Source organism: Mobula birostris, chromosome 7 (genome assembly GCF_030028105.1).
Source record: "Mobula birostris isolate sMobBir1 chromosome 7, sMobBir1.hap1, whole genome shotgun sequence".
NCBI classification, from domain to species: domain Eukaryota; kingdom Metazoa; phylum Chordata; class Chondrichthyes; order Myliobatiformes; family Myliobatidae; genus Mobula; species Mobula birostris.
In genome coordinates, this window is record NC_092376.1 from 150,946,170 (window position 1) to 151,090,348 (window position 144,179).

A 144,179-nucleotide genomic window follows, 5' to 3' on the forward strand; every position below is an offset into this window, starting at 1 on the left:
CCACAATTTCTCCAGCATACAGGGAGGTTACTATCATAATGGGATTTCTGAGAGGGTGTATTAAAATACCTTATCAAGTTTTTCCATCTGAACTCCCTCCATTTCTGTGAACTGGTACACTTCCATTGATACCTCCATATTATTGTTCATTCTTCCTCGGATATAATTATCCCTCCTTCCTTCTCCCATTTTGCTTTAATGTATGAAGTCGAATGTGTTCTAAGATTTGATAAACCCTTATATACGCTTGAAATGATTCTACTACCGTTATCTGAATTATATGGTTTTCTAAATAGCTCTATCAAACATATACTTGCCTTGGTTACATTCTTAACCATCCTATTAATATACTGTTGCATCTGTAAATACCAATAAAAATCTTGTTTTTCTAATAAGTGTTTCTCTTTAAGCATTTCAAAACTGAACAGTGTTCCTTCTTTCATTATATTGCAAAGAACTGTTATTCCTTTAGCTGTCCAGTCCTTAAATCTAGCATTCAGTCTATTCAGCATAAAATCCGAGTCATATGCACACCAATTTGATTCATACCGGGAAAAATGGTTTAACTTCATAACACCTCATTGATTTTATTCTCACAAATCAATGAATATGTTGTAAAAAAAAATACTCCCTACTTGTACATAGTTTTCTCCTTTTGCTTGTTCTTTCTTTCCTCTCTTTTCTATAAGTGTATACCTCAGATAAATATTATGCGGAGATTTATGGCATATATGACTATATGATATATATGTACAATATCTGAAATATATCTTATGGAAATGTCTGTTTGATGATGAACTTCAATAAAAAATAAATTATAAGATAATAAATAAGTAAGCAATAATTATGGAGAACATGAGATGAAGAGTCCTTGAAGATGAGTCCTGTTCAGTGGGAACTGTTCAGAGTTTGAAGTAAATATATTAGCAAAGTACATATATGTATACCATATACAACCCTAAGATTCATTTTCTTGCAGGCGCACTCAATAAATTCAATAACCATAATAGAATTAATGAAAGACCATGCCAATGTGGATAAACAGTGTGTAAGAGAACAAACTGTGCAAATACCAAAGAAAAGAAGAAAGAAATAATAAGGCGGGTTGGACAGAAGGTAAAACTATCTTTTACCTAAAGGGGAAATCACAGAAGATCTATTAAGATAGCACCCTATTTACAAACTATATATAAAATTGTAACATCACGTATCTCACAACTAATCACCGCTCAGTTAGATAACCACAATATACTTACAGAAGATCAGAAAGGGTGCCATATGGGTATGAAAGGATATAAAGAACAACTGATAATAGATTCCGTAATTTTAAATCAAGCCCAACAGAAAAGCAGAAATCTTTCATGTTGTTATATTGACTACCAAAAGGTATATGACTTTGTCCCTCACTCATAGTTAACAGAAGTTCTTAACATATATATAAACTACACGCAATACTTGTGAACTTCCTGCAACATCTGATGAAGCATTGGTGTACTGTAACACCCTATCTATTAGCACCCAAAAAAGAACAACCACTATTACCAAAATAAACCAAAGCTTTTTCCAGGGCAACTCTCTAAGTCCACTATGGTTCTGTCTAGCTTTAAACCTGCTCTCTAATTTACTGAATCAGATTGAAATTGGGTATCAAATCAGAGACAACAAAATGAATTATACCTTAGCACACTATCTATACATGCATGATTTGAAATCATATGCTCCTTCATCAGCTAAGCAAAAGAATTAATTCAAATAGTAGAACTATTTTTGAAAGATACAAACATGAACTTTGGACTGGATAAATGCAGAACATTAAACGTAAAGGAAGGTGCAACAGAGCTAATAAAATACAAAACAGAGCAGCAGGATACAGTACAACCAATGGATGAATATGAAACAGAGCAATTAACTGGGAAATCAACAAAGAAAATAGATCAAAGTGTGATTAAAGAAAAGCATCTGACAGAATTTACTTGAGAAAATCTCCCAAACAGAGCTCAGCAGTAAAAATATAACAAAGGCAATAAACACTTTCACTATACCTACATTAAAGTATTCTTTTGGCATAATATCTTGGTCTGAAACCAATCTGGAAAATTTACAAAGTAAAATAAGAACTGAAATGACAAATTTCAGAAAACATTACGTGCATTCAAATACACTTAGACTAACACTACCTAGGACAGAAGAGGGAAGAGGAATAACGGACATTAAAAATCTACACAACATTCAGGTAAAACTCCTAAGGATATATTTTCATCAATGAAAACAGGAATCAGCACTCCATGCAAGCAATTCCAATGAGAAGTATAGACCACTAAACATAAATGAGAGCACAACCCAGAAAAATGAAGACATTATCATTATTGAAGTAAGGTTAACCAATTGAAGGGCATGACCCTCCATGGCAGACATCCTCATGATCTGAGCAGACTAGATGTCAACAAGGAAGCATAAAACACCTGGCTCAGAGTTGGAGATCTCTTCCCAGATACAGAAGGGTTCCTTGTGGCAATACAGGCCCAGATAGTTAACACAAAAAAAAAATCACAAATACATAATAAAAGACCAACATATTCCAGAAACAATCCAACACATAACAGGATCTGGAGCCGTTTAACAAAACCTTGCTTTAAAATACAAACTCATAAATGAAATCACACCTTACTATAAATAGAAGCTTGATCCCGCTTTATAGTCAGCCTACCAAAAAATTACAATATGACCGATCAATTACAAATAGGACAATCCATAATAACTGTCTGGTTATAATACAGGATAAACAAGCAAGAACAACTAATTTAATAGATATAGCCATTCCAAACACACATAACCTACAGAAATCAATGTGAAAAACACCAGAAATATGTTAAATTAAAAAGATGAAGTTAAAAGACTATGGAACATGAACAGGGTATACACTGTCCCAGTATCTAGAGCTGGTATCATCCGAAAAGCACCACACAATAGCAAACAATTAGGGCTGCACAGGAATTTCTACATAAATCTTCAGAAAGCCGCATTATAAACACCACTAGAATGGTCCGAAAATTCCAGCAATTGAGAAATAAGTGTGCTTGGCTATGCCTGTACCTCAGGTTTTACTAGCTTGAGCTGAGGAAAAATGAATTTCAACAATAATAATATTAATAATAAATAAGCAATAAATATCAAGAACATGAGATGAAGGGTTCAGTGATGAGCAGATAAGTTGAATGAAGTTATCCCCTCTGGTTCAAGACCCTGGTGGTTGAGGGGTAATAACTGTTCCTGAACCTTCTTCCTAATGTCAGCAACAAGACATCATGCCCCGGGAGGTGGGGTCACTGATGATGGATGCTGCTTTCCTGCGACAGCGCTCCATGTAGATGTGCTCAATGGTGGGGAGGGCTTTACCCATGATAGGCTGGGCCGTATCCACTACTTTCTGTAGGCTTTTCCATTCAAGGGCACTAGTGTTCCCATTCTAGGCCATGATGCAGCTAGTCAATATATTCTCCACCACAGAACTATAGAAATTTGTCAAAGTTTTCTGAACATACACAAACTGTCACATGAGGGGTGCTGGGAACAGACCCAGATGCAAGACACAGACACTGAAGTACAAGGAACAGGACTTGACTAGAGTAGGGACATGACAGGATACAGGAAAGGAGCAGGGACAAGAACGCAGAGTAGGGCTAGGGATAGCGGGACCAGGACTAGGAACCATGGACTAGGAGACAAGGCTTGGACTCCGAGCCCGAGACTGGACAAGGACCCAGAACCTGGGTCTTGCCTCGGGCTCGGACCCCGGAACCAGGCAAGGACATGACATGGCTTCAAGACAGGACGTGGCTGGGGTCTAGAGGCCTGAGCTTGGAGACAAGACAAGGCTCGGACTCAGAGCCCGAGACTGGACAAGGACCCAGAACCTGGGTCTTGCCTAGGGCTCAGACCCCAGAACTGGGCAAGGACCTGACCATGGCTTGAGGCTGGGGTCTTGGGTCTTGAGCTTGGCTTGGGATCCTCGAGGCTTGGGGTCTTGGGTTGTGAGCTTGGCTGCGGGATTGTCGAGGCCCGGGCTCTTGGAGCTTGGCTTGGGGTCTTGGGTCTTGAGCTTGGCTTGGGGTCTTGGGTCTTGAGCTCGGCTGCGGGATCGGGGATCGTCGAGGCCCGGGCTCTTGGAGCTCAGGGACAGACTGGGAACCGAACATTAACATAGAGCCGGGACTTATCCTTTGACAAGCCCGGACTCATCTTTAACACGACACTAACATGAGACAGGACAGAACATAGACGTACAGCCGGGACTTATCTTAAGACAAGCCGGGACTCAACTCCTCCATACCAAGGTGGGACAGGTCCATCTGTTGGGTAACGGCAGGGCCGCCAGACATACCCAACAGAGGCAAAGACAAGACATGTCCCCCCGCAGGGCAACGGCAAGACAGCCTGACTTACCCCACGGAGGCGAGGACAAGAAGAAACAAACACCAAAGAACAACAGACAGTTCCACCTCTGCTCCAGGGTAGCTCCAAGTCTCAGTTCAGCCAGCAACCTCAGCTGGCTACAGAAACAGCCGGATCCCTACCTAGCTCAGAGTGGCTGGCAGCTACTCAGTTGGCCCGGGAAACAGCTGAATCCAGACCGCAAAGACTACTCCAATGAGTGGCAACAAGGCTCCATGAAGCAGTGGTCCTCCAACCAGGCCCAGAGATCACAAATGGTTTCACTAGCCTTCCATCAGCAGGTTGCTCCAAAGGGAGACTGACAAGACAAACCAGCAGCCCACAGTACTCACACGGCAAGCAGCCCACACGCAATCCCAAGACTACTTATATTGCAAGCCCAAAGATGGGAGTCAGGTGCCTTTGATTTAGTCAAACAAGGGTCAGCTGGAAGACCCGGAGTCCTGAGTCCACGGACCGGACCATGAACCACAATGGGGACTTCACGGACCGGACCATGACACAAACTTTGAAGAAAGTAGAAGCGCCGGTGTGCTTCTTCGTAATGCTATGTGCTGGACCAAGGACAGATCCTCTGTAAAGATATACCATGGAAGTTAATGTTGCTGACCCTCTCCACCTCTGATCCCCCTATGAGGAGTTTCTCATGGACCTATGGTTTCCTAATCCTGTATTCAATAATCTTGGTCTTGCTGACATTGAGTGAGAGGTTGTTGCTGTGGCATCACTCAGCCAGATTTTCAATCTCTCTCATATGTATATGCTGATTCATCACCACCCTTGATCCAGTGGTGTCACTGTCAAACTTAAGTCCAGGTTTGATTTCAACATTTAAGAGAGATTTGGATAGGTACATGTATAGGAGGGGTATGGCGAGCTGTGATCTGGATGCAGGTTGATGGGGCTAAGCAGATTAATAGTTCACATGCACTAGATGAGCTGATGGGCCTGTTTCTGTCCTGTAGTGTTCAATAATTCCATAACAGTAAAAGTTTCTATGGAGACATAAATAGGAAAATGGTGGCTTAGATAAATGTATGGCCTCTAGAGAATGAGACTGGTGAACTAATGACAGCAAAGAAATGGCAGTAATGTTGAATATGTTTTTTGCATCAGATGGACAAATTTCAAATAATATCATATAACTTACAAACATCCCAAATGGACAAATGCATGGAGCTAAGGCAGCAAGAGACCTGGGCCTGATGAATTGCATGCTAGGGTTCTAAAGGAAGTGGTTGCAGAGTTAGTGGATTCAATGGTTGAAAATTTTCAAAGTTTGCTAAACACCCAATTCTACCAGAAGTTTAGAAAATAGCCAATGTGAGTTCCTTGTTTAAAAAAAAGGCAGAAAGCAGGGAACTACAGAGCAGTTTGCACTTGCACTTGTCTGAGTTTCATTCCTTCACTCACTTTCCCATTTGACTGATATCCTGCTGTAATCTTACACACTATTCCATGAGTTATGATGTTATCTTCTAAGTTACTAATCATGTATCTATCCAAACATCTTTTAAATGTTGGATCATTTCACACATTTTGACAGACATTTTCAGGGGAGATGGACTGTTTTCATAAACAAGGGAAAATCTGTAGATGCTGGAAATCTGAGCAATACACACAAAAAATGGAGGAACTCAGCAGGCCAGACAACATCTATGGAAAAAAAAAAGTACAGTCGATGTTTCAGGCCAAAACCCTTCGGCAGGACTGGAGAAAAAAGCTGAGTACTAGATTTAAAAGGTAGGGGGTGGGAGAGAGAACTGGCAAGTGATAGGTGAAACTCAGAGGGGGAGGGATGTAGTAAAGAGCTGGGAAATTGATTGGTGAGATGATGTGAGAGAAGGTAAAAGGGGTGGGAAATGGAGAGGGGGTTGGGTGCATTACTGGAAGTTTGAGAAATCGATGTTCGTGTCATCAGGGTGGAGGCTACCCAAATGGAATATAATGTGTTGTTCCTCCATCCTAGTGTGGCCTCATTCCGACAGTGGAGGAGGCCAGACATCGATGGATATATCAAAATGGGAATGGGAAGTGGAATTAAAATGGGTGGCCACTGGGAGATCCCGCTTGTTCTGGCATACGGAGCATAGATGCTTGGCGAAGCAGTCTCCCAATCTACATCACATCTCATCGATGTACAAGGGGTCACACTGGGAACACCCAATACAGTAAATGACCCAAACAGACCCATAGGTGAAGTGTCACCTCACCTGGAAGGACTGCTTAGGGCCCTGGATGGTAGTGAGGGAGTAGGTGTAGGGGCAGGTGTAGCACTTGTTCCACTTGCAAGGATAAGTGCCACAAAGGAGAACATTGGGGAGGGACGAATGGAAAAGGGAGTCATTTGGGAGTGATCCCTGCAGAAATCAGAGTGGGCGGGGGGGGGGGGGGAAAGATGTGCTTGGTGGTGGGATTCTGTTGGAGGTGGCATAAGTTTTGGAGAATTATCTACTGGATGCAGAGGCTGGTGGGGTGGTAAATGAGGACCAGAGGAACCCTATCCCTGGTAAGGTGGCAGGAGGATGGGTTAAGGGCAGACATGCGTGAAATAGAAGAGATGTGGTTGAGGGTAGCATTGATGGTGGCGGAAGGGAAGCCCCTTACTTTGAAAAAGGACATCTCCTTCGTTCTAGAATGAAGAGCCTCATCCTGAGAACAAATGCAGCAAAGATGGAGAAATTGAGAAAAGGGGATGGCGTTTTTACAAGTAGTAGGGTGGGACGAGGCGTAGTCTAGGTAGTTGTGAGAGTCCGTGGGTTTGTAATAGACATTGGCGGATAAGCTGTCTCCAGAAATAGAGACAGTGAGATCGAAAAAGGGAAGGGAGGTATCGGAAATGGATCAGGTGAACTTGAGGGCAGAGTGGAAGCTGGAGACAAAATGAATAAAATCGACGAGTTCAACACAAGTGCAGGAAGCAGCACCAATGCATTTGTTGATGTAGCATATGAAAAGTGTGAGATGATTACCAGTGTAGGCTTGGAACATAGACTGTTCCACATAGCCAATAAACAGGCAGGCATAGCTGGGACCCATGCGAGTGCCCATGGCTACCCCTTTTGTTTGAAGGAAGTGGGAGGAGCCAAGGAAGAAATTATTGAAAGTGAGAACAAGTTCTGCTAGGCAGAGGAGAATGGAGGGGAACTGGTTAGGTCTGGTGTCCAGAAAAATGCAGCGAGATTTGTGGCCTTCCTGGTGGGGGTTGGAGGTGTATAGGGACTGGACATCCACAATAAAAATGAGATGATTGAGGCCAGGAAACATAAAATCCTTGAAAAGATCAAGAGTGCATGAGGTGTCACGGTTTCCATATCACATTTAGTGTGGTTGAAATGGTTATAATGTGTAAATAATCAGAGCTGTTAATTATGACTTCTGAGTGCAACCTTTATTTCCCAATTGTTCGGTGGTTGCATACATCAGTGTTGAGGCCAACCCACTGTTCTTAATTTTGACCTTTTGAAAAAGGAAATGCATTGGGCTGAGGTTGAATAGCAAACTATTATTTTAAAATATTACACTGGATGCCTTGACACAGGTAGAATGGAGGAGTGATTGACATTTTAAGAATGGGGTTGGGGTACATGGAAACAGCAGACCCTCCGAATAAAGAATGGTGAACATACAATTTTCACATTGTGAAAAGATAGTCAAAGCATGATTTTAGTCCTGAAGATCAGGACAGAGTATCTGAAGAACTTTAATATTTTCTGTGTAGTGTAAATGAGTATGAGTTGGCATCCTCAGCTATTGCTCAATTTACTGTATCTCTAACACCAACCTACTAACAACTTTCACCAGAGCTCACCCTAAACCCAGTCAACGCTGACACAAGCCTAAATCTCACACTTCAAAGCGTGCACACATTGACAACTGCTCCACAGTGGCAGCAAAGCTTAGAAAGACTGATACTCCTTCTTGCAGAAAGTGCAGTGAACCTGAGGAATTGGAGCTAACAAGAGAGAATATCATAACTGTAGGTTCTCAAACCAAGCAAAAACAGGCACTCAACAAAATGGCCATTGCTGAGACAATTGTCATCCCATTTATGATGCACATGTGAAGAAGGTCTTGCTGGTATAGGAGATTTTTTTTACATCACCCCAACCTTATTCATGTCTCTTTTTCCTTTCAGATATCCAAGAACAATGATCGATCTAAGGGAGAGAGCAAGGTACATGCATTCTAGTTTACTCACCATTATGACAGGCAACATATATGATTAACCAGAAATATTTACATATACAGTACCCTGCAAAAGTCTCAGGCACATGCAGTATATATAGATAGGGTGCCTTAGAACTTTGCACAGCACTGTAGTAATTTTATGTATTGCACTGTACTGCTGCAAAAAAAAACAAATATCATGTCATGTGTGAATGATGGTAAACCTGATTCTAATATGGGTCTCTATTGTGGACTGACAGTGGGAGGGGAGCAGGGAGAGGGGAATCATGGTTGGGAAAAGGGGAAGGGAGAAGCAGGGAGTGTAAGCACCACAGAGATATTCTGTAATGATCAATAAAGCAATTGTTTGGAATCAAGTGACCTTGCCTGGTATCTCAGGGCTGGATGTGTCTGCATGCATCAACCACACCACCACCCCAGTACTCCTCTGCCACCTGTCCCACACCCCTCCCACGGCACTCCGTCCTCGCCATTCCTAATATCCTTTGCTCCTACCATATTTACAAACCCGCTCACTGCACCACGTTGACAAATACAGTGCTATGTAGAAGTCTTAGGGATACTAGCTATATACTGTATATGTGCCTAAAACTTCTGCACAGTACTATATTCCAGATACCAATTCAGAAACTTTACTGGGAACATGGAATCCAAAATCATAGCTATGTCCATAATGTAGAAATCACATTGTTTTCAAAATCTTACAGACCTACTAAATTAGGAGAGAAAGTGCAATTGTCCCAATTATAAAGACCTGTAGCATTTGTTTCTTCATTATTTTTTCTTTCTTTCATTAAAATACCTAACAGCAAATACTGAAGGAAATATACATCTCACTTCAACCATGTGATTTTCATGAATTACCAGAGGATGATAAAACAAAAAGTGGTTCATGTGTCTTTTTCTTTGCATTGTTCACTGTAAGTTGTAGGCAGTCTTCAAGAGTAAAATATTTAAAATGAAATGCTTAAGAATGCATTGTCCATTCTATGTAAAGATGTCAGATTCAAGATATTAGGAAAAATAGGAAGTTTTCTGGTATGTTTAACTATTTCTGCAGAAGAAGAAAAATATATGTTCATAGAATGAGGCTGAATATTTAAAGCTGATTCTGTTTCATAAATTGCCAATGGTGACATATCTACGGTGCATATTGCTGCACCATTAAAGGAGAAAAATTAGAGATTGCCTTTTCATTCAAGTTAATATGGATGTAATATATACAAAGAACTGAAGAGATATCAGCTTGGTACTGTAGCAGTTAGAGCAATTGCTTTACAGCGCCAGTAATCACCAATCAGGGTTTGATTCCTGCCAGTCTCTATAAGGAATTTGTATGTTCTCCTTGTGACAATGTGGGTTTCTTCTGGGTTCTCCGGCTTCCTCCCACATTCCAAAGATGTATGGTTTGGGTTAGTGAGTTGTGGGCATGCTACGTTGGTGCCAGAAGGATGGCAAAGCTTGCGGGCTGTACTAAGCACAATCCTTGCTGATGCGATTTGATTCAAATGACGCATCTCAATGTATGCTTTGATGTTTCAATGTACTTGTGACAAATGAAGCTAATCTTTATTTTTGCCTTTTCTTCATTGCAGCAAATGATAAACCTTGGAAGACTGTAGCCTGTTCCAATATGTAACTTATCTCTTAACTGGAATGATTTTAAAAGGATGTGGAGAAAGAGTGAGACCAAATCGACCAGTCATGTTTGGTGCATCATTGGCTTCAGGAAGTTTGAAGAAAAATGACTGCAGGAGGCTGCTGAAGATAAGGAAGAGTTCCATCTTTGCCATTTGCTCTCCCATACAGATTCTTTTTCCTAGTCAAAAAAAAAGGATTGATCAATGTAAAACAAATCATTATTGCATCATTGCAGCATCATTCCAGTGACACATGGTGTAATATGGCTCCATTCTCATCACTACAGAGAGGCATCAGATTTCCAACATTGCAAAGCCCTATTCATAGAAACATAGAAAAACAACAGCACAATACGGGCCCTTCGGCCCACAACATGTACTTAGTTTAGAAATTACCTAGGGTTACCCATAGTCCTCTATTTTTCTAAGCTCCATGTACCTATTCAGGAGTCTCTTAAATGACCCTATCGTATCCGCCTCCATCGTCATCGTTGGTAGCCCATTTCATGCACTCAGCACTCTGCGTAAATACTTAACCCTGACATCACCTCTGTACCTGCTTACAAATACCTTAAAACTGTGCCCTCTCATGTTAGCCATTTCAGCCCCAGGAAAAAGCCTCTGACGATCCACACAATCAATGCCTCTAATCATCTTATACACCTCTCTCTATCAGGTCACCTCTCATCCTCCGTTGCTCCAAGGAGAAAAAGACAAGTTTGCTCAACCTATTCTCGTAAGGCATACTCCCCAATCCAGGCAACATCCCTGTAAGTCTCCTCTGCACCCTTTCTATAGTTTCTACGTCCTTCCTGTAGTGAGATGACCAGAACTGAGCACAGTACTCCAAGTGGGGTCTGACCAGGGTCCTATATAGCTGGAACATTACCTCTAGGCTCTTAAACTCAATCCCGTGGTTGATGAAGGCCAATGCACCGCATGCCTTCTTAACCACAGAGTCAACCTGCGCAGCAACTTTTGAGTGTCCTATGGACTCGGACCCTAAGATCCCCCTGATCCTCCATACTGCCAAGAGTCTGACCATTAATACTATATTCTGCCATCATATTTGAACTCCATCTGTCACTTCTCAACCCAGTTTTGCATACTATCGATGTCCCGCTGTAACCTCTGACAGCCCTCCACACTATCAACAACATCCCCAACCTTTGTGTCATCAGCAAATTTACTAACCCATCCTTCCACTTCCTCATCCAGGTCATTTATAAAAATCACGAAGAGTAAGGGTCCCAGAACAGATCCCTGAGGCACACCACTAGTCACCGATCTCCATGCAGAATATGACCCGTCAACAAGCACTCTTTGCCTTTAGCAATGGCAATGTCCCCATGGATCCCATGCCTCCTTACTTTCTCAATAAGTCTTGCATGGGGTACCTTATCAAAAGCCTTGCTGAAATCCATACACACTACATCTGCTACTCTACCTTCACCAACATGTTTGGTCACATCCTCAAAAAATTCAATCAGGCTCATATGGCATGACCTGCCTTTGACAAAGCCATGTCGACTATTCCTAATGAAGGCGAGGCGAAGTTAAGATGGCACTAAATGGCGACTCCTTTGCTTGCACCTTCAGAAACAGCTTCATTTCTATCTTTGATATCTCTTTTAGTCCCTTTTCAGGGTGTGGGAGTGTTCTTTTGAACACCCTGAACTGGATTTACACTCTGACTTTGGTTCTTTGCAGGAACAGGACCCGCTCTCAGGGCATCACAACCGGCCATTTTTTGATATCCGAAGGACACGGCCTGCAAGATGAGTGCGCCTTCAGGGTTCCGGAATTTCGTGGCTCCGGGGACTTGCTGATTCTAGGCCGATGCCCCTGACTGAAGCATTGCGGAAGAACACAGAACATTGGGAGCAGCTGGTTAGTTGCTGTGGGCTGTGTGCCCAGACAGCTGCGTCATTTTGATGTCGACTCTCTGGGCGTAGAGCTCGTAAAAAGCGACGCAACAGCCTTTTAACATCATAAATCAGTGTGTTGTTTCATATGTCTCCCCTCTCACTGTGAAATGGGGACATCTCTTTTTCCCCTATTAGGGAGAGAGAGAGAATCTGTGGTATGTCAAATTATTGGGTGAACGAGTAGTTTTTGGAGTACTGCATCTTTATTGATGCTTTGCTGCACGTTTGAGTGCTCGGTGGAGGGTGCTAATGCTTTTTTGCTGGTGAGGGGAGGGTCATTGCCTTGCTGCTGTTTGTGCCTGGGAGGGGGAGTTGGGGGGTCTTTGGGATTGTAACGTTTTAACTGTTATACATTCTTTGGGGCACTCCTCTGTTTTCGTGGATGTTTGCAAAGAAAAAGAATTTCAGGATGTACGTATGTTGTATACCTTTCTCTGATATTAGATGCATCTATTGAAACATTCCCATAAACCCCCCATCTCAGATTCTACCCCTCACCTATGACCTATGGACAACTTGCTGTGGCTGATTAATTGCCAACCTGCATATTTTTGCTACATGGGAGGGAACTGGTACACCCAGAAGGTCCAAACTCCACACAGACAGCATTCAAGGTCAGGATTGAACCCAGATCGCTGGTGCTGTGATGTAGCAGCTCAACTAGTTGTGCCAGTGTGCTATCCAAATATCATTTCTACATTTACCCTGGCAAGCTCCTAAGAATTTTATGTTTCAATAAGTTCATCTTGAGAGACAAAATAGGTTCTATCTGCTTAGTCCAGAAATCAAATTGGTAAGTCTTTCTTCAACTCTCTCCATTGTACGTTTCTTTGTTCTTAGGTAGACCAATAATGTCATCAGTATCCCTATATCATTTCAGCAAAACATCTCTACACTTGTACTCGTCCTCTTGCAATGAAGACCAGAACATTATTTGCCTTCCAGCTTTGCTTGCTGTAATGTTCAGTGATTTTTGCACAAGGACAAACATGTTTCTCCGACTCTCCAACTTATTTCCTTAGTTGACAAATAATACTGTTCACACGGAAGGACGTAGAGGAAATTGTTTTAATACAATTCTGCCTGTAACTGCAAGAAACTGCAGTGGGCTGTGGACACAGCTCAGCACATCATGGAAACCAGCTTCCCCTCCATGGATTCTGTTTACTCTTCTTACTGCCTCAGTACAGCAGCTAATGCAATCAAAGACCCACCCACCCTGAACATTCTCTCCTCTTCCCTCTCCCATTTGGCCAGAGGATATAAAAGCCTGAAGCCACATATTACCAGGCTCAAGGACAGGTTCTAGCCCACTGTTATAAAATTAATGAACCATCCCCTAGTGCAGTAAGATGGGCTCTTAACTTCACGGTCTACCTAGTTATAGCCCTGCACCTTATTGTCTGCCTGCACTGCACTTTTCCTTTAACTGTAACACTAAATACTGCATTCTGTTATTGTCTTCTCTTGGTATTACCTCAATGCATTATCGTAATAAAATGATCTGTATGGTTGACATGGTAACAAAGATTTCCCCTGTACCTCAGTTCAAGCAAGAACAATAAACAAATTTACCATTAAGAATACTACACTTGAAAGTAAACTCTTACCTATTCCAAAAGGCATAAAAGCTTCATTTTTTACTATGCTTCCATCTGTATCCAAGAAACGAGAAGGATTAAATTCATCAGGTTGCTCCCATCTGCTTGGATCTCTGTGGACTGACCACAGATTTGCAATCACAATGCTCCCCTTAGGAATGGTATAACCTTTGAACTCTGGGGGAAAAATCATTATTTGAGAGAGGGATAAATTATTCCAAAATTTCTTTGCTCAATCTGCTGAAATATTCATAAACATAGAAATCAAAATATTGTACTTCTGATTCCTGTAAATATTTTGTTTTTCTTACCTATTTAAGGGCCTTTAGACTATTCCCTCTGGTCCATTGACTATTAGATAGCCCTATGCAATTGGATTTGTTCCAAACAATTTACTTATTGCTGATGTTTTTGAGGGATAATGGTGTGAGGCAAATTGATTTTCCAGACATTTAAATTATAACTCATTATAAGGTTCATAATAAAATGAAAATAAACAATAAAGTCATAGCTGACTCAGATCTTATGTTAATTACAAACTAATAAAAAACAGCACAAAAATGTTTTAACTATTGTTATAATAGTAGGGAAACCACCCAGACTAGAATCTTTTTGCCAGCACTCTCTTACATCTGAGAAAGACACAGATTTTGATGGAAGCTAGGATGCTAACATACGTTTTAGTATTTCTAACTGATCTCAATAGCCTTTGTGCTTCAGAAGTTGGAGTACAATGAATTATTTGGTGAAAGAGGAGTTAATTTAGGGAAATGAACATGACCCAAAATGTCAACCGTGTATGGATTTGGCATGGTGATGATGAATTGAGATTTTGTAAGAAGAGGGTGGGAAAAAGATAGCAAGACCCAATCAGAAGAGAAAACTGATCAATAGCACGAGAGATTCAGCAGATGCTGGAAAACTTAAGGAGCATATACTAAGCAGTGGAGGAACTCATCAGTTCAAGCAACATCTATGGAGAGGAATAAGTAGTCAATGTTTCTGGCGAAGGCTCCTCATCAGGAAGGCTGGTCAATAGCATTGTGACTGTTAGTGCAAAGTCTGAGATGATGACGCTGGCTGATAAATATTTTCTAGGGCAGAGAACTGAAGTAAGTGTTTGCAAAAAGGGGAAAAAGAACTTACATTTATACAGCACGTTCAATATCTCTTGAAGGACACACTTTCCAGATAATGAAATAGCACACAAAGTGTAAGTATTGTTTACTGTAGGAATCATGACTGTTAATTTTGATGCATACAGTTAAGTTGCACAATGTAGTGATCCAGGTAATCCTTTATAATGTTGTTTGACAGATAAATTGTAAGCAAGACCCTGAAAATAACTTCTTTATTCTTTGATAATATGGCCTGTTGTATCTGAATGCATGCAGTATACGGCATAAGGTAGATGAATTTTCAGTACTTTTGCAGGTTAGCAGGTATGATGTTGTAGGTATTCCTCAACCACGGCTGGAAGATTACAGCTGGGAAATTAAGGTCCAAGGTCCAAGGAAACACACTGCATCAAAAGGATAGGCGGGAAGGCAGAGGGGGCAGGATTTCTCTGTTGGTAAAAAATGAAATCAAATTCCTAGAAAGAGGTGACATAGGGTCAGAAGGAGTTGAACCATTGTGGATAGAACTAAGGAACTGCAAGGATAAAAAAGACCCTGATGGGAATTGTATCCAGACCCCCAAACAGTGTGAGGATGTGGCCTACAAATTACAATGGGAGATAGAAGATGCATGCCAAAAGGGCAATGTTATGGGGGCCTTCAATATGCAGGGAGATAGGTAAAATCAGGTTGGTGCTGAATTACAGCAGGAGGTATTTCTAGAGTGCCTATAAGATGGCTTTTTAGAGCAGCTCATGGTTGAACCCTGAGAGGATCAGCTGTTCTGGATTGGGTGTTGTGCAATGAACCAGAATCGATTAGACAGCTGGAGGTAAAAGAACCCTTGGGGGAAAGTGATCGTAACATGATCGAATTCAGCCTGAAATTTAAGGAGAAGCTAAAGTTAGAGGTATTAGTATTACAGTGGAGGTAAAGAAATAACAGAAGCATGACAGAGGAATTGGCCAGAATTGATTGGAAAAGAACACTTGCAGGGATGAGGGCTGAGCAGTAATGGCTGGAATTTCTGGAAGCAATTCAGAAAGTACAGGATATATACATCGTAAAGAGGAAGAAGTATTCTAAAGGAAAGATGACACAATCGTGGCTAACAAGAGAAGTCAAAGTCAACATAAAAGCCAAAGAGAGAGCATATAATAGAGCAAAAAATAGTGGGAAGTTAGAGGATTGGGAAGCATTTAAAAACCATCAGAAGGCAACTAAAAAAGTTGTTAAAATGGTAAAGATGGAATACAAAAATAAGCTAGTCAATAGGATATCAAAAGTTTCTTCAGATACATAAAGTGTAAAGGAGAGGCGAGAGTGGACATTAGACCACTGGAAAATGATGTTGGGGAGGTCGTAATGGGGGACAATGAAATGGCAGACAAACTGAGTAAGAATTTTGCATCAGTCTTCGCTGTGGAAGTCACGAGAAGTATGGTGGAAGTTCCAGGTACCAGGGGGCATGAAGTGTGCAAAGTTACCATAACTAGAGAGAAGTTTCTTGGGAAACTGAAACGTCTGAAGGTAGATAAGACACATGGACCATCTGAATGAGGTGGCTGAAGAGATTGTGGAGGCATTAGTGATGATCTTTCAAGAACCACTAGATTTTAGAATGGATCCAGAAGACTGGAAAATTGCAAATTGCCACTTTTCAAGAAGGGAGAGAAGCAGAAGGAAGGAAACTATAGGCCTGTTAATCTGACCTCAGTGGCTGGGAAGATGCTGAAGTTGATTAAGGATGAGGTCTACATGATAAAATAGCCCATAGTCAGCATGGTTTCCTCAAGGGAAAATCTTGCCAGATAAATTTGTTGAACTTCATCGAAGAAATAACAAGTAGAACTGGCAAAGGAGAATCGGTTGATGTTATGTACTTGGACTTTCAGGCGGTCTTTGCAAGGTGCCACACATGAGGCTGCTTGACAAGCTATGAGCCCATGGTATTATAGGAAAGATTCTTTATAGATAAAGCAGTGGCTTAATGGCAGGAGGCAAAGAGTGGGAATAAAGGGAGCCTTTTCAGGCTGGCTGCCAGTGTCTAGTGGTGTTCCAAAGGGGTCTGTATTGGGACAGGTTCTTATTACGCTGTAGGTCCATGATTTGGATGATGGAATTAATGACTTTGTTGCAAAGTTTGCAGATGATATGAAAATGTGTGGATGGGCAGGTAGTTCTGAGGAAGTAGAGAGGCTACAGAAGGACTCAGATAGATGAGGGGAATGGGCAAAGACATGGCTGATGGAATATAGAATTGGGAAGCGTATGGTCAAGCACTTCGGTGGAAGAAATGAAAGGGTTGACTATTTTCTAAATGGAGAGAAAATACAAAAACCCAAGACACAAAGGGACTTGGGAATCCTTGTGCAGGATTCCTTAAAGGTTAATTTTCAGGTTGAGTCTATGGCAAGGAAGGCAAAAGCAATGTTAGCATTCATTTCAAGAGGACTACAATATAAACATAAGGATGTAATGTTGAGACTTCATAAAGCACTGCTGAAGCCTCACTTAGAATAATGTGAGGAGGTTTGGGACCCTTATCTTAGAAAGTATGTGCTGAAAATGGAGAGGGTTCAAAGGAGGTGCACGAAAATGATGGCAGGATTGAATAGCTTGTCATATGAAGAGAGTTTAGTGGTTCTGGGCCTGTATTCACTCTAGAAGTCAGAAGAATGAGGGGTGAGCTCATTGAAATGCATTGTATAGTGAAAGGTCTTAATAGAGTGGATGTGGAGATGATGTTTCCTATGGTGGGAGACCAGAAGAGGAATACCTTTAGCAAGAGAGTGGTGAATCCATGTAATTCTTTACCACAGGCTGCTGTGGAGGCAAAGTCTTTATGTATATTTAAGGCAGAGGCTGATAGATTCTTGATTGGTCAGGACATGAAAGGATACAGAGAGAAGGAAGGAGATTGGGGCAGAGAGGAAAATTGGATCAGCCATGATGAAATGGCATAGCAGGAGTGACGGGCCAAATTGCCTAATTCTGCTCCTGTATCTTATGGTGTTATGGACACATCCATAGAAGTTTGTCAAGGTTTTAGCTGTCATGCTGAATCTTTTGCAAACTTCTAAAGATGCAGAAGCATGCTGTGCTTTCTTCATAACTACACTTACATGCTAGGTTCAGGACAGATCCCCTAAAATGATAACACTGAGGAATTTAAAGTCGCTGAGCCTCTCCACCTCTGAGCCCCTTATGAAGACTGGTTCATGGATCTTCGGTGAAGTCAATAATCAGCTCCTTAGTCTTGCTGAAAGGTTGTTGTTGTTCAATCTCCCTCCTATCTCCTGATTCCTCAACCACCTTTGATTCAGCCAACAACAGTGGTGTCATCAGCAAACTTAAATGTGGCATTGCAGCTGTGCTTACCCTCACAGTCATAAGTACTAAGGCATCCGTTAGTCTTGCGAGACCATGGATCTGCGCCTGGAAAGTCTTCACTCTCCAAGGCGCAGGCCTGGGCAAAGTTGTATGGAAAACTGGCAGTTGCCCATGCTGCAAGTCTCCCCTCTCCACAACACCGATATTGTCCAAGGGAAGGGCAAAGACCAGTGTCATCGCAGAGCACTGTGTGGTTAAGTGCCTTGCTCAAGGACATAACAGGTTGCTTCGGCTGGGGCTCGAACTCACGACCTTCAGATTGCTACTCGAATGCCTTAACCACTTGGCCACGTACCCACCTAAGTATAAACTGAATAGAACAGGGGCCTAAACACTCAGAATTGTGGTGCACCGGTGCTGATGGAGATTGTGGAGGAGCTGTTGTTGCCAATCCAAATAGACTGCAGTTGCCAATTGAGAAAATTGAGGATCCAAATGCTTAAGGTGGTATTGAGGCCAAAATCTTGAAGCTTATTCAGTAGCTTAGGATATTGAATATCTGTCGTCAATAAAGAGCACCCTGATGTATGCATCTTTGCTGTCCAGATGTTCCAGGGTTGAGTGAAGTCAAAGAAATGGCATCTGCTGTGGACCTATTATGCCAGTAGCGGAACTAAGTAAATGTAGGATGGATCTAAGTCACTTCTCACACAGGAGTTGATACATTTCATCACTAACCTCTCAAAGTACTTCATCACTGTGGATGTACACTAAGTACTACTGGACAAAAGTCAATGAGGCAGGTTACTGTGTTCTTCTTAGGCATCGGTATAAATCAAGAGGGCTCGAAGCAGGTGGGTACCTCAGAATATCGAATTGAGAAGTTATAGATATCCGTGAACATTCCAGCCAGTTGATCAGCACAGGTCTTTAGTATTTGGCCTGGTTCATCCCGCTGGCCAGATGCTTTCCATGGGTTCACCCTCCTGAACAATGCTTTCATGTCGGGGACTGTGGAAATCCTTCATGTTTTGACAGTCAAAGCGAGCATAGAAGGAATTGAGCTCATCTGGGAGCAAAGCCTTGTTGTCACCTGTCGTCTGGTTTCACTTTGTAAGAAGCAATAGCATTCAAGCCCTGCCACAGCTGTCGAGCATCCTTCACTGATTCAAGTTTGGTCCGGAATTGCCACTTCATCTGTGATATGGCTTTCTGGAGATCGTACCTAGATTTCTTGTAACTTTCTTGGTTGCCAGACCTGAATGCCACCAATATGATCCTCAACAGATTACCGATGTCATGGTTCATCCAGGGCTTTTGGTTGGGGAAGACTGTGAATGCACTTATTAACATCATATAAATTCTGCCCATTCTGGTTAATTGAGACACATTGGACCAATACATTTTGGGCCAATTAAGCAGCTGCTCCAATTAGATGAAGTTTCATGGAAATAGTTAAAAAAAGTATAAAAAAGACAAATTGGTATAAAAAAAGTAACAACTTGTGTACTTAAATGAAATACAGAACAAATTAGAACACTACAGTACTATAAAACTGTGTATTAGTTCCTAATAGTTATCGACTGAGGAATTAATCCAGTGTACACAATGAACAAAATCAGCACAAACACCTAGTGTAGATAATGAACTGCCTTTATCCAATGCTTTCAATCACGGCATCCTCCAAATCTTTATTTTCATTGTAACATCCAAGATGGTTGTCAATACCTTCAAATTCTCTTAGTTCCTAACTTGAAGTAGTGAAATCATTTCATTTTCACTCCCAGCCATTTCTGGCATCACCAAGCCTTAATGCTTGAAACTATAGGGAGCAAAATAGTTTAGAATTGTCTTACTGATTATTTGTCACCAACTATCAGTGACAAAAGTCACTGATTTTGAACACAAACAACTGATGCTATTTAAAAACTGTTCACTCTGTGCATGTTTTACAGTCTGCTGGCCACACAAATGTATGTGACTGAAGCTAGTCAGAATCTGTTGGGCAACAGTCTCCTGCCCCAATTTAGCAGCGTGGTGTCCCAAATAAATGAAGACAATCCCAGCTATTTTATCAATTAGTTTTTGTTGTCCTAATTAAGTGGCTGCCCCAAATAACCAATGGCCCAAATAATTGGAATCTACTGTAACTTAATCAATAATTTGTCCCCATGGCAACCCTAACCTCAACCTATTTGAGATACTCCCTTTGAACTATCCATGCCTCCATCACAATCTCTGTACCTTTTTCTTGGTTTCCCAATTCTAATAAAAAAAACCTCAACCTGAAACATTGACTCTGTTTCATTTTCCATAGATGTTGCTTGATCTACTGAGTGTTTTTAGCCTTATATATCTTTATTTGCATATTATACTACTTTATTTGTGTCAATTAATAATATAAATACATAATGCCCAATTTATTAACTAATTATGTATATTCCAGCAGAAAACCTGATGAATCTTTAGAAGCTATTTCTTGAGTAATAACTGCTAATTTGGTAGCACACTTACCAACAGTTTCTGATGCCATATGTGGGATAGCTAATGGAACAACTGTTGTCATCCTCTGAATTTCCATTATTGTTGCTTCTGTGAATGGCATGTGATGTCTGTCTTTGTAAGAAGGAAGTCTAGACTCACCGATAATGGCTATGATTTCTCTATGAACCTGTTCTGCAAAAAGAAGAATTTTATTTACAGACCAATCCACCATGCCTTATATCATCATAGTCATAGGTCTGTCTCAGTTAATTATGAGTGGAATAAAAGTGAGTAAAACCTGGTAATTCATGAATATTATGTTAAATTAAATGTCAAGTTTCTGCTCAAAATTGTTTTATACAAAATACATGACCTAACAATGAGAAAAGCTCCGAGTAATGTCAGCAAGACCAAGGAGCTGATTATTAACTTCAGGGGGAAACCAGAGGTCTATGAACCAGTCCTCATCAGAGGATTAAAGATAGAAAGGGTCAGCAGCTTTAAATTCCTCGATATTATCATTTCAGAGGATCAGGTCTGGGCTCAGCACGTACTGTAAGTACAATTACAATGAGAGAATAACAGTGACTCTACTTCCTCGGGAGTTTGCAAAGATTCGCATGACATCTATAAATTTGACAAACTTGTATAGAGCTTATTGACTGGCTGCATCACAGCCTAGTAGGGAAACGCCAATGCCCTTGAACAGAAAATCTTACAAAAAAAGTAGTGGAGACGACCCAGTCCATCATGGGTAAAAGTCTCCCCACCATTGAGCACATCTGCATGGAGCTTTGCTGTAGGAGAGTAGTATCCATCAATCCATCATCAGGGACCCCCACCACCAGGTCATGTTTTCTTCTCACTGTTGCCATCAGGAAGAAGGTACAGGAGTGTCAGGACCCTCATAACCAGGTTTAGGAACAGTTACTACCCCTCAACCATGAGCCTCCTGAACCAGAGGGGATAAGTTCGCTCAACACTGAACTGTTCTCATAACCCATGGACTTACTTTCAAGGACTCTTCATCTCAGGTTCTGAACATTTATTGCTCATTTATTCATTATAATTGTTATTATTATTTCCTTTCTTTTTGTGTTTGCACAGTTTATTGTCTTGTGCACATTGGTTGCCTGCCCTTTTGGTGCAGTCTTTCATTAATTCTGTTATGGTTATTGGATTTAGTACGTAAGTATAACCACAAGAAAATAAATCTCAGTGTTGTATATGGTGACATACATGTACTTTGAACTTTGAATGTCAATGCACTCTCACCTTTGTAATATATAACATATATCTTAAATATTGTAAATCAATGCAAAGTGCCTTATAGAGGTATTAGCAAACAAAATTTGACCCTTATTTATACTAGGTCCATTGTTTAGAGATAAGGCACATTTTATAAGAAGAGAAAATAGATAGAAAGCTGAGGCTAAGCATTTCAAAGAGGGAATTTCACCGCTGAAGATTTTGGCAATTTAATTCAGTTAGCAATGAATGGGCTAATGAAATTGGAGATGTTGCAGTGATCAGGTGAAAAGAAATACAGATATTGCTGAGATGTAGAGCTGGAAAATAGAAGAATAATGATGGAATATTTTTAGCTGAAATTTTCAAAACCAGGATGAGAATTGTAAAAATGGTTTAACTGTTTAATATCAAATACAAGGTCTAGGATAAAGGTAGCAGACTACGGAGAACATCAAGTGTAGAAGATAGAAGAGGGGAGGCTGGAAGTGAAATCAACAAATACAAGTTTGAGGGTTTCAGCTGCATGAAATGGTGGGGAAGGGAGGAGTGAATCAACATTTTGATTGCAGAAATGGGATGCTTTGGTAGACCTTTTGCTGTCAGATATAACACCAACCAAAGTCTGATAATTACCACAGCAAGGGATGGCGCCAATGGCTAAGAAGCAGCATTGATTTAACTTGCTCAGGGAAGCTCGCTGCCCATATTTGCACTAAAGATCTTCAAACTTTACATCTGTGGATCCATCAGTATAAGTTTACTACTAAGCAGGTCCAGGTCCAAAAATGTGAGGCTCTTGTCTTGTACGATGAAGTGCAGTCATGTGACCACTCCAGAACAACAGACACTCGTGAAACATTCCATAAAACTTTGGCAGCAGAGTAAAATACACAGCTTTGCATGAGATGAAGGCTATCATTTTTAGAATGTTTCTAAATATTTCTGATATTCAAAAGCAATTAAAGATTAATAAAACAATTTAAAAAGTAATAATAATTGCATCTCTTCAACCATTTTTAAAAATCAAAAAAACTGAAAATGTAATTACATCAAAGTTGCTGGTGAATGCAGCAGGCCAGGCAGCATCTCTAGGAAGAGGTACAGTCGACGTTTCAGGCAGAGACCTTTCGTCAGGACTAACTGAAGGAAGAGTTAGTAAGAGATTTGAAAGTGGGAGGGGGAGGGGAGATCCAAAATGATAGGAGAAGACAGGAGGGGGAGGGATGGAGTCAAGAGCTGGACAGGTGATAGGCAGAAGGGATACGAGAGGATCATGGGACAGGAGGCCCGGGGAGAAAGACAAGCGGGGGGGGGGGGAACCCAGAGGATGGGCAAGGGGTATAGTCAGAGGGACAGAGGGAGAAAAAGGAGAGTGAGAGAAAGAATGTGTGTATAAAAATAAATAACGGATGGGGTACGAGGGGGAGGTGGGGCATTAGCAGAAGTTAGAGAAGTCAATGTTCATGCCATCAGGTTGGAGGCTACCCAGACGGAATATAAGGTGTTGTTCCTCCAACCTGAGTGTGGCTTCGTCTTTACACTAGAGGAGGCCGTGGATAGACATGTCAGAATGGGAATGGGAAGTGGAATTAAAATGTGTGGCCACTGGGAGATTGAAAATGTAATTAGTTGGAGAAAAAGTAACTAATGTTATTCTTTATTAGTGTATTATTTCAACCTTTGGCAAAAGTATGTAGATGAGCTTTTATGTATTGAAATGTAGATGAATCACTTGGCTCTGGATAATGCCACCACCACCCTTCTTAATGAAACCTCCATGCTTAATAGGTTTCCATTATTCTTATTATGATTGGGATACTGTTTATGACATGTGCACATATCATCCTTCTACTAAATATATAGAAGCATTACATAAAATATGGTTAATCATTACCTTGGACTTCTGGATATGAAGCCATTATAAGAATAGCCCACAACAAAGTATTGGATGTTGTATCTGTCCCTGCCACAAAGAGATCACCAATGGTGTAAAATAAATAATCTTCACTGAAGCTTGTATTTTGGTTCCGTTGTATTTCACAGTCTACTTCTTTTAGATAAAAATCAATAAAATCACGTGGGTTTTCAGGATCCATAGTTTTTCGGTGCTCAGCGATGATTTTTTTCAGAAATGAAGTTACATTCTTTACGGTTTGGGCAACCTCTCTGAAAGGCCCAAAAGGTAAATACCTAAGGACAGGAAATACATTGATAAGTATTGCAGGGCTGTCTGATGCTAATTTCATTCCTCGAGCAATCAGATGCAAAATGGATTTAAATTCTTCATCATCATAGTCAAACCGTTTTCCAAGGCACATTGAACAAATAATGTTGGATACAGCATTATTAATAACATGACAAGGAGAAAAGGCTGTTCCCACTGCTTTCGAAAGCTGTGACTTCACAATTTTCAGTTCCTCTAAGATCTTAGGCTCTAAATCAAGTTTCCCAAAACCGAAATGCCTCAAAATTGAGAGGGAGAATCTTCTTTGCTCCTTCCAGACCAAACCATATGGTGCAAAGACTATTCCTGAAAATAAACACAGATGTACATTTATTTATTACTTTAATACGTACCTGAATATTCCTAAATATTTCACCAACCTAAATTATTTTATAATTATGTACTTTCTAAAGCTAGAGAAAGTATGACCAAGCACAAAAAGGAAACAATCGGCTGGGGGAACTCAGTGCATCAGCCAGAATTTCTGGGGGAAAAGGAAATGTCAATGCACACAGTTGAGACCCTTCATTGGAGAGTGAGGAGGAAAGATAGCTAGTACAAAGAGGAAAGTGTGAGGGGTCAGACAGGTCAGTAGGTATGGCGACACTGGCAGGCTGCCCCCAGTACATCCTTAGGTGTGTTAGTTGTTAACGTAAATCACACATTTCACTGATGTGTTGATATACATGTGATAAATAAATCTGAATTTGAGTAGGTGATTGTTGGATCAAGGAAGGGTGATGGATGATGGACAAGTGGAGTTAAGTGATGAAGGGATGGGGTAGATGGGAGGGAGTGTAAAGGTGGAGCCTACTGCCGTTAGTCTAGGAATGTTAAAATCAGATGAGTGAGGAAGCTGATGATGAATACATCAGGGGAGAAATGAAGGGAAGAAAGAACCAGATGGGGGAGTGGTGCCAGTGGGTGAAATGTGTGGGATCTGGGTGTATAGAACTAGGAGGCAGACAAAAATAAATATTGGGGGTTGGAGGGGTTTGGGAGGAAAAGGGGAACTTCTAATCCTGATGCAGGGTCTCAATGCAAAATGTTGACAATTCCTTTCCTCCAGCAGATGCTGCCTGACTCACTGACCTCCTCCAGTAGTTAGTTCTTTGCTCTAGTACCCAGTCTCTTGTGTCTCTGAAGTAAGACCCATTTATACATTTCATCCTATTTTAAGACTATTATGTTAATAGGATTTGTGAAATAAAATTATTTTCAATTACATTACATTCAGTTCAGTTCAGTGGAATAGTTCTCAGCAAACAACAAGTAAATTCCAAGTGTGGGACATCATGTTACTGCATTGAGCCCATATCACTCTACTCCTTCCCCATCTACTTTTCCTTTAAACCTTTCTCACAATATCTGTCTCTACTGCCTTCGCTAGCAACTCATTCCAAATATTCACCACCCTTTGAATGAAAAATTCATCCCTCAGATCTCCTTTTAGTTTTCTCCCCTCATATTCTAGACTCCCTACCCTGGGAAAGAAGATTCTGCCCTCATAATTTTGTAAATCTCTGTAAGGTGAACAGTCACCGTCCAACATTCCAATAAGAATAAACCAGCCAATCCAATCTCTCCTTGTAACTATAGTCCTCCAGTCCTGGCAACACCCTGGTGAATCTCTCCCACACTGTCTCTGTTGCTACCACATCCTTCCTGTAGGGTGGCAATGAAAGCTGTACACAATATTCTGTGCAGTCAAACTTCTATTCAGTTTCTAGAGTAGGTTACATGGTCAGCACAACATTGTGGGCTGAAGGACCTATAATATGCTGTAAATTTCAATGTTCTGTTTGGACTAAGAGAAATTCTTGCTTGAAATGGTGCAACAAGACCAATTTCGTTATTACTATTTCTTTGAATTATTCTCAAAATGCAAGTTACTAATAATATTTACTCTCATATAAGAGGAAATTATTATAAAAGTTGAGATGTCTTTTTGCATTTGTACCAAACAAATACAAAAAGACATCTCAACTTTTATAATAATTTCCTCTTAAATGAGAGTAAATATTATTAGTAACTTGCATTTTGAGAATAATTCAAAGAAATAGTAATAACGAAATTGGTCTTGTTGCACCATTTCAAGCAAGAATTTCTCTTAGTCCAAACCAGCACCTTAAACTATATAGGCTTCCAAACCCTCCTAGTGTCTGCATGAATCAAGTAGTTGGTCCCACTTGAATATGTAGGTTTATCATAATATTTTAGGTAACTGTTCGAAATAAATTATTATCTGGGGTCTCTAGCAGTCTATAAAGTCATTGCTGCAGTACTCTTAAAGAGATGGAATTTTTCTGTATTCTTGTTTCTGTGAAACAAAAAGCAACTTTCTGCATTCCATAACTGCAAGCTTATAAGATGTATCTCATGATAGGCAACAGATCTGAAATGTGAATCCTCTCGATGCTACCTGACTTGTTCAACTGCACCACATTTTTTTTCTGTTTTTCCACAGCAATTTACATTGAGAAATATAGTCTTCAAATCGATGAAAGATCAGCGTAACATTTCGGATGAAAAATTTCACCTCTGACAATGCTGCATTCCCTTAGAATTGCACTGATGTATTAGCCGAAAGCATAAGTCACGCACCTGCCACACTCTCCACACACAGCAGCATGGACTTTGATTTATAGGAAATATCATACTTACAAAATGAATATTTTCATTTAAATACAAAGTAGGAGAAACTTCAGGAGTTATAGAACTTTGATGACAGCGTTAGTGTACTAAATGCTGCCCCAATAACATAAATCACAATTCTATAGCAACATCCATATTTCCAAAATCTTTGAAAGAATACTGTACTATCAATCTTCCTTTTTGATCTAAATTACATGCGTAATTTTCACAATATTTTTCTAACCATGAAGGAGAGCTGGGCCCTATTGGAAAGCACACTATCTAAACAGTGATATTGCTCATGACTTGTATGTCTTTTGCATGGAGCAGTAGCTCTAGCTATGACTAGAATCTGCCCCCGCAGTACCGTGAAATGTCTTTAAACCATTAGTACACCAAGTCATTACAGAAACGGTTTCATGAGAAATTGATTCTAATCTGCTCTGTAAATTACCCTGAATTTTTATACAACTCTAGCCTTTATCAATTCTGATTTTCTTTTATGGAATCAGTCTCTGAAGCAAGAAATATTTGAGGGTAACATTTTTCCCCTTTAGGTATTTGTGGGAGGCCACTGGAGTTTTATTTTTCTTTTTTACATTTTGGATTTTTTTGATTGGAGAATGGGTTTTTTCTTTTTTAATTATTTTGAGATCCTTCCATGATTTGTCCCACTACTTCTTTGCTTTTTAAGTTAACAGTGCTTACTGCCGTCATAGTTAAGGGAATCAATTCACTTTACATAACTTATTAAAGCATTTTATATCTTCTGCTACAATTGATAATCTTAACTGAATTGTCATGTTGACTGTGTTGCTGATATTTTTCCATTGATTTCAGAGCTCCTACGTAGGAGCAGAGGTGTTAAAATGTTCTTATTTGTGTGTCCCTTTCAAGTTCCAGTCTCTTAATCGCATAACTTTGGCCTTTCCCCTGGTTTCTCCCTACTGTGATGTCTAATTGTGATTGGAACCAAAGATTCCAATGAAATCGTATAGCATTTATAACTTCTCAGATTCTTTTGCCTCTTCTGTTTCAATTATTTCCTTTTTAGCTCAAAAATATTCCTTGAAGACCAATAACCTGGGAAAAAAAGACAAGTGCACATCAACTGGGGAATAGTTTAAAAATCATTTAATTTCCAGCTGCCTAACCTATAATGCTTTCTCAGTTTTAACTATTTGCACATCATCCATTAGCACCCTCTTTAGCCAGTTATTAGCTCTACCACAAATAGTTGTCTGCTTGCATGGTATTTAAGATAATTGCCACCTGCTGACACACTTGATAACTGAGTGATAATGTGTCACTTATTTTTAGTGACAGTACTCAATTACCCACTGATAGCCTTCTTTAATAAAAGGCTATTTTATTCACATACATTCTTTTAATCAGAAAGGATACCGTCTTCAACTGGTGCAATTTTTAAGCAGTAGGGCTATTGTCATCTACGGGTGATTTTTTTTATTGATGCACTCTAACTGGATGATGATCAAACAATAGCATCTAATTTAATCATGTGGTGCTTGGGCAGATATTGGCTTGTTTTAGAGCACGTTGACTTTTATGGACCCGAATCAGTTGGTAAACTATTAATCGGTTAGTAATCTGACAGTTACTAGAATCCTCTCCACCCCCTCTCTAACCTTTGCGCTGGGTTATGATTGTTATCAGGGGAATGGTTGGTCTGTCGGAGAACACGTCGGCCTTGCGTTGCAGTGCATCTCGAACCGCCTCGAAACCATTCAGCACCACCAGGAGCCAGTTACCCAGGTAGAAGCTGGAGACGCTGCCGTATGTTTCTGCCATGGCACTAAACAGCAGATGCGGAGGGAGCCGAGCTTCCGATCCGAGGACCGGTAGTGAGCCGATCAGGGGCCAGCGCCGCGGGCCGGCGGGAAGCCTGGCGCGGTCCCGAGCCCAGCGCTTCATCACGTAGTGAGTCAACAGGAAAACAGCGGCCATCAAGAGGGCAGCGAACCAGTTAAAGCCATCCGCCGCCATGTCCCTCTGGGCGACACGCTCGCACGGCAACGTCACGCAGGCCGGGGTCAAAGTGCGTGCGGGGCCTAACCTTCGGAAGCAAAAGGCTTTAAATGCCGGAGAGGCTCAGCAACTCGGGTAGCGACCGCTGTTGGAAGGGGAATAGAGTCAACTTTCAGCTCGAAAACCTTCCTTAAGACTGGAGGGAAAGAAAACAAATTAACAGAGTTTCAGAGCTGCTGGGGAAGGAATGGAGAGGATGAAGGGAATATCTGATGAATTTGCCGAGGTCTTCTGCAAACCCGAAAGTATGAAATGAGGGTATTTTGGGAGTAAGAATAGAACATAGAAATCTACAGCACATTACAGGCCCTTCGGCCCACAACGTTGTGCCGACCATTTAACCTACGGTAGAAGCTGCCTAGACTTGCCCTACTGTATAGCCCCTATAATTTTCTAAGCTTATGTACCTATCTAAGAGTCTCTTAAAACACACTATTGCATCTCCCTCTGCCACTGTTACCGGCAGTGTATTCCATGCACCCACCACTCTGTGGGGAAAACTCATCCCTGATATCCCCTCTGTACCTACTTACAAGCATCTTAAAACTATACTCCCTCATGTTAGCAATTTCAGCCCTGGGGGGGAAAAAAGCCTCTGGCTATTTGTACAATCAATGCTTCTTGTCATCTTACACACCCCTTATCAAGTCACCTCTCATCCTCCATCATTCCAAGGAGACAAGGCCAAGTTCACTCTACCCATTCTCATAAGGCATGCTATCCAATCCAGGCAACATCCTTGAAAATTTCCTCGGCATTCTTTTTACTGTATCTACATCCTTCCTGTAGTGAGGTGACCAAAACTGACCAATACAAACAAAGGAATATAAAACTTGAGAATTTAAGGCTATGGGGCATAACAATAGCCAGGATATGTTAACAATGAGAGAAAAACTGAGCCAATTTCACAGATGGATGAGTTAGGCCATAGACAATGAAACACCAGAGCAGAATTAGGCCATTTGCCCCATTGAGTTTGCTCTACCATTCAATCGTGGCTGATCCTTTCTTCCCTCCTCAGCCTCACTTTCCAGACTTCTTCCCATAACATTTGATGCCTGTCCAATCAAGAGCCAATCAAGCTCTGCCTTAAATACATACAACGACCTAGCCTCCACAGCTGCCCGTGTAACAAATTCACCAACTTCTGGCTGAAGAGTTTTCTCCACATCTGTTTTAAATGGACACCCTCTTTCCTGAGGCTGTACTCTCCTGTGATGACTGATTTATTTCTCCTGCCTTCTCCCTGTAACCTTTGCTATCCTTACTAATCAAGGAATTATCACGCTCCACTTTAAACATACTCAGTGACTTGGCCTCCATAGCCACCTGTGACAATGAATTTCTCAGATTCATATTGCTTCTGATTTCTATTCTAAAAGAAGGTCCTTCTATTCTGAGGCTGTGCTCTCTGGTCTAACACTCTCCACTAAAGGGAACATCCTTTCCACATCTACACTGTCTAGGCCTTATAACATTCAAAAAGTTTCAATGAGATCCCCCGTCATCCTTCTAGATTCCAATGAGTACAAAGCCAGAGCCGTCAAACATTCCTCGTATTATAATCCTTTCATTTCAGAAATCATCCTTGTGAACCTCTTCTGAACTCTCTCCAATGCCAGCATATCTTTTCTTAGACGACGTGCCCAAAACTATTCACAGTACTCAAGGTGAGGCCTCACCAGTGCCTTATAAAGCCTCAGCATCACATCCCTACTCTTATATTCTAGACCTCTTGAAATGCTAACATTGCATTTGCCTTCCTCACTATCAACTCCACCTGCAAGTTAACCTTTAGGATGTTCTGTACAAGGTCTTCCAAGTCCCTTTGCATCTCAGATTTTTGGATTTTCTCCCTGTTTAGAAAATAGTCTGCACATTTATTTCTATTACCAAAGTGCGCGACTGTGCATTTTCCAACATCTTATTTCATTTGCCGCTTTCTTGCCCATTCTCTTAATCTGTCTAAGTCCTTCTCCAGCCCACCTGTTTCCTCAACACTATCTGCCCCTCCACCAATCTTTGTATCATCTGCTAACTTGGCAACGAAGCCATCTATTCCATCATCTAAATGATTGATATACAGAATAAAAAGAAGCGGTCCCAACACCGACCTCTGCGGAACACCACTAGTCACTGGCAGCCAACCAAAAAAGGATTCTTTTATTCCCACTCGCTACCTCCTACCAACCAGCTAATGGTCTAACCGTGCCAGTAGCTTTCCTGTGATACCATGGCTCTCAACTTGGTAAGACCTTCTGAAAGTCCAAATATACAATATCCACTACATTCCCTTTAACCTGCTTGTCATCTCAAAAAATTCCAACAGGTTTGTCAGACAGGATTTTCCCTTAAGGAAACCATGCTGACTTTGTCCTATCTTGTCCTGTGTCACCAAGTACTCCATCACCACATTGACTCCAACATCTTCCCAACCACTGAGGTCAGGCTAACTGGTCTATAATTTTCCTTTCTGCTGCCTTCCTCATTTCTTAAAGAGTGAAGTGACATTTGCAATTTTCCAGTCCTCTGGCATCATGCCAGAGTCCACTGATTTTTGAAAGATCATTACTAATGCCTCCATAATCTCTAATGCTACCCCTTTCAGAAGTGTAGTGTGGAGTTCATCTGGTCCGGGTGACTTATGTACCGTTAGGTCCTTCTGCTTTTTGAGCACCTTCTCCCTTCTAATAGTAACTGCACTCACATCTCTTCCCTCACACTGTTCAACATCTGGCACACTGCTATTGTCTTCCACAGTGAAGACTGGTGTAGAATACTCATTTAGTTCATCGGCTATCTCCCTGTCCCCCGTTATTATTTCTCCTGTCTTATTTTCTAGCGGTCCTATATCCACTCTCATCTCTCTTTCATTTTTTACATACTTGAAAAAGCTTTTACCATCCTTTTTGATATTGTTTGCTAGCTTACTTTCATATTTCATCTCTTCCCTCCTAATGATTCTTTTAGTTGCTCTCTGTAAGTTTTTAAAAGTTTTCCATCTGGCTTCTCACAAATTAGTGCTTGTATGCCCTCTCTTTTGCTTTGACATTAGCTTTGACTTCCCTTGTCAGCCGTGGTTGTACTATTTTTCCATTTGAGTATTTCTTTGTTTTTTGAATACTTCTATTCTGCACTTTCCTCATTTTTCCCAGAAACTCACACCGCTGCTGCTGTGCTGTCGTCCCTGCCAGTATCTCTTTCCAATTTACTTTGGCCAACTCCCTCATACCACTGTAATTTCTTTCACTACACTGAAATGCTGCTACATCAAACTTTACTTTCTCCCTATCAAATTTTAAGTTGAACTCAATCATATTGTGATCACTGCCTCCTAAGAGTTCTTTTACCTTAAACTCCCTAATTGCCTCTGGTTCATTACATAACACCTAATCCAGTATAGCTGATCTCCAAGTAGGCTCAATGAAAAACTGATCGAAAAAGCCACCTCATAGGCATTCAACAAAATCACTCTCTTGAGATCCATTACCAATCTGATTTTCTCAATCTGCCTGCACATTGTAATCTCCCATGACTATCATAACATTGCCCTTTTGACAAAACTTTTCTATTTCCGGTTGTAATCTGTGGTCCACATCACAGCTACTGTTGGGAGGCCTGTATATAACTGCCATTAGGGTCCTTTTACTCTTGCAGTTTCTGAGCTCAGCCCACTAGGATTCAACATCTTCTGATCCTATGGCACATCTTTCAGCTGATTTGATGCCATTCTTTGCCAGCAGAGCCACACCACCCCCTCTGCCTATTTTCCTATCCCTCTGATACAATGTGTAAAGTTGGACATTCAGCTCCCAACTATAGCTATTCTTCAACCATGATTCACTGATGGCGACAACATCATACCTGATAATCTATAATAATGCAACAAGATCTTCCACCTTATTTCTTATACTCTGCTCATGAAGATATAACACTTCGAGTATTGTATTTGCTACCCTTTTTGATTCTGCATCCTTTATGCACTGATACCTACCCTGCTGGCTGCAGTGTTACAGTGGAAGTGGACAGATCTGATACACTCAGAGGAAAAGGATTATCTAAGATTATGGAACTTGACACTGAATTTGGAAGATCTTCACATTTCTATAGATCTGATGTAGGTGTCTGCAAATTAGATACTGAATCTACCTTTTGTTTTTTCCAGTGTATGGGAGACCATGATGTTAACACAAAATACAAATCTAGCATAAACATAAGAGATTCTGCAAAGGCTGGAAATCACATACAAAATGCTGGAGGAACTCAGCAAGTTTGACCCTTCATCTCCCACTGTGATAGTGTCATACATGGAAACTCGTGTAGTCCAACTGGTCCATGCCAATAAAGACTGCTGTTCAGCCCATTTCCTCTGTTAATCTCTTTTATCCATGCACCGGTCCTGATGACGGTTCTCGGCCTGAAACAATCCCCCTGTCAATGCTACCTGACTTGCTGAGTTCCTCCAGCATTTGTGTGTGACCTGCATATTGTATATTGGAGTAAGTCGAAGTAGAAACTACTTTATTTGGAAGGCCAATTTGTATTTTAGAATGGTGGAAAGAGAAAATGTGAAGGACAGTTGTTGCATTGCCCATGATCATTAGAGTCATAAAAAATGGAAATTAGTTATTTGGCCCAACTGACCCATGCAAATTAAGATTCCCATCTAAGCTGGATCCATTTGGTCTCTAAACCTTTCCTATCCATGTACCTGTCCAATTACATTTTAAGTGTTGTTAAAACTTTAATACTTGGGCCTCTGTGCCTCCCTCTGCAACGAGATCCTTGACCTCCTCATCAGAAGACCACAGTCAGTGTGGATTAGTAACATTTCCTTATTGCTAATACTCCACTGTACTGTGCCCCCACCCACTCCTGTTTCCATCTTGATATACTCAGTGACTGAGCGTCCACAGCTCTCTTTTGCTAGAGAAATTCTTTAAAAAAATGACTACCTGCTAAGTGAAGAAGCTTATGCCAACTTCTGTCCTGAATTGTCAAACCCTTATGTTAATTCTTGGTTCTAGACAGTTCATCCAGGAGAAACATCATTCCTTCATCTACTTCGTCATGCCTGTGAGAATTTTGTGTTTCATTCTTCCAAACTCCAGAGAGCAAAGCACCCCTCATAGTAAAATCTCCACATCACTAGAATCAACATGTGAGCCTTTGCTGCATTCCCTCTGTTACATACTGTATATCCTCATAAGGTGGGGCGACTAGATATGCACACAGTATTCTAGATATAGTTTCACCAGGTCTAATATAATTGCAATACCTTACTCATGTATTCAAATCCTCTTGCAAAAATAGTCAATGCACCATCATTGATCTTCCTAATAACTTGCTATATCTGCCTGTTCTCCCATTACCTTAGTTTTGAACTTCTTTCAGTTACTGATACAACATATCTCTCCCTCTTCTCCCCCTCAGTTAAGTTACTCTCCTCTTGGGGCTTTCCAATTCACTTGGGTAAAGTACAAAAGTTGGTGACCTGATTAAACAGATTTAATACTTTACTTACAAAACCCACCCACTCTCAGGAGTTAAAATTACTCCATTGTAGAAATGGATCATTCAGCCCTGCTTGCTAAATCAAGTTTTTAAGCTTGACAATGCTATCATTTCACCTTCAATTATCCTTCATTTTTCATATTGTGCTTTACCAGCTTTTCTTCACGAACATTTCTGATCTTTGCCACACCTTCTCCTTGAAATGGCAAGTGCTATATTCTTATGATTTCTTAGAAATAACTCACCTGAGGCAGTACATGCAAAAGAAAAGAAAGAGCTTCAAGGAAGTCCAGCACTTAGGATTTACAGAAGATAGATTGGATGACAAGATTATTTTTATTTGTCACATGTACATCGAAACATACTGTAAAATGTGTCATTTGCATCAACAGGCAGTTGTTGCCAGACGAAAACCAATTTCCCCTGGGATCAATGAAGTATGACTACTATATTCCAAAGATTATGCTGGAGACCCATTTCTGGCACCAGCATAGCATGTCCTTAACTCATTCATCCTAAGCCCTAACTTGTTTGACTTTGGAATGAAGGAAGAAAGTGGAACACCCGATGGAAACTCACATGGTCACGAGGAGAACATATAAACTCCTTCCTGGCAGTAGTGGAGTTGATCCCAGATTGCTAGCGCTGTAAAGCGTTACACTACCTTACTGCCCTAATAACTAAGTTGTCACCGCAACTTCTATAAAACTGCTCAATCCTGAAAAATCTACCACCTAAAAGGAAAAGGAGAGAAGGGATATGGGAATGCAACACCACAAGTTCCTTTACACATCACATCTGATTCTAACCTGAAAATAGATGATCACTCCTTTAAGTTTTTGTGGTAAAAATTTGAAATCTATCTAAAAACACAACAGGAGTATCACCAAGTAGATTTCAAGGATTTTAGAGGGCAAATGGCCTTTTCAATGCCATCTCTATCATGCGTAAGAATAAAGAAAAATTACTTTTAAAAAACAAGTGAAAGTCATGATGACACTGTGTGGTAAGATGATAAGTAAAATTTAGAACTCTATGCATCTTTAGTTACTGGCTTCAACTTTGCTGTGGGGGGAGGCAGCAGATGGAATACCGAATATATATTTCCCCACAGACAAAAGGCAAGAGGGCTCTAAGAAAGTGACCTATTCTTGTCGATTGGTTTATTGTCATATACACCAATGAAGTTGCTCCTTCACACAGAAGTCACAGAATAAACAGTATACATGCTAATAATAAATACAACAATAAATACAGTGATGAGTGCAAAAACAATGGAATGGTGCAGTGATGCAAACAAAGGTAGTGCATAAAGAAATACTAAAGTGAGAATAAAGAGGTAGAAGTGAGATTTTGAGAATGTGCAACACCACTGGAAAGGGAATTTCATTTCCCGGAATTTACAAACATTTAAAGACATATCAAATTTAATAACTAATAATAAAAATGTACATTAAATGTGTGCACTTAAAATTAATTAAATACATTCTAATGAAATATCTGCAGCCTTTTCTTTCCATTGAAATTAATGGAGTCACTGAATTTGTGGTAGGTCTAATCTTGGGCAGAAATGAGAAAATCTGCAGATGCTGGAAATCCGAGGAACTCACACAGTACAAAAAAGTACAGTCAACGTTTTGGGCCTGCCAAAGGGTTTTGGGCCTGAAACGTCAATGGTACTTTTTTCCATAGATGCTGCCTGGCCTGCTGAGTTCCTCCAGCATTTCGTGTGCGTCGCTAACCTTGGGCAGGATCACCAACATAAACTGTTAAGATAGTGCACTCCATGAAGAATCCAATGTCAAAGTGCAGCTGGGAAATCTTCATCAAGTACATAAAAAAAGTTCATAATTTTGCTTTCCAATTTCCAGGGTGTGCAGCATTTACTGACAGCTACAGAGGGAAATACCAGCATTTCCATGAAAATCTAAGCTGATTCCTTTATTGATATTAAAACATCTTAAGAAACATCAACAATCTCATAATACTAGTTGAGCATTGACTCCACCAATCGGCAGCTTTGCATATGAATAGTCATTAAGGCTTATAGTCAACTGCATACACACACATGCACATGCATAAAAACATCAATGTTCAATATAATGCTAACACAACAATTAAAAAATCCAAGGTTGGTTTGGTTTTGAAAGGCTCTGTTGTATCAGAGCGCCATCAAGTGGATTTGATGAGATAATACAGAATCTAATTTTAACCTTGTACACTTCCCAGGCTTGCGCTACAAACAAAGAGCAACAAACTAGATGAAAAATGTCATAGTAGGCTGTCTGAAAATTCACTGTTTTCTCATAATCCAAAGGTCACCAAGGCCTTTCATGGTCCATATTGTTAGTTTGCCCAAAATCAGATTACTGAGAACAGATCAGTGTTATAACCTAGAGTCAGCTTCTAGCCTCATTGATAAACTTACTGACCAATTCCAGTGGTCAACTATTGCTCTGTTCATAACACATTAATGCAATAATGTAACCCTGCAGTTTGAGAAGGAGAAACTGAAATCAGATGGCTTTGTGGCCAAGTTTGCAGACAACAGGTGGAGTAGCTGGTATTTTTATGGAAGGAGGAAGGACTTAAACAGATTAGGAGAATGGGCAAAGAATTGGCAGACTGAATATAGTGTAGGGAAGTGTATAGTCATGCATTTTGGTAGAAGGAATAAAGGGGTAAACTATTTTCTAAACAGAGAAAATTCAAAATCAGAAGTGCAAAGGGACATGGGAGTCCTGGTGCAGGATTCCCTAAAGGTTAACTTGCAGGTCAAGTCTGTGGTAAGGAAGGCAAATGTTTTGAAAGAATATACTGTAAAAGCAAGGATGTAATGCTGAGCCCTTATAAAATATTGGTCAGACAGGTCAGACCGCACGTGGAGTATTGTGAGCAGTTTTGGGCCCCTAATCTAAGAAAGAATGTGCTGACATTGGAGAAGGTACGGCAGAGGTTTACAAGAATGATTTCAGGAATGAAGGTGTTAACTTATGAGGAACATGTGATGGCTCTGGGCCTGAACCAGCTGGAATTTAGAAGAATGGGGTGGGGGGGGGGATCTCATTGAAACCTATCGAATATTGAAAGGCCGAGATAGAGTAAATGTGGAGAGGGTGTTTCCTTTGGTGGGGGGAGGGGGGGCTGTTGGACCAGAGGTCACAGACTCAGAATAGAAGGATGTTCTTTTAGAACAGAAATCAGAAGCAATATCTTTAGCCAGAGGGTAGTGAATCTGAGAAATTCATTGTCACAGATGCTGTGGAGGCCAAGTCATTGGGTATGTTTAAAGTGGAGCTTGATAGATCCTTGATCAGTAAGGATATCAAAGGCTACAGGGAGAAAGCAGGAGAAAGGTGTTGAGAGGTATAATAAATCAGTCATGATGGAATGGCAGTGTGGACTTGATGGGCTGAATGGCCTAGTTCTGCTCCTATGTCTTACAGTCTTGTAACCTGCGCCCCCACACCCCAAGGTTCGGTGGGCTGCGTTAGTCTAGGGAGACACTCTCTGGCCCACCAAACTTGTGAAATCTCATTTGTGTGGATGCTGCGTGATGTTTTCCCCTGTTACAAATCAGTACCACAAAATAACAAACAGTACAACATATGCAATTAAATGATTTAGCTTTATAATTCTTAATTTGACTAGAGGGTTAGTAAAGAAAACAAAAAGAAAAGGGCCCATTTTAATGAAACATTCTAATGCGCATGTTGAAGCTCATGACTTTCCCATCCATTCATTCTCCATCAATTTGCCCTGGGCGTCGTCGACTCCTGACCCCATTCCTCGTCCACTCAGTCCTGCAGTCTATGACCTCTCCGTTCTGGCATCTTCTCTCTCCATCTCCTGCCGAATAAATGCCTGCGAATCTCTTCTCTCAAACATGCAAGAAAGAAACAACATGCCTCTCATTGGACAGCGCACATTCCAAAGTCCCTGTTATCTCTAGTCATAACCCAAACACTGCTGCTACAGAGAAACCATTGCATTAGGAATGAAACCTTACAGAGAAACCATTACATTAGCAGTGAAGCCTTACAGAGTATTACAGTCTTATGGTATTATGATCTGTATAACTGATTCTAGCTGCCATTGGAGGTTCAATGCTGAGAATGCAATGAAAAACAATGGATGATTGAGATGAAGGTAATCACTCGAAGAGATTAGCAGGAGGGCAGCAGAACCAATTTAAGGATGTTTTAAAGCCTCCTTGCAAATTGCAACCTGGATATTTAGATGTGGGAATCCTTGTTCAAGAAGTGTCAAAATGGATGAAGAGCGACTGGGGTCCCACAGAAAACCTTAAATCTCTTTGCAGAAGCCTCGTGAAAACAATATTGAACATTCAATCTACATCGAATTCAGTGATTTCAGATAAAGTAATTTCAGCCATTTATCACATACTTTCAATATTCACCTTTTCTCTTCTTCATCCATTTGGTAAATTATGATTTAATTCATCTCTTCTGACTTGCATCTTCCTAGTTGTTATTTGCCAGCTTTTACCAGCCTGTTTCAGCTGACATCACCATTATTTGTGCCTTTCAGTCTTTAAAACATCCAGGGCATTGCCTATGGTAGGTTAAATTTTTCTACAACAATAACCTACTATTTTAAGCTTAATGTTCCATTTTAATACTAATGTGAAGTTGCAATTGTGTTGGTGCGTGGCCAAGTGGTTAAGGCGTCAGTCTGGTGATCTGAAGGTCACTAGTTCGAGCCTCAGCTGAGGCAGCGTGTTGTGTCCTTGAGCAAGGCACTTAACCACACATTGCCCTGCGACGACACTGGTGTCAAGCTGTATCGGCCCTAGTGCCCTTCCCTTGGATAACATTGGTGGCGTGGAGAGGGGAGTCTTGCAGCATGGGCAACTGCCGGTCTTCCATACAACCTTGCTCAGGCCTGCACCCTGGAAACCTTCCAAGGCGCAAATCCATGGTATCACGAGACTAACGGATGCCTATATAAGAAGAAAAGTTGCAATTAAGATCTACTTTTATTTTCTTCTTCTCTTCTGATTTATAGTTCTGTGGCAACCAGAGTAGCCTAATAGCTCAGGAGAGTGACACTTTATTCTGGAATATGAATAGTAAATCTGACCAGACAATTAATTTAAAATAGGCATTTGGACACCAGACCAAACAGCATAGGAACCGGCCCTTTAGCCCAGCATGACTGCATCGACCATGATGCAAATCTAAACTCTCACATCTGCCAGCAGGTGGCCTATATCCCTCCTGTTTATGTGCATTTAATGCCCTTTAAATGCATCTGTTTCCACCACCTCCCCTGGCAGTAAGTTCCAGGCACTACCATTCTATGTGTCAAAAACTTTCCATAGAAGTTTTCTTTGAACCCTTCTGCTCTCACCTTAAATCCATGCCACTCGAAATTTCCATAAATACTTGACATTTCCATTGAGTTGGGAAAACAACTCTAAACTTTGACCTTCATCTCTTAAGTAACAGAATGATATTTTCAAATATAGTTGAATAACTTGATCTATAGAGATTTAAATAATTAGTAGCTGCATTTTCCTAAGCTAATTTTCATTTCTTGTTGCATTGGTACCTTATGATCTCCAGTAAAAATGAAAACAGTGCTCCTAGTTAGCAAATTGGCCGGTTCTATTTTGGCAATTGCATTTCTTGTGCATCTCACTTTAATGGATCTAAATTTATAATGCCTCCTCCTTAACAAGTAATCTGATCCACTAGATAGTGCATTAAGTAGAAAGCAGAATGCATTTTGGGGCCAGTCCCAACTCAACAGTATTCTACAAGTAAGATAATCAATGTTGCCTGAATGGATTATTCTAGCTATTGATATTTGTCTTAAAACCTATCAAGTAAATAACAAAACTTACAGAGTAAATGCTGAGAACATTCAATTTGTCATTCGAAATGAAATTATATTTTTATAAGCAATTCTATTTATTTATAGGTCTTCATGTGAGCCCCTAATCCAATTATCATGGACCTTGTATTGTAATAACATAGTACTGTAATGATAATTTCACCTTATGAAATTAGTTCATAGAGAGACATGAAGTCACTGAAAATGAACATTGAGAGGTGGGAGGACATCGCAAGTGATCGCTCTCACTGGAGGCTGGAACTACGCAGAGGTCTAAAAAGAAGAGAAGAGAAGCTGAGGCTTGCTGCTGAAGAAAAGCACCAAGACAACACTGGAGGACAGTGCCTTCAAGTGCAGTCGCTGCAGCCGAGACTGTCACTCCCGTGTGGGCCTCTACAGCCACAACAGATGCTGCTCTAACACAGACTGAAGCAAGACTTTCCAGGCGCAGATCCATGGTCTCGTGAGACTAACGAATGCCACCACCATGAATTAGTAAAGGTTGTTAGTAAATGAGATTTTCAGTGACATCTGTTTTTTCAGGGGCCAAGTTGCTACCTCGATGCTCAACCCAGCATACGTGGAAAGCGTGCAAGGAGCCAGCTGGATTCGAACCCAGGACCACTCGTCTTGAAGTTTGGAGCAGATGCTGCTATGCCACAGGCCGGTTATACAGAGTACAAAAGGCAACAGCAATTGGTTGCTCTCTGCAATCCCAGTGCTGACTCAGGATCCCAGTTTGGCTTTTCTTGGTGATGCTCACAACTGGGAGGAGTGGTCAAGAGAGGTCAAGTGTGATCAGACTGTGACTTGCACTGAGATTTTCTTTATTTAGGTAGAGAATTTCAATGTTCACTGACCTCTAACATCCTTAACTGACCCTTTACAAATATCCTACAGGGGTTTGGCCATTTTAACAAATATGAAAATAAAGTTCTGCTGGTGTCTAACCACTCTCAAAAAAGACAGCAGATGCCATATTGTCAAAACATATGGCCATTAAGATTCAGGTCTGTCCTTGCAATCTGAAGTCACAGGACTGTATCCTTAATAGGGTTTATTAACTAAACATTATTCAAAAGTTCAAAGTAATTTTATTATCAAAGTACATACTTGTCACCATATACAACCCTGAGATTCATTTTCTGTGCGCATACTCAAAAAAATCCAAGAAACATAATAGAATCAGTAAAAGACTGCATCCAACTGGATGGTCAAACAACCTATGTGCAAAGGACAACAAACTGCAAATACAAAAAAAAATAAATAATAATAATAAGCAATAAATATCGAGAACGTGAGATGAGAGTCCTTGAAAGTTAATCCATAAATTGGGAACAGTTCAGTGATGGGGCAAGTGAAGTTATCCCCATCTGCTTCAAGAGCCCGATGGTTGAAGGGTAATAACTGTTCCTGAACCTGGTGGTGTGAGTCCTGAGGCTCTTGTATCTTCTTCCTAATGCCAACAGCAAGAAGGGATCCCGGCCTGGGTGGTGAGAATCCATGACGATCAATGCTGCTTTCCTGCAACAGCACTCTGAGTACATGTGCTCAACGGTGAGGAGGGCTTTACTCATGATAGTTTGGGTCATATCCACTACTTTCTGTAGGATTTTCCATTTAAGTGCACTGGTGGTTCTATGCAAAGCTGTGATGAAACCGTCAATATATTCTCCACCACACATCTATAGAAGTTTGTCAACGTGTTAGGTGTCATGAAGAACCTTTGCCATCTTCTAAGGAAGTCGAGGCTCTGCCGTGCTTTCTTGATAATTGCACTTACATGCCGGACCCAGAGGAGATCCTTTGAAATGATAACATTGAGGAATTTAAAATTTCTGACTCTCCCCACCTCTGATGCCCCAATGAAGACTGGCTCATAGACCTTTGGTTTCCTCCTCTAGAAGTTAATATTCATCTTCTTGGTCTTGCTGACAATGTTGTGCTGACCATGTAACATCCTCTACAGACTGCCTAGAATTTCCCGAGTGAATAGCCCTCTGTTTTTCTAAGTTCCATGTACCTATCTAGGAGGCCGGTAAAAGACCCTATTGTATCCGCTTCCACCACCACCGCCAGGAAAGCATTCCACGCACCCACCACTCTCTGTGTGAAAAACTTACCCCTGACATCCCCTCAGTACCTGCTTCCAAGCACCATAAAACTATACCCCCTCATGTTAGCCATTTCAGCCCTGGGAAAAAGCCTCTGGCTATCCACATGATCAATGCCCTTCATTAACTTATACACCTCTGTCAGGTCACCCCTCATCCTCTGTCGTTCCAAGGAGAAAAGGCCGAGTACACTCAACCTTTTCTCATAGGGTATGCCCTCGAATCCAGGCAAAATCCTTGTAAATTTCCTTTGCACTCTCAATAGTACCTGCATCCTTCCTGTAGTGAGGTGACCCGAACTGAACACAGTACTCCAAGTGGAGTCCGACCAAGGTTTATATAGCTGTATCATTACCTCTCAGCTCCTGAACTCAATCCCACGGTTGATGAGGGCCAACACATCATATACCTTCTTAACAACGCTGTCAACCTGCGTAGCAGCATTGAGTCTCCTATCGACATGGACCCCAAGATCTCTCAGATCCTCCACTCTACCAAGAGTCTTCCCATTTATATTATATTCTGTCTTCAAATTGGACCTACCAAAATGAACCACTTCAGACTTATCTGGCCTGAAGTCCATCTGCCCCTTCTCAGCCCAGTTCTGCATCCTACTGATGTCCTGCTGCAATCTCTGACAACTCTCCAGACTATTCACAACACCCCCAAACTTCTACTTCTTCATCCAGGTCATTTATATAAATCACAAAGAGGCAGGGTCCCAGAAGAGATTCCTGTGGAACACCACTGGTCATTGACCTCTATGCAGAATACAAACCATCCGCAACCAGCCTTTGCCTTCTTTGGGCAAGCCAATTCTGGATCCACAAAGCAAGGCCTCCTTGAATCCCAGAATCAGAATCAGGTTTACTATCACTGGCATGTGACGTAAAATTTGTTAACTTAGCAGCAGCAGTTCAATGCAATACCTAATATAGAAAAGAAAAAAAATAATAAATAAGTAAAGTAATTACAGTATATGTATATTGAATAGATTAAAATTTTGCAAAAAACAGAGATACTGTATATTAAGAAAATTGAGGTAGTGTCCAAGAGTTCAATGTCCATTTAGGAATCAGATGGCAGAGGGGAAGAAGCTGTTCCTGAATCGCTGAGTGTGTGCCTTCAGGCTTCTGTACCTCCTACCTTTATACTTTATACTTCATTGTCGCCAAACAATTGATACTAGAACGTACAATCATCACAGTGATATTTGATTCTGTGCTTCCCGCTCCCTGGAGTACAAATCGATAGTAAATATTAAAAATTTGAATTATAAATCATAAATAGAAAATAGAAAATAGAAAGTAAGGTAGTGCAAAAAAACTGAGAAGCAGGTCCAGATATTTGGAGGGTATGGCCTAGATCCTGTTGGTAACAGTGAGAAAAGTGCATGCCTTGGGTGATGGAGGTCCTTAATAATGGACGCTGCCTTTCTAAGTCATCGCTCCCTGAAGATTTTCTGGGTACTTTGTAGGTTAGCGCCCAAGATGCAGCTGACTAGATTTACAACTACCTGTAACGTCTTTTGGTCCTGTGCATTAGTCCCCCCATATCAGACAGTGATGCAGCCTGTCAGAATGCTCTCCACAGTACATCTATAGAAGTTTTTGAGTGTATTTGTTGACTTGTCAAATCTCTTCAAACTCCAAACTCCTATAGCCGCTGTCTTGGCTTCCTTATAACTGCATCGATAAGTTGGAACCAGGTTAGATCCTCAGAGATCTTGACACTCAAGAACTTGAAACTGCTCACTCTCTCCACTTCTTATCCCTCTATGAAGATTGGTATGTGTTCCTTCGTCTTAGCCTTCCTGAAGTCCACAATCAGCACTTTTGTCTTACTGACATTGAGTGCCAGATTGTTGCTGCAGCACCACTCCACTAGTTGGCATATCTCACTCCTGTACGCCCTCTTGTTACCATCTGAGATCCTACCAACAATAGTTGTATCGTCAGCAAATTTATAGATGACATTTGAGCTATGCCCAGCCACACAGTCACGCGTATATAGAGAGTAGAGCAGTGGGCTCATGGCCCTTTCCGACTCTCCTAATTCCATTCTTAAGTTCCTTCCTAGCAGCCTTGTAATTTTCTAGAGCTCTAACAGTACCTAGTTTCTTGAACCTTTCATAACCTTTTCTTTTCTTCTTAACTAGATTTCTACATACCTTGTACACTGTGGTTCTTTAACTTGACCATCCTTTCCCTGCCACAATCAACATACCTATGCAGAACTCCATGCAAATGTTCCCTGAACATTTGCCACATTTCTGCCGTGCATTTGCCTGAGAACATCTGCTCCCAAGTTCCTGCCTAATAGCATCATATTTCCCCCTACCTCAACTAAATGTTTTCACAATTTGTCTGCTCCTATCCCTCTCCAGTGCTATGGTGAAGGAGATAGAGTTGTGGTCACTACCTCAAAAATGCTCTCCTACTGAGAGATCTGACACTTGACCAGGTTCATTTCCCAATACTAGATCAAGTACAGCATCTCCTCTTCTAGTTGGTTTATCTACATATTGCACCAGGACACCTAACAAACTCCACCCCATCCAAACTCCTTGCACTAAGGAGATGCTAATCAATATTAGGAAAGCTAAAATCTCCCATCGTAACAACCCTTTTATTATTGCACTGTTCCAGAATCTGCCTCCCTATCTGCTCCTCGATATCCCTGTTACTATGGGGGGGGGGGGGTCTATAAAAACACCCAGTAGAGTTGTTATTGCCCCTTTCCTGTTTCTGACTTCCACCCACACCGACTCAGTAGACCATCCCTCAATGACTTCCTCCCTTTCTACAGCCATGACACTATCTCTAATGAGCCATGCCATGCCCCCACCTCTTTTGCCTCCCTCTCTGTTCTTTTTGAAACATCTAAAGCCTGGCACACTCAGCAGCCATTCCTGCTCCTGAGACATCCAAGTCTCTGTAACAGCCTCAACACCACAGTTCCACGTATTGATCCACGCTCTAAGTTCATCTGCCTTGTTTATAATACTCCTTGCATTAAAACAGACACATCTCAAACCATCAGGCTGAGTGCATCTTTGCTCTAACATCTGCCTATCCTTCCTCACAAACTCCCTACAAGCTGTCTCTACTTGTGCTCCAACCTCCCCATCCTCTGCCTCTTCACTTCAGTTCCCACCCCCCTGCAAATCTAGTTTAAACCCTCCCCAATAGCATTAGCAAACCTCCCCGCCAGGATATTGGTCCTCCTTGGATTCAAGTGCAACCCATTCTTTTTGTATAGGTCACATCTGCCCCAGAAGAGGTCCCAATGATCCAAAAATCTGAATCCCTGACCTCTGCTCCAATCCTTCATCTGCGCATTTATCCTCCACCTCATTCTATTCCTATAGTCATTGTCGCGTGGCACGGGCAGCAATCCGGAGATTACTACCTTCCAGCTCCTGGTTCTCAGCTTCTTTCCTAACTCCCTGTATTCTGCTTTCAGGACCTCCACCCTTTTTCTATCTATGTCATTGGTACCAATATGTACCACGACCTCTGGCTGCTCACTCTCCCATTTCAGCGTATTGTGGACGCACTCAGAAACATCACAAACCCTGGCACCTGGGAGGCAAACTACCATCTGTGTTTCTTTTTCGCGTCCACTGAATTGCCTGTCTGTACCCCTAACTAGAGAGTTCCCTATTACCGCTGCCCTCCTCTTCCCGTCCCTACCCTTCCGAGCCACAGGGCCAGACTCAGTGCCAGAGACGCAGCCACTCCCCCAGGTAAGTTGCCCCCCCCAACAGCACTCAAAATGGAATACTTGTAGTTAAGGAGGACAGCCACAGGGGTGCTCTCCACTACTTGACGCCCTTCCTTCCCTCTCCTAATGGTCACCTACTTATCTGTTTCCTGTGGCCCCGGGGAAACTACCTGCCTGTAGCTCCTGTCTATCACCTCCTCACTCTCCCTAAAAACCGAAGGTCATTGAACTGCAGCTCCAGTTCCCTAACTCGGACTCTAAGGAGCTGCAGCTTGATGCACCTGGTGCAGATGTGGTCATCAGGGTGCCTAGAAGTCTCCCGGACATCCTACATCTGACACCCAGAACAGAAAACTGGCCTCAGAGTCATACTCACCATTCTAGAACTAGGGGACAGTGCCTCAGGATTCAGGGGAGAAGATTTAGGATGGAGATGAGGAGAAACTATTTTTCCCATTGAGTGCTGAATCTGTGAAATTCTCTGCCCAGGGAAGCAGTTGAGGCTTCCTCACTAAATATATTTAAGAAACAGTTAGATAGGTTTTTACAGAGTAAGGGAATTAAGGGTTATGGGGAAAAGGCAGGTAGATGGAGCTGAGTTTATGGACAGATCAGCCATGATCTTACTGAATGGCGGGGCAGGCTCGATGGGCCGGATGGCCTACTCCTGCTCCATTTTCTTATGTTCTAATGCATCGAGCCCTACGAAGCGCTCCTTTTCTAAACTCTTCTCCCTGACCTGTGCGAAGCTCTCTCTCTCTTCAAATCGATTGGTCTGCGGCTAATGCACCGAGCCCTGCGAAACGCTCCTTTTTTTAAACTTTTCTCCCCAACCTGTGTTAAGCTCTCTCTCTCTCCGAATTGAATAGTCTGCTGCTAATGCGTCTATTGGAATAATTCTGCTGTTAGGGCAGAATTATTCCAATAGAAATACCCCAAACTAGCCTGCAAAGAGTGTTAATTGTATGTACCAAGATGCTGACAGCCCCTTTGCTTTCACAGATGCTGCCTGTACTATTGAGATTCTCCAGTTTGTTTCCTTTTGCTCTAGGTTACAGTAAACAGCGGAGATTACAGTCATCTGTAGTCTCATATGTTTCTATTATTTGATTGACACTTTTGTCCTATATCTGAGAAAACCTGATCAATGGTCAAATGGCGTATTTTCCCACAACAAAAGCAGGGCCCACCCTTGCAAGGTTGAGCGGATATCTTTCCTTCCATGGCATGAACGCATGCTCCATTGATGGGCAGAATCTCAGGTTTTCTGGAAGCTTGCATTAATGGAAGAATGCCAGAAACCAGCTGAAGGTAGCCTTATAAGTTATTCAATAACTGCTTCTTCAATTTCCCTTTATCCACACTACCTGCTTTACTTGCTTCAGGCACCTTCCTACTGGTGCAACTGTGCCTCTGCAGTCAATGCTTGAACAAAGTGAGTATTTCCATTACTCCATTTCTATCCTTAGCAACTAATGCTCATGTGCTTTCTTTCTTGAGCCAACTGAATTAAGTATTTACATTGGGCCGCTGTGATTCCAAAAGTTGTGGGTAAATTAGGCCTAAGTGAGGGCTTAAACATGGAGCTTATGCACTTGTTTCAGGTTAGGATGGGATTGCTCAGACTCCACGCACACTATCAAGTTCAAAAGGGCAATCTTTAAATAGGGCCAAACGAATGACTGCTGGACTGAAAGTTAACTTGATCTGCTGCTTGAGCGACTAGATATATATAGGGGGATTTTCACTCTAGGCATTATGCCTAGTAATGGTGGCTTTTACTGCAATGAGTTGGGAAAGGGACCAAAGATTTTGAAACATCCTTCCTCCGTCATCACAGGGTTAGGAGCTGTTTCCACACTACATCACTGTATGACTTAGTGAAATTCTAGTCTGTGTGCAAAACTCAACTGATCTACATTCCTTGTGCCCTCCTCTAAACTTGTATTCCCATATGAAAAGAAAACAAAATGCAGATGCTGGAAATCTGAAATAGATATATAAAATGCTGGATTTTCTCAGTAGCTCAGGTGCTATATGTGTTAAGAGAGACTGGGTTAATGTTTCAAGACGCTTTCTCAGGCAATAAGATTTTCAGCTACTTCCAGGCAATGCCGGAAGCCTAGTTATGTACATGACAACAATTTGCAGTAGTGAAACAAGTTAGTAACTGCAATAATATTTCACCTCTGTCAGTCCATTGGTTTATCTCCTCCGCTCTGTCCTAAGTCTAATCCTACAACCTTTGGAGATATGTTCCCTCGTTCTTTTCTCATCTACCACTGGAAGCAATTTGTTTGCTTCTATCTCATCTATCCTTTTCATAATTTTATATGTTTTTATAAGGTTCCTTCACATTTCTCTGAATTTCAGCTTTTGTCTCTACTACTTTTGAAACTTTTGTTATCTTGTGCTTGAGCCATTTTCTATGTGCAATCGTAACGTGCAATTTCCTTACAGACAATGGTGGAATTGAACCAGGGTCGCTAACCACAACTCTGCTCTGCTGTCCCATGGCTCCCCATTGGGGAATTGAACCCCGGTCTCTCATGTGACAGGCGGGGGTACTAACCACTAAACTAGCAAGGAATGGTCTTTCAAATGGGATTTCATCTAAAATATTGGGCAAAAATTTGAATACTATGTTTAATTCTGATCACTGAACTTTATGAAAGGTAAAGATCCCAGAGAGAGTGCAAGAAAGGTTTATGAGAATGATTTCAGCATTTCAGATACAAGATTGTAAAAGAGTAATTGTCGTTAGAGTGAAGAAGGTGAGAGGAGATTTGATATTGTTATACAACAGCATAATTAGTATAGATAGGGTGGATCAAGGAAAGTTGTTCCCTAATTTGGGACTTTAACTTCCCTAATATTGATTGGCACCTGATTAGTTCCAAGGGTTTAGATGGGGCAGAGTTTGTTAAGTGTGTCCAGGACGGATTCCTGTCACAGTATGTGGACAGGCCAACTAGGGAGAATGCCACACTAGATTAGTACTAGTTAATGAACCGGGTCAGGTCACAGATCTCTCGGTGGGTGAGCATCTGGGGGACAGTGACCACCGCTCCCTGGCCTTGAGCATTATCATGGAAAAGGATAGAATCAGAGAGGACAGGAAAATTTTTAATTCGGAAAGAGCAAATTATGAGGCTATAAGGCTAGAACTTGCGGATGTGAATTGGGATGATGTTTTTGCAGGGAAATGTACTACGGACATCTGGTCGATGTTTAGAGATCTCTTGCAGGATGTTAGGGATAAATTTGTCCCGGTGAGGAAGATAAAGAATAGTAGGGTGAAGGAACCATGGGTGACAAGTGAGGTGGAAAATCTAGTCAGGTGGAAGAAGGCAGCATACACGAGTTTTAGGAAGCAAGGATCAGATGGGTCTATTGAGGAATATAGGGAAGCAAGAAAGCTTAAGAGAGGGCTGAGAAGATGGGAAGATGTGCCTGGAGGCTGTGGAAGTGAGCGAGGTCCTCAATGAATACTTCTCTTGGGTATTCACCAATGAGAGGGAACTTGATGATGGTGAGGACAATATGAGTGTGGTTGATGTTCTGGAGCATGTTGATATTAAGGGAGAGGAGGTGTTGGAGTTGTTAAAATACATTAGGACGGGTAAGTCCCCGGGGCCTGATGGAATATTCCCCAGGCTGCTCCACGAGGCGAGGCAAGAGATTGCTGAGCCTCTGGCTAGGATCTTTATGTCCTCGTTGTCCACGGGAATGGTACCGGAGGATTGGACGGAGGCGAATGTTGTCCCTTTGTTCAAAAAAGGTAGTAGGGATAGTCTGGGTAATTATAGATCGGTGAGCCTTACGTCTGTGGTGGGAAAGCTGTTGGAAAAGATTCTTAGAGATAGGATCTCTGGGCATTTAGAGAATCATAGTCTGATCAGGGACAGTCAACATGGCTTTGTGAAGGGCAGATCGTGTCTACCAAGCCTGATAGAATTCTTTGAGGAGGTGACCAGTCATATAGATGAGGGTAGTGCAGTGGATGTGATCTATATGGATTTTAGTAAGGCATTTGACAAGGTTCCACACGGTAGGCTTATTCAGAAAGTCAGAAGGCATGGGATCCAGGGAAGTTTGGTCAGATGGATTCAGAATTGGCTTGCCTGCAGAAGGCAGAGGGTCATGGTGGAGGGAGTACATTCAGACTGGAGGATTGTGACTAGTGGTGTCCCACAAGGATCTGTTCTGGGACCTCTACTTTTCGTGATTTTTATTAATGACCTGGATGTGGGGGTAGAAGGGTGGGCTGGCAAGTTTGCAGACGAGACAAAGGTTGGTGGTGTTGTAGATAGTGTAGAGGATTGTCAAAGATTGCAGAGAGACATTGATAGGATGCAGAAGTGGGCTGAGAAGTGGCAGATGGAGTTCAACCCGGAGAAGAGTGAGGTGGTACACTTTGGAAGGACAAACTCCAAGGCAGAGTACAAAGTAAATGGCAGGGTACTTGGTAGTGTGGAGGAGCAGAAGGATCTGGGGGTACATGTCCACAGATCCCTGAAAGTTGCCTCACAGGTGGATAGGGTAGTTAAGAAAGCTTATGGGGTGTTAGCTTTCATAAGTTGAGGGATGGAGTTTAAGAGTCGCGATGTAATGATGCAGCTCTATAAAACTCTGGTTAGGCCACACTTGGAGTACTGTGTCCAGTTCTGGTCGCCTCACTATAGGAAGGATGTGGAAGCATTGGAAAGGGTACAGAGGAGATTTACCAGGATGCTGCCTGGTTTAGAGAGTATGCATTATGATCAGAGATTAAGGGAGCTAGGGCTTTACTCTTTGGAGAGAAGGAGGATGAGAGGAGACATGATAGAGGTGTACAAGATAATAAGAGGAATAGATAGAGTGGATAGCCAGCGCCTCTTCCCCAGGGCACCACTGCTCAATACAAGAGGACGTGGCTTTAAGGTAAGGAGTGGGAAGTTCAAGGGGGATATTAGAGGAAGGTTTTTTACTCAGAGAGTAGTTGGTGCGTGGAATGCACTGCCTGAGTCAGTGGTGGAGGCAGATACACTAGTGAAGTTTAAGAGATTACTAGACAGATATATGGAGGAATTTAAGGTGGGGGGAGTCATATGGGAGGCAGGGTCTGAGGGTCAGCATAACATTGTGGGCCGAAGGGCCTGTACTGTGCTATACTATTCTATGTTCTCTGTCCTATGTTCTATAATTTAAACACCAGGGCACAGGTTTAAATATCTGAGCAAAGAACGATGGAGGTGAATGGAGCAAAATAGTTGGGAGTCTCTTTAATTTGTTGCCTAAAAGGGTTGTGGACAGAATCAATAAATGTTTTGAAAGAGGAATTGGATAGGTATTCAGAGGGAAATGACCTGCAGGGTTTAAATGTGAAAGGAATGAACAGTATGCATTTCATAGAGTTAACACAGATGTCCTCCAAACAGGGAGACTTCAATACTCTGCAGGCAAGAAGAAAACAGAGTTGGCGTGCCAGCAAATCAGTAAATCTGCACAGGCCGTGACAATAAACAAAGAAAAGATAGTCAGTACTAGTTTGTATCACATTAGGAAAAGCAGATTATAAGAGAACTGCAGAAACACAAGGCCACAAGAAGGATTTTGAAGTACACTTGTGATCCATAACATGAAGTTGATGTTGTTATCAGTCATGTTATGGATGATAGCCAAGAAGAGCCAGTAACATTTCACCTTGCACCTTCAACAAATGTGATTGGACTTTTTCTCTTTTTGAAAAAGACTGAAGATCCTTGCAACATAATTGTAGTTTACAAAAACTATTAGCCGCATGGATACACAATCAGCAGTTCTTATCAGATCAGTTCTGTTGTTGGTCCAATACTTCACTAAATATTAGACTCACTGATGCTTTATCCAGACTGTACACTTGAGGAGCTGATGTTAAACAATGGGCCACAGTTCATATTTTGTTTATTGAAAGTTTATGAGATGTAATGGTTCTGAGCTTTCATTAATCCCACAAAATATCTATTTCTAATGCTATAGCTGAAAGACCTATAAATATCTGAAAGAAGCCATGAAGAGACAGGTTTTTTGAAGTTGTTTCAGTTCCTTTGTTAACTTTTTCCTCAAATATATTACAAAGCTTTGTTCTACCACAGATTTCCATAGCGGAGCTATTGATAGACTTCAAAACTGCTTGTGTTTAGTGTAACCAAGCTTTGGAAAAAGAGTGGGGAGTTGGAAACTGAATCATAATTTGTATTCTATCAATTCACTGGGAAAAGCCAAGCCATTCCTATTTTCTCTTGTTGTTCCAATTCAAACAACAAGAGAAAATAGGAATGTTCAGATTGAACAGTAAGTACGATGCATTAAAGAGTGATATTAACACACAAGTCTGCAGTATTTAATGTTATGAGATACAAGAGACTGCATATACTGTAACTGGAAGCGAAAAAGCAAACAGCTGGACTCTGTGGAAGGAGATGAATAGTTGACATTTCAGTTTGGGGGCCTGTATTGGTATTTAAGATTATCTTGCGTGAACTGTAAGGAAATCAGAACTGTCAACCCAAGAGATGTAGCAGAATATGTTGAGAGAATATTTCTTGACATAGATGATTAATTAGAGAAATGAATATAAAATCAACTAATGAAGAGAAGACTGAGTCGAATAAACACAACCCTCATTCTTCAGATCAAAAAGTAATAAAGACCAAATAAGAAGCTATAAGCTTCTAGTTGTCATATGTGTGTGGAACATATTTTCAAAGAGAAATATCAATGTGGTACTTTCATATGTAAATGTCATGTGAGTAAGTAGAGACAAGTCCGCTTAATATGTGACATAACCACAAATACTGGTTGTTTATCTGCCATAAAATAGTCACCCTTGTTCTAACATTCTTGGTATCTACCAGACATTATTAGGCAGTGGCAATGCTATTATAGAGCCAGTGACCTGTGTTCATTTACCGCCGCTGCCTGTAAGGAGTTTGTATGTTCTCACTGTGACCGCATGGGTTTCCTCCGGGTGCTAATGATTCCTCCCACATTCCAAAGATGTATGGGTTAGTAGGTTAATTGGTCACATGGGTGTAATTGGGCAGCACGGACACATTGGGCCAGAATGGCCTGTTACTGTGATTTATCTCTAAATAAAAGATAATCAAAACTTAACAGCACTACTGGTATGATTCAGGAATAACTTCCACACTTCATTATCATATTGAATATTACTTTCAGAACCACACTAATCTTATACCTAATTGATGAGCTACTGCAAGTTAAAAAATGCGCAATTGACTGCACTGATTTGTAGCTTGCAAGTTTTACTTGAGTTACACTCTTTCTTGCCCTTATGTGAGACCAAAAGCAGAAAGTATAACTGTGGTCAGCTGAAAGTCCTTTGACCATTTTTATAGTGATATCTATCACCATGGCTATCAGCTAAGTTGTCATTAATATACCTTTTGCCTTTGCTATATGTTGATGCTTCTCCTGACACTATTGTGTTGTGCTTGAAGCAAATATTTCACTTGTACAATGTTGTTAAGAACTCATAGAAGTGATGAAAATTATTACCTTGCAAAGTTCTGAAAATACAACCAAGGGCCAAAAAGATTCATGCCATTTGTTATAGGATGAAAGATATTTGCATTTAATTTGGATTCCATATCATAAAATGTTATATCATTTACAAAGAAGTAACTAACAATGACATAGGTTGTCTGGAGAGATTCCAAATTATTCCAACATTCCAAATGATCCTTTTAGACTTTACTAAAATCTAAAGAAAACTACTTTCAGATTCGACATAATTTAAAAGATGACCCTGTCAACTTAACATTACATCAGAACAGAATTGGGTGCAGTCTCCATGTACTTCCTAATGGCAATAGGAACAGACTGAATGGTACACTTTTTAATGAAATGAAATATTTTGGTGAATTTCCATCATTTATAATAAATCATTGCATTGAATCAAATTTCAGCATCTATCCTAGAATGAAAAAACTGAAAGTATGCTGTTAAAAACGTTGGTTCATTGTATAAATGAATTTAAAATGATTTGTCATACTTTTAAAAGCTCCTAAGGAAAAAAAGGAATGGTTGACATAAGCCTTTTGTCCTTGTGCAGTGTCTATGAAATTTGCATGTGAAGAATGCTGACTGCACATTGCCAACTGTCAAAGGCCATTCACTCAGCTCAAAACGCCAATGTTCATACAACCGAAAAACACATAGAATTAACTGGATCTGTCATGAGATTCATACGCATCATTACAACTTAAACAGGAAGGCAGGGAATCTATGAACATTCACTTTCCTGAGTCCACTCATTTTATTTCTTCCTCCCTCAGCACTGATTTCAATGGAATGTAGACATGTACAGCTGACAACAAATAAGTGAATTATTTTTGGATGTTTGGATTGACAAACAACCTGATTAAGTTTTATAGTCCAGGATCAGACTTGAAGAACGACAATTTCTGCAACATACAGTATCATACAGCTCAATTGGACATAAAACCCTTTCTTACATTTGTTACCACATTCAGGACACGAGAGCAGAAAGAGAGTGTTAGCGTTTCAGGTCCACAACCCTTCATCAGCTTCACATGGAAGTTCACTGACCTGAAACATAAGCTGTGCTTCTCATTCCACAGAAGCTGCTTGACCTGCTGAGCATTTTGAGCATTTTCTGCTTTTATTTCAGGTAACCAGAATCTGCAGTTCTTTTTTTTGTTTCTGGGGAAGTAGTCTACTTGATAAAGGATTCACTAATATAAATAATATCATCTGGAATCTTTTGATAGAGAGAAAAAAAAGTCAGTCACAATTTAATTTCCCTTTCCCTCTTATTAGATTTCCTGTTAAGTTGGAAGGCAACCATCTGGACATACAACTGCAGTGTGGATCTGCAGTAGGGAGTCTTCTTAACCGTTTCAGGTCAATTGTCAAATATCTATTCATTAAAAACAAGTATTATTTGTCTGATTTCTTGTCTGCTGCCAAAATGTTCAACAAGAAGAGAAGAACCAGCAAAACAGGTTTCAGAGATAATTGTATAAGTGTTTTTAAAGACACTCGGAGTTACTTAGAATAGATTAAAGGAAGGAAGTGTGTTGAAATGGATTCATGTAGAATTATAGAATATTTCAGCAGTGAATGAAATCATTTTGGTCATAAAGTCTGTGCCAACTCTATATAAGAGCAATTCAACTAGTCCCATTTTCATGTCTTATTTCTCATAGTTCTGTAAATATTTCCTTTCAGATACTTAGCCAATTTCTTTCTGCAATTAAATCTGCCTCCATTATTATCTTATGTAGCACATTCCAGGACTAATCACTGATTTGGTAAAAAGGTTTTTCTCACATCAATTCTGATTATTTTGCCAATTTTGTGTTCCTTCCGTCAGAGGGGCCAGGGGGTTGTGTCACTTCCCTTGGATGGATTATCAAAGTATGTATGCAGAATACAACTCTGAAATTTGTCTTCTCCAGACAGCCAGAAAATATTTTATCCATGTTAATAACAACCTTCATTTCTGGAATCATTTTGCTGAGTCTCTTCTGTATCCTCTCTGAACCCTTTACGTATTTGCCCAGACTGGACAAAATCTTCCAACTGAGGCTAAGCCAGTATTTCTAATAATTGACAATCACTTCTTTGCTCCTGTTTTCTCTGCCAGTTTTAACAAAGCCCAGAATACTTCTTTTTTCATTTATTGAGATACAGCGTGGAACAGGCATTTCTGGCCCTTCGAGCCGTGCTGCCCAGCAGCCCCCAATTTAACCCTAGCCTAATCATGGGACAATTGACAAAGACCAATTGGCCTATCAATTGCTACATCTTTGGACTGTGGGAGGAAACCAGAGCACCTGGAGGAAACCCACGTAGTAACAGAGAGAATGTACAAACTCCTTACAGGCAGCAGCAGGAATTGAACCTGGGTCACTGGTACTGTAAAGGGTTGTACTAACCACTACACTACCGTGAATATTGCATGCTTTTTAACTATTTCCTTAATCAGACTGACAATTTCAACAAATTATACATATGTGTATATATAAAACATGTATCTATTCTTGTATCTCTTTGAGAATTGTACCCTCTAGTTTATAGTTTCTTCTCATTCCATCTTCCAAAATGGAATAGTTCACATTTTTAACATTAAATTTTGTTTGCCGTCTATCTGTATCTCCTTGACATCAATCACACATCTATCACTCTATCATGCACATTCATCATGTTTCCAAATTTTTTGCGATTTTGAAAATTTAGTCCGGTATATCCAAGTCGAGGTTATACATATTATTTATTTATTTAATGATACATGATATGCATGCAGCAGCTCTGCAGATTATGTATAACTTGATATACAGAAATCTGGTTTTACTTAAATTGTTCTCATCCCTTTTTAAAGAATTCTCTAATTTAGTAATAATAAAATATTTTATGCTATTTCTTAATGACTGGATACAGAAGTACATTCCATTAGTATAATTATAGGCTTTGTTAGGATGATTTAAATTAAATGAAAAAATATAGCAACTGTCTGTAGATCAATACAATATGGGTTATTAAAGAAAATGGATGTTTATGACCTACAGAGAAATTGGCTTACAGATAGTTCTCAAGAATGGAACATTGACGTAACCCGGAAATTGCTTGTATGGTAAATGAAGCAGTGCTTGTACTGAACTATACGTAATCCTTTTGTATTCTTTTCTCCAATCTGAAAAACAAAATTTTATGTTACTTTGTTTCTTGTTACTTGGTTAGTGTTCTGTCCATGCTGTTTCAGACCATTTATTCAATAGCCTTCAATCTTAATGATAAGCTGATTATGTGTTACATATCAAAAGCCTTTTGAAGGTCCTTTTACAGTATTCCATAATAAACACACTTCTCTCCTTGATCCTTTCTATCATCTACCAAAAAGCTATCAAGTCAGTTTGTCATGATTCAGCATAACCATCCTAGCTTTCGCTAATCAATCTATACTTACCCAAATGACTGCAAATTCTGTATAACAGCACGCACAAAATGCTGGAGGAACGCAGCAGGCCAGGCAGCATCTATGGAAAAGAGACATAAACAAGTGAAAATCTGCAGATGCTCTTGTTTGTCTCTCTTTTCCATAGATGCTGTCTGGCCTGTTGAGTCCCTCTCGCATTTTGTGCATGTTGCTTGGATTTCCAGCATCTGCAGATTTTCTCTTGTTTGTGGGCAAATTCTGTATATCATTGTTGTACATTCTTTTTCCACCACACTGTAAACAGACTGGTATGTAGTTGCTGCACTTATTCACACACACTGAACAAAAGTGTCATATTTAATGTATGTTATTCTTAGCATACCACTGAATATATGTACTGTACCAGCAGTTATGGTTGAATGACAATAAAAAGTGACTTGACTTGTCTTGATCTACAGTAGTCCAGGTGACCAACCCAGCTTAAATGTAAGCAACACACATCAAAGTTGCTGGTGAACGCAGCAGGCCAGGCAGCATCTCTAGGAAGAGGTACAGTCGACGTTTCAGGCTGAGACCCTTCGTCAGGACCCTGACAGACCCTGAATCCTGACGAAGGGTCTCGGCCTGAAACGTCGACTGTACCTCTTCCTAGAGATGCTGCCTGGCCTGCTGCGTTCACCAGCAACTTTGATGTGTGTTGCTTTAATTTCCAGCATCTGCAGAATTCCTGTTGTTTGCAGCTTAAATGTAACTTGCTCTTGTGGTACCTACTTTTTTTAGCCCACCCACAATTTCAGTTATGTCTTTCCTTGGTGAAAACTCACGTAAAGTACTTCACTTATGTCCTTTGCCTATAGGAATACATTTATTTGTTGGCCTTTATTGGCAATTCTCTCACTGCTGCCACGGAATTTTATTCTGCTTGCATGTCCACAGAATATTTTGGAGACCCTTTAATGCTTTGTGCCATTCTTTCCTCGTGTTCTCTATTTGTCCCTATTATTTTCTTCTTCATTTCTCTTTAGTATTTCCTGTAACCAACCTTATTCTCATGTGTCAATCATCAGACATCTGTTTGCGCTATGTCAAAGACTACGTGCTCTGCCTGGGTACTCTCAGCGGCCACGTCATTCTCGCCGCTGACTCAGAGCGCAGCGGCAACTCCTCACCTTTCTGCGCCTGCGCAGAACGCGGCGCTCCCCCCCTCCGCGCATGCGCCTTTGCTGTCCCTGCCGGTGTGCGCTGCTGAGTGTTTCGGAGGGAGGGAGATCGCCGTCTGCCCGACCCTGCAGTCGGTGTGTTCAGTAGAGTGGTAGGTACGTCCTTTTGTGCAGCGCTGCCTTACCTGTAGAGTGGCCAACGGTTGAAACAAGCAGAATTAATTTTCTGCTTTCGTGGTGCGCGGGGAAGGCGGCTCAACTCTGAAGCTTGTGATTTTGATTTTTTTTTGAAAGGCCAGGACCATGATAAGACGGAGACAACGTGTCTGAACACTTTACGTGGTTACTAATTCCCACGTTCTCTTGATCGGTATGCAATCCATTGAAGAGAAGGGGAGCTAAAAGCACTGACTATAATTTTTAGAGTAGAGGCCGGCCCAGTGAGGTTAATAGTATGGCGGCTAGTGAATGACCTTTCTGAAGAGAGGTTGGGACCTTGGCAGCTATAGCAGTTTTCATAATCAAGGGGTTTGTAACATTGTGTTTAGTTATAAATCTTACCGAATTTGTGGGAAGGAATCCTTACTTTCAAGCTTGACAATTTTAAATGTTTTACTTTATTCTTTGTTCTTTTTCAACCCGTGTGAGCTTTGAAGATCACGTGTGACAGTTAAGCTATTCTAACATGGAATGAGCCATGTAGCTCCCAGATTTGTAGGATTAGTATGTCACTTACAGTGCCAGAGGTCGAAGTTTGTTCTTTTTTTTAACAGAACGTTTACTATTTAAATTTAACACTTCATTTTTTTGCACTTCAGTGAAAAATACTATGACATTTTATTACAATTGGAAAACTTGCGTCATAGAGAGAACAGGCCGTTTGGTTCACCAGATCCACCCATTTACATTAATTTTGCATTGATTCCATTTTTATGCTCATATTCTTATCAATCACAGGCTTTTGCACTTACATACACACCGACAATTTACAGTACTGCAATCAATCTACTAATATACATGTCTTTAGTCTGTGGAAGGAAACTGGGGTGCCTGGGGAGTCCCAAGCAGTCAGAGAGAATGTGCAAACTCCAGGTAACTCAATGTCAGGATTGGACCTGGGTCTCCAGTGCTGTGAGGCAATAGCTGTATTAGCTGTGTCACTGGGCTGCCCCATGGTATGTGATTAATGATAGTGTCTCCCATTTCTCACTGCTAATATTACAACTAGAAATTATTCTTGGTATAATAAGATGGCTTTCTGGGTAGTATTACTGAATAGGACCTTCACTGTGTGTGGTGGAGAACCAGGTTACTTCAGCATGAAATTCTGAAGTTGTGAATCTGAGCAGAAGTAAAATGGGTTCCATATGTTCTCCCGATGTTTATGGGTTATTTAACAATAGAGAACATTAGAAAGTAAAGCCTCCATTCTGTTTTATTTGCTATGTTAGAATATTCTTTATTCTAAAATCCTACATTGATTAAATTTGAAAGATAATGGTTTGCTGGCTTGTTGCCAGTATCAAATCATTATTTATGGATATATTAATGTTTTTTGTGTATTTGTATCTTTCTGTTTGCCGTAAAACTGGATTAGTAAGCCATTGCAGGGCTATTTGAATTTTTTATAGTTTTATTTATATGTGGTGTACTTGTGCCATATCACAACTAGTTTTTATATCCCATTAGAATATTATCACCCTGAATTACCACTATGGTGTTATATCTTAGTGCGATCACTTGAATCGAGTAAGATGTTTGTCCCAGGGGTTGTCTTTTGGGCTTGCAAGTCCCTGTAGAGTCCGATCTGTGATCCATATATTCTTGTGCAGTGTGGTCAAGAGTAAGTGGTGGCTGTGGTTAGTGGTTGGGTCTTGGTTGTTCATTCTCTCCTTTTGCAGCTGCCGCTTGATCTCTGTGGCATTGCAGAGATTGCGCGCATACGGCACAAGTTTCCTCCAGGTGCATCTTTTGCATGTAAGAACATTCCAGTTTTTCGATGTAATGTTGAATTTCTTCAGGCTGATTTTGCTGTTATCTTTGATGCATTTCCTTTGCCCACCAGGGGCTCACTGACCTTCCTTCAACTGGGAGCAAAAGATCTATTTAGGGAGAACTGATTTAGGCACCCGAATAACATGACTTATCCATTGGTGTTGCTTTATCATGGTGGAGCTGTTGTTCATGTTGGCCTCCTCCGGTATGCTGGTGTTAGTGAGTCTGTTCTTCCAGCTGATCCTCAAAATCTGTCATAAGGTTCTTTGGTATTCCAGGTCTTTCAGGTGACTACTGTAAGTGGTCCATGATTCAGCTCTATACAGGGAAGTAGGAAGTATGACTGTTCTATAAACCAAAAGTTTTGTTTGGACCTGTGGGTCGCGGTCTTTGATTTTATTCCTTAATCTTGCATATATAGGTGGTGGTTGATTTCTGAGTGGATGTCTGCTCAGGGAACGTAGGGAAAGTGGTATACATTTTCAAGGGCAATATTGTCAACTTCTGTGGAGGGCTGGATAAGGACTGGGTAATGGCTGATATAGGACTAGTGTCTTTTTTATATTCAAAGCAAGATCCAGGGCTCTATATGCTTTGGCAAAGGCATTCATGATGCACTGGAGGTCTTCAGAGTGTGCTGCAATGGTGTAGTCATCCACGTACTGAAGCTCCATGTTAGTGGTGGTACTGACCTTGTTCTTGATCATTTAAGCCTGTTGTCCATTCTATGCACAATTGGGATTCGCTGTGGCATATCTTGGTCAATAAAGTGAAGGATGGCAGTAATAAAAGTGGCAAATCGGGTGGGTGGATTGAATCAGCCCTGTTTGATTCCTGTCTTGACAGTGAGGGGTTCAAATTTAGTGCCTCTATTGCTGAGTGTTGTAGCTGACATGCCATCCTGCAGTAGCCGCAGTATTCGTAGGTACTTGTCAGGGCAGCCATATCTTGATAGCATATGCCAGAAAGCTTGATGGTCTACTGTATCAAATGCCTGTGAAATCCAACTACAAGGGTTGCCTTTGTTCACGTCATTTTTCCTGTAATTGGCGTGCTGTGAAATCATCTCTGTGATACCAGTAGCTGGGCGGAAACCACACTGATTCAGGAAGTACTTCATATAGTAGAAGGAGTCGATTGACAAGGATGAATGCAAGTACTTTGCCTGTTGTGGACAGGAGGGAGGTGCTTCTGTAATTTTCTTGTCTCCCTTCTTAGATAGGGTCACTATTAGAGCATCCTTGAGCTTTGAGAGTAGTTGTTCCTTTTCCCAGACCTTCAGGAACAAGACACATAGGCATTGCAGGAGTGCTGATCTGCCTTTTTGAAGGATCTCTGCTGGGGTAGTTGTGATCAAGAATATTTCAAACTGTGCCTAACCACATTGTAGTGAATAAATTGGCCAGTTTAAGATGAAACCAATCATGTTTGAATGGATCTAGAATTCATACATAAAACAACTAGTGAGAACAGCAATTTTTCTTCAGTACTTGACTGAAAATCTAAAATTATATTCTCAATCTGCTATATAGGTTTATTGTGATAACAATTTCAGGTTGAAAAGAGAATGAAAATTTAATAGTACGTATGCAATTTAAGGTTTTCAGAAAAACATTGTTGACTTTCCTCTCTGAAATTGCTTTTCTTTCTACTTTCACGTCAATAAAAAGTTCAAGTTGATAGTTTGCTTTCTGGCCTGTATCAGAATTAACCTACAAGCTGGTGTGTAGAAATGTTGTCAAATATATCTACAAAAGGAAGAATCAAACCTTGGTTTAATGTCTCAACGGCAAGGTGGGATCACTATGATTGCATCAGGATGTTTGCTGATACTATGTGCGCAAATATCTGGAATATAGAATGAAATTACTAATCTGGAGGATAATTAAGGGTGGAAAAATATGTGGTAGAAAGCAAGGCTATCATGTAGTGGTAGATTAATATTTTTGAATTAATGTAATTGATTACATGTTGTGTTGCTATGATGTACAATTCTTTCAATTAAGGAAATTTAAGTGCATGGGCAAAATGAGCAAAACCTGTTATTGCGTAAGTGTGATGAACATTTGGCAAACATCACAAAAACGTGACTGCTATAATATATTCAATGCTTTAGAGCACAGTATCAAATGGGATGATAAAATTGATGGAAATTTAAACAAATCTTAAAATTCTACTCCATTGTTTTATTGGTGTAAGTTTAACACTAAGGTTGATGCCACTTTAGCAAAAAGTGTCGAGCTGCTGATAGAAAGAAACTGAGAGTAATTAGCAATGAAATTACCTGCAACTTGGTTGAGACATCTTCTAGTCTTTTCAATTAATGCAAGAGGAATGCAAAATGAGTTTCTACAAGGGTATAAAGGATTGAATGAAGGGGAAACTGGGTATGTCATTTTCTTTAATCCGTGTCATGGCCATTTGTAAATTAAGCGAGAATAAAAGTAAAACAAATCATCATAAGGAGTACAATTAGAAACTGGGGAATAGAAACAAATAATAAATGGCTTTTTACACAGCTGATCAATGTAAATCCCCTGACAGACAAAACAATTTGTAAATCCAGATACCCAAATTTGCATTTTGTCATCATTCATTTTTAAAAGTTATTACTCAAACTGAGAATAAATTTGGGAAGCATTAATTCCAATATCTCTGGGGAGGATCACTCTTTTATGCTGGAGAGTGATATTTATAATTGTCATGGATGAAAAAATTAATTGATTCGGTTGGTTTACTATTGAGAAAATTGCCTAGAACTGGAACTAGTACAGGCTTGTGTTTAGGGTGTGTCGGGTTACAATGTAGTTGTAATATTTCTGTCAAATATTTTGACTTTTTTTAAGGAAGAAAAACATCACAAATGAGATTGTTTGCTTAGAAGACCACCAGTTCACGAGTCCATTGTGGAAAGCTTTGGATTTGTTAATATTTCTATCTTCTTCTGTTTATGCTAATCTTGCATGCTTTTACTACCAGTTTGAATTTTAGAAGCCTTTTGGAGAAATCCTAAAATCTCAGTATATATTTAAGAAAAAGTGTGTGTATGGTCTTCAGGGGACAGGAACAAATTTCCTCAGTAGAGTGATCTATGGAAGACCTTTCTGAATATTCAGACAAATGTCAGTTCTGGATTGTAATAGTGTCTTATGCCTTGGGCATAATTACAAAAGTTGCATGCAATGATAGACGGTGGATTATAGGGAGCAAATAGGTAGTTAATGGAGTGTCCATGTAAGAATACGCAAATGGAAGATGTGACTGTGATTGGATGATGGCAAACCACGTTAGAAACCTATGCAAGGATGAAATCTTTTTTTGAGATGCGTTCAAAAGAGGTTATAGTGCTTTTGAAACAATTAGGGGAGGTGGTGTGGGAAGGTTGTCTTTACTGAGGATGAGAATGTGAATGAGGTTTTGGGCTGACTAGTGGTTTGTGGACATAGGGAAGATGATTTGGAGAACTTCAGCTGAAAAGTATGAATGATAGAACTAGGAACTATGCAAGTTATGTGGAGAGTAAAGAAAGTGCTTTTGAATGTATGTGTGGACTGAAGATGATTAAAACTTTGCAATTAAACCAATTCACTGACCTATAGATTCCTTTAATGCTATGAAGATTGAATTCCTGTATCAATCTGTATCCACATCCCAGGCCTGGACTGAAAACTAGTTAAAATTTGGTTATTAAACTAACTTTGGTCCTTAAAATGTAGTTAATAATTTGTAAATCTGCCATTAGTTAACAGTTTTAATGGAGCAATCGCCTTCTGGAATTCAAATTAAAAGAAAAGTTATAGTTACACGTTTGACTTTTCTGTATGGTCATTTGCTGAAGCTCAGTTTTTCTGTTTTGCCTTAAATTCTTTAAATTCAACAGAATTGCCAAATCTAAATCTAAACCAGCATTCCAACTCTGCTTCATTCCCTTCCCTGATTAATATCTTAGGGGTAGGGTGGTCATTATTGACCAGGAAGTTATCTGACCAGCTACTTAAAATCTTAGCAGTCCTCAGACTGGGTATTCTATGGCATATTATTCAATTCCTGTCTATCCAAAACCGTTCCACCACCTACAAGCTACTAATTAGGTGTATGTAGTCTGGCTTCTATGAATGCCACTCCAACAATATTCAGGAATCCAGGATAAAACAACCCACTGGATGGCTTGCCATAACCTGAACAAACTACCTCATTCACCCTAGCTGAATGAAGTATGCAGCACTTACAATGGTAGCTACTTGTAGTGCTTCTGAAACTTGGAGCCACCCCCACCTGTAAGGACAAAGGCAAGCAAGAGTATGGAAACCATCATTTCATCTTCAATTTGGACATGATCTCCATTGCTTTGTTTCTGGGTCTGAATCCTGGAATGTCCTCCGCACACCCCGGAATACCTTATCCTGTTAACTAGTGTTTCAAAAAGCTGAGATACTATCAACTCTAGGGTAACTGGGAAAGAACAGTACATACTCAGCATTTGTCCCATGAATGACTTTTAAAAATACATGTACATACACACACAGACTTCCTTTATTTGGAATTGTGCTTTTATTAAAAAAGTGCTTTTAAATACGTACTTTCATGGGTTAAATGTCAATTTTCTCCTTGTGTAAAATGGTGATTCAAATATTGCAGCAAATTCCATGTTCATAGAGATGAGAATTAAGGCTTAACTGAAACTGACACATTTAATTTGGCCTCCAGTTTAAAAAAAAATTAGCCCACAGGGTGGGGCTGTAATTGATTTGCAGAAATGGGCATTATGGTAGTTAACTATGAGATAGCAAAAATGAGCAACGTGCTGGCCATGTCAGTGACGCCAATTTGTTTTTTTTAAATCTTTCTGCTGAGACAAAAATAGAATGTTATGGAATAATGATCTTTTTCTGATGTGATTTAACTTAATGAGATTTGCTCTATTTTATGATATGAATGAATTAATTACACGTTGATTCAGTTTTGAAATTCTTCTGTTGTAATCAGTTTAAAGCTATAATGGAATTAATTGTGACTAATTACTTTGCAGCAGCGTGCAAAATTATTACTTCTGCATGCTTCCATTTAATAATAATGGATGCACTCCTGCAGATACCTTTGGAGACACCTTTGCCTATGACTTCAAAAGAATTATGATTTTCCTTGTAAAATTTGTTTTTCAGCTGCAGTACAGTACAAATACATTAAATTACAATATAAATTGTGAATGTAGTGTTTTTGGATTCGAGGACTGTTCATAAATCAGATGGTGGAGGTGAGGAAGCTATCTCTGAATCATTGACAGCGAGTCTTCGGGCTCCTGTACTTCCACAATGGTAGTAATGAGAAGAGGGCATGTTCCAATTAGTGCGGTCTTTTGTGATGGGTGCTGCAGCCTTGCACCACTGCCTTGTGCTGATATCTTCAATGGTGGGAATGGTTGTGCCTGTGATGGAGCTGGCTGTGTCTGTGATCCTCTGCAGCCTCTTGTGATCTTGTGCCTTTGAGACTTCATATCAGATTAATTTACAAATGTCTTTGGTGACTTAGCAAATCTCCTCAAGGTAGAATTGCTGTGAGCTCTCTTCCTGATTGCATCAATGTATTGGGGCCCAGATAGATCCTCTGAGATGTTGATACCCAGGAATTTGAAGCTTCTCACCTTTTCCACTGCTGACCCTCAATGAGGAGTATTGTATGTTCTCCCGACTTCTTCCTAAAGTCCGCAGTCAATTCCCTCATCAAGATGAAGTTGAGGTTACTGTGAAAATACTGTCAACCAATCTACATAACTCTACATCATCTTGTCGCCACCTGAGATTCTACCAACAACATAAACATGAGATTCTACAAATGCTGGAAATCCAGAGAAACACTCAAAATGCTTGAGAAACTCAGAAGATCGGACAGCATCTGTAGAAACGAATAAAGGGTTAAGAACTAATGAAGGACTGACTTAAGTTTACTGTTGTCCAGGTGTTCCAAAGCAGAGTAGAGAACAGCAACTTAATCTCCCACTCTAACTCAGTTTAGGACAACTCACTTCTTTATTCTTTTCTATAGAATGATTGCACTACGTTGTAGCTTTTCAGAATTGCAGCATATGCCCTTGAACTGCCTATGTTTTATAATACAAAAGAATAACCCCATGAGATTTAAGCCCTTTCCTTAGTTATTGATTTTTTAGTTTCCATTTTATTTCTTAAGTCCTTGCAGTGTAGCCCAACTTGTCCAGTAAAAACTATTTCATCAAATATTCACTTTGAATTATTGGCAAGAGTTCTGAGCTTAATGGCACCTGGCAATATTCTTCTGGTTTTTCAGTGGACAGACTGCAAAATCTTTGGTGAAAATGGATAAAATAAATCAGTAATCTGATTTATTATTTACATTAAACATAAACATCTATGGGGACCCTTTCTGAACTATTTGGAAAATCTTTGAATTGTTATTGTTATTAAAATATACATCTGGGCTATTGTTATAAAACACTATATGGTAAAATATTCTTTTTTTTCCTTTTTTTTTACCAACCAGCTTTGTCTTGGTAGTGGGTGTAGATTTTTTTTTATAGTATAATTAACCATATTATTGTATTTCATAATTCAACTGATTGATCATGAATATGGGATACCATGATTGTATCAGTGTGATTTATATATAGTGTATTTTGTGCTACTTTATTTTGATTTATAATAAGTATCCTTATGAATTCTGTATTTGTGTGTATGAAATTTAATAAAAATATTGGAAAAAGAAAAAGAAACATAAACAGTAATCATGGTAATATGGCATGATTGTTACCATTTACAAATGTTATTAAAATTTATAATACATCTGCTAGTCAACCATGGGAACACTCACAGGATACTTGGTCATCTTACAAATAAAAATACATGCTGTTTAAAACATTGACTGAAGTCTTAGGGTTACCATTTTTTAATGGTTAAAGTTATGTGTTTATTTATTCTGAGATTAGGTAGCTGAGGCGATGGTTTAATGATGAAGGAAATTGCTCAACTGAGATTGATGACTAATTGTAAATGACGGTTGTTTGTAAGTTAACAGCAATTTGAAATTCTGGTCAGAGAAATGGACATAAAACAGTTGTAACTAAGTTGAGCATTGCTTCTTTTCCAGAGTGTTCCTCCAGGTAAAATGGCAGTTCCACCAGCTTATGCTGATCTTGGGAAAGCAGCCAGAGATGTTTTCACCAAAGGATATGGTAAGAACTTCAATATTGCAGTTTTTGTCAGAAACTAGAAACTGCCACTGTGAACTATTGTGGATACGTGGAAAGATGGAGGCTATTATTAAGGATGAGGTTTTGGGGTACTTGGAGGCAAATGATAAAATGGGCCAAAGCCAGCAGAGTTTTCTGAAGAGGAAATCTTGCCTGACAAATTGGGTGGCATGGTAGTGGTTAGTACAGCACATTACAGTACAGGACATCCGGGTTCAATTCCCATTGCTGCCTGAAAGAAGTTCGTACGTTCTCCCCGTGACTGTGTGGGTTTCCTCAGGGTGCTTTGGTTTCCTACCACACTCCAAAGATGTACCAATTGGTAGGTTAATTGGTCATTGTAAATTGTCCCATGATTGGACTTAAATCAGGGGTTGCTGGGTGGTGTGGCTCGAAGGGTCGGTTCTCAATAAATCTGTTGGAATTTTTTGAGGAAATAATAGGCATGATTATTTGGATTTTTAGAAGGTCTTTGATAAGGTGCAGCACATGAGGCTGCTTATCAAATAGAGCCCACCCATGGTATCACAGGGAAGATGCTAGGACGGATTGAAGATTGGCTGGCTTGCAGGAGCCAAAAATGTGAATATAGGGCACTTTTCTGGTTGGCTGCCCATGACTAGTGGTGTGGTACAGGAGCTGGTGTTGAGACACTTCTTTTCACACTGAATGTCAATGATTTGCACAAAGAATTTGCTGGCTTTGTGGCCAAGTTGGGTGGGTGTTTGTGTGTGTGTGATACGTGGATAAGTGGAGGGGCAGGTAGTGTTGGGGATGTAGGGTGAATGCAGAAGAACTTGGATTGGGGGAATGGGTAAAGAAGTGGTAGATGGAATATGATGTAGGGAGGTGTGTGGTCATACATTTTGACACAAGGAATAAAGTCAGATTTTTTAAATGGGCAGAAAACTGAAAAAACAGAGGTGCAGAGGGACCTGGCAGTCCTTGTGCAGGGTTCCCTAAAGGTGAATTTGCAGTTTGAGTCGGTGGTAAGGAACGCAAATCCACTGGTTAGCATTCATTCTGAGAGGACCAGAATACAAAAGTAAGGATGTAATACGGAGGCTTTATAAGGCATTGGTCAGACTGCATGGAGTACTGAGAGCAGTTTAGGGCCCCTTATCTAAGAAAAGATGTGCTGGCATTGGCGAGGGCTCAGGAGAGTTCACAAGAATAATCCCAGAATTGAAAGAGTTCACATAGCATTTGATAGCTTAGGCCTGTACTCGCTGGAGTTTAGAAAAACTGTTGGGGGGGGGGGCGGAATCTCATTGCAACCTATCAAATAAAGTGGATGTGGAAGGATGTTTCTTATAATGGGAGAGTCCAGGATCAGAGGGCATAGCCTCAGAATTGAGGGACATCATTTAGAAGAAACATGAAGAAAGATTTCTTTAGCCAGAGAGTGGTGAATCTCTGGAATTCATTGCCACAGATGGACTGTACAGACCAAGTCACTGGGTATATTTAAGGTGGATATTGATAGGTTCTTGATCAGTTGGGGTGTCAAAAGTTATGGGGAGAAGGCAGGAGAATGGGGTTGAGAGGGATAATAAATTAGCCATGATGGAATGGTGAAGCAGACTTGATGGGTTGAATGGCCTAATTCTGCTCCTATGTCTTGTTGTCTTATTATAGTGGAAAATAGGTGTTTACTATTTATCATTGCTGAATTTTTAGCAGCATAGCCAGGCACCATTTTTATTAGCTTGGTAGCATTTTTCAGATTTTTTTGACAAGGAAAGGATTGGTCAGAAGGTCAATTAATATGATAAATGGATTTTTGCAGTGAAGTTAAATTTCTTTAAACATTGTGCTTGGGAAGGGGAAAGGGAGAATCCTGTATATATTTTGTACTGATGTTGCAAGTTTGAGTCTTTAGTTAATGTTCATGTGATTAAATTAATTACATATGCCTTGACATTCAATAAATGTATTTATGTTGGTGATTAAATTAAGTAAAATTATACATCAGACTGCATTTTAAACCTAACTTTGATCTTTTGGTAGGTTTCGGTTTAGTAAAGCTGGACTTAAAAACAAAATCGGAAAATGGACTGGTAAGTGCTGATATAAGAAGGGTTACTGGAGTTGCTTCCTAATGCTATGTTGATGTCCTTTAACATTTCAGTTGTATATGTAGATTGTAGTACGAGATCTGTTTGGAACAGTGCATTTTTTCACTTGCATAAGGCACTTAGGCATGATGTTGGCCACAGAGGAGAGTGAACAGTATTTTCCACTGTTTCTGAGTCATCCACCTTTAATTATTTTGTTTAGGAAATATAAGGATTATTGGAGATAGAGACAGATGTTGCCTTTCTTTCCATATGACAGCAATTTCCCTTTACTACAATGCCGGATATTGAGATATACATCGACATTCATGCTAAATTTAGTTCATAATCTGGAATTTTAAAAAAATATACTGCTTTTATTAATGATGACCATGACTGCTATTAAACTTATATCTAATTCAATCTATCGTTCTTCGTTACACTAGACTTAATGTGCAGACCCAGAGCGATACTTGCTTCAGTTTAAAAGTGAATGGACCACTGGTTTCGGATATGGCAAAGTTGCTGTCTGTGCATTTGACCTGATGAAGTACTGCTTGTAAGCATCTGTGGATTGGTTTCTAAATTGGGAGATTTCCCACATGAACTGATGAAGAACAGCCTGTATTCATTGTTTTCACATAGAACTTTAGTGACAACATTGCCAGACCCTATTACAATATCTGTATGCATCTTTAACCCAGAGGAAGGACATAGTTGTGAGAGGTGACATTTTAATTGATACAGGAAAGCATCCTAGATAGTCCCTCTGAAAGTTCTTGGCATCTGGATAGAAATAGACATGGAAAATTCTTCTGTCCTCTCTCAGATGTAACACACAATGTACTCAAGTAAGGCACCTCTAATGTCCATCCTCATTTGTTCACCACCACCAACTGGGTTGGCCAGATCCTGGGTCCGCTGTAGGTAATGATTGAACAGTCTAAATCTACCTTGTCCTTGCCACCACATCTATTACAGATGCATCTCTCTGTGACAATAATGGCAAAAATGACAATGAGTTTAAACTAGTGTGGCTGAGGATGGGAGCTTTTGTAGCGGGTAACAGGTAGTAGGGTTGTACATAAAAAAGATGATATATCAGATACAATTGAAGGGAAGAACAAGAAAGGACAGGCTAATAAATGTAGTGGGTCAGATGGGCCAAAATGTATATATTACAATGCTAGGAGTGGGTAAGGCAGATGAACTTGGAGCCTGGATCAGTACGTGATATTGTTGCTGAACCAGAGAAATGGATATGGGAGGAACAAAACTAACTGCTTAACGTTCCTAGATTTTGTTGTTTTAGACGTGACGGTGAGGGAGGTAAGATGAGGAGGGGTTGAACTACTGATAAGGGAGAATGTCACAACAGTATTCAGAGGGCATATTTGAGGGCTCATCTACAGAGACTATTTGGGGGGTAGAGGATAAATAGGGTAATGGCAATTATGGGATTATACTATAAGCCTTGGAATGGCTACTGAGAGGTGGGGATGTACATATGCAGGCATTTATACAAAGATATGGAAACAACAGTGTTGCCATAATGGGGAACTTTAACTTCCCCCTTATTGATTGAAACTTCCTTAATATAAGATGCTCAGATAAGGCAGGTTTTCTTCAGTGAATTCATGAAGGATTCTTGAAAAAGAGGAAGTGTTCAACTAAAGGAGAGAACATATTGGACCTACTTCTGGGAAACGAGCCAAGTTACAGACCTGATAGAGAGTGAACACTTTGGGAGTAGTGACCTCAGCTCATTGTTTTAAGGTGGTTATAAGTAAGAGAATTAGAATGTACTAAACTGGAGGAGGGCAAATTACCACAGAAGCAGCTGTTGTCAGACAAGTCTAAGTCTGACATGGGAGTTGTGTAAAGAGTAGCTGATCAGAGTTCAGGATCAGCATATTTTGGTAAGAGTAAGGACTAGAATGGTAGGGTAAGGAAAACTTGGATGAGAGGTTCTAAATTTAGTCAGGAAGAAAAAAGAAGCATGCAGTACTGTGTAAAGTCTTAAGCACTCTAAATTTTTAATATTTTTAATGTGTTAGGTGTTTATTTTTTGTCTTCTGCCTTAGTATGTCTGTAGAAAAGAGCAAATTTTAGATTTCCAAACCTTCATTTTCCAAAAAATTAAATGCTACAGAGAATTCTTTATTTTGTTAAATAAAAACTTGATTACTTTGTAGGTATATAGCCCAGTGCATGTTTATACAAAGATAACAAACAGGTGCTAATGAGCAGTGACATAATGAGTTGAATGAACTGAACTGATTGACTGAAACAGAAATGGGTGTAGAAGGAATCAAACTGGGTAAAGGACAACCAAACTAAAAGGCGAGGATGTGGCAGATATGACATTTTAACCTTCATATCATCAAATCTTACACCAGGGAAAGAGTGAGCATAGCAACAAGACACAAGATGGTCATCCTGCATCAGCCAGGTTTCTCCCAAGCAGAAATTTTGCAGCAGAAGGAGTTTCAATTTGTGCTGTCCAAGCTCTTTTGAAGAAGCACAAAGAAACGGACATAGTTGAGGACCAGAAATGCAGAGCTTGGCCACGGAAACTGAGTGCAGCAGTTTCTTCTGCATCTTCTAAATTGGAAGAAGTCCAGCACTGTTGTCAGCTCTGAACTCTCAAAAGCCACCAGAACCCAAATACGCCCCGCTATAATCTGGAGAAGTCTTGTCAGAAGTGGTCTTCATGGAAGAATTGCTGCCAAGGATTTCCTGGTGGTGGCTGATGGAGTAACAGCAATCTGCCGTTGCTCCAACTCTAATTATCTTACTATTTCCAACCTGTCTTGAAGCTTTTTTAAGTGTGATATTCTTTCATTATGGATAGAAGGAGGGACAGAGGTACTATAAAGGATGATTCCTCTGCTTCTTTGGATTCTATTATGGATTTGCTGCAAAGTCATACACGAGAAGCCTCTGAGAAGTTTCAACAATTCAGCTCTGAATTTAAACAAATAGATGGTAAATTGGATTCTATTCAACAAACTTTTAATGAGCACGATAAACGTATAAAAAATAACGAAGAAATTTTGTCATCTCTGGAAATGGAAGTGGATGAATTGCAGAAGCTTTGTGAAAAGCAATCGAAGTTCAAGGAAAAGTTAAGACAGAAGATTATCAACCTAGACAATAGAGTAGAAGAAACAACCTATGGGTTCTGGTCTCAAAGAATTAATCGAAGGTAATCATTGTATGGAGTTTTTTGCAAACTTTTTGCAAGAGTTATTTCCAGAGATTTTGACGTCTGTGCCTATGATCGATCGAGTTCACAGATCTCCTGTGTTTAGACCTCCTAAGGGTTAGAGACCAAGATTAGTAATAATCTGCTTTCAGGAATTTAAAACAAAGGCACTCTTAATTCGCGAATCTCATCGAAGAGGCATGATTGATTATAATGGTCACAAGATTAGAATTGTCGAAGATTATTCACCTGAGGTTATGCAGGAACGTGTTAAGTTCAAAGAAGTTATGTCTGAGCTTTTTAGTAAGGGTTTCAAGCCTTCCCTTCGCTACCCAGCCCGACTTAAAATCACACTTACAGATGGATCTTCGGAATGGTTCTGCTCGACTGTTGAAGCACAAAAGTTTTTAAAATCCAAACGCTAGCTGTTTAGTTTCTCCTTACATGAAGACACAAGATTAAATGAGAAACCTTTAATTCACAAATCCCGTCAAAGGGGCATGATAGGTTATAGGGTGGAATATTAAAATTCTTGAAGATTATTCACTTGAGGTTATGCAGGAACGTGCTAAGTTTCAACAGGCTTTGTTGTAATTTTTTTTAACAAGGGTTTTAACCCATCCCTTGGCTACCCAGTTTGACTGAGAATCTCATTAAAGATGGATCCTTCAAATGGTTTCGTTTGAATGCTGAAGCACAAAGATTTTTTAAATTTGAAGGCTAACTGCTTAGTCTGTTTTTCCATGAAGATATAAGATTAATGTTTAATGTCTTTCTGTATGAATAATTGTATCTTTTACTTTTGGTAAACCTTTGTAACTAATTATTTTTGTATTTTTTAATACTGTATATTTGATACACAAGAATTGAATCTCTTGTTTGGATATTATTTAGTCTAGGTTGGAATATAAATAACCTTGAAACTAATTGGAGTGATCACCAGGTTTTTTTGGGGGGTTGTCCGTAGTTGTAGATGCCGACTTTCTATTGGCCGGTTTTCTTTCTTTGGGAGGTGGGCGGGGGTATAGTTTTTTTTTCTCAGAAGCTGTTTTCGAATTTTTAGCCAGCTTGTTGGTTACCATTTCTCAAGGTTTATGGCTTGGTTTTTAAATTACATTTTAACCCTTCCTTTAAATAATACTAAATATGGACCAAGCTATTAATTTACTTAGTTTTAACATGAAGGGGTTAAATCACCCTGTCAAACGTAATAAGATTTTTGCTTATATTAGGAAATTTAAGGTCCCTATTATTTTCTTACAAGAAACTCACATAAGCAAATGTGATAATCTACTTTTTTTTAGCCGTTGGAATGGAGTTTGTTTTCACTCTTTTCAGGGCAAATCTAGAGGAGTTTCAATTCTTAGAGGTAATACACTTTCCTTTGTCCAACATAAAGTAGTGTCTGATACTAATGGATGTTTTGTTATAGTTTCAGGAAAACTAGATAATAAATTAATAGTATTTGCCAATGTCTATGGCCCAAATGTAGATGATCCAGGATTCTTTGAGCGTTGTTTTTTCGTCCTTACCAGATCTGAATCTTCTTCCTTTGGTGATGGGAGTAGATTTTAACTGTTGGCTTGAACCAATTTTAGATCGATCATCTTCTAAACCAGCGTCTCTTAATAAATCAGCTGTTTATTCAATCCTTTTTATTGAAGTGTGGTATTGTTGCTGTTTAGTATTTTTTATGTCCTTTAGATAGGGAGTATTCGTTTTTTTCCCATGTTCATCATACATATTCCAGGGTTGACTTTTTTTTTTATTGATAGTCAAATGATTTCACCAGTTCACTCTTGTGAATATAAAGAGATTGCTGTATCAGATCATGCTCTAATATTTCTATCTTTAAAACTCCCTGGTCTTCCTCAAACCAACAGATTTTGGCGTTTTAATACAACTTTGTTATCTGATAAGGAATTTTTAAAATTTCTAGAGAAGCATATTATTTTGTTTTTTGAAGAGAATAAAAAGGAAGAGACTTCTAATCTTATTGTATGGGATACTTTCAAGGCCTATATTAGAGGACAAATTATTTCTTTTACTGCAAGTGTTAAGAATAAAGCTAATAAAGAAAGAATTGAATTAGCCAATCAATTGAAACAATTAGATCAAAAATATGCTATAGCTCCAGATCCTGTTTTATATAAAAGAAGTGTTGAAGTTAAAACTAAATATGATCTTCTGTTAACATATAGAATTGAAACTCAACTTCTTAAAGATAAAACTCAATTTTTCATTCACGGAGATAAATCAGGCAAAATATTGGCCAACCAATTCAAAACTTGTGTAGTTAAATGACAAATTAAAGAAATTTGCAAAACTAAGGGTGATATGACAACTGATTACTCTGAAATAAATGATACCTTTACAGAATTCTATTCTAAACTTTTCGTTCTGATTCCCCTAAAGATAATACTGTAATGAATAATTTTCTAGATCAATTAAATATCCCTGCACTTTCTGCAGATAATCGCAAACAGATGGATCAACCCATTTCTTATGAGGAAATCGCTGAGGCTATACGTTCATTACACTCAGGGAAGTCTCTGGGTCCAGATGGATTTTCTGGAGAATTTTATAAGGCTTTTTCTTGATTAATTATACCGCAGTTACACTTAGTCTTTTTGGATTCTTTCAAATTGGGTAGTTTGCCTCAATTTTTTTAATGAAGCTCCTATTTCGCTTATCCTAAAAAAGAACAAGGACCCAGCTGAATGCTTTTCATATAGGCCAATTTCATTACTCACTGTTGATATAAAATTCTAAAGTTCTGGCTTGTAGGATTGAAAATATTTTAGCTTCTATTATTTCTGATGATCAGACTGGATTTATTCCCATTCCCATTTTAATATACGCCGTGTATTAAATGTTATTTACTCTGCTTCTCAGGAGATATCGGAATGTGTGATATCCTTAGATGCTGAGAAGGCCTTCGATCAGGTTGAATGGAATTATTTATTTAAAACCTTAGAAAAATTTATCTTTGGACCAGATTTTATTCAATGGATTAAATTACTTTATTTATCTCCTGCTCGGGTTCTTACTAATTTTCAAAATTCCAAACCATTTAAACTTCACTGTGGAACTAGACAAGGCTGTCCGTTGAGTCCTTTGCTTTTTGATCTAGCTTTAGAACCCCTTTCCATTGCTTTTCAAGAATCTAATGATATTTGTGGTATTTTAAGGAGAGGTATCACCCACAAAATCTCGCTTTATGCTGATGATATATTGCTTTTTATCTCTAATGTTAGAGACCTCGTTGCTTTGCGTACTTCCTTTACTCTCCCGTTTTAGTCAGCTTTCAGGATATAAATTGAACCTACATAAGCGTGAATTATTTCCGTTAAATAATTTGGTATCAGTTAATACTAATCTCCCTTTTAAAATTGTAAGGAATCAATTTACTTATTTGGGTGTAACAGTCACTAAGAATTATAAACACCTGTTTAAAGAAAACTTTCTTACTTCATTGAACCATGTAAAAAAAAATCGTTAAATTGGTCACCTCTTCCAATATCATTGATTGGACAAATTAATTCTATTAAAATGAATATTCTACCTAAATTTATATATCTTTTTCAGGTTTTGCCTGTTTTTATTCCTAAATCCTTTTTTGACTCTCTTGAATCTATTTTATCTTCCTATATATGGAAAAATAAACATCCTCGTTTAAATGAAGTTCATCTTCAAAAACCGAAAAAGTCTGGAGGTTTAGCCTTACCTCATTTTAGGTTTTATTACTGGGCAGTTAATATATGATATCGTACATTTTGGCTATATTATATTAATTGTTTAGACTGTCCGGTATGGGTTTCTTTAGAAGCTAATTCTGTTAAAAAATTTTCTATTATTTCTCTTCTTGGATCCTCACTTCCTTTATTTGTAAGTAAACTAACTGATATTTTAATAGTTAAACATACTCTGAGGATCTGGATACAATTTAGAAAACATTTTGGTTTATTGAGATTTTCCCTTTTTAGTCCCATTTAATCCAATTTTTTTTAAACCCTCCACGACTGATTTAGTTTTAAAGAAGGGGACATATTGGGTATTAAGTGTTTTTGGGATCTGCTTGTTGGAGGAAATCTTTTTTCATTTGAGGGAATTGTCAGCTAAGTATAGCTTACCCGAAACTCACTTTTTTAGATATCTGCAAATCAGAGACTTTCTAAGATCTCAATTATGCACATTTCCTATAAGCTCAGATAAGAACTTACTAGACGTAATTTTTAAATTGACACCTTTTCATCATGGTTCAATATCTAATATTTATGGTACGTTACTGGAGACGAGGAATGTTCCTTTAGACAAAATTAAGAATCTTTGGGAACAAGATTTACAGACATCAATATCTGAGGAAACTTGGAATGAAATTTTTAAACTGGTTAATACTTCATCGCTATGTGCTCGCCATTCCCTCATACAATTTAAGGTGGTACATAGAGTCCATATGACTAAAGATAAGCTAGTTCGTTTTTATTCAGATATATCTCCCTACTGTGACAGATGTAATAGTGGAGAAGCTTCATTAATTCATATGTTTTGGACTTGCCCGTGTCTTGAAAAATATTGGAAGGAAGTTTTTCAAACTTTTACATTTTGAAAGTCAATCTTAAGCTTAATCCTCTGACGGCCCTATTCGGTATTGTTGCAGGACAAGATATCAAGCTGAAGACATCTGATTTACATATTTTGGCCTTTAGCTCTCTTATAGCTGGAAGTGCACTTTTGTTAAATGGAAAGATGTTTCTCCTCCTACTCATGCTCAATGGTTCTGCAACGTTATGTCATGCTTAGCTTTAGAGAAGATTCGTTGTTCAATTTATGAGTCTTGTCAGGACTTTGAAACATTGTGGGGACCCTTTCTGAATTATTTTCAAAACTTTCAAAACCCTCAATTCGTTGTTTAAATTCAGATGTTGGCTATTATTTATCTTTTATTATATGAGAAGGTATTTTACCTTTTTTCTCCTTAATAAACAGCTTCGGTCTTGGTAGGGGTTAGACTTTTTTTGTAATAAGTTAGTATATTTTAGTATAACTATTGACTAACTTACATGAATACAGGGTAATGAGATTGTTATTATGAATAGATATAATGTAATTGGTAGGTTTTTTAGATTTTTTTTGACCTTTTATATACACTTTCTTGTACTTTGTATTCTTCTATGTAGAAACCAATAAAAATATTGAAAAGAAGAGTTGCTGCCAAAAAGCTAATCCTCCAAAGTGGAAACAAAGGCAAGAGATTAACCAATGTACAGAAAACACAAGGACTGGGGTGCTAAATAATGGCAGCAAGTGCTCTAGACAGCCGAGTCAAATTTTTAAATTTTTGGCTCAAACAAGATGCATTTTGTCCGTAGAAGAGTGTACTACTTAGATTAGTGTCTGCAGCCAACAGTGAAGCATGGCGGAGGTTCCCTGCAGGTTTGGGGCTGCATTTCTGCAAGCGGGGTTGGTAATCTGGTCAGCGTTAGCTGAATCTTTAATGTTGTGAAGTACAAACAGGTTCTTGTCCATCATGTACTGTCAGGGAGGCATCTTTATTCTGCATCAGAACAATGACCTTAAACACATGGCCATGGTCATAAAGAACTTTCTTCAGTGAAAAGAACAATAAAGTTCTGCAACAGATGGAATGGCCTCACAGAGCCTGATCTCAACATCATTGAAACTGTCTGGGATCATCATTGAAACTGGAGAGACAGAAGCTGCGACAGTGAAGGTCTGCAGAAGAACTGTGGCAAGTTCTCCAAGATGCTTGGAACAACCTACCGGCTGATTTTCTTATAAAACTGTATGATAGTGTACCTAAGAGAATTGATACAGTTTTAAAGGCAAAGGGTAGTAACACCAAATATGCGTTGCTTTATTTTTTTTTACTGTTTACTACTCTTTGTAGAAAGTTTTCATTATTTTTGAAGCATCCATCCTTTGCATAACTTTTTCTATGTGCTTAAGACTTTTGCTAAGTACTGTATATAAGCTTTAGGAAGGTAAGGTAAAGTCAGACTTGTGGAATGATAGCAGGAAATCTGTCAAGCAGGCAATTAGGAAGGCCAGAAGAAGTCATGGAATGTCTTTGGTGAACAGGGCCAAGGATAATCCCAGGGCATTTTATGCTTAAGGAAAAAGAGGTTAACTAGGGAAAGAGTAGGTGCACTGAAGGTTAAAGGAGGGAATTTGTGATTGGAGTCAGAGCGAGTGGCTGAAGTGCTATTCAAGGGAGTACTTTGCATTGGTATTTTCTGAGAAGGATTTGGAGGATAGTGAAGGGAGAGTGGAGTATGCTGATGTGCTTGGACGTTTTGATATTGAGGAGTTAGCACTGGGGCTTCTGAAAAACATTAAGGTAAATGTCCCCAGGGCCTGAAGGCTTATATCCCAGAATGCTGAAAGAAGCAAATGAGATTGCTGCAGCTTCAACAAGGATCTTCTGTGGCCTTACTAGTAACAGGTAGGCCCTGGGGGACTAGAGAGTGCTAATGTTGTGCCTTTGTTCAAAAAGGGAAATAGGAAAATCCAGGTAATTATAGGCTAGTTAGCCTCACATCAGTGTTAGAGATGGTATTGGAGAGGAAAGTGAGGGATAGGATTTATGGTTTGATTAGAAGATAGAACAGGGGTGGAAGGCTGTATCGTGGCTGTAGATCTGTGACCACTGGTGTTAGACAATAGTCAATAGGTGCAGAAGTAGGCCATTTGGCCCTTCGAGCCAGCACCGCCATTCACAGTGATCATGGCTGACTGTGTTCTGCAACGATTGGAACTAGGACCTCTGTCATTTGTGATATATATCAATAATTTGGATGAAAATGTAGACATGTGGTTTAGCAACTTTACAAATATCACCTGGATTGGAGAAGTTATAGACAGTTACAGGATTATAAAAAGGATACAGCAGGATATAGATCAGTTGCAGATATGGACAGAGAAGAGGCGGATGGAATTTAATCAGGCAAGTGTGAGGTGTTGCACCTTTGAGAGGTCAAATGCAAGGAAAAAGTATATAGTTAATGGTAGGCCCCCTAACAACATTGAGGTTCAGTGGGATCTCGGGGTCCAGGTTCATAGTTCACTGAAAGTGGCAGTGTAAGTAGATAAGGTAGTAAGAAGGCTTCAGGAATGTTTGCTTTAATTGGTGGAGTGTTGAGTAGAAGAGATGGAAGCTATGCTGCTGCTGTATAAAACTTTTGTCAGACCACACTTGGAGTAATGTGTACAGTTCAGGTCATCCTGTTATAGGACGGATGTGGAGATTGTGGGACAGGTGCAGACATAGTTTGCTGGGATGCTGCCTGGTTAAAGAGTATGAGCTATAAGGAAAGGTTGGGCAAATATAAATCAATCTGCTGAGAATGTCACAGGCTGAATGGAGACCTGAGAGATTTCTAAAATCGAGGGGCATAGATAGGGTGGACAGTCAGAATCTGTTCTGCAGAGCAGAAATATCAAACGCCAGGTGACCTACTTTTCTAGTTAGACGGGGAAAAATTTAAAGGTGATGTGAGAGGAAAGTTTTTTTAAAAAATACAGATGATAGGTGCCTGGAATTGGTTATCTGGGATACTCGTGGAATCAGGCAGCTTGGAATTTAAGAGGATTTTAGTTAGACGTATGAATATGAAGGGATCTGGAGGGCAACATTTAGTAGAAATCGGCATCAAGCTGGGCACAAGATTGTGAGCTGAATTATCTGTCTGGTGTTGTACTCTGCTCTTCCATGACCACTGAACTCAAGACCATATCTATAGCCTTGGACCATGGGAGAAACTGTCCTTGACACCAAGGCAGGATTTGACTGAGTATGACCACAGTTAATTCTGGTAAAGCAAGGGGTAAATATCCTGTATATTAAGGTTGTATATTGCAGAAAGGAAGATATTTGTGGTAATCTTCCCAGAATCACTACGATTGCTCAGAGCTATGTTTTCAGCTTGCTCATAGTGACCTGCCTACAAGGTTTTTTACTGGTATTTACATAATGTTCAATTTCATATGCTGCAACTCTGAATAAAATAGTTAGTGCCTGCATTCGGCAACTCCTAGACAACATTTATGCTTATGCAAATAATATTCATGTCACAAAGCAATGTCCCAAGCAATGACCAGCTTCAGTGTGAAAGAAGTGGACCATTAATTTATGATATTCAGTGACATTACTTTTGCTATGGTTCCTCATTATCAACTTATTGAGAGATTACCATTGACCAGAAACTCAACTAGTCCAGCAAAAAAAATACAATGGCTTCAGAGACTGGAGTCCTGCCTTGAGTAATTTTTGTCTTGGTGCCCCAAAGACTTTCCACCATTTATGGGAGCATGGTGGAGTGCTTTCCACTTGCCTGGAGAAGTACCACTAGAAGTTCAATCATTCATGACAAAGCAGTATGCTTAATTGGCATTCCATTAATGACATTCGCTGTATAGTCAGTCCATTACTGCATTGTACAATTTATAAAATGCATCGCTAGCCAACTCTTAACAGCTTCTGCCAAATTCATAACCTTTATCACCAAGAACATAAGAGCAGTGGTTAAAAAGGTATTTCAGCATCATCTTCTCATGACCAATTATGCTGGCCTAGCCAGAAATATACACATCCAGAAAAAAGATGATCAACTCTCAATCATTCTGCTATATAAACTTCCATATATTCTAATTTTGTCTGCAACTTCTTGAGTGGACTTTATTGAAATTCTTGTGAAAATATTGCAGGTTCTTGTTTCTTCACAAATACTCTTATTATCATCATCAAATAATTATAATGTAATAACCAAATGCTTTCCCTTCGTGAATTCATGCTAACTCTGCTCAATCATTTTCTGATTTTATTTTTGAATTGTCGTAATCAGATGAATAAAATTACATGAGTATATTACCGTTATGTACCATGTTGTATAACGTGGGTGATGATGATCTTCCATCTGTCTTCATTGCCTTTAGGGAAGGTCCACTTCACGCTTTTGTTCTTATTCTTGTCTCTTTCCATGACCATGATTGCTCTTGGCAAATTTTTCTTCAAAGTGCAGGCCTTTGCCATCTTCTAGGTAGTGTCTTTACAAGATGGGTAACTTCATCCATTATCGATACTCTACAGAGATCGACTGCCAGGCTTCAGTGGTCATATAACCAGGACTTGTGATGTGCAGCAGCTGTTCATACAACCATCCACCACTTATTCCCATGGCTTCACGTGACCCTGATCGGGAGAACCATGCAGGTTCTACACCTTACCCAAGGGTGACCTGCAGGCTAGTAGAGAGAGGGAGCCCCTTACACTTCCTTGGGTAGAGATGTATTTTCACCCTGCCATCCTTTTAAGTGCAAACTTAAATACCAAAGATGTTTTTTGGAAATGATCAAATGACATATGGAAATGGTTCATAAATAGAATCATAGAGCAAAATAGAAGAAATGCATGGTATCAATGCCATGCTGAGACTTGATAGGTGCTAGCCACCCGTATGTTGTGTGTGCACTTGAGAAGTGCTAACAAGATGTTTGGGCCTCCTTTTGGATATACTCAATGAATCGCATAGACCACAGTTTGGTGTTAATTTTTCATGCTATGCTGAGGTTTCAAGATAAAGATGTAAAGTTTGCTTTGTAAGTTCTGTAAATAACGCCTTGGGTTGCAGATTGGGCACTGCAATTGCCTTTGGCTATCAAAGTTGGGTAAGGTAAAATGAACCTTTTTGTATTGCTGTCCAAAAAGAGTTTGGCTGCTTTTATGGGATGAACTTCAGACAGTACTTCACTGTAATGAAAAGACTACAGTCAGTCATTGCCTAAGCTCACATATCATTAAGATTTAATCAAAAATGCAAATAGTTTTGATACATTAAGAATTTAATGAATGCAGTTTTGTTGCACGCTGAATAACTTGTTTCTGATTGTAGGAATTCACAAGTGCAGGCTCTGCCAACATGGATACTTCCAAAGTTGCTGGCAGTCTGGAAACAAAATACAAATGGGTGGATTATGGACTGACATTCACAGAAAAATGGAACACAGATAATGTTTTGGGAACTGAAATTACTGTTGAAGATCAGGTAAATTAGTTCATAGAACAAATATTAAGTTTATCATATCTTTCACAAGTAAAAATACGAACTGCACTTTTTTCTGTTTAGCTTCTGAAAGGACTGAAGATTGGAGTTGACTCTTCATTTGCACCTAATACAGGGTGAGTTTGAAAATATAAGTTGATATAAAGATCAACATACTATTATTTTCAACCTAAAATAATTTTTATGAATCTGGAAACATTTGAAATTTTAAGTTTTCATTTCCAAACCTACAGTACCTTGAGTATATACGGTACTGTACAAAAATCTTGGCACATATGAGGTACCTTAGAATTTTGCAGTCCTGTAGGTACTTACCAACTTCTCAGTTTGTATGATTGATATAATGTAACTTACAGATCAACGGTACACAAGTAACCTCTGATAATTTTCCTACCTTTACAAGACAGAATGGCTGGAATCATGTCAATGAGTCACACATTGTGTCATTTTGTAATGCAGAGTCATGAGTTTGAAGATGCTGATATGAGTATTTTATGTATTGAAAATTGTTGTCCCATTGGTAACACAATCTGAACAGAAAACACCTTTATTTTGATTGTCAGAATGATTAATGAAGCTATGTTTTAGAATACAATGATGTTCCAGTTTTTTTTTGCTGTATTCTTAAAATAGGAAGAAAAGTGCGAAAATTAAGACCGGTTACAAGAGGGAACACATCAATTTGGGAATTGATGTTGACTTCGATGTTGCTGGCCCAGCTATATGTGGAGCCTTTGTCTTTGGTTTTGATGGATGGTTAGCAGGATATCAAATGACCTTTGAAACTGCAAAATCCAGAGTCTCCCAGAGTAACTTTGCTGTGGGTTACAGGACAGATGACTTTCAGCTGCATACTAATGTGTAGGTGCACACCTTCTGTTTTTTTTTTGTAGTGATGTTTGTCTAAATTTTGGTATGTATATTATCTTTGAAGAAAATACATTTTGGATAATGACTTTCCAGGCATAATACAATTCTACTGATGCATGTAGTTTCAGATGTTTAAATTCAAAGGTATTGTTGGATAATTGATGTGAATAGTTGTTACCCTTAGTCATACATCATAGAAAGACGTCCTTCAGCCCATGATGAGATACCATTAATTGCACCTATCTAAGCTAATCTCGTTTACCCATATTAGATGCGTAGTCTTCAATGCCTTGGCAATTTCATATCTGGACACTTAAATATTCCTCCCCCTTTTCAGAATGCACATTTCAATCACCATGTGTGGAACAAATTCCACATTATTTCCCCTATAAATCAGCTATCTCTTGCCTTAAACCTGTGTCCTTTAATTTTGGACTCACTCCTCAACCCTCAGAAAAAGACTATCTCTCCTATCTACGTTCCTCTTAGTTTTATGAACCTGAAGGTCAATCCTCAGGTTCCTATATTCTAGTAAGAATAAACCTATCATATTTACTTTTATTAAGTAAAAGCTCTAATTTCAAGCTACGTCCTAGTGAATCTCTTCTTCACCAATTCTAATGCTACCAAGTCTTTTCATAGTGTAGCAACCAAAAATGTACACAGTCAGTACTTTGAGGCAGTGATTACATTGTTACATGATTGGAATTGACTTTATGTTCCTTTTTCTGTTTAGCTGTGTTTTCAGCTGATGTCTTTCGATGAGTCAACCTCTTTAAAAACTTTATGTAATTAAAGATCCAAAACGTTTAATAAATGTTGAATAATCTGATGTAATTTATAATGGACGAGAGAGGTACTGAAGTATGGCTTGAGCCATAATTGAATGGGAGAAGTGTTACATTGCTCAAGGGAGGTTCCAAATCAAGAAAGTATATTTTGAACAAACTACTCAAAGTAAGATATAAAACAGTACAATATAGGAACATGATGGAAAATTGAATTACAGGTAAATCACATGATCTGTATCCCTCACTTACACTTCTGCTGTGGGGAAAAGGAATCTCTGTCATCTATGCCTCTCATAATTTATTTATCTGTCATTACAGTGCAGAGTAGAGCCTTTCAGCCATGCCTCCCCAAGAATGCCAGGAACCCTGATTAACCCTAAACTAAACATGGGAAAATTTTACAATGATGAATTAACCTACCTGGTTCATCTTTCGACTGTGGGAGGAAACCCATGCATTCCACTGGGAAGATGTACAGAACGGTGGTGAAATTGAACTCTGAACTTCTGAATACCCCGAGCTCTTAGAGTGTCAGGCTAACTGCTACACTACCAGTGTAGACTTGCGCCAGTTTATTATTTTATAAACCCATATTGGTCTCCCCTTAGCCTCTAATGCTTCAAAGAAATCGACCCAAGAAAATTAAGTACCTTGTGTCTCTGGCAACCAAACATAGCAGTTTGCAATGAAATTGGGTATCTGCATGATACTTTGTCAAGCCTACACTGACTTCACATATAAGTACTGTCAAATTAAGTTGCTGCTGACAACATGATTGGTAGTAAAATGACATTAATGGTGGTTAGATCATTTTAATCTTATAATATACAATTTTGTGTTGCCTAATTTGGTAAAAAAATATGTCTCTTTAGGTTATAATGTTGCAATATCATGTGAATGATGCTTTACCAAAATTATGTTTATTCTGTACAACAGGAATGATGGTACTGAATTTGGTGGCTCCATTTATCAGAAAATCAGTGAAAATCTTGAAACTAGTGTTAATCTCGCTTGGACAGCAGGGAATAGCAATACCCGATTTGGAATTGCAGCAAAATACAAGATTGATGCCGATGCAACGTGCTCGGTTAGTATATAATTATTGTTTTTTTATTGGTTAATTATATAATGCAGGCAAGAGGAAGCATGAATATACATGTTCCATAGTGCGTATCACACTGATTAAAAATAAAAACAGCATTAACAGTTGTAATTTTTGAGAGAATTGCTTTATAAGGAATTTATTCTTTCAATTTTTTTTTATCAGGTTAAAGTGAACAATTCAAGTCTCATTGGACTTGGATATTCTCAAATACTAAAACCAGGTGAGCCACATTTAGTCTTACATCAATGGTGTCTTGTGCAAATAAAATCTGAGTATTGTAACAAAATATCGATGAGATAGAAGTATAGTTTGTTTTTGTCTGAGATTTCCATTGTGGATTTATTTTGCTTCCCCCTCCTGAAGGGGATACCATAGACTGGGTATTCAACAAGTTTTAATATACCTCTATTGACATGCTTAATGTGTCCTTAAGTATTTGTCCTTGTCAGGTTTACCCAAACTTGTGGTCAGTGATACTGATGCAGTTTTGTTACTAAACTATCCAGCTGATATAATAAAACGACCAGAATGAATTTGATGTTTCCCTGGGGCATTACCTGTGGCCATTTAAAACCTTTTTCATTGTTCACCTAATCTCCCCAAAATTTTAAAATTTTTGATTGATCAAATGAATGCTACAAATAATTTTATTCCATACATCATATCCCCTTTATCCAGTCCACTTTAAAATGGTAGGATGAACAATTTATTCTCTCTATACTGTACATGAACTGAAGACCTGAGATTACTTAAGTGCTAAAAGGGTGCGGACTAGCTAGCATCAACCCCATTCTAAATTGAACGTATACTTTTATGAATGTATTTGTATAGATGAGCCAATACTAATCACAGCTTTTAATGTGAGGTATATGGATTCAGCATTATGTAACTGATCATTGTTTTTTTTTCTCTCTTAGGTATTAAACTAAGCTTGTCGGCACTGCTGGATGGCAAGAATATTAATGGTGGTGGTCATAAACTTGGCCTTGGATTTGAATTTGAAGCATAAACCAAGAAATAGAAAGAACCTACAATCAGTAAATTTCCAAATATTTTCCACAGTAGCAATCCGAAGATCCTGTTTATATTTTTGTTGAGCCATTTGCCCAAACATAGTAAAATCAAATTATCTTCTTTGGAGATTGTCCTCTGAAGAATAGAATGCATTTTCAAAATGTCATTATGACTATTTATTGTATCCCTTAGATATATGCAGTTCACTATTAATGTCTATTTTCCCTTCTTGGTAAAGACTGGTTGTATGTGGTGTAAAACAAAACACTGTATTATTGTTGGTTGAAATTGTGGTCCTTATCCTTGCACCTTCTGGAAAAAGTTGATGCAACACAGCCATATGGAGAGATTTGTATGTTTTCAGCAGGTATTTGTGATGTTTGGGCTTAACAAAGTTAAAAATACACACAAAAGAAATTTAGTGTCCCATCTTTTTGAAAACTTCCCTGTTGTGCTGTTCGTTTAAAGTGTTGTCTTCCATGTTCTGGAGATAGCTAGGAAAATTAGTTTCTGAATCCCAAATTGGACTATATTTAGTATTAGAAACCCAAAGTGGAACATATTTAATATTGTGTGTGCCGTTATTGAAGGCTATAACAACATAAAGAAGTACCTTAGAAAATGGTGAAGGGCCCATATACAGATGTAAGCCATACAAAATTACCATATACATGTCTTGAGAATCTGGAATCATTTATAATTATGGCCCAAAATTATTGAGGCCTGCAGAAGTGCTGCAGAATGGTTTCTACTCAGCCTATCATAAATACCCATGGCCAGAGTTAAATAAGGAAACCGTGGTGAGTGTATTTTGGGCGTTCACTTGGAGGAATGTGGGATAGGAAAATAACTTTGGGAAGGAACTCATTACAAGGTTTGTATGATTGATAGATCCCTCTATTTCTGTGCCAGTCTGTTTATTTTCCAGGGTCAGTACTGTTATCTTTAGTCTTCCACAGTGGGAAGCGCTTACATACAATTTAAAGGTATCTGTGTTGGAGGTTTTAGACTGGCTGAGACTAAGCGAATTTCTAAAGTGGGGCATCTTCGGCTTGTTGCTTTTGAAGTAAGGTGCTACGTTTGGGTGGGTATTCGGTGCTTTTGTACATTTGTCATGACGAATTCTGTATGAAGAATCAGCTGTATTGAATTTGAATAACCAAAGTGTTGAAGTATTGAAATTTTGACACCTGCTATCTCTTTAGGGTATTTTTTTTAAATGAAAGTTAGCATACACAGTCATTCTCTTTATCTGAAGTTGGCTGTTCCTTTTATTTGAGTTGAAATATTTGCAGTGTTTGTAATGTGTGAAAGTAATTCAGCAAATATGAGAATGTGGTAAGGAATAATGAATTCAAAAATAAAAACAAAATGCTGGAAATTTTCAAGTCAGACAGCACCTGTGTAGAGAATCACTTAACTTTTCAGGTTGATGACTGAACTAATTCACAAGCATTTTAATTGAACCAGGTTGTTTAAACTAGGTACTTTCAACCAAATTAATATTTTTGTTCATCAGAAGATTTAAATATGCTCATCATTCTGTTATAATTTTGCCATCACTCTTTGCTGCCCAATTCTCGCCAAAATGAACAGCTTTTAATTTGTCTCTATGTTTCATCTATAGCATCTCTATGTGCTTAACTATGTAGTAACTTTCATTTAATTACACTTGAATGGCGGAAAGAGTTGCATGCACCCAAGTAGCTTACCTACTGTGGTTGCTTAAACTATTTAAAAAATAAAAACAAAAACTTTCTGCACAAGTTTAAACAGTTTTCTTTGGAATGGACAACCAGCATTCCAGGATTGCTTGTTTATAATTTAGCTTTTTCAAAGTATTGTTTGTAAAATTGAAACCATTAAAATTCTTGTAAAATTTTAAATTGTATACAGCTTTATTTGGAAACGATATGAATTACTACATTGTTTCCATTGTAATGCAAAAATTTAGAGATCTCGAGAAGCATTGGTTCTTTGTAAAATCTTTCCATTTAAAAAGTAAAATTGTTGTAATTTCTGGAATCTCAGTGGTGTTTAACCAAAAGGTAAAGTGAAATTCATCTTAGTTAGAAGTGCTTAAGTATAAATGATGTGCCCTTTAATGTCTTTCCAGTAAATGGTGACAGTTCCAGTCGAATATCTAATAATTTAATTGTTAATGATTTAGTTAATTGTAGTTCCTGCATTGTCTGAATTAATGGAAGATCTCAGTTTCAGAACCTACTATACAAGGTCACTTATATCTTGCCAATTGTGAATTTGCTAAGAATTTTAAATAATATATAAATTTATAATTATGCAGTTGTAGGAGATCTAATATATGGTCGAAAATTCTGCAAAATATCCTGCAGGTACCATCAGTAACAAGGAGATTTTAACTCACATTTGAGTTTTAACACTACATAACCCATCAATATGCTGTCTGATCTGTTAAATTTTTCAATGTTCTGTTTTTATTCTAACCTTTGTAATGTCATCCTAAAGTTGTTAAAAATAATGTGGGTATAAATGTGGAATTTATTTCAAAAAGGGAATTGATGTCATTTTTGAAAACTTGTGACCAGATTATAAGAATTTTAAACAACAAATTTATTCCTTTCAACATTTAGGCCTTTCAGAACTCAGGAACTTCTCCGGAAAGTAAATTATAGAACTTTTCTTGATCCTCAAATTCGAAAGTATAAATTCTTTAACTTGTATTAAAATAATCCTGTCTCTTTTGCTATACATGAGCACTGTGTTTCATGGTGTATATGGTCCTTCCCCATGGAAAAAAATACATTCACTTTATTGATCACAGTTTTATCGAGCATAAGTTCTTTTGCAATTGTAACTATCCATGACATAAGGAACTTTCTTGCCAAACCTATGGGTCAGAAACTTCTCCTTCACTTAATATACTAACTATTATTGGTTGGGGATTATACCTCAAAAATGTGATTCCATTGAGGTCAACAGAACCAAATTTTGAATTTAGAATACTATTTGCAGCTGATTGCATACTTAGTACAAAAGGATGAATTTATGCTCTTTTTGATTTTATTTTCTTCTGAAAATGCTTTACCTTATTTCACCACCTTCTGAATTTTAAAAATACCTAATGTTATAAACGATGTAGCCTTAGCCTCTGTTCAATGGCATTTGATCTTGCTTTCATAGGCTCCATGCAACCTGTGTTTTGGCACAGTTTTTCTCTACCCGAACGTGGTTAACCATTATTCAAAGTTTATTCAATGAACTGCATCCGTGTCACATTTTCAAGCCCGATTTGATCAATATATAGGTGCAGCTTTTGATTTAAAATTTCCCAGTACTGACTTGTTTTGCTTTATTTCACTTCAATTTTTGGAAAAGATTGAGTAATGAAGTATTACAGTACCGTGCTATTCATGCTTATGCTTTTTTGTACGAGATCTGTGGTTCTACTTTACAATATCTGGAATAATGGCTCCACAGTCAGTATTGGTTGTTTCCACTCGTTCCTGCTATTTTAGTTATCAACTAATTTTAATGCAACACTAGTCATACGCTGCAAAATGTAGCTAGGTTATCAGCTTTTAATACACCATTTGTTTCATTCTCAATGTCATCCTGGCTCAGTTCTAGTGCAAAGAAAACTAAAAGTTGTTAAGGGAATATTATCTTTGTTACAGTTTTTGATGCACAACACTTAACACATTGAAACCCAATAAATTTTCTTTTGTGTGCAAACTGTTTCCTTCCCCAAATTTTTTTTTTACCCCCCAAAACTGTTACAACCCTTCTTCCATGAAGTCATTGAGTAGCTTGTTCATTTAGATGAAGAAGCTCCTGCATCCAAGTGTGCCGCCATCTTACCAGAAGGCTAATCTATTCTGAATAGAGGTACTTGATTAAGCAAGGCATGGATGGAATTAATGCAAGCAAATTGGATTAATAAACATGTGGTGAGCTGAAGAATCGGTTTCTGAGCTGTACAACTTTGTGTTGCTATGACACTAAAGAGATCTTTGGTATGATTCAGCAGCAAGACTTATTCCATACTGCTTCAGTAACACTGATCCTAAATAGTTCTGCTGCTGCAGCCAATATACATTCAGTGGCTTAAAGGTATTTGTACACAGACATTCAAGCTGGTAAACCATTTTAAATGATTCCTTTTGTTATTTCATGGAAGATTTATTTAACTGCTTTACAAATCCTTCTGCAACCTTGTTCTTCATGAATCTGTAACCATCTAAATACCTGTGGTCTTTTGGTGCAATCCTTAATTTTTTTTCCCACTTGGTGAGTTGTGCTGTTGTAGATGATTTCTAACACTGGATACCGAGCAGGAAACAGTATTTTCTGTTTGGCAAGATGTAATGAGTGGTGTGCCACGGGATCTCGTGTGGAGAATTCAACATATATGTTGTATAAATCGCTTGGATGATGACATCAAAAGATTTGATTGAGTTCACAAAAATAGTACATTAAATTGTGATGATGACATAAGGAGGCTACAAGGGATACAGATAGGTTGGCTGAGTGGGCAAAGTTGGGCAACTGGATGTTAGGTGGAAAAAAGGTGGCATTGTCCATTTTGGTAGTAAGAGTAACAAAAGAAAATTATTTATGAAGTGAGAGATTGCAGGAGAATCTGTCTAAATAATTTGCAGCGGAATAGTGAATAGGTTCAGCAAACGAAGAAAGCTAACATGATTGCACTTTTCTTCTACCCTATTTCCTATTTTCATGGATTCTGTCTTCACTACAATTCTGCAAATGTCACTTTTCAAGCTGATATTTCCAAAATCTCATTCTTTTCATCCATTGGTATTTTTTTATTTGTACAAATGAATAACTGGTCAATCTGCTCATCCAGAGTAACCAATTATTCACCATTTGGAAAATACCGAGTTTTCTTTTGTGGATCCAAAGTGAATGTACTCAGACCTTCTTATAATAAAATCAATCTGCCACAATTCTGCCCCCACTTTTAATCTGCCTCTTCTGTGGTCCCATTTGCCAACTCACTGCACATCTTAACAAATTCAGCAAAGAATTCAATGCATATTGAATCTAAATGCAGAACCTACAGGGATTTCCTCTTGCAACAATTTGTTGCTGTTTTTGCATGTTCTTGCATATCTTTTGATACTTTAATGTAGGTTACCTGCCCGTATGCCTTTTTTTTTACCAACATAGTGCTAGGCAGCCTTAAACTGTGAGCCTGGTTCCCACAAATTGGCAAGGCAGAATTCAGCAGTCAATCTGTTACGATCCCATTGGCTTTCAGATCTTGGGGCAAGCCACCCTTATCCCTGCTTATCAGCTAGTTCACAAATATTTAAAACAAAGCTTGTGAGCTGCTAAAAATGAAATTATTAACATTCTTGAAAAGACTTAACATTTTTAAATGAACACACAAAAACACATACATTTAAACTAACTAAACATAAAAAGCTTCACTTTCCTTCCGGTCGCCCATTTCTCCCATTCCTTTGAATTATGCCAATGTGCTTGCACTAGTTTTAACAGCATATGCTCAGTGGAATTTTGATGCCCCTAGTGGCTCCGATGCAGCACAAGCAGTAGGCCATATGATGCCATCCTTGGTTTAGAACTGACTATGCCAGTGCTGGAAACAAGTGGAAGTCTTACATCAGTGCAAAACCTCTGGTCGGAAGTTATGGTATGAAATCATTACCATCTGTCTAGGACACTAAAAATTTAACAGAAATAATAAATTTGAGGAATAAATCTCCATTAGTGAAACAGCTGCTATTAATTGCTGAACATGGAAAATCTTATTTCTATAATGAAATTAAAATGGATCTACGATAATCTGGATCAAAATATTTAAACAAGCTAGCGTCGTACATGTAGGTGTAATCATTCAGTATTTTCTACTCATCGTTGCGTAATATTCTGGAGCAAATTTGCAGTTGGAATGGGGGGGGGGCGGTGGTGGTGGTGGTGAGTTGTATTAGTCCAATGAATTCAAGCTAACTCCTTGCAAAGCATTCCAGGTGGACCCTTTCTCATGCTGCTTTCTTCCAACTCTACTAATCTTTTTTTTCTCTCATGTCTACTCAATTTCATTTCAAAGACCTCAATTGCCTCTGGTTCAACCAAACAGGAAGTTCAGGATCACTACAAATCCTGCATTTAAAAACACTTTTTCCACATCTCGTCTGCATCTTTGGTCAATTTAATCTGTGGTAACAAACGATCGGCTGGAGATATTCAGTGCGTCAAGCAGCATCGGTGAGAGAAAATAATTAAAATTCTCAGTTTGGTTGGGCAGGGTAAGAGATAGTTTTGAACCTGTGGAATTCTCTGCCCAATGGGAGCTACCTCAGTAAATATATTTAAGACAAAGCTGGATAGATTCTGGTGTAGTAAGGAAATTAAGGGTTATGGGAGAAAAGGCAGGTGGGTGGAGATGAGTCCATGGCCAGATCTTGTTGAATGACAGAACAGGCTTGACGGACCAGATGGCCTACTCCTGCTCCTATTTCTTACGTTCTAGAGGTGGGGAATGCAGGGTTGAAGCACTATCAGATTAGAGGCTGTGTCTCTATGGTTCAGAGTTGTGGTTCATTAACCTGTTGCTAAATAGAAATACGTTTTGATTTACCCAATCTGATCATGTAACCCTTATCAAATCTTTTCTCTACCAATTCTTAGTTTTAAGGGCAACAACTTCAGTCTAAGGAAATCCTTCATCCCCAGCTTCAAGGTGACTTAGACAAGTTATGGGCAAAAATAAAAACAAGTCAGATACAGTATCTACATGGTGATAGATTGGGAAATGATGTACAATGGGATCTAGGTGTCTCCTGGTATGTCACTGAAAGCAAGATTCCAAATTGCAAATTGGCTTTCATTGCCATCTGTTCTGAGTACAGAGGTTGGATATCTTCCCGCAACTATATAGTGCCTTGGTCTCACCACAACTGGCATGTCACGTGCAGTTTTGGTCTCCTTACCTGGACAAGTGTTCACCAAACTGATATGAGGTGAAATTGGATCCATTTGGTTTGTATAGACTAGAGTTCGGAAGAATGAGAGAAATGGGTGTAATTCTGACAGGCCCCTGAAGCTTATTAGCGGGGAGAATGCACAACCTCCAGAAAAAGAAGGCACTGTCAATAGGAAATGAGATGAGAAAGTGCTTCACTGAAAGAGTAGGGAAATTGTGAGTTATCTCTACCGTAGAAAATTGTGGGGGGGGGGGGTCAAGTCACGGAATATAATTAATGAGATTGATTTCTAGATGTAAAAGGTACCATGGGAGGGTGGGATATATGGCATTGAGACATAATCAGCCGTGACCGTAGTGAATGGCGGCGCAGTCTTTATCATCCAAGCATATTTTCACTTTTGTACGTTTTTTTTAAAAAGTATATATTTAAACACACATTCCACCAGGGCAAGACGAAACAACTCAATGATGTTTGAAATCCTGCTATAAAAACAAATCCCACGAATCAGTGGACCATGGCTACACAAAGTGGAAAAGAAGTATTGGGGTTGATGTTGTGAAATGAGGTCCCTTGATTAGGAGCAAAATTTACCATAAGCAGCAGCAGCACAACATATCCCAAACCAAGATCCACCCTCTCCATCAAGCAGCCCCTGCCGAAGCCGGGACAGCGTTTGCGGGTCGCACATCAGCCACTTCAGAATCGGGCTGGAATTAAATTATCCCTTAACCCAAAGAAGACTATTCTCTGAAATTCATCACATACTCTCCTCCTGTGCGGCAAACTCAACGTAACTGCATCCGCGGAAAATTGCTCCCTTCGTGATGTAAAAGAAGACGTGCCAGCATACGTATCCACCTATTGCAGACGAGAGGTGGGAACCGGCCGGGCAGGGCCGGGCCGAGGCGAGCCTGCCCCGCCCGCCGGGAGAAGCCGTGACGTCAGCGGCGGGGGTGACTGCTTTGTGGAAGATGGAAGCACGAACAGGGTTCGGGACCTCGACGCTCGCGCGTTCCCTCACCCTCACGCTCGCGCTCATCGCCGCCGCCGTGGCCGGCGTCGGTTGTCAGAAGAGCACGGGTGAGCGAGATGGCGGCGGTGGCGGCCGAATTTAACCGGGTCGGGTGGGGTGGGGGGGAGGGTGGAGGAAGAGAGGTGTTGTGGTGAAGATGGTAACGAGTGGTCACGGGGAGGCCGGGCAGAGCGCGGGGATGAGGGGGTGGGAAGGGCGGGGGAGCGAGGAAAGGTCTGGGGCAATGTTGCTGTGGGTCAGGTTTGACTCTGTCGTTAGATTGGGACTGGTGACAATCAACACTTTGGTGTCCTTGGACTCGCACATTTAACTTAGTAAAACATGTAAAATGGCAAGGTTTTCTTTCTTCCTAAGTTGTTATTAAATGGGATGATGTAACAAAAAAGTTTTAAACTTTCAAATAGATCGTATGCGTGCTTGCTTAAAGTTGTCATGATCCTGGCTGGAATAGTATTTGTAAATTGTTTATAAACCACTGCATCGCCTTTACTCCAAATACCATATTGTTTAATCCGGGTTCCCGCACTGTTGGAAGAAATTCGTTCCTTGATAGATTGTAATGTGTTGGGATTTCAGCTAATAGATATGGGGTATGTGCCTAACATACGTACGTAATGTATCACTTCACAGATGTAGTCATAGTCATACTTTATTCATCCCAGGGGAAATTAGTTTTCGTTACAGTTGCACCATAAGTAATTAAATAGTAATAAAACCATAAATAGTTAAATAGTAATGTGTAAATTGTGCCAGGAAATAAGTCCAGGACCAGCCTATTGGCTCAGGGTGTCTGACCCTCCAAGGGAGGAGTTGTAAAGTTTGCAGGCCACAGGTAGGAATGACTTCCTATGATGCTCAGTGCTGCATCACGGTGGAATGAGTCTCCGGCTGAATGTACTCCTGTGCCCAACCAGTACATTATGTAGTGGACTGGAGACTTTGTCCAAGATGGCATGCAACTTGGACAGCATCCTCTTTTCAGACACCACTGTCAGAGAGTCCAGTTCCATCCCCACAACATCACTGGCCTTACGAATGAGTTTGTTGATTCTGTTGGTGTCTGCTACCCTCAGCCTGCTGCCCCAGCACACAACAGCAAACATGATAGCACTGGCCACCACAGACTCATAGAACATCCTCAGCATCGTCCGACAGATGTTAAAGGACCTCAGTCTCCTCAGGAAATAGGGACGGCTCTGACCCTTCTTGTAGACAGCCTCAGTGTTCTTTGACCAGTCCAGTTTATTGTCAACTCGTATCCCCAGGTATTTGTAATCCTCCACCATGTCCACACTGACCCCCTGGATGGAAACAGGGGTTGCCGGTACCTTAACTCTCCTCAGGTCTACCACCAGCTCCTTAGACTTTTTCACATTAAGCTACAGATAATTCTGCTCACACCAAGTGACAAAGTTTCCTACTATAGCCCTGTACTCAGCCTCATCTCCCTTGCTGATGCATCCAACTATGGCAGAGTCATCCGAAAACTTCTGAAGATGACAAGACTCCATGCAGTAGTTGAAGTCCGAGGTGTAAATGGTGAAGAGATAAGGAGACAAGACAGTCCCCTGTGGAACCCCAGTGCTGCTGATCACTCTGTCGAACACACAGTGTTGCAAGCACACGTACTGTGGTCTGCCAGTCAGGTAATCAAGAATCCATGACACCAGGAAAGCATCCACCTACATCGCTGTCAGCTTGTCCCCCAGCAGAGCAGGGCGGGTGGTGTTGAACGCACTGGAGAAGTCAGAAAACATGACCCTCACAGTGCTCGCTGGCTTGTCCAGGTGGGCATAGACACGATTCAGCAGGTAGACGGTGGCATCCTCAACTCCTAGTCGGGTCTGGTAGGCAAACTGGAGGGGATCTAAGTGTGGCCTGACCATAGGCCGGAGCAGCTCCAGAACAAGTCTCTCCACGATCTTCGTGATGCGGGAGGTCAATGCCACTGGCCTGTAGTCATTGAGGCTGCTAGGGCGCAGCGTCTTCGGCACAGGGACGAGGCAGGACGTCTTCCACAGCAGAGGAACCCTCCGGAGCCTCAGGATCAGGTTGAAGACATGGCAAAGTACTCCACATAGCTGAGGGGCACAGGCTTTGAGCACCTTGGTACTGACACCGTCCGGTCCTGCAGCTTTGCTTAGGTTGAGACGTTTCAGCTGTCTTCTCACCTGTTCAGCTGTGAACCCCACTGTGGTGGTTTCATGTGGGGAAGGGAGGGAAGTCATGAGAGCAGGGTGGGGGACTGTGAGGAGGGGTAGGAGGGGAGAGTGGAATATGTGTTGGTTGGGGGCCAACAACAGATGACATGTGGGGGATGGGCAGGGGCCACAATGTCAAATCTGTTAAAGAACAGGTTAAGTTCATTGGCCTTGGGAGGATGAATTAATTTTGAAGGTTACAGTGCTGGATAATAGACAAAACAATTATTAATAGTTTGGCATGTCCACCAAATTCTTTCCCAACAAAATGAAGATCAATCCATTCCTTTCGTTACCAGCCTTGACATCAGGTTGCTTCTTTCTACCTAAACAAGTCATAATCATAGTCATCCTTTATAAACAAGTTAAATTGATATGAATGGTCTGTCCAGGTAGGTCATACACAATTATTATGGAAGGAAAAAGGCAAAAAGTGGACAGAAAGCTGGTGAACCATGTCATATTGAAAAAGTTAAGTCTTGTAGGATACGTGATAGAATACAAATGGTTTGTGACTAACAGCATTTGTTGAACTTTTTAAAGACATTTTAAAAAGTAGTACAGAAACTCTTCAGCCAACCACGTCTGTTCTGATCTTGATTCCCACATATCTAGTACCATTTACCTGCATGAGGTCCATATTCCTCTTTTTCTCACTTGTTTATTTTAAATATTGCTGTTGTATCCTCTTCTACCACGCCCATTGGTATTGCTCTCCAGGCACCTACCATTGTTTAAAAAAATGCATTGCAAATCTTTTAAACTTTCCCCCTCTTCTCAAAGCCATAGTCTCTAATATTTGTTATTTTTCACAAGGTGGATCTGACTACCTTATCTCTGCCTCTCATAATTTTATATACTTCCATCAGATTGCCTCACAGCCTTCAACACTCCTGAGGAAGATGATCAAAGCTTGTCCAAACTTTCCTAATAACAATATTCAGGTGAACCTCTTCCGCACCTGCTGCAAAGCTTCCACATCTTTCCTACAGTGTGGCAATTAGAACTGCACAGTGGTGCACAGTTGAGGAGTAACCAGAGTTTTATTTATAACTACAACATGACTTCATAACTCAGTGCTCTGACCTATGAAGGAAAGTATATGATATGCCCTTCTCACCACCCTATTTACCTGTGTGACAACTTTCAAAGCTGAATGGACTTGGATCCCAAAGTCCCTCTATACTTCAGTACTGCTAAAGGTCCTGTATATTTTACCCTGACATTATACCTCCCAAAGTGTAACACCTCACACTTACTCAAGATTGAACTCCATCTGTCATTTCTGTGTACAACCTCGATAAGCCGAATGCCTTAATTCTTCTCTTATGATGTGTGGTCTTTGACAGCCCTTTATACTGTCCACTACTCAAACAACTTTTGTGAACAGTTTGCTGTCCGCAACTTCACCAAAAATTGTGTTGTCCCTGTTTTGACTAAAGGACCACCCTACCATGTGGGATCTTGTTAAATGTTTTATTAAGATACATATGGACAACAATCATTGCTACACTTTCATTGATCATCTTCAACACTTCCTCAAGAAACTCAATTGAACTTGTAAGACGTGACATCCATAAGACCATAAGATGTAGGAGCAGAATTTGGCCATTTGGCCCATTGAGTCTGCTATGCCATTTCACCATGGCTGATCCAATTTTCCTCTCAGTCCCAATGTCCTGCTTTCTCACCATATCCCTTCACGCCCTGACCAATCAAGAATCTATCAAACTCTTCCTTAAATATACATAAAGAGTGCTTGTGGCAAAGAATTCCATAGATTCACCACTCTCTGGCTAAAGAAATTCCTCATCATCTCCATTCTAAAAGGACACCCCTCTATTCTTGGACTCTTGCACCATAGGAAACAACCTTTCCCATATCTAACTAATCAAGGCCTTTCACCATTTGATAGGTTTCAATTAGGTCACCCCTCATTCTTCTGAATTCTAGTGAATACAGGCCCAGAGCCATCAAACGCTCTTCCTATGACGAGCCATTGAATCCTGGAATCATTTTCGTAAACCTTCTTTGAACCCTCTCCAGTTTAAGCTCCATCCTTTCTAAGATATGGGGCACAGAGCTGCTCACAGTACTCCAAGTGAGGCGTCACCAGTGCTTTATAAAGTCTCTGAATATTACATCCTTGCTTTTGTATTATAGTCCTCTTGAAATGAATGCTAATGTTGCTTTCGACTTCCTCACCACAGGCTCAATCTGCAAATTAACCTTTAGGGAATCCTGCACAAGGACTCCCAAGTCCCTTTGCACATCAGTTTTTTGTATTTTTTTTCTCCATTTAGAAAACAGTCAAATCTTTCATTTCTTCTACCAAAGTGCATGGCCATACACTTCCTAACATTGTATTACATCTGCCATTTCTTTGCTCATTCTTCTCATTTGTCTAAGTCCTTCTGTAGTCTCTAATTCCCCAAAACTACCTGCTCCTTCAGCTATCTTCATATCGTCTGCAAACTTTGCAACACAGCCATTAATTCCATCATCCAAATCACTGACCTATAACATAAAAAGTTTCAGTCCCATCACAGACTCCTGTGGAACACCAGGAGTAACTGGCAGCCATCCAGAAAAGGCTCCCTTTTTTCTCACTCTTTGCCTCCTGCCAATCAGCCACTGCTTTATCCTTGCTAGGATTTTTCCTGTAATATCACAGGCGCATAGCTTGCTAGAGAGCCCTATGTGGCAGCTTGTCAAAGATCTTCGGAAAATCCAAGTACACAAAATTAACCGATTCTCCTTTGTCTATCTTGCTTGTTATTTCTTCAAAGAATTCCAACAGATTTGAGGAAACTATGCTGTTTATAGCTTATTTTACCATGTGCTTCCAAATATCCTGAGACCACACTCTCAATAATTAACTCCCAACTTCTTCTCAACCACTGAGGTCAGACTAACTGACCTATAATTTTCTTCTGCTTCTCTCCTTTCCTGAAGAGTGGAGTGACATTTGCAATTTTCCATTTTTCCAGAACCATAGAATTTAGTGATTCTTGAGAGATCATTACTAATGCCTCCAAGATCTCTTCAGCCACCTTTTTACCATCTGGTCCAGGTGACTTGCATGATGCTTACTGTCCCTAATAAATCCATGCTTTTCCAAAAGTGAATAAATCCTATCCCTAAGAATCTGCTCCACTAATTTCCTTATCACTGATACAATGCTCACTGCTGTATAGTTTCCTGGATTATGTCTTAAAGGGATAGTATTGGCTTTTTCTGGACTTCCGGATCTTCACCATGGCTAACAAGGTTGTGAAGATTTCTATAAAGTTCCCAGTAATCACCTTCCGTGCATTCTTCAGTATTCTGGGAGAGATTTCTTTGTGTCCTGGAGAATTCTCCACCTTAACATTCTGAAACATACCTAATACCATCTGCTTCTTAATGTCCACGTGTCCAAGAATGTCAGCTCCGCTCTGATCTCACCATCATCCATGGCCCTCTCCTAATGTACAAATAGATCCCAGTACATGCTATTTCTGGTGTGCTGTTAAATTGTCTTATTTTTACCTAACTAGAAGCTGCAGGCAAACTAAAATCAGTTATAATTGCCTGGGAATATAAGCTGGGATGATTAGTTATTATTATCCTACTCAATTAATTTGCTTTCATTCGTTGAAATAAAATGTGTTGTTGCAAATATTTTGAGTAATTGAGGCACAATTTCTCAGCTCTTGTTTGTGAATGCTCTTGCATTACAGGTCAGTCAGTGTTCCATTTGTTTTTGTAATTGTTCACTGAACCTACATGTTCACCATTATTGATTTAGCTACATTGGCACCAGGTCATTATGAACCTTTAATCACTCATGCTTTAAAGCATTCTCCACTTTTCTATTTTTTTTCCTAGGAAAGCAGATGACCTTACAATCTATCCTATTCTATATCTGCCTTGTCCGCACACGTAGCCTGTCTGTAACCCTCTGAAGCTCTGTACTGTATCCTCACTAGATTGTGTGCCTCGTGCCATCTAGATTGGGTGCTTTAGAAAGTGCCTGGAAAATGTCTTATGCCAGGGTAAGTGGGTAAAGGTTCCTGTACCTAAGTCCACATGTTGCATCTATGATTGACTTTGCAAGTGCCAAATGGCCCCTATGTTCATGCAGAAGTGCCTGAACTGTTGCCACTGGATCAAGACCTGGCTCTAATGCCCATGTTGTAGCTGCTATGCAATAATTATCCCCACGTTCAAAGGAAACACTTGTAGGTCATGCCCACTCTATATAAGGTTTAGGACCAGGATGTTCAGACTCTTCATGGGCAATTCTAACAGTGCCATGCATGAACTTCCCATTCTCATTCTGACTTGTCAGTCCACGCCATTCTCAACTGACATGATGGGGCCACACTCGGGTTGAAGGAGCAACACCTCATATTCCTGATTTCTGGTTATTACTCCTCCCTCCCCCTTCTCTCCTTTCCCATTCCCTATTTTGACTCCCCTTTTAACCACTTCTCACCTGCACATCACCTTCCTCTACTGCCCCCTCCTCCTTCCCTTTCTCCCATGGTCCACTCTCTATCAGATTCCTTCTTCAGCCTGTTACCTTTTCCACCTATCACATCCCAGCTTCTCAATTAATCCCTCCTTCTCCCACCCACACACTTTCTCCTCACCTAGCTTCACCTATCACCTTCCAGCTTGTACTCCTCCCCCCACATTCTTACTCAGGCTTCTTCTCCCTTCCTTTCCAGTCCTCATGACTCGACGTTGACTGTTTATTCCTCTCCATAAATGCTGCCTGACCTGCTGAGTTCCTCCATCATCTTGGGTGCGTTCTGGATTTCTAGCATCTGCAGAATCTCTTGTGGTTATGAACGTGTCTCTGCTTGGAAACTCAGACACTTTGGCATCAAGAGTGAGACAAGACAGGTTGGAGATAGACAGTTTGATAAACAAGGCAGTGGGTAAACCTGGAAGGGATAACCAGGAAAGGAATGTTGTCTTCACTGAGTGAATTTTGACATCAACCCTAAATTGATTTGCCATGTCAGGAACTCCATTCTGCAGGATTGGTGCATATTGTGTCCTATGTATTCAGTAGAATGAGCACATGACCTGACAACCAACCCACCTGCTTGCTCTGATGGTACTTCCTAACCTGTCTGTGGAACATCATAACTACTGGAGATTCTGCAGATGCTGCAAATCCTTAACATCACACACAAAATTCTGGTGGAATTCAACATAGAGAGGAATGCACTGTTGATGTTTTGTGCTGAGACCCATTACCTGTGGAAGAATATTGTGTTCCCACAATGATCTCATTAATCCCCTTGGAAACCCCAAAGCCAGAGTTGTTGCAATTCATCCCTGATCTCAGGGAACAGCCCAAGAATAGATTCCAGTATTTTCCTTGCAATGATACTCTCCTTTGTTAAATTTAGCTTCCTTGGTCACAAACAAGAGAAAATCTGCAGGTGCTGGACATCCAAGCAACACACACAAAATGCTGGAGGAACTCAGCAGGCTAGGCACCATTTATGGAAAAGGGTACAGTTGACATTTCGGGCCGAGATCCTTCGGTTAACTTTGATTGTGGCTTTTATAAATATTTTAAGTTACCATAACAGCATTGATATTTCTTATAAATAGAATTATTTTTAGTTTAAGTAGCTGGAGAAATAGGAAATTTAATAGAAACTTCTTAATTCAAAAGTGTAATGTAGAAATTACATTTACAAGAAATCCTTGGGCACACAATATTAATGCATTAAAAGTGAAGATAGGTAAATTGATGCGGAAGAAAAGATGATGTTGATTGTTAGTTGGGGTGGGAGGAAGTTCAGATACCAAAGACAGCTCAAGTTGTTTAAGAAGTGATCCACAATTTGTTAATTATTTTACATATATGGTGGATTCCAATTAATTGGGCCATCGGTTAATTAGGGCAGTTGCTTATTTGGGACAACACTTAAAGAAGGAAAACTAATCAAGACATTAGCTAGACACGAGGAAATCTGCAGATGCTGGAAATTCAATTAACACCCACAAAATGCTGGTGGAATGCAGCAGGCCAGGCAGCATCTATAGGAAGAAGCACAGTCGACGTTTCGGGCCGGGACCCTTCGTCAGGGTCCCGGCCCGAAACGTCGACTGTGCTTCTTCCTATTGGTGCTGCCTGGCCTGCTGCATTCCACCAGCATTTTGTGTGTGTTGCAAGTCATTAGGTAGGATTCCTTTGCTTATTTGGAATTCAATGCTGCTTAATTGGGCTGGAGACTGTTGACGATCAGGTTCTAATTAGAGTCAGAAGTGCACTCTTGTGTGGCAGTTATGTGAGTGATGATAAACCTGATATTGATATGGATCTCTATTGTGGACTGAGAGTGGGAAGGGGACAGAGAGGGGAGGGAGTGGGAAACATCAGAGAGACACTTTGCCAAACAGTAAGCCAATTGTTTGGAATCAAATGACCTCGCGTGATGTCTCAGGGCTGTGTGTGTCACCCAGAACCCTGGCCCTCCTACTCTGCCACCTGTCCCATATTCCTCGTGCAGTGCTCCAGCCTCGCCATTCCCAACAACGTTTGCTCCCGGCAGATTTACAAATTCACTATTCTCGCTGTGTTGACAAATACAGTACTATGTAAATGTCTTAGGCTTCCTAACTACATATATATGCCTAAGACTTTTGCATGGTACTGTATATGTATGTTTTGGAATTCTCACGATGATACAGGCATATTAAGACATAGAGCTTTCTTTAAGTTTACTATTGTTATAAGCTTTTTTAACGTAATCTGCATTGGCTTGATTCTGATGTAGTGGGGCAGAATTTATGGTATGGCTAGTTTTTAAATGTTCTAATTTTTAAATGAGGCATGTTTTCTCTCTGGTCTTTTGAAAGGCAGAAAACTAATTGAAGTATGGAATTGGTGGAAAGTTGGGTACAGGTTTGGGTACAACTGACAGGTTTTGAAAGATGGTTTGAAGCATTGTTAGTTTACAAGATGGGTGTCACTGGTGTGTTTTTGAGAGTGGATGGTGCCAGTAGTATTTCACATTTATAACACATCTACGTATATAAAATGTTTTAACATGAAAACATTTTAAGTATTGAAAGTGTTAGCAACAAAAACTGGCACTGAGCCACCTGACTTTATGATGGGACCGTTGACCAATTGCTTGGTAAACTAGTGTTTTAGAAGAAAATACGTGGAGATTTAGGGAGAGAGAGGGAGTCCCAGAGCTCAGCAGCTGAAGACACAGTTGTCAATGGGACAATGATTTTTGTAGGAATACATAGCTAGAATAAGTGCAGAAGTTAAAATGCTTTGTGATTAGAAATAGGGAGAGGCTAGTCTAGGAAGGATATAAAAACAAGGTTGAGGAATTTGATGTTGAGGTGTGGAGCAAGAAGAGGCTAATATGTAAGAAATTAAAGGTAAGAAAACTGGGATATGGGGACAAGTTTTAAGTGGATTATGCAGAGATATGTGAAATTTGGTCATGTGTGGGTGCATTGATATAGTTAGTTCAAGTTAACTTTTTATTTGTTCACACAGTACTTATCTGTTTGAAGTGATTAGTCATCAATAGTTAAACACATCATAGATTAATATTACGCATTTCAGTAATGGCAAGGAATATATTTATCAAGGTAGGGTTTTACAAATGAAATCTAGCCTTTAGCCAATCTGGAACCCTCCCTGATCTGGAGTTGTGGTTGTGGTTATGCTCCAGCCAGCATTAATGTCCCCCTTGAAGGCCTCAGGTTTGAATATCATACTGTCTGGCACAAGCCACAATTTCACATAACCGGAGACGTGTTTGTAAAAGCCATGAAGGAAGTTGCTGTGGGCTGTTTCCAAGGTCTCTTAGACCTGGAGGCAATGCATGAATGAATGTATTCAGTTCTTGGTATAATATGTATGAATAGCTGAATAGCTGTTTAGTTCCAGACTTTTTTTTTAGTGCATCGGAGAATAATCTTGTATGATACTGAAGGGCACCAGGAAGACTTCCTTTCTTGTGTCTGAACACTGGATATGCTGTGGTAATTTACGTAGGTAATGTAAGGAAAAAATTCTTTACCTTCATACACAATTCTCAATAGAGCATTATTGATGCTGTGTTATTCTAGCAGTGCATAATACTTTATTAAAATAAAGTTGCATTACTTTCAAAATAAGGCAAATGTCCACATCAACAAAATGGATTCAGCTGGTGATGATTGTTAATGTGTCTTTTTTCTGGAGTGAGAAGGGAATCTGCATTTGATATGATCCAGGTAGAATCCTGTTAATCTACAGTATTTCTAAGTTGAAAGCTATTTAAAAAGCAGTAATTGATATGGTGCCAAGAATATATACATTTCAGTTGATAACTTGGTCTGTTTGAAAACTCTGAATATGCTTTCTAAGCTTGAACTGCAGGGGTGAAAGAATAGTCTGTCTGAGTTAGTTTTAGAGTAACTAATTTCTTTGATCCTTTTGAAAATTTACATTTTATACCTTAAAGGTGACTGTTTATAAACTTAAGCAAATAATGAGTAGATTATGACCATATAAAAATTATCCCACTAATTAATTTGGCTGATATAGTCCCAATCTTCCAAAATTGTCCTGAAATCTTCAGAAATTAAACTCTTGGATATTTGTTGTAGGTAACCATAAAAATTATCATTGAAGCATTAAAGCAGTTTCTTTAGATTTTTTTGAATGTTATTAATTATAAAAACAGATAGGGAAGAAGTTGTTTGAAGCTTTGGGAATGTTTAATCAAAGTTATTAGCCTGTAGTTATAGTTATGTAGTTTATTACGTGCTCCTGTTGACATTTCTATGTTGGAATAAGAATTCAAAAATAGGAAATATTGAATCTGCAGATAGCATGCTAAAGAATTATATTATTTTAATGATTTTTAGCAGAATAAATCATAATTGCAAAGCAAAATACTATGGATGATGGCAAGAGATTTAAATTTTCAGCAAATCAGGCAGCACTTGTGATAAATGATCGGTTGACATTTTGGTGTCAATGGCCTTTCATCATAATTGTGTTTAGTTAGAGATATAGGTCCTCCCCAATTTGCATATAGCCCAAATATAGAAAAGAGCATTGGAGAGATGGTTGGGGTGGATTTATGTGTTGCTATGGGGTTAAGAGCGACTGGTCTTGATGCTAGGCTAGGAATGTGCTGCATCAAACCCAAGAAGAATACATTCTAGTTAACATGTTGATGTCTATTTTGTGAATCCAATCCAAAGATGTATAGCCAGGGGCAGCAGCTCATTTTTAAAGTCATCAATAACATTTAAAACCTCATCAACAGTAAAACCTTTTAAAATTTGTTAATGTCGGCTTTATTGATAAGGATGCCGCAAAGAGGTTTGCAATGCTTCTCAAGACTCTAACACAATGAGATAACTCACCCCTGCAGGCATCTTCTGCAGTGTGGGATCTTGGTTCACAGTAGCATTTTCAACCTTCAAACAGTTCTTGGGAATGGAGTCTTGCCATAATCTCGGGATGACCTGTGCAGGCTTTCAAGATGGGGTGGAGGAAGGGAAGTCTGTGGTGGAGCAGACAAAATAGCAATAACAGGTTATGGTGCCAAATTGAGCCAAGAGAATGGTTATCTGGAGTCATGAAAGAAATATGTAGGTAATGCTGGAAATGATCTATGACTGGAAGGGTGTGATATGTTCGAAAGGTTGTATCAATGTTGTACATTGGGAACTGAAGTTGGAGCTCAGAGGGGACGTATGACTTTTTTTTTACATTTAATCTCCCTGACTTCCACATCCCATACTGCTTTACAACCTTTCCATTTTTCTGTTCATTATAGTATACCCAAATCAAATGGAGGACTACAAACTTCAAACATACTGTCCTCTCTCCACAGATGCAAACTTGAAACTTAGAGGAAGGGTCACTATATTCTTCCATTAATTGCAAACTGAAATTGAACTAAATTAACTTCACTATGTACTTAAAATGTTATGTGCACCATTTGGTATTGCTACTAAGCCTGTCTCACATTTTTGGTTAGTTTAGATGTTGGTAACAGAAATGTTGGAAGGTTCATAAACGTGTTCATTACTATGGAGATTTAATCTAATCGACTTGCCCATTTTTGTTTGCAGATGCTGTTGACGTTACAAAAAAGCTAAAGGCAACTACTGGAAATCATTCAGCAAATACTTCAGTCAGTGTAACATCCCAGGCAACTTATTCAGAAAATAAAAAATTAATAGATGAAATAATACCAAACAATCGTACAACAGCAAAGAACACCACCTCCAGCAGCAGCAGCAGTACCACCACCACCACCACCACCACCACTACCACCACCACCACCACTACTACCACCACATCTTCAACAACATCAAATCCAACTACAACAACAGTTAGAAGTGTAACTGTGCATCCTATGGGAACAATACAGAGAGAAACTGGCCAAAATTCTGAGCAAATGACCCCAAAATTAATCGCATCAACAGTGAAAGTTAATGTCACTGAACCAGAAACAGAGATAATGGTCATTGGCACAGATATTGATGAAGATGAAACAATTACTTCAAATATAGTTCCAGAACAGATGGATGAGATGACAGATAATGAACTGTTGTTTGCTGAGCAAGATAATTCACCATCCTATTATGATCAAGGTGAAGATAGAGGGGCAGAAGACTATTTTGATGAAAACCAAATAGATGAGAATGACCTGGAAAGTGATGACTTGGAGGAACGTCCTGAACTTCCTGATAAACCAATATATATCACCACACCTGAAGAAGATGACGGTCACTTCTTCTTTTACTTGGTTGCTGCTGCTTTTCTGATTGCTGTTATTTACATCACATATCACAACAAAAGAAAGGTAATTTGATGAAACTGGCAAATTGATTGACAAGGTGCCACACATGAGGCTGCTTAGCAAGATAAGAGCCCATGGAATTACAGGGAAGTTACTAGTATGGGTGGAGCATTGGCTTGTCGGCAGAAAACAGAGTGGGAAGAAAGGGATCCTATTCTGGCTGGTTGATGTTTACCAGTGGAGTTGCACAGGGTTCGGTGTTGGGACTGCTGCTTTTTATGATGTATGTCAATGATTTGGACTACGGTTTAATGGATTTGTAGCTAAATTTGCCGATGATACATAGTTGGAGGAGCGGGTAGTGTTAAGGAAACAGAGAGCCTGCAGCAAGGCTTAGATAGTTCAGGGGAATGGGCAAAGAAGTGGCAAATGAAATACAAGGGGTGATTGATAAGTTCGTGGCCTAAGGTAGAAGGAGTCAATTTTAGAAAACCTAGCACATTTATTTTTCCTGCACTTACACACTAGTCCAGCAGTCGTGGAGCATACGGATCCCTTCTTTGTAGAAATTGGCGTCTTGGACCTCCAGAAATGGGCCACAGCAGGGGTGATTGATAAGTTTGTGGCTTAAGGTAGAAGGAGATGACTTACTAATTTCAAACTTTCTGCATTTTCACTCAAAGAGTTGAACTGCACGTGCATGTAACGAGAGCTGTATAACTCATGAACTTATCAATCACCCCTGCTGTGGACCACCTCTACAAAGAATGGATCTGTATGTTCCACGACCACTAGTGTGTACATGTAGGAGGGGAAAAGGAAAGGTACGTCGTATCCAGAGTTCCTCCGGTTAGCAGACGATTTCCCTCCACGCCTCTCTGACATAATGGGGATCTGCTTACGAGGCAAGTTACAGCAGTGGTTTGCCATTGCCTTCTGCCGGGTGAATTTCCAAAGAGATCAGCAGTTCGTAACCCAGCACGGGTGGCTTGGGAGTCCTTCTGCACGATACCCTAAAGGTTAACCTCCAGGTTGAGAATGCAATGTTGGCATTCATTTCTAGAGGTATAGAATATAAGAGCAGGGATGTGAGACCATACTTGTGCAGTTTTGGGCTCCTTATTTTAGAAAGGATATACTGATATTGAGGAGGGTTCAGAGAAGATTCACAAGAATGATTCCAGGAATGAAAGGATTACCCTATGAGGAACGTCTGGCAGCTCTTGGGCTGTATTCCCTGGAGTTCAGGAGAATGAGGAGGAATCTCATAGAAACATTCCGAATGTTAAAAGGCCTGAACAGATTAGATATGGCAAAGTTATTTCCCATGGTAGGGAATTCTAGGACAAGAGGGCACGACTTCAGGATTGAAGGACGTCCATTTTGAACTGAGATGCGGAGAAATTAATTCAGTCAGAGGGCGGTAGATCTGTGGAAGTTGTTGCCACGAATGGCTGTGGAGGCCAAGTCATTGGGTATATTTAAGGCAGAGATAGATAGGTTCTTGATTAGCCAGGGCACCAAAGGGTATGAGGTGAAGGCAGGGGAGTGGGAATGACTGGAAGAATTGGATCAGCCTATGGTTGAATGGCAGAGCATACTTGATGGGCAGAATGGCCTACTTCTGCTCCTATATCTTATGGTCTTAATTTAGTTGTAAAGGTCCATTGTAAAAGTCGACTTCTCCACCAAGGCTGTTGATTTATTGGTTTTATTTTCTAACAGTTTTGCAGTAAGTGCAATGCACTGTTATTGTGCTTCAGTCCAAATGTTCAGAACCAGGTTTAATATCACAGGCCTATATGTGAAATTAGTTAACTTAGCAGCAGAAGTACAATGCAATACATGATTAATATAGGAAAAAATAAACTGATTGCGGTGGAGCTGAGAAATTATACAACTTTCTGTAGCTTCTTTTAATCCTGTGCAGTAGCCGCCGCCCCCCCCCCCCATACCAAACAGTGATGCAGCCTGTCAGAATATTCTCCACAGTATATCTGTAGAAGTTTTCAGGTATTTTAGTTGACAAACCAAATCTCCTCAAACTCCTAATGAAGTATAGCTGCTGTCTTGCCTTCTTTATAGTTGCATCAGTATATTGGGACCAGGTTAGATCTCAAGGATATTAACATCCAGGAACTTGAAATTGCTCACACTCTCCACTTCTGATCCCTCTGAGGATTGGTTTGTGTTCCCTCATCTTGCCCTTTCTGAAGCTCACAATCATCTCTTTGGTCTAACTGATGTTGGGTACAAAGTTGTTGTTGTGACACCACTTAACTAGCTAGTATATCTAGCTCCAATATACCCTCTTATCTCCATCTGAGATTCTGCCAACGATCTATGCAAGCCACACAGTCATGGGTATAGAGGAGTAGAGCAGTGGGCTAAGCACGTATCCCTGAGGTGTGCCAGTGTTGATAGTTAGTGAGGAGATGTTATTACCAATCTGCACAGATTGTGGTCTTCTGGTTAGGAAGTCAAGGATCCAATTACTGAGGGAGGTACAGAGGTTGAGATTCTATAGCTTTCGATCAGGACTGTAGGAATGATGGTGTTAAACGCTGAACTATTGTCAACGAACAGCACCTTGACATGGGTGTTTGTATTGTCCAGATGCTCTAAGGCCGCTTGAAGAGCCATTGAGTTTGTGTCTGCTCTAGACCTATTGTGGCGATAGGCAAATTGCAGTGAGTCCAGGTCCTTGCTGAGCGAGGAATTGACTAGCCATGACCATCCTCTCAAAGCATTTCATCACTGTAGACATGAGACAGTGTTAAGGCAGCTCATACTACTCTTCTTGGGTACTGGTATAATTATTGCCATTTTGAAGCAGGTGTTGCAACAATACTCAAACTGGTTTGCAAATTTCTTTTTTTCTGGTTCATCATACCAGGCAAACGAGCCTTCTGAATGTGCTAGGCCAGCGGTCCCCAACCACCAGGCCGCGGACCAGTACCAGGCTGCAAGGAAACCTTTCCTCATTCCCTGTCAAGCCCACTTTTGAGTTTGAACGCACGCACGGTCATTACCCGCGCGTCATCCATGTCAGCGCAGGAAGGAGATCAACTCCTCGAGCTTGCAAATGACGGCGGGCTGAAAAGTATGTTTGACATAAGAGCTCTGCTGGCATTCTGGATCAAAGTCAAGGCTAAATATCCTGAGATAGGCATGAAAGCACTGAAAACGTTGCTTCCATTTCCAACATATCTCTGCAATGAATGCAACGAAAACTAAATTTCGTAATAGACTGGACATAAGGAACCCCCTTCCAGTATTGCTGTCTCCCATCACCCCTCGATGGGACCGTGTTGTTGCAGGAAAACAAGCCCAGGGCTCCCACTGATTCAGCGATATTGGTGTGTTGCAATGATTTTATATGTCCATACGGGGAAAATATGTGCTGTGTGTTTAATATCCAAACGTTACTTAAAATGTTATGATGCTATTGATTATAAGTGACTTATATAACCATATAGCAATTACAGCACGGAAGCGGGCCATCTCTGCCCTGCTGGTCCGTGCCGAACACTACTCTCACCTAGTCCCACCGACCTGCACTCAGCCCATAACCCTCCATTCCTTTCCTGTCCATATACCTATCCAATTTTTCTTTAAATGATAATATCGAACCTGCCTCTACCACTCTACTGGAAGTTCGTTCAATACTTACTTCAAGCCCCTGTCCTCCCCTGTAATTGACTTATCAGTATATTCATGTGAGGAAAATATGTGGTGTGTGTTTAATATTAAATTTGTTAAATAAACCCTTTTAGAAACGAAATTGAGTGTATTAGCCACTCATCACCTATATTCCGGTCCTGATTAACCCCCCCCGCCCCCCAGCAGAATCGCCAAAAACGATTTTTAGAAAAAGATTGGCAGGTATACGCATGCACACACAGGTGCCCACGCAAGGCTTCATGGTCATTGTAGTCTTTCTCGGGGTAAACATAACGTATTTGACTGCTACTCTTGTCCGTTGGCAACCCCCCCCCCGGGTCGGCCGGTCTGCAAGAATATTGTCAAATTAAACCGGTCTGCAGTGCAAAAAAGGTTGGGGACCCTTGTGCTAGACAACTAGTGCTGAATCAAGGTAAATTTGCTGCATTGGGATCTTGACCTCTGGTTGGACAAGAGCAGAATAGTGCACTGGCATTTCTTTGCCTATGCAACTAGTGCACCCTCAACACCTCCCCCCCATCCGGTCTCAACCAAGTTGCAATCTCTGCCATCGAGGAAGATCAGGGCAGTTAGCAGACTGAAACACTGCTAGCTGCTAGCTGCAGGCTGCCCTTTAAGTTGCTCTCCATCTTGGGATTACATCACTGGACTTTACTTGTCACTAGATACTTTGGGAGTACCTTTCGTAGAAGAATGCCAATAGTATGAGAAAGCAGCTCACGGTCACCACTTTGTAGGCAATTGGGCATGGGCAATAAATGCTGGATTGCAGAAAAAACTCAGGTTCCAAATATAAAAGAGAAAATATTGTACCTGATCCCTTGTATGCTGCTCCATTTTACCATGATATAATTCATATTCATTGAGATCTGTGTCTGTTTTTCCAGTGAGTTACTAAGCCATAAATGTGAACAAAGACATGACATTGTGGTGAATGTGAGTTTCAGGCTAATGTCTAATTGAAACTACTAGAAGTATATTTATTCATATTTTTCTGGTAGGTGATATTTGTTTAAGCAAAGAAATTAAGTGCATATGGAGCACTTTATGATAGTCAGGTACAAAGCTTCTGCAGCTTGTTCTGTTCTATAATTCAAAAAGTTCCTGTTGAATCTTTTGTATTGGGCAGTCATAATTATCCACTCATTCTTGCTCTACTGTTAGTAGTCTAGCAGTGTGTATTATTGTTTAACTGTTATTATATTTGATTTTTTAACTGCTCATGCAAATAAGATAATGTTTTGTGACTTGAAAAAAGTTAGTTTACTATTAGGTAGGGTATGTATTCGAGTTGTTATGGCTTCATTTATTGTTAAATTAAGCTTTGGACAACTTTTGGTGAATGTCATGTTTGCAAAGGTTTAGAACTACCATAGTCAGAAGATTACTTGATTTTATTCTGTGAATTTTTTAGATGTGATTTCTAAAGTCTATTTCTTTCTATCCCTTGCCCAGTCTCCTCAGGTCTTGCCTCTTAAACCAGCCAATTTTGTCCAAGAGTGGTCTTACAGATATAGGTTAGCCTTGTGTACAATTGTCTTGGCTCAAGTGGCCAATGAGAAGGGCCACTTTACCCTATGTCTATGTGATAAAATAGCTAGAGATTATTATATAGCAAAATATGATCTTGTAATTTAGCAAACTATATATGTATAGATATTGTTCCTTTCCACACTTTGTTTTGTAGCGTATTGAGTGGCAACCTGGCCGTTTTTTTTAGCATTTTGTCTGGATTTTATGAGGCTGAATTGTTAGCTCGACACTCAATCCAGCACAGAAGGAAAATGCTCAAGGAGCCGACAGGGTTCAAACCCGGGACCTCTTGTTTCGAAGTCTGGTGTGGATGCCACTGCACCACCGGCTGGCTCTGCACAGATGTGGATATTATATAAAACTAAGAAATGGTTTATTTTTTGTTTTGGTGGGTGGGCAGCGTTAAGTTGATTTTTTTTCCCTGTTAGTTTAAAAATATAGATAATATGTTTTTAATAGACTAACCAGTTGAACATCAGTTATAAATCAATACTTGTACTTGTGAAAATGAATCTGGTTTGGAACCTTTAATTACCATCTTTATTCCTTTTCCTTTTAGATTTATATTCTCTTAGTTCAAAGCAGACGTTGGAAGGATAGCCTGTGCTCAAGGACAGTTGAATATCAGCGGTTGGACCAAAACATACATGATGCGATGCCATCACTTAAAATCACAAAGGATTATATTTTCTAAATGTATTATTTCATTTGTTGTATTTGTTTCAGTTATTTTGTTTGACTTTTGTTGTTGAAGCAATGAAAATTCTTAAACTGCTACCTGTGTTTATTGTAAATTTTGTTTAATAATACCCCAAAATAATATTACTAATATTCAAGCATATACCTTGTGATGGTAATCTGATTCACTGCATCTGTCTTATTGGATTATCAATTGCAATGGCTGTTGTTAGGAAGAACAGTTTACTTGCCATTGCTGTCAGGTTAATCTATTCTAAACAATATCTTTTCAAAATTAGCAGTTGACTATTTACTAATTTTTCTCAAATGACATTGTTTGAACTGAATGATAGTTAAAAGATCAGTTGATGGAATTTTATAAATGCCTCATTTTGACATTGAATTGAGTTTCCTAGAAAAAAAATTCAATGGATAGAAAATGCATACTTATTTTTAGCAATGGGCTACTTGTTTCTATCAATGACCTATCTTTTTTAAAATTTCAACAAAATTGATACAACATCATGAAAAGTTGTGATGAATTATTTTTGGATGTCATATGCTAGTTGTCTTAATACCTTATGCTATTAAAATATTGCTAAGTAATAATTTAGCCATAACCAGATTAAAATATATAAGCAGCCTGTAGCCTTAGCAAAATGCATCAGCTTCAGTATTTTTTTCCTTCCTTCCTTCTGTCCTTACTTACCCTAATCATTCCAATGCACATATCTGTGGCACCATTTTGCTTTCTTTAATGTATTAGCGCACTATATTGCAATTTCAATATACTATCTTAAATTATGTACTTTACCAGTTATCACTTATTTGTATAGATTATAAGCTTCAGTGTAAGAACTGATATAAATAACTAGTCAAAATCTTTGAATCTGTTCGATTCAAAAATATTTCACTGAGGGTAGTTTCTGGAGCAGATTATTATTGCCTGAGTAGCAATGGAAGATTTTGGGGAAAAAAAACTGTTTAGTATCTAACTTGTTTTTAAGAAACAGGCAAATTCTAAAAAAAATTTAGGTTGAAATTAGTTGACTTAGAATGATTTGAGTGGTGGGTTTGCATGGCAGATGAAACTTCCTTAAGATATTAGTCTTCTGTCAATGCTGTTTACATACATGTTTGATCATTTGTCAAAAGCATTGCAAAGGGAGCATAAATCAAAATATGGTAACTTTTTTGTTTCTACCTGTATGTTTTAATAAAGTTTTTGAATTAATTCATTGGTTTAAGTTACTTGAAAGAAATGATTTAATATCCTCTGAGAAAGCAGATCTTGGATCAGGAGGTAAATAGTGAATGAGGTTAGACTGCACTGAAATACTGTGAGCAGTTCCGAGCCCCTTATCTAAGAAAAGATGTGAGGGTATTGGCAAAGGTATGAAGTGAAGATTGATAGGTTCTTGATTTGTGAGAGAGTCAGAAACTACAGGAAGAAGGCAGGAGAATGGGGTTGAGAGGGAAAATAAATCATGATAGGATGGTGGAGCAGAATCAATGGGCCGAATGGCCTAATGCTGCTTTTAGGTCTTATGAATAAACTGAATGGGAAAACGAAATTTAAAAAACTGGGTATGTGAAATATAAACATCATTATGTCCTGTTCTTGCAAAGGCCAAGTGTTGGCTCTCAAGACAGCTTCTGCCTCTTTCTAAATCATGACCATTGTCTCCCATACTGTCAAGGTTTCATTTTGTTGCAAGATCTTCCCTCCACAGTTTCTAATATCAGAGTCCGAAGGGTACAAGTACATAGATCTTTGAAAGTGATGCTTTCAAAGGTTGTGCAGGGTTGTGAAAAAGGCACATGGCATGGTTGCCTCCATGAGTTGGAACACAGTACATGGGTTTGAATGAACTTGTACAAAACTTTGGTTAGACCATAAGACCCTGTAACCTTTGATTCCCTTACCAATCAAGAACCTATCAATCTTAGCTTTAAATATACCAATTTCTCCTTCGTCTTTTTTCTTCATTCCTCAACTGTAAAGGGCACAGTTAGTGCAGTGAGAATAGATCCAGCAGCAGTGTTTTGTTCTGTGTGTGAGATGTGAGAATTCCAGCCTCCTGATTAACCACATCTGCAGCTTGATGACCTTGGTCTCATACGAGAGGCTGAGAAAGGTAACCATCCCTTGGTTGCAGGAGGCAGGCTACTGGGTGACTGTCCAGAGAAGAAAGGGAAACAGGCAGCCAGTGCAGAGAAACCCTGTGTTCATTACCCTCAATAATGGGTATACCACTTTGGATGCCATTTCGGGGTGGTAGGGAGATGACCAACTGGGGGAGCTGCTCTGGCTGGGTCTCTGATGCTGTGGCTCAGAAGATAACAAAGGTGAAGAAGACTGCAGTGGTGATAGGAGATTCTATGGTCAGCGGAACAGAGACGAGATACTGTGGGCGTGATAAAGACACCTAGATTGTACGGGGGGTGATTGATTAGTTCATGGCCTAAGATAGAAGGAGTCAATTTTAGAAAACCTAGCACATTTATTTTTCAGCATAGTCCCCTCCTACATGTACACACTTAGTCCAGTGGTCGTGGAGCATGCGGATCCCTTCTTTGTAGAAGTGGTCCACAGCAGGGGTGATTCATAAGTTCGTGGCCTAAGGTGGAAGGAGATGAGTTATTAACTTCAAACTTTTTGCAGTATCACTCAAAGTGTATGTAACGAGAGCATCTTGGACCTCCAGGTGGTCCACAGCAGGGGTGATTGATAAGTTCTTGACCTAAGGTAGAAGGAGATGAGTTATACAGCTCTCGTTACATGCACATGCAGTTCTACTCTGAGTGAAAATGCAGAAAGTTTGAAGTTTCTCCTCATCCCCTACTTTAGGCCACGGACCTATCAATCACCCCTCATATATTGCCTCCAGGTGTCAGGGTCAGGGATGTCTTGGATCATGTCCACAGATTCTAAAGGAGAAGGGTGAGCTGCTAGAAGTCTTCATACATATTGGCACCAATGATATAGGCAGGAATGGTGAGGAGGTCTTGAAGAGAGAATTTGAGGAGCTAGGTAGAAAGGACAGGCAGGTAGGGGTAGCGTGGCTCTGTTGGTAAAAAATGAAATCATTAGAAAGAGGTGACATAAGATTGGAAGGTGTAGAACTGAGGGTAAGCTAAGGAACTTGGAGGGTAAAAAGACTGATTGGAGTTATATACAGACCCACAAACAGTAGTAAAGATGCCTACAAGTTACAACAGGAGATAGAAAATGCATGCCAAAAGGGCAATGTTGCAATAGTCATGGGGGATTTCAATATACAGGTAGATTGGGGAAATCAGGTTTATATTGGATCCCAGGAGGGGGAATTTCTAGGATGTCCATGAAATGGCTTTTTAGAGCAGCTTGTGGTTGAGCCCACTAGGGGATCGGCTACTCTGGATTCAGTGTTGTGCAATGAACTAGAATTAATTAGAGAGCTTAAGCTAAGGCAATGCTTGGGAGCCAGTGATCTTAATATGATAGAATTTACTCTGCAATTTGAGAAAGAGAAACTGAAGTCAGATGTATCAGTACTACAGTGACGTAAAGGGAATTACAGAGGCATGAGAGAGGAGGTGGTCAAAATTAATTGGAAAGGAACATCAGCAGGGATGATGGCAGAGCAAAATTGGTTGAAATTTCTGGGAGTAATTTGTAAGGTGCAGGATATATACATACCAAAGAAAAAATATTCTAGAGGTAGGATGATATAATTGTGGCTGATAGAAGTCGAAGCTAAAGAGAGGGCATACACCAGAGCAACAATTAGTGGAAGTTAGAGGATTGGGAAGCTTTTAAAAACCTACAGAAGGCAACTAAAAAAGTAACTAAGAAGGAAAAGATGGAATACAAAAGTAAGCTAACCAATAATATTAAAGAGGATACCTTTAGATACATAGAGTGTTAAAGAGAGGTGAAAGTAGATATGAGACTGCTAGAAAATGGTGCTGGAGAGGTAGGAACGGGGGACAAGTAAATGGCAGATGAACTGAATAAGTGTTTGGTCGGTCTTCACTGTGGAAGACAAGCAGTATGCCGGAAGTTCAGAGTGTCAGGAGGCAGAAGTGTGTAAAGTTGCCATTACTAGGAAGAAGGTTCTTGGGAAACGGAAAGGTCTGAGGGCAGTACGTCACCTGGACTAGATTTCTGAAAGAGGTGGCTGAAGAGATTGTGGAGACATCAGTAATGATCTCTGAGGAATAAATTGATTCAGACATGGTTCTTGAGGACTGAAAATTTGTAAATATCACTCCACTCTTCGAGAAGGGAGGGAGGCAGAAGGAAAGAAATTACAGGCCAATTAGTCTGACCTCAATGGTTGGGAAAATGTTGGGAGTTGATTTTTAAGGATGTGGTTTTTGGGTACTTTGAGCCACATGATAAAATAGACCATAGTCAGCATGGTTTCCTGTTGGAATTCTTTGAATAGCGAGCAGCATACAGAAAGGAGAATCAATGGATGTTGTATACTTGGATTTTCAGAAAGCGTTTGACAAGGTTCCACACGCGAGGTTGCTAAATTAATTAGGAGCTTATGGTATCACAGGGAAGGTATTGGCATAGATAGATCATTGGCTGATTGTCAGGAGGCAGAGTGAGTATAAAGGGAGCCTTTTCTGGTTGGCTGCCGGTGACTAGTGGTGTTCTGTAGGGATCTGTGTCGACACTGCTTCTTTTTATGTTATATGTTAATGATTTGGATGAAGGAATTGATAGCTTTGTGGCCAAGTTTGCAGACAATACAAAGATAGCTGGAGGGGTAGGTAGTTTTTAGTCAGTAGAGAGGCTACAGAATGACTTAGGTGAGGAGAATGGGCAAAGAAATGGCTGATGGAATATAGTGTTGGAAAATGTATGGCCATGCACTTTGGTGGAAGAAATAAAAGGGCTGACTATTCTCTAAATGGAGAGAAAATCTGAGGTGCACAGGGACTTGGTTGTCCTTGTGCAGGATTCCCTAAAGGTTAATTTGAGGTTGAGTCAGTGATAAGGAAGCCAAATGCAATATTAACATTTATTTTGAGAGGATTAAAATATAAAAAAAGCAAGAATGAAATTTACTGTGAGCAGTTTTATGCCCCTTAACTACCCCTTTGTAAGAAAGGATGTGTTGGCATTGGAGAAAGTTCAAAGGTCAATCATGAAAATGATTCAGAGAATGAAAGAGTTGTCATATGAGGATCATTTGATGGCTCTAATCCTCTACTCACTGGAATTCAGAAGAATGGGAGGTGACTTCATTGAAACCTATCAAATGTTGAAAGGTCTTGATAGAATGGATGTGGAGACAATGTTTCCTATGGTGGAAAGTCTAAGGCTAGAGGACACAGCCTCAGATTAGATGGACGTCCTTTTAAAATAGAGGTGAGAAGGAATTTCTTCAGCCAGAGAGTGGTGAATCTGTTGCCACAGGCGGCTGTGGAGGCAAAGTCATTGGGTATATTTAATTTCTTGATTAGTCAGGCCATGAATGGATATGGGGTAAAGGCAGGAGATTGGAACTGAAGGAAACTTTGTCAGTCATGATGAAATCACAGAGCAGACTCAATAGGCCCAATGGTTAATTCTGCTCTTATATCATATGGTCTCATGGACTTGGCCTTCACAGCTATCTGTGGCAATGAATTCCACAGATTCCCCACCCTTTGGCTGAAGAAAGTCCTCCTCATCCTTTTTCTAAATGGATGCACTTGTATTGAGACTATGCCCTCCAAACAGGCTTCAGCAAGAACAGGCAGAGGCCAGGGTAGGTTCCGGTAAGTTTTTTATTCAGATTGTCTAGCGTAGAGAGAATGCCAGGCAGGATGTTGGAATGCTCCTCTTGCAGGATGTGGGAAGTCAGGGAGCCCTCCGATATCCCTGACAACAACACCTGCAAGAAGTGCATCCAGCTGCAGCTCCTGACAAACCGCATTCGGGAACTGGAGCAGGAGCTGGATGACCTGCGGATCATTCGGGAGAATGAGATTATAGATAGTAGCTACAGGGAGGTAGTTATGCCAAAGGAGCAGAGGACAGGAAATTGGGTCACTTGCAGGCAAGGGAAGAGGAAAGGGCAGGCAGAGCAGGGTTCCCCTGTGGCCATTCCCTTCAACAACAAGTATACCGCATTGGATACTGTTCGGGGGGGATGACTTACCTGGGTCAAGCTGCAGTAGCCGGATCTCTGACACTAAGTCTGGCTCTGCAGTGCAGAAGGGAGGGTGGAAAAAGAGGAGAGCGGTAGTGATAGGGGACTCGATAGTTAGAGATACAGGTAGGAGGTTCTGTGGTCGTGACAGAGAATCCAGGATGGTTTGTTGCCTCCCGGGTGCCAGGGTCAAGGATGTCTCTGATCGATTGCATGACATTCTGAAGTGGGAGGGTGATCAGCCAGATGTCGTGGTGCACATTGTTATCAATGACATAGCAAGGAAGAGTGAGGAGGTCCTGGAGAGTGAGTATAGAGAGCTTGGTAGGAAGTTGAAAAGCAGGACCTCAAGGGTGGTAATCTCAGGATTGCTACCTGTGCTACATGCCAGTGAGGGTAGGAATAGGATGCTCTGGAGGATGAACAAGTGGCTGAGGAACTGGTGTAGGGGGCAGGGTTTCAGATTTCAGGATAATTGGGACCTCTTCTGGGGCAGGTGGGACCTGTACAAGAGAGACGGGTTACACTTGAACTACAGGGGGACCAATATCCTTTCAGGGAGGTTTGTTAGTGCTATTGGGGAGGCTTTAAACTAGATTTGCAGGGGAATGGGAACCAGAGTGCCAGAGCTGACAGTGTGGCTGGGGTGAAAATAAATGATGTTAAAAGTTCAAGCAAATCCGCTAATAGAAAGGTTGTGAGTGGTGGTAAAAATCTTCTGAGGTGTATATATTTCAATGCTAGGAGTATTGCGGGGAAGGCGGATGAGTTGAGGGCGTGGATTGACACGTAGAATTATGACGTTATAGCAATTAGTGAAACTTGGCTACAGGAGGGGCAGGACTGGCAGCTTAATATTCCAGGGTTCCGATGTTTCAGATGTGATCAAGGCAGAGGAATGAAAGGTGGGGAGGAGGGGTAGCATTGCTTGTTAGGGAAAATATTACAGCAGTGCTCAGGCAGGACAGATTAGAGGGCTTGTCTACTGAGTCCTTATGGGTGGAGCTGAGAAACAGGAAAGGTATAGCCACATTAGTGGAATTGTATTACAGACCACCCAATAGTCAACGAGAATTGGAAGAGCAAATCTGCAGAGAGATAGCAGGCAACTGCAGGAAACATAAAGTTGTGGTGGAAGGGGATTTTAATTTTCCATATATTGACTGGGACTCCCATACTGTTAGGGGTCTAGATGGTTTAGAGTTTGTAAAATGTGTTCAGGAAAGTTTTCGGAATCAATATATAGAGGGACCAACTAGAGGGGATGCAATATTGGATCTCCTGTTAGGAAACGAGTTAGGACAAGTGACAGAAGTCTGTGTAGGGGAGCACTTTGGTTCCAGTGATCATAACACCATTAGTTTCAACTTGATCATGGACAAGGATAGATCTGGTCCTAGGGTTGAGGTTCTTAACCGGAAGAAGGCCAAATTTGAAGAAATGAGAAAGAATCTAAAAAGCGTGGATTGGGACAGGTTGTTCTCTGGCAAGGATGTGATCGGTAGGTGGGAAGCCTTCAAAGGAGAAATTTTGAGAGTGCAGAATTTGTATGTTCCTGTCAGGATTAAAGGCAAAGTGAATAGGAATAAGGAATCTTGGTTCTCAAGGGATATTGCAACTCTGAAGAGGGAGTTGTATGACATGTATAGGAAGCAGGGAGTAAATAAAGTGCTTGAGGAGTATAAGAAGGGCAAAAAAAAACTTAAGAAAGAAATCAGGAGGGCAAAAAGAAGACATGAGGTTGCCTTGGCAGTCAAAGTGAAGGATAATCCAAAGAGCTTTTACAGGTATATTAAGAGCAAAAGGATTGTAAGAGATAAAATTGGTCCTCTTGAAGATCAGAGTGGTCAGCTACGTGCAGAACCAAAGGAAATGGGGGAGATATTAAATAGGTTTTTTGCGTCTGTATTTACTAAGGAAACTGGCATGAAGTCTATGGAATTAAGGGAAACAAGTAGTGAGATCATGGAAACTGTACAGATCGAAAAGGAGGAGGTCCTTGCTGTCTTGAGGAAAATTAAAGTGGATAAGTCCCCGGGACCTGACAGGGTGTTCCCTCGGACCTTGAAGGAGACTAGTGTTGAAATTGCAGGGACCCTGGCAGAAATATTTAAAATGTCGCTGTCTACAGGTGAGGTGCCAGAGGATTGGAGAGTGGCTCATGTTGTTCCGTTGTTTAAAAAAGGATCGAAAAGTAATCCGGGAAATTATAGGCCGGTAAGTTTAACATCGGTAAACAACAGGAATTCTGCAGATGCTGGAAATTCAAGCAACACACATCAAAGTTGCTGGTGAACGCAGCAGGCCAGGCAGCATCTGTAGGAAGAGGTGCAGTCGACGTTTCAGGCTGAGACCCTTCGTCAGGACTAACTGAAGGAAGAGTGAGTAAGGGATTTGAAAGTTGGAGGGGGAGGGGCAGATCCAAAATGATAGGAGAAGACAGGAGGGATGGAGCCAAGAGCTGGACAGGTGATAGGCAAAAGCGGATATGAGAGGATCATGGGACAGGAGGTCCGGGAAGAAAGACAAGGAGGGGGGGGGGCCCAGAGGATGGGCAAGAGGTATATTCTGATGGCATGAACATCGACTTCTCTAACTTCCGTTAAGGCCCCACCTCCCCCTCGTACCCCAACTGTTACTTATTTTTATACACACATTCTTTCTCTCACTCTCCTTTTTCTCCCTCTGTCCCTCTGAATATACCTCTTGCCCATCCTCTGGGTCCCCTCCCGCCTTGTCTTTCTACCCGGACCTCCTGTCCCATGATCCTCTCGTATCCTTTTTGCCTATCACCTGTCCAGCTCTTGGCTCCATCCCTCCCCCTCCTGTCTTCTCCTATCATTTTGGATCTCCCCCTCCCCCTCCAACTTTCAAATCCCTTACTCACCCTTCCTTCAGTTAGTCCTGACGAAGGGTCTCGGCCTGAAACGTCGACTGCACCTCCTCCTACAGATGCTGCCTGGCCTGCTGCGTTCACCAGCAACTTTGATGTGTGTTGTTAGTTTAACATCGGTAGTAGGTAAGTTATTGGAGGGAGTACTAAGAGACAGAATCTACAAGCATTTGGATAGACAGGGACTTATTAGGGAGAGTCAACATGGCTTTGTGCATGGTAGGTCATGTTTGACAATCTATTGGAGTTTTTCAAGGAGGTTACCAGGAAAGTGGATGAAGGGAAGGCAGTGGATATTGTCTACATGGACTTCAGTAAGGCCTTTGACAAGGTCCCGCATGGGAGGTTAGTTAGGAAAATTCAGTCGCTAGGTATACATGGAGAGGTGGTAAATTGGATTAGACATTGGCTCAATGGAAGAAACCAAAGAGTGGTAGTAGAGAATTGCTTCTCCGAGTGGAGGCCTGTGACTAGTGGTGTGCCACAGGGATCAGTGCTGGGTCCATTGTCATTTGCATCTGTATCAATGATCTGGATGATAATGTGGTAAATTGGATCAGCAAATTTGCTGATGATACAAAGATTGGAGGTGTAGTAGACAGTGAGGAAGGTTTTCAGAGCCTGCAGAGGGACTTGGACCAGCTGGAAAAATGGGCTGAAAAATGGCAGATGGAGTTTAATACAGACAAGTGTGAGGTATTGCACGTTGGAAGGACAAACCAAGGTAGAACATACAGGGTTAATGGTAAGGCACTGAGGAGTGCAGTGGAACAGAGGGATCTGGGAATACAGATACAAAATTCCCTAAAAGTAGCGTCACAGGTAGATAGGGTCATAAAGAGAGCTTTTGGTACATTGGCCTTTATTAATCAAAGTATTGAGTATAAGAGCTGGAATGTTATAATGAGGTTGTATAAGGCATTGGTGAGGCCGAATCTGGAGTATTGTGTTCAGTTTTGGTCACCAAATTACAGGAAGGATATAAATAAGGTTGAAAGAGTGCAGAGAAGGTTTACAAGAATGTTGCCAGGACTTGAGAAACTCAGTTACAGAGAAAGGTTGAATAGGTTAGGACTTTACTCCCTGGAGCGTAGAAGAATGAGGGGAGATTTGATAGAGGTATATAAAATTATGGTGGGTATAGAAAGAGTGAATGCAAGTAGGCTTTTTCCACTGAGGCAAGGGGAGAAAAAAACCCAGAGGACATGGGTTAAGGGTGAGGGGGGAAAAGTTTAAAGGGAACATTAAGGGGGGCTTCTTCACACAGAGAATCATGGGAGTATGGAATGAGCTGCCAGACGAGATGGTAAATGCGGGTTCTTTTTTAACACTTAAGAATAAATTGGACAGATACATGGATGAGAGGTGTATGGAGGGATATGGTCCGTGTGCAGGTCAGTGGGTCTAGGCAGAAAATGGTTTGGCACAGCCAAGAAGGGCCAAGGGGCCTGTTTCTATGGTGTGCTGTAGTTTCTATGGTTTCTAAGTCTTATACTCTACCACTAATGGAAATATGTTCTCCACATTCACTCTATTTAGACCTTTCAATGTGCGATGTTTCAATGAAATCACCCTTCATCCTTCTTAACCCTCGTGAATACAAGCCCAGAGCCATTAAATGCTCCTCATACCTTGGATCATTCTTGTAAACCCTCATCCTTTTTTTAGGGCCCCAAACTGCTCTCAAGATTCCAAATAAGGTCTGACCAATGTCTTATAATACCTCAGCATTGCATTCTTGCTTTTGTATTCTAGTCCTCTTGAAAAGAATATATTTTATTTTCCTTACTGCCAACTCCACCTATAAGTTCACTTTTGAGGAAGCTTGCACTAGGACTTCCAAGTTCTTTTGCACCTCCAATTTCCAAACCCCCTTTTATAAAGTAGTCTATGCCTTTATTGCTTCTACCAAAGTGCATGCTGCACATGTACTATTGTGTGCAAATCTCATTCAATGTCAGCAAGACTAAGGAGCTGATTATTGACTTTAGGAGGAGGAAACTGAAGGTCCATAGCCTACTCCTCATTGATGAATCAGAGGTGGAGAGGATCAGCTACTTTGAATTTTTTGGTGTTATCATTTCAGTGGACCTGTTCTCAGCCCAGCACATAAGTGCAATTACGAAGAAAACACAACAGCATCTCTACTTAGAAGTTTGTGAATACTTGGTAAGTCATCTAAAACTTACAAACCTCTATAGATGTGTGGTGGAGAGTATATTGACTGGTTGCATCACAGCCTGGTATGGAAACACCAATGCCCATGAGTGGGAAATCCTACAAAAAGTAGTGGATGCAGCCCAGTCCATCATGGGTAAAGCCCTCCCTACTATTGAGCACATCTACATGGAGTGCTGTTGCAGGATAGCAGCACCCATCATCAGTGTCCCCTACCACTGATGTCCTGTTCTCTTCTTGCTGCTGCCATTTGGAAAAAGGTACAGGAGCCTCTGGACTCTCATCACCAGGTTCAAGAACAGTTATTACCCCTCAATCATCAGGCTCTTAAACCAGAGAGGACAACTTTACTCAACTGCTCTTGCTCCATCATTGAAATGTTCCCATAACCTATCGACTCACTTTCAAGGACTCTTCATCTCATGTTCTTGATATTTATTCCTTATTTGTTTATTATTGTTATTATTGCCTTTTTCTTTAATATGAAAATCCTGAAATGACATCTGAGTTGTATTGCAACACACACGAAGTTCTATTGTTCAATAAGCTTCCCTCCCTCTTTCTAGGCTGCTTCTGCGCACTTTATTTTTCTTGCACAGCTCCATGGCTTCATAAATAGTTGAGGTTTTAGAAACTGATGGTTTTAAACTTTATTTCCCTTAAAGCTTAAGGGAAACATTCTATGCTGGTGATGGTTCACCTTGCAAACCCATAGTATGAAGAAAAGTCTGATGTAAGGTGTGCGCAATACAATCTTTTAGATATATGAATGAAAATAATGTTTGGAAAAAGGAAAGGTAAAAGAGAATGGAAGTAGAGTTGGAAGCCAATCGTTCCAGTAATTTCTTTTCCTTCTAAGTGAAAATTAGTTCCACTATCTTTGTTTACAACATATTTTTGTAAACAATGCTTTGTGCCGTTTTTGACTACAGAGCATCCATGGAAAAGAGTAAACAATCAACTTTTCAGGCCGAGACCCTTCATCATGACTGGAGAAATAAAGAAAGGTATTCTACATATATGTGGGTTTTCTTGTTTGGCACCTATTTTAAAACAATCAAGCATTTAATGCCCTCAAAATACAGTAGCATGTAAAAGTTTGGGCACCCCGGTCAAAATTTTTGTTACTGTGAATAGCTAAACAAGTAAAAGATGACCTGATTTCCAGAAGACATGAAGTTAAAGATGACACATTTCTTTAATATTTTAAGCAAGATTACTTTTTTTATTTCCATCTCTTACAGTTTCAAAATAACAAAGAAGGAAAAGGGCCCGAAGCAAAAGTTTGGGCATCCTGCATGGTCAGTACTTAGTAACGCCCCCTTTGGTAAGTATCACAGCTTGTAAACACTTTCTGTAGCCAGCTAAGAGTCTTTCAATTCTTGTTTGGAGGATTTTTGCCCATTCTTCCTTGCAAAAGCCTTCTAGTTCTGTGAGATTCTTGGGCCGTCTTGCATGCACTGCTCTTTTGAGGTCTATCCACAGATTTTCGATGATGTTTAGGTCGGGGGACTGTGAGGGCCATGGCAAAACCTTCAGCTTGCACCTCTTGAGGTAGTCCATTGTGGATTTCGAGGTGTGTTTAGGATCATTATCCTGTTGTAGAAACCATCCTCTTTTCATCTTCAGCTTTTTTACAGATGGTGTCATGTTTGCTTCCAGAATTTGCTGGTATTTAATTGAATTCATTCTTCCCTCTACCAGTGAAATGTTCCCCGTGCCACTGGCTGCAACACAAGCCCAAAGCATGATCGATCCACCCCCGTGCTTAACAGTTGGAGAGGTGTTCTCTTCATGAAATTCTGCACCCTTTTTTCTCCAAACATACCTTTGCTCATTGTGGCCAAAAAATTCTATTTTAACTTCATCAGTCCACAGGACTTGTTTCCAAAATGCATCAGGCTTGTTTAGATATTCCTTTGCAAACTTCTGATGCTGAATTTTGTGGTGAGGATGCAGGAAAGGTTTTCTTCTGATGACTCTTCCATGAAGGTCATATTTGTGCAGGTGTTGCTGCACAGTAGAACAGTGCACCACCACTCCAGAGTCTGCTAAGTCTTCCTGAAGGTCATTTGCAGTCAACCGGGGGCTTTGATTTACCTTTCTAGCAATCCTATGAGCAGTTCTTTCAGAAAGTTTTCTTGGTCTTCCAGACGTCAACTTGACCTCCACAATTACTGTTAACTGCCATTTCTTAATTACATTATGAACTGAGGAAACAGCTATCTGAAAATGCTTTGTTATCTTCTTATAGGTTTCGCCTGTGGGCAGCATTTATTTAAATTTTCAGGGTGCTAGGCAGCTGTTTAAAGGAGCCCATGGCTGCTGATTGTTGGGACAAGGTTTGAGGAGTCAGGGTATTTATAAAGCTTTGAAATTTGCATCACCTGGCCTTTCCTGACAATGACTGTGAACAAGTCATAGCCCTAACAAGCTAAGTAAGTTCTGAGACCTTGGTAAAAGTGATCTGAGAGCTCAAATTTCTTGGGGTGCCCGAACTTTTGCATGGTTATCCTTTCCTTTTTTTCACTCTAATATTGTACAAAACAAAAATAATACACTAATCTTGTTTAAAATGTTGAAAAGAATGTTTCATCTTTAACTTTATGACTTTTGGAGATCAGTTCATCTTCTACTCACTTAACTATTCACAGTAACAGAAATTTTGACCAGGGTGCCCAAACTTTGCATGCCACTGTACTTTTGTTTAACTGCTGTGTTTTTCTGCTCTTAGAATAGCATTTTCCTCTTTCTTTTTTATCCCATTTATGATGTTTTAAAATATTCCTTGTGTTAGATTTTGACCAATTGCTACACTAGAAAATACTGAGTTCCATTTATTGTGATTTTTATTTTTCTATTTCATCTGTGGGGTACCAATAATCATGTGAGCTGTTGGGAGTGATTTAAACTAATACGGCAAGAGATGGGTATCAGTATGATAGAGTTGAGGATAAGCCAGGTTTACAAGTAGATGATGGGTGTAATATGAATATAAGGAAGGACAAATCAATGATTGGGTACAAATATAGACAATACAAAGAGTTAAATTGTACCACAGAGGCAAAATTCAAAAAAGCGAAGAACAACTGAAGGTGCTATATTTAAATGCATGTAATATTCGGAATAAGGTGGATGAACTCGTGGTGCAATTGGAGATTGGTGATCACTAAGTCGTAGCTGAAAGAAGTTCATAGTTGGGAGCTTACTATCAAAGGATATACCCTGTATTGAAAGGACAGGCAGGAAGGCATAGGCAGTGGTGTGGCTCTGTTGGTAAGAGTGATAAGAGATGGAATTACATCTTTAGAAAGAGGTGACATAGAGTCAGAGAACGTTGTATCTTTGTGGGTGGAGTTAAGAAACTACAAGGGTGAAAAAAACCATTTAAGGAATCATACTTATGGCTCCATATAGTAGTCAAGATGTGGGGTTGAGATTGCAAAGGGAGCTGGAAAGGGCATGTAATAAGGATAATGTCACAATTGTAATGGGGGACTTCAATATGCAAGGGGATTGGGAAAATTAGGTTGGTGTCGTATCACAAGAGAGTGAATTTGTTGAATGCCTATGAGATGGCTTTTTAGAGCAGCTTGTGCTTGGGGAAAAGATATCTTAGATTGGGTGTTATGTAATAATCCAGATTTTATTAGGGAGTTCAGAGGAACCCTGAGGAGGTAGTGATCATAATATGACTGATTTCATATTGCAATTTGAGAGGGAGAAGCATGTCATATGTATCAGTATCACAATGGAATAAAGGGAATTACAGAGGCATGAGAGAGGATTGACCAGGTAGATTGGAGTAGGATACTCATGGGGATGACGGCAGAGCAGAGGTGGCTGAAGTTTCTGGGAATAGTTCACAAGGCACAAGATAGATATGTCCCACAGAAGAAGAATTTCTCAAATGGCAGGGGTAGGCAACTGTGGCTGACCAGGGAAGTTAAGGACTGCATAAAAGCCAAAGAAAGGGCATATAATGTAGCAAAAGTGAGTGGGGATTTCGATGATTGGGAAGTTCTAAAAATCCAACAAAAGGCAGCTAAAAAAAAGCCATAAGAAGGGAAAAGGTGAAATATGAGGGCAAACTAGCCAATAATATAAAGCAGGATGCTAGAAGTTTTTTCAGTTACATGAAAAGTAAAAGCGAAGTGAGAGTTGATATTTAATCACTGGAAAATGATGCTGGTGAGGTAGTAAGAGGGGACAAAGAAATGCCGGATGAACTTAATAAGTCTTCTCTGTGGGAGACACTAGCAGGGTGTCAGAGGTCCATGAGTGTCAGGGAGCAGGAGTGAGTGCCATTGCTATTACAAAGGAAAAAGCATGAGACAAACTGAAAGGTCTTAAGGTGGATAAGTCACCTGGACCAAATGGACTACATCCCATGGTTCTAAAAGAGGTTGCTGAAGAAATAACAGGTGCATTGGTTAAGAATTTTCAAGAATCATTTGATTCTGTCATGGGTTCCGGAGGACTGGAAGATTGCAAATGTCAATCCACTCTTTAAGAAGGGAGGAGGGCAAAAGAACTGAAATTATAGGCCAGTTAGCCTAACCACAGTGGTTGGGAAAGTGTTGGAGACCATTATTAAGGATAAGATTTCAGGATACTTGGAGATTAATGATAAAAGAAGTCAAAGCCAGCATGATTTCTGTGAAGGGAAATCTTTTGTGACAAATCTGTTAGAGTCCTTCAAGGAACTAACAAGCAGAGTGAATGACGGAGGGACAGTGGATGTCATTTACTTGGATTTTCAGAAGGCATATGATAAGGTACCAAACATGAGGCTGCTTAACAACATTACAGGAAAGATACTGGCATGGATAGAGGAAGTTTGCAGATGATATGAAGATAGGTGGAGGAGGGGATAGTGTTGAGGAAGCAATGTGATTGCTGAAGGACTTAGATAATTTGGAAGAATTGGAAGATTGCTTCCAAGGCGCCTAGGGGTGACTCGAGTAGCAGCAGAACTTTCAATGGATACGATTAAATATTCCAGTTTCAGCCTGATACGGCTAAAAAGCACAACTGCTTCGAAGGTCAGTACAGTCAACAAAGATGTCTTAATGTGTTTAAATGAATTATCGCTGCTTAAAACTGACAGAAAGAATACTGATTGCAGACTGAAACATAGGATTCCACGCAGGAAGCATGACTGCAGATCAGAGATACAAGATATGTTTAAGGAAATGGGGTTTTTAACTCCCAATACCGATTATCTTGTTGGCAAACATGCAGTCGCTGGTGGATAAAATCGACAATCTCAGAGCTAGGGTGCTGAATCAGAGGGACATTAGGTCCACGTGTGTCCTTTGTTTCACGGAATCCTGGTTAACCCTTTCTGTACCGGTTGCAGCAATTCAGATTGATGGGTTTACTATACACCATCAGGATAGATCTATAGAGTCTGTCAAAAGCAGAGGTGAAGGAGTATGCCTCATGATCAGCTCTTCTTGGTGCACAGATATATCACTGCTGTCCCAATTCTGCTCACCAGACCTGGAATATCTAGCAGTTAAGTGCCATCCTTTATACCTACCATGGGAAATCTCTGGAATCATCTTGGTAGCAGTGTACATTCCACCTCAGGCAAATATTGATCGGGCTTAAGATGATCTGAGCAATGGGATCGATGGGATCAACATGCACAAAACAGTGCACACTAATGCCTTCACCATCGTTTTGGGAGATTTTAACCAGGTCAGTCTGAAAAAAATCACTAAGCAATTACCATCAACAGATCACTTGCAATACCAAAGGAAACAACACACTGGACCATTGTTACACCACCATCAAGAATACCTACCGTGCTGTTCCACGCCCTCACTTTGCGAAGTCTGATCACCTGGCTGTACTTCTACTCCCTGAGTATAGGTAGAGACTAAAGACTGCAGTGCCAGTAGTGAGGACCACGAAGGTATGGACAAAGGAAGTACAAGAACGCCTACAGGACCATTTTGAATCGACTGGACTGTATTCATGGATCCATCTTCGAACCTGGATGAGTATGCTGCAGCTGTTACCGACTTCATTAAAACCTGTGTGGATGAGTGTGTGCCCACAAAGACTTATAGTACATTCCCAAACCAAAAGCCATGGATGAACCAGGAGGTACGTTGTCTGCTGAAGGCTAGATCTGTAGCATTCAAGTCTGGCAACCCAGGCATGTACCAGAAAACCAGATATGATTTGCGGAGGGCTATTTCAAGGGCGAGGAGACAACTTCAAATGAGTTTGGAGGTGTCACCAGATGTACGACAACTCTGGCAGGGTTTGCAAGACATTACTTCCTGCAAAGCGAAACCCAATAGCGTGAATGGCAGCGATGCTTCACTACAAGATGAACTCAACACCTTCTATGCCCACTTTGAAAGGGAGAACACAACTACAGCTGTGAAGATTGCTGCTGCGCCTGATGACCCTGTGATCTCTATCTCAAGGGCGATGTTAGGCTGTCTTTAAAGAGAGTGAGCAAGGCAGAAGGTCACGATGGAGTACCTGGAAAGGCTCTGAAAACCTGTGCCAACCATCTAGCAGGAGATTTCAGGGACATTTTCAACCTCTCGCTGATACGGGCAGATGTTCCCACTTACTTCAAAAAGGCAACAATTATACCAGCGCCTAAGAAGAATAATGTGAGCTGCCTTAATGACTATCGCCTGGTAGCACTCACATCTACAGTGATGAAATGCTTTGAGAGGTTGGTCGTGACTAGACTGAACCTCTGCCTCAGCAAGGACCTGGACCCATTGCAATTGGCCCATTGCCACAATAGGTCAATGGCAGTTGCAATCTCAATGGTTCTCCACACAGCTTTAGACCACCTGGACAACACAAGCACCTATGTCAGGATGCTGTTCATCAACTATAGCTCAGCATTTAATGTCATCATTTCCAAAAGCCTGATTGTGAAGTTGCAGAACCTGGGCCTCTGTACCTCCCTCTGCAATTGGATCCTCGACTTCCTAACCAGAAGACCGCAATCTGTGCAGATTGGTGATAACACCTCCACTTCGCTGACGATTAACAATGGTGCACCTCAAGGATGTGTGCTTAGCCAACTGCTCTTCTCTCTATATACCCATGACTGTGTGGCTAGGCATAGCTCAAATACCATCTATAAGTTTGCTGATGATACAACCATTGTTGGTAGAATCTCGGGTGGTGACGAGAGGGTGTGCAGGAGCAAGATATGCCAACTAGTGGCGTGGTGCTGCAGCAACAACCTGGCACTCAACGTCAGTAAGACGAAAGAGCTGATTGTGGACTTCAGGAAGGGCAAGACAAAGGAACACATACCAATCCTTATAGCGGGATCAGAAATGGAGAGAGTGAGCAGTTTCAAGTTCTTGGGTGTCAAGATCTTTGAAGATCTAACCTGGTCCCAACATATCGATGCAGTTATAAAGAAGGCAAGACAGCGGCTATACTTCGTTAGGAGTTTGAAGAGATTTGGTATGTCAACAAATACACTCAAAAACTTTTATAGATGTACTTTGGAGAGCATTCTGACAGGCTGCATCACTGTCTGGTATGGGGGGATGCTACTGTGCAGGATTGAAAGAAGCTGCAGAGGGTTGTCAATTTAGTCGGCTCCATCTTGGGTACTAGCCTACTAAGTACCCAGGACATCCTCATGGAGCGGTGTCTCAGAAATGCAGCGTCCATTATTAAGGACCTCCAGCAGCCAGGGCATGCCCTCTTCTCACTGTTACCATCAGGTAGGAGGTACAGAAGCCTGAAGGCACACACTCAGCTATTCAGGAACAGCTTCTTCCTCTCTGCCACCTGATTCCTAAATGGACATTGAACCCTTGGACACTACCTCACTTTTTAAAATATATATTATTTATGGTTTTGCACAACTTTTAATCTTTTCAATATATGTATACTGTAATTGATTTATTTATTTTTTATTTTATTTTGCTTTTTTTTTCTTCTATATTATGTATTGCATTGAACTGCTGCTGCTAAGTTAACAAATTTCTCAACACATGCTGCTGATAATAAACCTGATTCTGGTCCTGAGAATGGGCAAAAAATTGGCAGATAGAATGCAGTGTTAGGAAACATATGATAATACATTTTGGTAAAAGGAACAAAAGTGAAGACTATTATCTAAATGGGGAGAAAATTCAAACATCAGGGGTGCAAAGGAATGTAGTAGTTCTTGTACAAAATTCCCAGAAGTTTAATTTACAGATTGCATCTGTGGCAAATGCAATGTTGGCATTCATTTCAAGGGAACAAAATATAAAAACAAGGAAATAATTCTGAGGCATTATAAGACAATAGTCAGGCAGCACTTGGAGTATTATCAACAGTTTTGGGCCTCATTCTCAGAAATGATGTTTTGCCATTGGAGAGAGTCTAGAGGAGGTTTACAAGGATGGTTCCAGGAATGAAGTGGTTAACATATGAGGAGTGTTTGGCAGCTTTGGGCCTGTACTCACTAGAATTTAGAAGAATGCTGAGGATCTCATTGAAACCTGCTGAATGTTGAAAGGACTAGATAAAGTGGATGTGGAGTGGTTCTTTCCTATGGTGCATGTGTTCAGAACTGGAGGGAACAGCCTCAAAATTGAGGGTCAACCCTTTAGAACAGAAGTAAAGAGAAATTTTTTTTTAGCCAGACAGTAATGAATTTTTGGAATAGTCTGCTGCAGACAGCTGTGGAGTCTGAGACTGAAGGTATACTTGAAGCAAAAATTGATAGTTACCTGATTGGGTTATGCTGAGAAGGCAGGTGTTTGGGGTTGAGTGGGATCCGGGATCAGCCGTGATGGAATAGAAAAGCAGACTCGATAGGCTAAATGCGCTAATTCTGCTCCTGTGTCTTATGGTCTCATCACTTCTTCACATAATGTATTTATTGGTTCACTCCCAAGCCCTTAGTTCCTACTTGGATCTTCAACTGTTATCTTCTTCTGTCAGCAACAAATTATTTGTAACCACTACACTGAATTATTGTAGTGCTTAACTGTCACTCAACTGTGATCTGTGATCTCCTTTAAAGGTAGTCAGTTATCAAACTGACAGTTCAAGGAAAGCATTGAACTCCATCCTTGGGTATTAGAAGATTTATGCAGGGGGACTTGTGCTTGCTGCATCTATGCCAGATCTGAATCTTGCACTCTGTTTGATGGCAGGTGGTTGATTAAATGTTATTTTTGTACTTTTTCCTTGTAGCTGTGATACCTGAATGGCTTATTAGGTAATTTCAACATTTTGAACAGTCGATGCCATTCTTCTAGGTCTAGTTTTACACCTTCAGCTCATGCTGGTTGAAGAACATTAGAGAACTGATCAGTTTTTATGACAGTATAATAGTTTCTTATTTGTCTTTATTAAGTTTTTTTTAACTTCCAGCTATTTTATTCAATTAACCGAATTCAAATTGGCATCTCAAACAAGAGAAAATCTGCAGATGCTGGAAATCCAGACAGCACACACAAATGCTGGAGGAGCTCATCTATGGCAGCATCTATGGAAAAGGGTTAACAGTCAACATTTCAGGCCGAGGCTCTTCATCAGGTCTGGAGGAAAAAGATGAGAAGTCAGAGTCAGAAGTTGGGGGGAGGGGAGGAAGAAGTACAAGGTAATAAGTGATAGGTGAAATTGGGAGGGGGAAGGGTGAAGTTAAGACCTGGGAAGTCGATTGGTGAAGAGACAAAGCGCTGAAGAAGGGGATTCTGATAGGAGAAGACAGAAGGCCATAGAACAAAAGGAAGGGGGAGGAACAGCAGAGGGAGGTGATGGGCAGCTAAGGAGATAAAGTGAGAGAAGGAAATGAGAATGGGAAATGGTGAAGGTGGGTGGGGGGAGTGCATTACTGGAAGTTTGAGAAGTTGATGTTCATGCTATCAGGTTGGAGGCTACCCAGACAGAATATACGGTGTTGTTCCTCCAACCTGGGTGTGGCCTCACTGCAGCAATAGAGGAGGCCATGAACTGATATGTTGGAATGAGAATGGGAAATTGAATTGAAATAGGTGGCCATTGGGCGATTCCGCTTTTTAAAGGTGTTCACTAAAGCAGTCTCCCAATCTACTGCGGGTCTCATTGATATACAGGGGGCCACACCGGGAGCGCCGGATTCCAGTAGGTGACCCCAACAGACTCATAGGTGAAGTGTCACCTTACCTGGAAGGACTGTTTGGGGCCTTGTATGGTAGAGAAGGAGGAGGGGCAGGTGTAGCACTTGTTCTGCTTGCAAGGATAAGTGTAAGGAGGGAAATCAATGGGGAGGGCAGATGGGATCAAGAGATTTCTCATCTGTTATGCTGGGATTTGAATTACTTTGAGACCTTTGGATCAATTGTATGAAAAAGATCAATATGATCAAATTTTTTCCTGTCCTTACCTATCACCCCATGAACCTTCACATCCAACACATCATCCCCCACAACTTTTACCATCACTAAACATATGTTTACCTTCCCCAACTCTCTCCACTTTCCACATGGATTACTCTTTTCATAGTTTCCTTGTCCATTTGTACCTCCCCACTCATCTCCCTCTTGGCTCTTAACCCTGAAAGTGGCCAAAGTACTGCAACTGGCCCTACACCACTCCCTCAATTCCATGCTACACCCCAAACAGACCTTCCAGGTGAGGCAACACTTCATCTGTGAATCTGCTGGGGTCATCTATTGTGTCCAGTGGTCTCAATGTGGCCTCCTTTACACTGGTCAGACCCATCCTAAATTGAGGGAATGCTTTGTTGAGCACCTCTGCTCCAACTGTCAAAAGCACAACTTCCCAGTGGCCAAACATTTTAATTCCAATTCCCATTCCCATTCCGACACGTCAGTCCACGGCTTCCTCTTGTGCCAAGATGAGGCCACCCTCAGGGTGGAAGAGCAACACCTTATATTTTGTCTGGGTAGCCTCCAACTTGATGGCATGATTATCAATTTCTCCTTTGGTAAAATTTTCCCCTCCCCCCCTCCCCTCTTCTATTCCTCATTTTGGTCTCGTATCTCTTCTCGCCTGTCTATCATCTCACTCCTTGGATCCCCTCTTCCTTTCCTTTCTCCTATTGTCCACTCTACTATCGTTTCAGATTCCTTCCTATCCAACCCTTTACCTATTCTTCCTACCTGGATTCACCTATCGCCTTCTACTATCCTCCTTCCCCTCCTCCCACTCCTTTTTATTCTAGTGTTACCCCTTTCCTTTCGAGTCCTAAAGAAGTCTCGATCCAAAGCGTCAACTGTTTATTCATTTCCAAAGATGCTGCCTGACTTGCCGAGTTCCTCCTGCATTTTGTGTGTGTTGATTTGGATTTTCAGCAGCTGCCGACTTCCTCGTGTTTATGATTTACTGCTTTTTGTTGTCCTCCAGTGGGTTAAAATCAGTTGTATTTCCAAAACTGATTACATCTTTATTGACTGCAGAAACTTAAAATTTCAGGAGTTTTGTTCAGAGTTATTCTTTTACACACAGAGTAGCAGCAATAGTGTGATCACTCGAGTTGGGTATGATGTTCTCCTACGGGGTTATTCCCTTCCGGGAGAGTACCTGTTTTCACACTGGTGTATGGGATATTTCAATTTGAGTTGACTCTTCCTTTCACATGTGTAATAATGTAATAATGGAAGCTTTCCAGTGGAGGATTTACTTAATGATAGATCAGTAACACAACCTATTAATAACAACAAATCAAATTAAACTTGGAATAGGCCATCCAGCCTCTGTGCCTGCTCTGCCAGTCGTGATCTTATTTATCTATGACTTGGGTTCAGTTTTCTGTGGATGTCCATGTCCTTAAATTCCTTTGGTGTCAAAAACAATGTGTCTGCAGGAGAGCATTCCCAGCATTTTCAATTCTAAACCCGTTTCTTCATCTGAGTCCTAAACTGCCATCCCTTTATCAGACACTATACCCACTTATAGCAGACTTTGTTGATCGGGAAAATAACACCCTAATAACTACTGTCAGAAATCTGCGGAATTTTATATGTCTCAGTGACATCACCTCTGATTTTTTTTGTACAAAGGTGTACTTAATTAATGAAAATATATACAGAGGATGCACATCTTATCGAGTTAATACATTCTGGTACAATTAATCAATGCTATTTATGTCTCGCCTTAAATAATGTACCCAAGAAGTAATCTGGAGGTTGTTACTACTCTGGCTCTCACTATTCGGTGGCAACAGAACCTTAGTTTGCTACCTTTCCTCACTAAACTTTTCTGATAGCTGCACTCAGCTTCAGTGTGTGATAATGTATCTACTTCTTCACCCAGGAATGTGCCAGCTGGAAGTATTTACTTATGGAAGACCAACATGTTTCAAACAAACCGAAGAGTGCCTTTCATCAGCTTGATGATCTTCCAGCAGCAGCTGATGTTTGTCTCATTATGTGTCACTGGGAACAGCCTATAGATCAGAGAATCCACTTGTGGCTGTTTGGGATGAATCTGGATAAGGATCATTATAATCTTTTCCAGTACTTGGCGGATGCACTATCCATCACCTCTTCCAAGTTCCTGAGATCATAAACCAGCCTTCCTTAGTTTTTCTTAGAATGCATCAGGACTCTACTTAATTAACACTGTACTGATTCTGAAGTAAAATAATTGAACTATAGGTGCAGACAGTGCATACTCTTCTCCAAATGACTATAACCAAATACCTACAAATCCTAACAAGACTCCAACCCTCACCCTCCCAATAAAGGTCAATATATGTGTGGCCTTCCTTACAGGTTGTTAATCTTCGGAGTTTACATTTTGCACTTTGTGTTACCAGCATCATTGCATTTCAATGTTTTTTAATTTCTTGCTGTATTGAAATATTCTGATATTTTATGTCTCCTCCCCAAGCATTTTTTTGCATATTTATATATTACTGCGATCATCTTGCCCACTTGTTTTACAGGTCAGTGTCCTCTTGGAAGTTCATTTTTTTCACACCTTACTTGCCCACCTACTTTTGTATCATCAGCAAAGTTGGATTTGTTACATTTCATTTTTGTTCTTATTAATCATGATATAAACTGTCATTCCACTATTACTAATTTGCAAGTTAAAAAAAGTCTTGTTTATTTCAATTGTTATCTGCACTCCATCCACTTATCTATTTCTACTAATTTAACCACCAAGCCCTGAAACTCCTTGGTTCACATAGCACTATTTAATTTGCTGTCGTATCAAATTCTGTGTGATATCTTGTATGCAGTAGTTCTACACCTAATTGTTTTAGTTATGCCCTCAGAAGATTTTTTCTCAAACATGAACCCCCTTCATAAAAATAACTAGATTCTCAAACAACAGGAATTCTGCAGATGCTGGAAATTCAAGCAACACACATCAAAGTTGCTGGTGAACGCAGCAGGCCAGGCAGCATCTCTAGGAAGAGGTACAGTCAACGTTTCAGGCCGAGACCCTTCGTCAGGACTAACTGAATGAAGAGTTAGTAAGAGATTTGAAAGTGGGAGGGCGAGGGGGAGATCCAAAATGATAGGAGAAGACAGGAGGGGGAGGGATGGAGCCAAGAGCTGGACAGGTGATTGGCAAAAGGGATACGAGAGGATTGTGGGACAGGAGGTCCGGGAAGAAAGACAAGCGGGGGGGGGAACCAGAGGATGGGCAAGGGGTATAATCAGAGGGACAGAGGAAGAAAAAGGAGAGTGAGAGAAAGAATGTGTGTATATAAATAAATAACAGATGGGGTACGAGGGGGAGGTGGGGCATTAGCGGAAGTTAGAGAAGTCAATGTTCATGCCATCAGGTTGGAGGCTACCCAGACGGAATATAAGGTGTTGTTCTTCCAACCTGAGAGTGGCTTCATCTTTACGGTAGAGGAGGCCATGGATAGACATGTCAGAATGGGAATGGAATGTGGAATTAAAATGTGTGGCCACTGGGAGATACTGCTTTCTCTGGCGGACAGAGCGTAGGTGTTCAGCAAAGCGGTCTCCCAGTCTGCGTCAGGTCTCGCCAATATATAGAAGGCCACATCGGGAGCACCCGACGCAGTATATCACCCCAGCCGACTCACAGGTGAAGTGTCGCCTCACCTGGAAGGACTGTTTGGGGCCCTGAATGGTGGTAAGGGAGGAAGTGTAAGGGCATGTGTAGCACTTGTTCCGCTTACAAGGGTAAGTGCCAGGAGGGAGATCAGTGGGGAGGGATGGGGGGGATGAATGGACAAGGGAGTCGCGTAGGGAGTGATCCCTGTGGAAAGCAGAGAGAGGCGGGGAGGGAAAGATGTGCTTAGTGGTGGGATCCCGTTGGAGGTGGCGGAAGTTATGGAGAATAATATGTTGGACCCGGAGGCTGGTGGGGTGGTAGGTGAGGACCAGGGGAACCCTATTCCTAGTGGGGTGGCGGGAGGATGGAATGAGAGCAGATGTACGTGAAATAGGGGAGATGCGTTTGAGAGCAGGGTTGATAGTGGAGGAAGGGAAGCCCCTTTCTTTAAAAAAGGAAGACATCTCCCTCGTCCTAGAATGAAAAGCCTCATTCTGAGAGCAGATGCAGCGGAGACGGAGGAATTGCGAGAAGGGGATGACGTTTTTGCAAGAGACAGGGTGAGAAGAGGAATAGTCCAGATAGCTGTGAGAGTCAGTAGGCCCCCTTCGCCCACACCTCAGCGAGTTCCGTGTTCGCCATGATGCGGAACTCTTCTTCCGCCGTCTCCACCTCCGGGCCTACTTCTACGGCAAGGACACTTCCACCCCCACCAATGATCCCTTCTCCCGTCTTCAACCCTCCTCTTCTTCATGGACACCCCGCTCTGGTCTTCTGCCTGCTCTGGATCTCTTTATTGCTAACTGCTGATGGGACATCAACCGTCTCGACTTCACCGCATCTTGTCCCCATTCCAACCTCACTCCTTCGGAACACTCTGCTCTCCACTCCCTCCGCACTAATCCTAACTTTGTTATTAAACCCGCCGATAAGGGGGGTGCTGTTGTAGTCTGGCGCACTGACCTCTACCTTGCCGAGGCACAGCGACAATTCATGGATGAAACATCAATTTCTTTTCCCAAACCGCAGATGTTGCTCAATCCAAATTTATCTTTATTTTGGTTAAAGCTCCATTATTAAACTGATTCTATGTATCTTTTGTTTTCTGAGGAGAGACCTAGAAAGTAATTGCCTCACTCTTGTATCATTTATGACCTGTATTGATGAAAAGGAGATTAAAAAATGAATTCAAAACATCGCAGGCATGAGATCAAAAAATCAGCATGTGCATTCTGCTATTGTTCACTAGATGGCAATCTAATAACAGCAAACTTTTAATAGTATTCAACAATGAAATTACAATTAATTATAGAAATTAATGAACAAAAACCCTTCTTTAGTGATTATACTACAGAGAGAAAAAAACATAGATTTTTCTGATCATGTCACAATGCTTCAAGATACATGGAATCGTGGAGGAACAATTCCATATGCATTGAAAAGGCTTGATTTTTCATGGAGTTATAGATACCGCACAGAAACAAGCCCTTAGGCCCAACTAGGCCATACCCACCAGGATGACTACCAAAACTAGCCTCATTTCCCTGCATTAGGCCCATATCTCTTTAAACCTTTCCTACCCATGTATCTAAATGCATTTTAAACATAATGATTCTACCTGTCTCTACCACTTCCTTCGGTCGTTTGTTCCACGTACCCACCACTCTCTATGTGAAGAATTTTCCCTTTGCGGCCCCTTTAAGTATTTTCCCCTTACATCTGTGCCTTTAGACACCCTTACACTTGGTGAAAGATTGTGATCATTTCACTTGGCAGGTTTAAGTGAGAAATGGTTTGAAAGAAAAAAAACACTTCCATTCATGTAATGCCCAAACACCATCAGGGCTATATTTTACATTTAGAGATCATGCTTTGTAGAATATGGATTGAGCCATACTTAAGGAAAGATGAAAATGCTTTAGAGTTTGTACAGAAGGGATTTACTAAATTGATTTTAGGGCTAAGGGGGCTTGTGTGGGTGAACTGGAGAAGCTCAGCTTCTGTAGTTTGTAACAAGCGAAGTTCTGAGCTGAACTTGTGAAAATTTTGAAGTATTTCAAGAGACAGAGATAAGAAGTGTTCATTGACCAAAGGTCAAGAACCCAGTGTCTTATCCTAGTGTAATCCATAAGAAAGCCTTCTGGGAATACTGAGATACAAAAGGAAATAGAAGCAGATGGGCAAAGATTTTACCTAGCATTTTAGGATCCATCTCTCAACAAAGGCAGGACATCAGTAATAAAATTCACTATGACCTTCGATGTGAGGGAAGAGCCTTTGGTCATTTGAGGAAAAATAGTCACATTTAGAGCACAAGCTGGAGGAAGAATATCTGGGTAATCCTGTTAGAGGTTAAATAGAGTGAATGCGTGCTACCTGAAGTATCCCACTTGGGGTGAAATAGACAGCAATTTATGTGTCGTAAAAAAAAGTTATTCCTCCCCGCATCTTGTTTGGTCCATTAGGAGACAACCTTGTTGTTTCTTTAGCATTTGACTGTTTTATGAGGCCGAATCACTAGATCGACACCCAACCCAGCACAGATGGAAAGCATGCAGAAGCTGGCCAGATTCAAACCCGGGACCATTCGCCCTGAAGTCCGGTGCAGATGCCACTACACCACTGACTATAGACCATTATGTGTAGAATTGACTACAAAATTTGCATTTGTGACTTTCTCAGTGGATTTTCCAAAGTTTAATTACTTAGTTTTCATAGTGAGGATATGCAGGTGGATTCCTCTGCATTTAATAGTGAAAACTGAAGTCACTTTTCTTCAAATCAAAGGCAGCAGTATGCACAGGAAGATGAGTGGAGATAATCCACATTTGTCTATTAGAAAGAACATTATTCCTGAAATTAAGGCTACAGTGTAATGAAGAGGCTAGAGCTTGTTTTTAGACAATGGCATTCCCTTGATGAGCACTTTGGTAAATACAGAAAGATGCAGGGCAGAGCCAATGGAGGAGAGGTTAATTGAAGTGAAACAGAAGAGGAATACTGGAAGGGTTGGATAGGAAATGGCAAGCTAAAGTTCTATGGTGTAAAAATGAGATTGGAAAGCATAAAATACAAATACTGGAAATCTGAAAGAAGAAGCAAAAGCTGGGCAGCATTCGTGGAGAGGAAGATAGCATTAACATTTGTGCCAAGGATCACCAGAGCTGAAAAGGTGAGAACACAGCTATGTTTAAAGATGAGGATTAGAAGGAATATAGGGGTTAAAAAAAAGCATGTCCATGATAGGGAGGAGATCAGGCATCAGAATTGCTTTTTATATCATCTAATGAATGACAGTTGATCATTGCTGTTTTCTCTGGAGGAGTGTAATGAATCATAAATGAGGGCAGTTCAAGAGAGAGGGGAAAGCATGTTGAAATTGTTGAGATGCATGGGGTTGCAAGAATCAAATAAAAAAAGGCTGGTTATATCAGGTAGCATCTGTAGAGAGAAAAGACAGTTAATATTACAGCGACACTCTTAAAATGGGGGAGGAACTCAGCAGGCCAGGCAGCATCCATGGAAAAGAGTAAGCAGTCAACATTTCGGGCAGAGACCTTTCATCAGGACACCTTCAGCTCTTCATAGTGAGGATATGCAGGTGGATTCCTCTGCATGTATGAGGCCAAGCCACTAGATCAATGCCAGAATTCACCTTCGGCCCGAAACATCGACTGTACTCTTTTCCATACATGCTGCCTGGCCTGTTGAGTTCCTCCAGCATTTTGTGTGTGTTGCTTGGACTTCCAGCATCTGCAGATTTTCTCTTGTTTGTTAATATTATAGGTAGGCAATCATGCATCAGAAGTGGAGGAGGAGGGACTGTTCTTCAAACTGGGATTAGGCTTTGTTGGAGTAATATGGGAGGCTGAGTTCAAAGTGGGATGGAGACTTTAAAATGCCGGCAACTGGAAACTCAGGACTTTCTTGCTGTCTGAAAGGAGGTGTTCTGTAGCGTGGATGCCAATCTGAATTTTTAATTTTCATTGTAGAGAGACCACATCATAAGCAACAAAAATGAAGAGTAGCTGAACTAGATGGGAAGGTGGGTGGACGTGGGAGAGAGATACAGTGTTCAGAAGGAATTAAAATTTTCAAACTTTTAAGACTGAAATTCAGGCCAACCCCAGATTCAGGAAAGTGTATGTATGACTCCAGTTTTGCCACTGAATCATGTTACATAACACATCTTATCTCATCAAGCAGTGACTTTGGTGAAATCAGTTAATAAATGATACTTTATTCCTGCTCCCACCCTCCCCCATAGTAATCAAGCTTTTATCATCTGCCCCAATATCTCCTTGGGTTGTCAAAAGATTTATTCTGTGATTTATCTGTGATCTACCTTCAGATACTTGCCAAGTTAAATGCAAGCTGCTGCTAGTGATGTTGATAAAATATCAGAGCACAGATCCACAGAGTGGTTATAGCAGAAGGCCGATCAGTTCCTTCCAGTTATGACAAGAACAAAGCTTTCTTCATCTATGTGATGGTACTTAGAGACTGAATAGTTATACTTTTCTTAGCTTGTGTCCTCACAAATCAAGTTCAGGTTCAGGTTTAATTGTGGTTCAACCATACATGAATATCTATGAATACAGCCAAACTATACAGTATTACTGTGGAGTCAAGGTGCAAAATGTAGTAGCAGCAGTCATACACAGCACAAGACACATACAGCTCATTTAAGATAGTAAGCGTATATAAGATCACAAGCACAGATAGCGAGTATAGCTCTTCGCAACTAAAACAAAGTGAGATGTTTTATGTTTAACAAGACCTGTAACACATTTTATTGAACACCAAATCTTACACAACAAAAGCCTGCTAAAACCCTTCTACATAATAACGTCATCATATCAGTCCATCCTCTTAAAGCAAACCCCCAACTCAATGTTGGTGGGTGTGAATTATGTACATTTCTCCCAATTACGTTACCCTCCTAGCACCCCCCCCCCCCACAAGAATTCATTAAAACCAGCATTGTGAGCCTGTCCAGAGCTTGGATGAGCCATCAGCTTGGGTCCTGTGTTCCAAAGCTGTAGGTGCTCTCACAGTGTTGCTTGTTTGAATGTTCACAATTTAGATCAAGGAATAACACCACTGTATGTCCAAGAAAGGGCAGCTTGGAAATTAGAGGTTCAAAGTTCAAAGTAAATTTATTATCAAAGTACATCTTCTTGCAAGCATTCACAGTAGAACAAAGGAATACAATAGAATCAATGAAAAACTACACACAAGCATGAATGAGAAGCAGCCAATGTGCTCAGTGGTGGGGATGGCTTTTCCTGTGATGGACTGGGCTGTATCCACTACTTTTCTACTCTTGGGCATTGGTGTTTCCATACCGGGACCTTGATGCAACCAGTCAATGTCATCATGACAACGTTGTCATGTCTTTATTGTCTTTTTCAGTAGTGCTTACGAGTTTAGGAGATGCTGCAGACGAAACTATTGTAAATTTATGCAATGCGTCTTATAGACAGTACAAACTCCAGCTATGGTATTCCGATGATTGACTGGTCCCTTGCAGTAAAGTAAAATTTGATGTATAT

The 144,179-nt window shown here is 40.2% G+C and overlaps 3 protein-coding genes across 5 annotated transcripts; 2 read left to right on the forward strand and 1 right to left on the reverse strand.

Annotated features, from left to right (window-relative positions):
• Nucleotides 1-2,676: 2,676 nt before the first annotated feature.
• Nucleotides 2,677-28,875, reverse strand: cyp2u1 (cytochrome P450, family 2, subfamily U, polypeptide 1). Its single transcript, XM_072263940.1, has 5 exons — nt 28,503-28,875; nt 23,893-24,528; nt 20,778-20,939; nt 13,822-13,989; nt 2,677-10,462 (listed from the first exon to the last, which is right to left on the reverse strand). The coding sequence occupies exons 1-5, from the start codon at nt 28,858-28,860 to the stop codon at nt 10,284-10,286; spliced, it is 1,503 nt and encodes a 500-aa protein (XP_072120041.1). The 5' UTR covers nt 28,861-28,875; the 3' UTR covers nt 2,677-10,283.
• Nucleotides 28,876-58,266: 29,391 nt separating this feature from the next.
• On the forward strand, nt 58,267-90,278 carry vdac1 (voltage-dependent anion channel 1). 3 transcript variants are annotated; one of them, XM_072263942.1, is made up of 9 exons: nt 58,267-58,372; nt 67,335-67,419; nt 69,448-69,497; nt 82,614-82,766; nt 82,848-82,900; nt 83,418-83,645; nt 85,382-85,532; nt 85,713-85,770; nt 86,468-90,278. In XM_072263942.1, the coding sequence occupies exons 2-9, from the start codon at nt 67,353-67,355 to the stop codon at nt 86,557-86,559; spliced, it is 852 nt and encodes a 283-aa protein (XP_072120043.1). In that variant the 5' UTR covers nt 58,267-58,372; nt 67,335-67,352; the 3' UTR covers nt 86,560-90,278. The 3 variants fall into 3 exon arrangements, with proteins under 3 accessions (XP_072120043.1, XP_072120042.1, XP_072120044.1); XM_072263941.1 differs by having other exon boundaries at nt 58,269-58,376; XM_072263943.1 differs by lacking the exons at nt 58,267-58,372; nt 67,335-67,419; nt 69,448-69,497 and adding an exon at nt 69,974-70,053.
• A 1,879-nt stretch (nt 90,279-92,157) lies between these two features.
• Nucleotides 92,158-114,664, forward strand: c7h5orf15 (chromosome 7 C5orf15 homolog). Its single transcript, XM_072264616.1, has 4 exons — nt 92,158-92,220; nt 94,351-94,597; nt 106,862-107,598; nt 113,312-114,664. The coding sequence occupies exons 1-4, from the start codon at nt 92,158-92,160 to the stop codon at nt 113,444-113,446; spliced, it is 1,182 nt and encodes a 393-aa protein (XP_072120717.1). The 3' UTR covers nt 113,447-114,664.
• The last annotated feature ends 29,515 nt before the right edge of the window (nt 114,665-144,179 follow it).

Bases quoted from the DNA above. Each gene is read 5' to 3' on its own strand.
- cyp2u1 (XM_072263940.1), bottom strand. From the start codon at position 28,860: ATGGCGGCGGATGGCTTTAACTGGTTCGCTGCCCTCTTGATGGCCGCT. The intron at 20,940-23,892 runs GTAATGATTAAC...TTCTTTTTGCAG, and splicing joins TTCATATCCAGAAGTCCAAG to AACAGGTTCATAGAGAAATC. The intron at 10,463-13,821 runs GTAAGAGTTTAC...TTTTTTGACTAG, and splicing joins TTTTATGCCTTTTGGAATAG to GAAAAAGAATCTGTATGGGA.
- vdac1 (XM_072263942.1), top strand. From the start codon at position 67,353: ATGGCAGTTCCACCAGCTTATGCTGATCTTGGGAAAGCAGCCAGAGAT. The intron at 69,498-82,613 runs GTAAGTGCTGAT...TTCTGATTGTAG, and splicing joins CAAAATCGGAAAATGGACTG to GAATTCACAAGTGCAGGCTC. The intron at 85,533-85,712 runs GTTAGTATATAA...TTTTTTTATCAG, and splicing joins ATGCCGATGCAACGTGCTCG to GTTAAAGTGAACAATTCAAG.
- c7h5orf15 (XM_072264616.1), top strand. From the start codon at position 92,158: ATGCCAGTGCTGGAAACAAGTGGAAGTCTTACATCAGTGCAAAACCTC. The intron at 92,221-94,350 runs GTATGAAATCAT...GTGATGTAAAAG, and splicing joins ACCTCTGGTCGGAAGTTATG to AAGACGTGCCAGCATACGTA. The intron at 107,599-113,311 runs GTAATTTGATGA...TTTTCCTTTTAG, and splicing joins CATATCACAACAAAAGAAAG to ATTTATATTCTCTTAGTTCA.